Source organism: Aquarana catesbeiana, linkage group LG07 (genome assembly GCF_042186555.1).
Source record: "Aquarana catesbeiana isolate 2022-GZ linkage group LG07, ASM4218655v1, whole genome shotgun sequence".
NCBI lineage: Eukaryota > Metazoa > Chordata > Amphibia > Anura > Ranidae > Aquarana > Aquarana catesbeiana.
Genome location: NC_133330.1, coordinates 324006479 through 324123978, shown reverse-complemented (window position 1 = coordinate 324123978; position 117500 = coordinate 324006479). Strand labels below are relative to the sequence as shown.

Sequence of the window (117500 nt, the reverse complement as noted above, 5' to 3'; positions counted from 1 at the left end):
TGAATGGGCTAACGTGCCTGCGTTTCTGGAAAAAAAAAAAAATGCATGCACCTTTCAAAAAAAAAAAAAAAAAAAAAAAAAAAAAAAAAAAAGCAGCTGCAGGGAAATCACGTTGTCTTTTTGACGCTGCTGTTTCTGCACCCGCACTGCCATTTTACATGCGTGAGGGTGCCATTCAGAATGAAGGGCAGCCCGGCACATTTCTGCAGAGCAGTGCATTTTCACTGCGGGTGGTTGAGGACATTGCTGCGATTCCTGCACCCGCAGAGATGTGAACGTAGGGTTAAGCTTTGACAAAAAAAAAGCTCAATTCACATCTATGCAGCTTGCTTTTGAGTGTTTTACCACAATTTGCGTTTTTTATGCTTTTTTTTGGCAAGTTTGTTGTAGGGCAGAAAAAAAAAAAAAAAAAAAGCGCAAAATGCGGCAAAGACACAGGGGTTGATTTGCTAAAGGCAAATCCACAGTGCGGTACAAGTGTACTTGGAAGTGCAGTTGCTGTAGATCTGAGGGGAAGCTCTGCTGATTTCTATCATCCAATCATGTGAAAGCAAAAATGCTGTTGTCCTTGCATGTCCCCCTCAGATCTACAGCAACTGCACTTCCAAGTACACTTGTACCGCACAGTGGATTTGCCTTTAGTCTATCTATCTATCTACACATACACACACACACATATACATACATACAGATTTAGATAGAGATTATAGATAGAGATTAGAGATATAGATTATAGAGAGAGATATAGAGATTAGAGAGATAGCATTTTAAAAAAAAAGTATATGACCCACTCCAAAAACAGAGGCACAAAAATGCTTTGATGTGAACTTGTCCCATAGGAACCCTTGTTAAATATAACGTAAATAAATATACAGCAGACTCCACATTCTGTCCATGACTGGTGTATTTAAGGCCTTACTGAGCAGGAAATCCTCCAGCAAAAGCACTGTGATCATCATCATAGGAGACATCTGATAAGGGACAGTAACAGCCACAACCAAATCTCTAAAACACAGCTACAAAAACCATCTGAAGGTCTCCAGACTTTTATGCAACAGTAAAAAGACAACACTAAGGAATCGATTTAAAAAAAAAAAATAATAATAATAATAATAATAATAATCCCTGTGAGAATGAGCATTTGCACAGTTGTCATGAATAATTCCTGTAGTGTGTATATTTCCTATGATTGTCAGCGCCATCTATCGTCCATAATGCGGTACTTTCCCGATTGAGATGTTTCAAAACAATACTGCATTGCGGCCACTAGATGGAGTCAACAATCACAGTAATGCTCAGACATTCATATTTTCTTTTTTCTCCATAAATAGACCCTGATGTATTATTGTTACTTTAAATATTACAGTAACAAAATGACACAAAATGTGCAGAGCTGCAGAAAGATACAAATGTTTCTAAGTTTGTAAAATGCAACTTTGAAGGTAAAGTTCTGAGCAGGAGGAAACAGACAGAGGATCCTTCCAGAGTCCCTCTACATCACAGAAGCAGGAAAGCAAATCATAGACTTCCCTGCGGAGTACAATCCTAGAGATCAGATTCTGCCGGAACAAATGTATTCATGGCAGGAGGACCAGAGGAAACCTACAGCTTCCATCCTCTGTGTACAGGAACTCCATAGAGTGCATGTCAGGGGATGATGGTGGATGACCTCCCATAGACTACAACTCCCAGCATTCCAGTCTACCATTGTATATCAGTAGCCCTCATAGTATATGAGCACCCCCCCCCCCCAAAGACTGCAATACTGGGAGGTTTAGTCCTCTGTAATACTCATATGATCTTCTCCCATAGATAGCAATGCTGGGAGTTGTAGTGTCCTGTAGCACTCATAATATATGATCTCTGATAGATGGCAATGCTGAGAGTTGTAGTCCCATGTAGCACCCATAGTATAAGATCTCCCCCCCCCCATAGAATGCAACGCTCAGAGCTGAAATCCTCTGCAGCACTCATAGTACATGATCTCTCATACAATGCAATACTGGGGGTTGCAATCCCCCATAGCCCCCTTAGTATAGGAGCTCTCATTAATTACAATGCTGGGAGTTAAAGTTCCCCTGTAGCACTCATAGTACATGATCTCCCCTCCAGATAGAAATGCTGGGGGTTGTAGTCTCCCCCCACAGCACTTACATTATAGGACCTTCTCCCATAGAATGCAATGCAGGGAGTTATAGTCCCTTGCAGCATGTCAAATAAATTATCTTCAATATAGATTGTAATAATAGGAGTTGTAGTCCTATAAATGAACTCCCATGGGATGCAATGTTGGGAGTTGTAGTCCTATAAATGAACTCCCATGGGATGCAATGCTGGGAGTTGTAGTCCTATAAATGAACTCCCATGGGATGCAATGATGGGAGTTGTAGTCCTATAAATGAACTCCCATGGGATGCAATGATGGGAGTTGTAGTCCTATAAATGAACTCCTATGGGAGTTGTAGTCCTATAAATGAACTCCTATGGAATGCAATGCTGGGAGTTGTAGCCCTAATAAATGAACTCCTATGGGATGCAATGCTGGGAGTTGTAGTCCTATAAATGAACTCCTATGGGATGCAATGCTGGGAGTTGTAGTCCTATAAATGAACTCCTATGGGAGTTGTAGTCCTATAAATGAACTCCTATGGGATGCAATGTTGGGAGTTGTAGTCCTATAAATGAACTCCCATGGGATGCAATGATGGGAGTTGTAGTCCTATAAATGAACTCCTATGGGAGTTGTAGTCCTATAAATGAACTCCTATGGAATGCAATGCTGGGAGTTGTAGCCCTAATAAATGAACTCCTATGGGATGCAATGCTGGGAGTTGTAGTCCTATAAATGAACTCCTATGGGATGCAATGCTGGGAGTTGTAGTCCTATAAATGAACTCCTATGGGAGTTGTAGTCCTATAAATGAACTCCTGAGGGATGCAATGTTGGGAGTTGTAGTCCTATAAATGAACTCCTATGGGAGTTGTAGTCCTATAAATGAACTCCTATGGGATGCAATGCTGGGAGTTGTAGTCCTATAAATGAACTTCCATGGGATGCAATGTTGGGAGTTGTCCTATAAATGAACTCCCATGGGATGCAATGTTGGGAGTTGTAGTCCTATAAATGAACTCCCATGGGATGCAATGTTGGGAGTTGTAGTCCTATAAATGAACTCCCATGGGATGCAATGTTGGGAGTTGTAGTCCTATAAATGAACTCCCATGGGATGCAATGTTGGGAGTTGTCCTATAAATGAACTCCCATGGGATGCAATGCTGGGAGTTGTAGCCCTAATAAATGAACTCCTATGGGAGTTGTAGTCCTATAAATGAACTCCTGAGGGATGCAATGCTGGGAGTTGTAGTCCTATAAATGAACTCCTATGGGAGTTGTAGTCCTATAAATGAACTCCTGAGGGATGCAATGTTGGGAGTTGTAGTCCTATACATGAACTCCTAGGGATGCAATGCTGGGACTGGCATCCCTCCATCCTGTATCAGTGAATGAACTCTCTCCAGTGCTGGCTCCGGTCCCTGCTCCCCTCCCCCCTCGGACTCTGCCCCCATCCTCCATACCTGTGGCTGCTCAGCACACTCTTGTTCACCACCACGATCAGGAAGGAGCTGACGCCGTAGAATCCGGCCGCCAGCAGCTTGATAAAGACGCTCATCGTTTCGGCCTCCATCCGCACAGCCTCATCCCTGTGTGCTGGGGACCCCGGGGGGGCTGCTCCTTTAACCCGAGCATGCTGACGTCTACTCACTTCCGCCATGGCTCAGTACGGGCTGGGGGGCGGGGACAAGGAGGGGGCGAGCCAATGGCTGGGGAGGAGGTTTAAGGTAGACAGGGGGGGCCTGCTAAAGTCTAGGGGCGGGGTTATACCCCCCCCCCCCCTGTTGCCAACAGACGTAGGCGTGACACAGTTAAGGGGGTGGGATTTGTCATGAATGGGCGTCTTAGTGGGGGGAAGCCACGCCCCTCCTGGGCTCAGACTGTGCATGGTGGGATTACTTGGCTGTGGGTGGTGTGAGGAGGGGAGGGGGGGGACTACAAATCTCAGCATGTCCTCTGCTGGGGAGTTTAATAATATATATCTGGGTGGGAGAATGCTATTTATAGAAGGGTTCAAGTTGTGGCCATTCTATACAAGTACATTGGTCCAGCGTGGAATGTAATTCTGTATACAGCGCCTTGAAAAAAAGTGTTGGCCTATCACATAAAATCCCAATAAAATACATTTACGTTTTTGGTTGACAGAGAAGACTGAGTACTGTCCGTGATACTTTTTTTATTTGCACTAACATACAATTTTTCAGGACAAGCTTTTGGGGTGCGCCCCCCTTCTTCAAGGTCCGAGCAGTACTGAGTCACACATTTTTAAGCAGAATGTTAAAGAAGAAAAAAAAAGAGAGAGAAAAACAAACAAATACAAGACATTTTTGGTTGTAACATAACAAAATGTGGAACATTTCAAGGGGTATGAATACTTTTTCAAGGCACTTTATATATATCTATATAGATATTTTATTTTATTTTTATTTTATTTTTTTTATATTTGCATTTTTTTTTCCCCCAAGAAAGTGGAGTTACCTTTTAAGTATTATCTCTCTTCTTTTTCAAGGTGCTTTTTTAAGTACTTATATGTTTGTTACAAAGTACTGAAGCTGTTGGATCAGGATGACAGAGGAGAAGGACATCGGTATCGGCTACTTTCTCAGCACACATTTTTATGTTGCCTGTAGACATGGGATGCCTATCATTTAGACACCATAGCACACTGAATTAGATACCCCGGGGCGATGTATGTCACCGATCTGCTGGCAAAACGCCACAAATCAAACCTGTACACTCTATGACAATGAGCAGGCTGTGCCTGGAAGTTATCTCATTTCTGTCTGATGATTGGCTCCTGAAGATGGTGGATTCCGTCTCTAAATTCTTCAGAGAATCTGACATTTTCCAATCACTGCCCCAGTGTTCTCCTATGTCTACAGCTGCCCTGTACCTTTGACATTGACCTCACATGTTACAATCTGATTGTACAATCTCCGTAAAGTAGAACTAAAGGCAAAACTGTATTTTCCATTTCGGATAGAGAAAAGCCGGGTACACACTATGGGGGTTATTTACTAAAGGTAACTCCACTTTGCACTACAAGTGCGCTGCAAGTACACTCAGGGGTTGTTTTACTAAAGGCAAATAGACTGAGCACTTTGGAAAGTGCAGCTGCTCCAGAGCTTAGTAAATGAGGGGAAGCTCTGCTGACTTCGATCATCCAATCATGTGCAAGAAAGGAAAAAAAAAATGCTGTTTTGTTTATTTCCCTTGCATGTGATTGGGTATTCTTCGCAAAGTGAAGCTTCACCTCATTTACTAAAACTTTGGGGCAATTGCACTTGCAGAGTGCACAGTCTTTTTCCCTTTAGTAAATTAACCCCTTACAAGTGCACTTGGAAGTGCAGTCGCTGTAGATCTGAGGGGGACATGCAAGGAAAATAAAAAACAGCATTTTTGCTTTCACATGATTGGATGATAAAATCAGCAGAGCTTCACCTCATTTCAGAGCTTCCCCTCAGATCTACAGCGACTGCACTTCCAACGGCACTTTCAGTGCACTTGTAGTGCAAAGTGGATTTGCCTTTAGTAAATCAACCCCTATGAGTTTTTTTTCCGTGCAATCCAGCGGGTTGCATGAAAAAAAAAAAAAAAACTGACACTGTGCTAACCATGTGAGGTTAATTCAGCGATCTCCCACACTGAGCTGTTGTGTTTTGCCCACCCACCCACCAGAACACTCCGATCAGCACTCTCTGCCATTGGCTGAGAGTGCTGATTGGGAGTCGGTCGGATGCTGGTGTTCCAGCATGCACGTCTGCATAGGTGTGCGCAGGGGGTGTGCCGGGTGTGCCTTGGCTCACCCTAATCACTACATGCAGATTCCCCTACTGCCCAGGCTTCCCCCGTGTTGCACCTTTTCTCAGTGATGCTGCATTCCCCCCTCTCCTCTCCCCGGCTGCTGTGGGGGGTTTCAGAATAGAAAGTGGGCGAAGGGGCTAGTAAATATGTCATTTACTGGCCCCCTCCATTTCTAGATGAACAGTAAACACACAGGGGTTGATTTACTAAAGGGAAAAAGTTGCCCCCTGCAAGAGCAGTTGCTACAGAGCTTAGTAGATGAGCAGAAGCTCTGCTGACGTCCATCATCCAATCATGTGCAAGCAAAAATGCTGTTTTTTTTATTTTCCTTGCACAGGATTGGGTACTCTTTGCAAAGTCAAGCCTTACCTCATTTATTAAGCTCTGGAGCAATTGCACCTGCAGAGGGCAACTGCACTCTGCAAAGTGCACAGTCTATTTGCCTTTAGTAAATCAACCCCACTGCGTTCATTCATAACTGAAGCATAGTAAACTGTGTTTGCAAAGCTTCAGTATGTGAATGAACAGGAAGCTGCTCAGCACGGAGCACTTCCCATTCATTCACTGTCCAGTGCAGTGGAGGCTGCAGAGAAAGGCATGTGTGTGTGAGCTTTGGGGTGCACACCCTAATGCAATAGGCTGTGCCCACCTATGGATGTCTGACAGAAGCCAACTGGCCGGACAGACCGGTGCGACATACACACTAGCCGAATATCGGACCTTTTTTTTTATGCTCTGCGACCGGAGTCCACCCTATTTTGAAGCCTATTAGAACCCATGGCTCTAATCAGATGCTTAAAAAAAACCACCCCCCGCCACTGTAATTCATGCGCCCGGCGTCCTGAAAGGGGCCGGACCCATGAATAGGGAGTGGCCGCGGATAGATTCATGCTATGCATGAATTTATCTATTAATCATATTAGGGGGCGGTGTGGATAGAGGGGGGGCGGTGCCCGTGCGCCCCTTAATGGAGGGGCCGCCCCTGGAAATGACTAAATTTCAATCCATGCATGGCCGGCTTAAGGGAGGGTTATAGCCCCTGTTGGTCCCCCCCCCTCCATCTGTGTCCCATCGGGGAGATTTCATTTCCTGTCCCATAGCTAAAAGTAACAGAAACCCTAATTGCAATAAAATTGCATCATCTATGGCTTGCCTTAGTGTTGTCACCCAAGGACAGGTGACCACCAGGTGAAAATAAAAGGGGAGAAGGCCGAAAAAAAAAGAAAACGAATGCAGCCACCACACCTGTATGCTGGAATATAATACATTTGTGTTTTTGGGTTTAGATACACTTTAAGAATGTATATCTGGATATCAGACCAGCAGAGGGGTCATGGTGACCTGAATACAGATATTGGTAGCTTTATTTATGGTGAATGCAGACTGAGCTGTAATCAGGTATATTCACTGATGGAGAATCTGGGTCACTCCGCACTCTGTCCCTCCCTGACACGTCTGATGACTTAATCCTCCCCGACAGCAGATGTCCACGCCGTGTCCTGATCCCCGCACAGGGGTACAATATTCCTGGATCGTGGATCGTTCTATTCATTGCCTGCAGGGTGACAGAAAAAAGTATTCATACCCCTTGAAATTTTCCACATTATGTCATGTTACAACCAAAAACGTAAATGTGTTTTATTGGGATTTTATGTGATAGACCAACACAAAGTGGCACATAATTGTGAAGTGGAAGGAAAATGATAAATGGCTTTGGCAATTTTTTACAAATAAATATCTGAAAAGTGTGACGTGCATTTGTATTCAGCCCCCTTTACTCTGATACCCCTAACTAAAATCTAGTGGACCCATTAGCCTTTAGAGGTCTAATAAATAAAAATAGTAAATAAAGTCCACCTGTGTGCAATTTAATCTCTGTATAAACACAGCTGTTCTGTGAAGCCCTCAGAGGTCTGTTAGACTTAGTGAACAAACAGCATCATGAAGGCCAAGGAACACACCAGACAGGTCAGGGATAAAGTTGTGGAGAAGCAGGCTTAGGTTATAAAAAAAATATCCCGGTCTTACAAACAAATGGCAACCACCCCAACCTACAGGGCTGGTGCTACCACTAGGCAAACTAGGCAGCCGCCTAGGGTGCACTGCTGCCTAGGTGGGCGCCCGGCCACTGGTGTTTCTACTCTCTTCTCTCTGCAGCAAGCAACTAAGTCTCAGCATCAGAAGGCAGCCGCCACTCCGTTCACACATAGTGTCAGGGGTGCAGTGGCGGCAGAGGACTGTGTCTGTGTCCCGACTCCCAAATAAATAGAAGCAAGCAAACATTCATTGATGGGCGCTGGTGAGGCTGCATTTGATGGGCTCTGGTGAGGCTGCATTGATGGGCGTTGGTGAGGCTGCATTTGATGGGCTCTGGTGAGGCTGCATTTGATGACCGCTGGTGAGGCTGCATTGATGGGTGCTGGTGAGGCTGCATTTGATGGGCTCTGGTGAGGCTGCATTTGATAGGCACTGGTGAGGCTGCATTGATGGGTGCTGGTGAGGCTGCATTTGATGGGCTCTGGTGAGGCTGCATTTGATGGGCACTGGTGAGGCTGCATTGATGGGTGCTGGTGAAGTTGCATTTGATGGGCGCTTCATTAAAAAGGTGGGGTATACATGGGCAGGGCAAAGGGGGTGGAGTCAGGGGTGGAGCCAAGGGGGCGGCAAAAAGAGGTTTCACCTAGGGTGTCAAAAATCCTTGCACCAGCCCTGCCAACCTATAACTAGCCTTTGCAGCAAGGAGCACATGGAAGGGGGACACACTGGATAACTTCTACTTTCCATGTAAAAATACTACCTTAAACCTAATGCCAGCCACAGACAGTTGGAATATCACTAACCCTGACCTCCAACCCCCTCCCTGATCTACTGTAAGTACCAAAGCCTCCTGTGAAACCTAAGGATGGCAGATCTCACATTGCAACCATGTGCAGGGGCCCTAAGTATCTTTTTATATTGTGTTTTTTTTGTTTTTTTTTTTTACATGAGTGTATGAGGGTTTAAAAACAGGGACTACATGTTTTAGTGCATTATTCAATCTAAAGCTGGCCATGCATAGTTTGAAATTCAGCCAGTTCAGCAGGGACTAGATGAATTTTGATCCATGTATGGGCTAGCTAATCGATAATCGTTTTGTGTACAACCAGCATGTTGGATTTTGCCCGAACAATCAGTGCCATCAGTTATAGCCGGCAACACCAATCATTCTATTCTGATGGCGGGGAAGGGGGGAATGTTTGACCATTCTTCCAGAAGCGCATTTGTGAGGTCAGCCACTGATGTTGGATGAGAAGGCCTGGCTCACAGCCTCCGCTCTAAATTCATCCCAAAGGTGTTCTATCGGGTTGAGGTCAGGACTCTGTGCAGGCCAGTCAAGTTCCTCCACCCCAAACTCGCTCATCCATGTCTTTATGGACCTTGCTTTGTGCACTGCTCCAAATCATTTGGTGGAGGGGGGGGGATTATGGTATGGCGTTGTTTTTCAGGGGTTGGGTTTGGCCCCTTAGAGCCAGTGAAGGGAACTCTTAAGGCGTCAGTATACCAAGACATTTTGGACAATTTCTTGCTCCCAACTTTGTGGGAACAGTTTGGGGATGGCCCCTTCCTGTTCCCACATGACTGCGCACCAGTGCACAAAGCAAGGTCCATAAAGACATGGATGGGCGAGTTTGGGGTGGAGGAACTTGACTGTCCTGACTTCAACCAGATAGAACATCTTTGGGATGAGCGGAGACTGCGAGCCAGGCCTTCTCCTCCACATCAGTGCCTGACCTCACAATTGCGCTTCTAGAAGAATGGTCAGACATTCCCATAGACACACTCCTAAACCTTGTGGACAGCCTTCCCAGAAGAGTTGAAGCTGTTGTAGCTGCAGAGGGCGGGCCAACTCAAAATTGAACCCTACGGACTAAGACTGGGATGCCATTAAACTTCATGTAAAGGCAGGCGTCCCAATACTTTTGGCAATATAGTGTATATATAAACCTGACCACTAAAATCTCACGTAAGCTTTAAAGCTGAACTTTGGTGAGGAAAAAATGACATCACTTCCTAAGTTGTATTCTGTCGTATGTGAATTTTCATAACTTCAGAAACCTCTACATTTACAATATGAGACTAGCATGCAAAAAATAAATAAGAAATCATCAATAAATCATTCCTACCGATATTCTTATCATGTGTACGAGGCTTAAGCTGGCCATAGACATTTTGAAACCTGAACCGGCCGAGATTTGACCCATGTATGGGAAGGCTGAATGTTCCCAAGCTGATTGATCGTTCGACTTGGGTACGACCAGCCTGCTGGATATTACATGCGATTATAGGTAGTGGCTAGCAATAATCACCGTCCAGGAAGCAGAAAATTGCTCGGCAGGAGGGATACCCCTGTCAACACTGTCTGTATTGAAGGGGGGGGATCAAGCAAACTGTGGCTGTCTCCTTCTATGGCAACACAATTATCTACCCAGCGATATGAAGAAGCCCTACTGTACTCTGAAAGCTAACAATAAAAACTTTATCCGGCATGAAATTTCCAACTCAATGGATAACCGTCCTCATTTGTTCAGAAATTGTGTTAATGTGCACTAAGTAACATGACCCTGAGCTTAGCCTCGCCATAACCTTGTTAATGAGTCACTCTGCATAACGAACGAAAATGGAAAATTCCCATTAAATACCGGAGCCATGAGGACAAAGACAATAGACCTGAAATGTCTCCGCAGAGAAAAATAGGCCTTTCAGGTCATCTGTCTGTAACCTGAAATCCTATTAGAGGCAGACCCCATTGTCCTTCCTCTAAATCTCTCTATAGACATGGAATTGATCACGTGCCAGTTTGAAAGAGTAATCAAACTTTTGATGACATGTTTAGCCAAAACCAATTAAGACATAAAATCGGTAAAATCCAATCACTTTCAACAAAGTTGCTGTTTTGATTTAATTTCCATTCCTAGATTGTAAAATCTCACGAGCGGGGGCCCTCCGATTCCTCCTGTATTGAATTGTATTGTAACTGTACTGTCTGCCCTCATATTGAGAAGCAGGAAGACAATAGGGAATATTCATTTTCTATTGTCACACAACTGGGTGGGCTCAGAGCGCAGTGCTCTGCCCCAGCCCCCCAGCCCACGCTTTCCTGAAGCCAATTAGAGCCTCGGGCTCTAATTAGGGTTGCACGGATACTAGTATCGATATCGGTGCATACCGAGTATTTGCACAAGTATCGGTAATATTCCTGCAAATGCACCGATACCTGAAACAATAATTTCAGTCTCGGCTCTTTGAGCTGTCGGTGGGTCTCCCCAGTGTTGAAGAAGTCCGGTAATTGGAACTGTCAAAAAAAAAAAAAAAAAAGCAGCCGGAAATGTTTGTTACCAACATTGCTCAGCCCTGAAATACTAAAATAAAAAGAAACATTGTTTCTTTTTGTATATTTCTGTTTCTTCATCTGCAGATTAAAGGGATGAACAAATGTTCCTCTGGTTAACCCCTTATTAACCCCTAATTTACTCTAATCGGCCTTAATTAACTTCCTATTCTCCTGTGTCGCGATCTATGAGTCGTCATCAATGAGGCTTGATCATCGTCATCGCGACACACTTCCACCCACCATTTTGCTTCTGGTAACCGAGCATCAACCGCGACAGCGGTCTACCATTTTTTACAGGCTGATTTCCCGAAAAATCACCTGCTATTCACACCGGGTGCCAGGCCACAGACACCCTTACATGTGAGTTCAACTATTTGGATTTTAAGTTTTGAATAAATCTTTTTTAAACGCTATTGCACAATGAAGTTCCTTCTTTCATATCTACTTGCATGAGGTATATCCACTCCAGGAACCGTCAGCTTAAGAAAATCTCCAGGGGTCTCCCCACCAGTGTTAATTTTGTCAACTAAAACATTTTAGTCGACTAAATGAATACTATTTTAGTCGACTAAAATACGACTAAAACTAAAACAATTGAGATGACTAAAATACGACTAAAACTAAAATGCCATTTTAGTCAAAAGACTAAAATGGGGACTAAAACTAAAAAGCCATTTTAGTCAAAAGACTAAAACTAAATTGAAATTTGACTTCAATATTAACACTGGTCTGTAGTGCATGTTCATACCTCAATACCATAAATAATAACATATTAGATTTTTCACTCCAGCAGTATATAATGAGTTTGGAAATTGTAGAGAAATGTTAACTAATGTATTACAATTTAATTACACCCATTAGATTTTAGTCGACTAAAATGTACTGGAGATTTAGTCGACTAAATACGACTAAAACTAAAACAATTGCAGAAGACTAAAATGGGACTAAAACTAAAATGCCATTTTAGTCCTAAGACTAAGACTAAAACTGAATCGAAATTTGCTGCCAAAATTAACACTGCTCCCCACATGCTTATCTGACCATACTAGAGTTAGTTGGTCCATATTGAGGGGTGAGTTTACATCCATGTGGGGGCACCTTGTCTGAGCACCAAGAAACACGGACTTCGTTATTTCTGAGCACAAGCTCTATTATCACTTGATTGGGACTATTATTGATAGCGACTATAGTGTTGCCATATTATGATATGTTATCTGTTTATTTACTAATATGTAGCACCTAGCGCTGTGTATTTATTTCTTTTTATTTGGTATTTGCACAGCAAATTTTTCACTGCAGTCAATGGCATGCAGTGAGGTCTCAAACCCATAGTGATTCTCCGACAACTCGAGGCATCATTCCTAAAGGGCATGATAACCATGGACTTCCTGCCTTCCAAGCCCCAGACCAAAGCAGGCAGATCCATCTTACCAGGAGGCACTAGGTCCCTTGGAGTCCAACATCACCTGACTGATGCAAGGCAAATTCCCCATACCACTGCCCCCCCTCCCCCCCCCCCCCCTTCCAAAGTCTGAAGGACAATAAACTGGCCCTTTGTTTAGAAAGTTTGGAGAGCCCTTTTCCGGGAGTAGGATCCCTATAAATCCCCATCATACTAGGTGGGATACTGTCCCTAATCAACCCATGCACTAGTGCCATCCAATGTATCATCCAGTGCACAGAAGTGTGCGGGACAAATAGGACCCAAGAGAAGGGGGACCCACTGTGCCCTGTCACGCACTACACACCCAGAGTAATCCATATCTGCCGGTAATCCATATCACTCCTACCCCCCTTACCCCCTCTCTCTCTCTCATGCCCCCTCACCCCCTCTGTCCCTTTCTCTCTCTTACCCCCCTCCCCCACCCCTCTCTTTTATCCCCTTTTACCTTCTCCTCTCTCTTTTTACCCCCTTCACCCTCCCCTCTCTTACCCCCCCTCTCTCTCACCCCTCTCTCTCTCTCTCTCTCTCTCTCTCACTCCCCTCACCCCCTTCTCTTACCCTCTCACCCGATTCTCTCTCTCACCCCTTCTCTCTCTCTCACCCCTCTCTCTCACCTCATCCCCTCTCTCCCTCTCTCTCTCCTATGCCCCCTCACCCCCTCTCTCCCTTTCTCTCTCTTACCCCCCTCCCCCACCCCTCTCTTTTATCCCCTTTTACTTTCTCCTCTCTCGCTTTACCCCTTTCACCCTCCTCCTCTCTTACCCCCTCTCTCTCACTCCCCTCTCTCTCTCTCTCTCTCACCTCCCCTCTCTCTCTCTCTCTCTCACCCCCTCATCCGATTCTCTCTCTCACCCCCTTCTCTCTCACCTCCTACCTCTCTCTCAACCTCTCTCTCTTTCACCTGCCCCCACTCCCCCTTCTCTCTCTCTTTTACCCCCTTCTCTCCCTCACCTCCCCCCTCTCTCTCTCACTCCCCTCACCCCCTTCTCTCTCCCCCTCACTCGATTCTCTCTCTCACCCCTTCTCTCTCTCTCTCTCTCTCACTCCCTTCTCTCTCTCTCTCACCCCCTTCTCTCTCTCGCTCTCTCACCCCTCTCTCACCCCCTTCTCTCTCTCTCTCTCTCACCCCCTCTCTCTCACACACCTCCCCCCTCTCTCTCTCTCACCCTCCTCTCTCTCTCTCTCTCTCTCTCTCACCTCCTTCTCTCCCTCTCACCCCTCTCTCACCCCCCTCTCTCTCTCCTTCTCTCTCTCTCACCCCCTTCTCTCTCTCTCTCTCACATCCTTCTCTCTCTCTCTCTCTCTCTCTCTCTCTCTCTCTCTCTCTCTCTCTCTCTCACACCTCCCCCCCCCTCTCTCTCCCTGACCAATTCTGCCATAAGATGCAAAAAAATGTATTAAACATTAAAAAAAACTCTTTAAAAGAGTGTGTGTGTCTGAATTTATATATATATATATTCAAACTTTGGGTGGGTTACTGCCCTTTCCTTGTCCTTGCTGTTAGACTGGAATGGTGTCAAGGTGGACTCCCTGTTCTCCACCGATATCCATCAACATAAACAAAGGGACACGTTCTCCAATGCAAATATATTTACTGAATCTTCAAATCATCAAAGTCGTCATGTACATCAATTGCAGCTACTGTATACAGTTGCGAGCATCCCTGCTCTTCCTCAGGCTGTATGGCTTGTGTCTGTGTATATATGTATATATATATATATATATATATATATATATTAATATACACACACACACATACCCACATGTATGTGTTTGAGTTGTAGGGTGCACACCCTAATGCCAATGCATTGATAAGAACAGGTAATAAAGCAGATTTTATCCAAAAGGCCAAGAGGTGATTGCTACATGATTGCTCTGTGAAGTGTTCATAGCAAAAACTATCACAATCTTCAGAGTGTGCATGTCAATCCATGGAGAAGATTCCCCCCTCCCTCCCCACCTTTCCCTGTTCTCAAAGTTAAAACCAGGTTGTATTTTGCTGACTGATCACCCTCGTTTCCCTGAAATAAGTTTAGGTGATAAAAGCATGACTCTGGCCACCAAATTTAAATATATAAAAAACATTGCTAGAGGATATATTGTTTGTCCAGATGTTGACTAAGCAAAACCAACACCTACGCATAAGAAAATAAAACACTAAGAGTGGAGGAGCCCATAGACAATGCAGAGCTCCAGGGTAGGATGCTAATCAAAGATGGCGTGGTGTTTGGTGGTAACTAATCATGTAGACCTTTTGTGTAAAGAAAGACTCAAAACATTTGCAGATTTAATCCCATTGAGAACCCTGCAGGGCCTATGGCCTGGCTAATACCAAAGAACAATAGTGTGCAGTGGCCTACATAACGAGGTTATAGTCAAGGTCAAATGTAACCCAGACTGATATAAGGGTGGGGGGGGTACAGTGTGTTTCCTCTCTGTTTGGGTGGCAATGATTTGTGCTTTGCTTTGTTTTGTCTGTGCCTATCCCACAGTTAAGTTGGTGCTTTTGGAAATCTTCACATATTTGAGTGCATTTTTTTTTTTCTTTTTTACACAATTTGAAATTTAGGATTTGTCTTTAATTTTTTCTCCCTAATGCCCCGTACACATGAGCGGATTTTCCGTCAGAAAAATCTTGGATGGTTTTTCCGATGGAATTCCACTCAAGCTTGCCTTGCATACACACGGTCACACAAAAGTTCTGTGAACTTTCGACCGACAAGAACGCTGTGACCTACAACACTACGACGAGCCGAGAAAATGAAGTTCAATGCTTCCGAGCATGCGTTGAATTGTTTCCGAGCATGCGTAGGAATTTTGCGCGTCGGAATTGCTACAGACAATCACATTTTTGGATAATAACTTTTTCCGACTGAAAAATTGAGAACCTGCTCTCAATCTTTTGCTGGCTGGAATTCGGCCAGCAAAAGTCCGATGGAGCATACACACGGTCGCATTTTCCGACCAAAAGCTCTCATCCTTCTTTTGCTGGCAGAATTTCCGATCGTGTGCACGCGGCATTACAGAGGACACAGATAACATTAAAAAAACTCACAGTGTTTCTAAACCCTCACCACTCTATACTGTACAAACCTTAAAATAAGGTGTTTTTCCTATAGCTATACTTCAAAGTGGATGTAAATCCAAACTGGATAACATTAAAGCGGAGTTCCACCCTAAAAAAAAAAAAAATCACCAAAAATCCTAAAAATAATAAAAAAAAAAAAAATTTGAAAAATAAAAAAAACTTTAAACTTACCTAAACCCTTGTTGCTAGGCAGTCTTCCTAATCTGCCTCTTCCTCTTCCGCGGTGTGTTCTGCTCCTCGGTGAGCAGCCCCGTTGTCTTCTGGGAACACCACGGGGCCATTCACAGAACGGAGCGCCATGCCGCTCGCGCGTGCGCAGTAGGAAACTGGCAGTGAAGCCGCAAGGCTCCACTGCCTGTTTCCCTTAGGATGGCGGTGCCGGGACCCGAGAGCCGAGGGACGGGTCGGCCTCGGGCGTCCGACATCGCGGGCACCCAGGACAGGTAAGTACTTATTTAAAGTCAGCAGCTACATTGTTAGTAGCTGCTTACTTTTACATTTTTTTTTTCTTTAGGACGGAATCCCGCTTTAAGTTTTTTTCAACTGTTTTTTTTTTATCCTTCATTATAAACCACTTCAGCTCCAGGCCTTTTCTGGCACTTTTTGTTTACAATCAGTATTTTTTGCTAGAAAATCACTTAGAACCCCCAAACAATCTATTTTTAACTTTTTTAAGCAAAGGCCCAAGCCAATAAATTGTTGGGTTTTGCAATTTTTTTATGCCACATGGTATTCGCGCAGCAGTTTTTTAAATGCAATTTTTTGGGGAAAAAAATTAACTTTTTTTGAATTTGAATGCAAAAAAAACATAATACACACTCCATAAAGACATGGATGAGGGAGTTTAAGGTGGAGGAACTTGACCGGTTTGCACAGAGTCCTGACTTCAACCAAATAGAACACCTTTGGGATGAATTAGAGCAGAGAATGTGAGCCAGGCCTTCTCGTCAGTGCCTGACCTCACAAATGCTCTTCTGGAAGAATGGTCAAACATTCCCATAGACACACTCCTAAACCTTGTGGACAGCCTTCCCAGAAGAGTTGAAGCTGTTATAGCTGCAAAGGGTGGGCCAACTCAATATTGAATCCTATGGACTAAGGCTCGATTCACACCTATGCATGTTGCTTTTGAGCGTTTTTGGAGGTTTTTTTTTCATGCTTGGCACGTTTTTGAGCAGCGTTTTTGTAGCGTTTTTGCGGCGTTTTTGCCGCGTTTTTGCCGCGATTTGCGTTTTGCGTTTTTTTTTTTTTTTTTTCATTTTTTTTTACAGTCTTAAAAAAAAATTACAAAAAAAAAAAAAAAAACGGCAAAAACGCACCAAAAACGCTGCAAAAACGCTGCAAAAACGGTGCACTTGCGTTTTTGATGCTTGTCCATTGAAATCCATTACATGCAAAACGCTGCTTTTTGCATGAAAAAAAGTCCCCGACCCTTTCCAAAAACGCAGAGATACAAAAAAGGAACCCATGTTAAAAAATTCCCATGCATTTCTGCAAAATGCAAAATGCATCAAAAAACGCGCTAGTGTGAATAGAGCCTAAGACTGGGATGCCATTAAAGTTCATGTGTGTGTAAAGGCAGGTGTCCCAATACTTTTGGCAATATAGTGAATTTTACTGCATGCCTCAAGCCTATATATATATATATATATATATATATATATATATATATATATATATATTTTTTTTTTTTTTGGAACTAAACTGTATCTGAGCACCACAAATCAAAAATACTATTTAATTCATTTTTAATATTCAAAGCAAACTCCCCCATCCATGTCTCCATGCTTTATTTTGTCGAGAAATCGCTTTGGAAAACAACCCCCTCCACTAGCATTTCTAGCTGTGGCCATCTTGAGTAAGGATGAGCTCCGGCGTGTTCGCAAACAGCGCGTGCCGAGCCCGCCAGGAAGTCGGCACTGCACAGCGCTAATCACAGGCAGTGAGACATTTCCCGATCTCTGCAGCCGCGCATCTGGACAATGTCTGCCTGTGATTAGCGCTGTGCTGTGCCGACTTCCTGGCGGGCTCGGCACGCGCTGTTTGCGAACACGCCGGAGTTCATCCTTACTCTTGAGCAAGGGCAGATGATTCGTGTAGCATTTACTTCCTGGAATCCATCTGCTCTTTGCTCAGGCATGCAGGCCGGAGGGTGTGCTTAGCTGTGAAAGCCCCGCCTCCCGACGAAGACTCCCGGGATGTATGACATCATTTTGGCCTAGGCCAGAAACCAGGGAGTAACTGAAGAAATACATTTTTTTTTTTTAAAGTCTAAGTAAATATGATTTACCCTCCTATCTATTTACTAATGCAAGCTTAAAGTGTTAAAGTGGAGCTAAACTCTCTCAATCAACATGAACTATTTTTATCTTTATGATAAAAATAGTTCATGTTGATTGAGAGAGTTTAGCTCCACTTCAACACTTTAAACCTGTGGAGGAGGACCATTGATCGTCATTTCCGCACATGGAGACATTACAATATTATCAGAAATGTTCCTTACATTTACAAAGAAAGTTTATTGGGTTGTTTGGTAAGGTTGCTCTGGCCCCATACTAAATATTTCTCTGTAGGTTATGTAATGTTCATGGTATGTCACTTATGCTACATTGTTGCCTTCCCCCATAATAGCACAATAGCATAAAAAGAAGATGATGGAAATCGTTCTGCAATGGGCATTGACCTTGGCTGTCAACTCCTACAGAACAATCACAGGCATTTTAGAGTTCTGGAATTTGAACAGCCAGAAAATGTCCTTGAGACAGGTACTTCCCCGCTTGTAGCTTTTTGAATAGAATATTTTTGGAAAGTCATCATGACTTCAGATTTCTAACTGAGAATTTTTTTTTAATTACTGCAATGCTTCCCTCCAGAAAATGTTTAAAATGTTTTATAAGTTCAAATATTACCATTATGTTAGTGAAGGAAATGCATTTTTATTTGTACTGCTAAATTCTCTACTTAGTTATATACACTATATTGTCAAAAGTATTGGGACGCCTGCCTTTACACGCCCATGAACTTTAATGGCATCCCAGTCTAAAGCCTGGTACACACGATCGGATTGTTGGCCAACAGAGCGTCAGACTTTTGTCAAAAGGGAATGTGCCTGGATCTTGTCTTGCATACTAACGGCACACACACAATTGTCGGCCAACAAACACGAATGTAGTAACGTACTACATCGAATTTCATCTCTTGTTTGGTGAGCATTGATTCTGAGCATGCATGTTTGTACTTTGGACTTTTGTGTGACAGACTTGTGTACTGATGATACGAAAATCTGACAACAGACCGTTGTCCGTCCAAAATTTACTAGCCTGCCATCCAACATTTGTTGGTTGAAAGTTGGACAATAATGGTCTGAAGGAACGTACTAACGGTCGCATTTTAGGCCAACAGTCTGTCATCACACAATCCCCTGCCAACCATCGGACCGTGTGTACGAGGCTTTAGTCCGTAGGGTTCAATATTGAGTTGGCCCACACTTTGCACCTATAACAGCTTCAACTCTTCTGGGAAGGCCGTCCACAAGGTTTAGGAGTGTGTCTATGGGGATGTTTGACCATTCTTCCAGAAGTGCATTTGTGAGGTCAGGCACTGATGTTGGACAAGAAGGGTCTGGCTCACAGTCTCCGCTCTAATTCATCCCAAAGGTTAAATGGGTGTGTGGACAAGGGATTATAGCGGTGCTAGGGTCAGGAAGATTAGAGACCCATCTTCCTGACCCTAGCACCGCTATAATCCCTTGTCCACACACCCATTTAACGTTTGATTATTTAGGGGATGAGGTGCTGTATCCTCTGGTACCATCTAGCCATTTTTACTTTTTACTTTTTTTCATCCCAAAGGTGTTCTATAGGGTTGAGGTCAGGTGCATTTATGACGTTCAGTTTGCAAAGCATGCTGAGTTTTCTTATTAAAAAAAAACACTGCCTGCAATGCCCGTGGCAGCCTGCTTATAACAAAACCAGTGGGTTCCTCTCCCGCTAGAAGGTGTGTCTCACCTCTTTGCAGCAGTCTTTGGAATCTGATCTCCATTTCTATTTCACAGGAGATCTGCTCTCTGAACCTCATATAAGCTACTACTCTAATAACTCTTGTCTTTGGCTCAAATATACATTTGCAGTATTTCACATTTAATATAGTAATATTTCATATAGTAATTAAAAAAATATATTAATATGCGTGTTTGCATTTACCAGAATAAAATACAGTATATATTGTCAAAAGTATTGGGACGCCTGCCTTTACACACATATATGAACTTTAATGGCATCCCAGTCTTACTCCATAGGGTTCAATATTGAGTTGGCCCACCCTTTGCAGCTATAACAGCTTCAACTCTTCTGGGAAGGCTGTCTGCAAGGTTTAGGAGTGTGTCTATGGGAATGTTTGACCATTCTTCCAGAAGGGAATTTGTGAGGTCAGGCACTGACGAGAAGGCCTGGCTCACATTCTCTGCTCTAATTCATCCCAATGGTGTTCTATTTGGTTGAAGTCAGGACTCTGTGCAGGCCAGTAAAGTTCTTCCACCCCAAACTCTGATTTTGCACTGGTCCAAATCATTTGGTGGAGGGGGGATTATGGTGTGGGGTTGTTTTTCAGGGGTTGGGTTTGGTCCCTTAGTTCCAGTGAAGGGAACTCTTAAGGCGTTAGCATACCAAGACATTTTGGACAATTCCATGCTCCCAACTTTGTGGGAACAGTTTGGGGATGGCCTCTTCCTGTTCCAACATGACTGCCCACCAGTGCACAAAGCAAGGTCCATAAAGACATGGATGAGAGAGTTTGGGGTGGAGGAACTTGACTGGCCTGCACAGAGTCCTGACCTCAACCCAATAGAACACCTTTGGGATGAATTAAAGCGGAGACTGCGAGCCAGGCCTTCTCGTCCAACATCAGGGCCTGACCTCACAAATGCGCTTCTGGAAGAATGGTCAAACGTTCCCATAGACACACTCCTAAACCTTGTGGACGGCCTTCCCAGAAGAGTTGAAGCTGTTATAGCTGCTAAGGGCGGGCCAACGCAGTATTGAACCTTATGGACTAAAACTGGGATGTCATTAAAGCTCATGTGTGTGTAAAGGCAGGTGTCCCATATTTTTGACAATATATACTGTATTTTATTCTGGTAAATACAAACACATATATTAATATATTTTTTAAATTACTATATAAAATATTACTATATTAAATGTGAAATACTGCAAATGTATATTTGAGCCAAAAGACAAGAGTTATTAGAGTAGTAGCTTATATGAGGTTCAGAGAGTAGATCTCCTGTGAAATAGAAATGGAGATCAGATTCCAAAGACTGCTGCGTCAAAGAGGTGAGACACACCTTCTAGCGGGAGAGGAACCCACTGGTTTTGTTATAAGCAGGCTGCCACGGGCATTGCAGGCAGTGTTTTTTTTATAAGAAAACTCAGCATGCTTTGCAAACTGAACGTCATAAATGCACCCTGATGTGTACTCTGGATGCATCCAGGGTACACATTCATTGTTAATGCAATGGTTCAGTGGATACACAGTTGGCTTATGGATATACTGTATATCAAAGTGTGCTTGTAAATGGGGTTCATTCAGAACAGAGATCAGTCACTAGAGTTATACCTCAAGGATCTGTACTAGGTCATGTTCTACCTAATGTGTTTGTAACAGACATAGCTGAAGGTTTGGTGGTCAGAGAGGTATGGCCTTTTGCTGATGACACAAAGGTGTGCAATAGGGTTGATACTCCTGGATGTGTTTGTTACATGGAACATAGTTTGGCATAGCTCCCAACTGTCCCTGATTTTGAGGGACTGTCCCCGATTTGGAACCCTGTCCCGCTTTCATCCTCATTTGTCCCTCATTTTGGTACTTGTGGGTTTAACAAATTTGCCAGAAGGGGGTGTCCTATGCCTATATAGTTTTGCTAATAGGTGTCCCGAGATACCAGTCGGGAGGTATGGGTTTGGCATTTTTGGAATATTGGACAAAGCATGAGAAAATAAACTCAATATTTCTAAATGTAAAATAATACAAATAAGGAAATAAAATCATCAAATCAAGTACAGGGTTGACCAGAGCTATAAAGAAAAAATTTGGGGGGGTGTTTCAGATGGTCATAAAATGAACAAACAGTGTGACCTGGCAATGGGGAAGGGGAATATAATTCTAGGGTGCATCAGTAGGGAGATCAGAGCAGGAGAAAGTCAGTCTTGTTTCAGCTATAGATCTTTCCTTATCACTAGAGGGATCCCCAGGAGAAGGAAGGAGATTCTAAATCCTCTATATAGATCTTTATAGCACTAGAGGGATCAACCAGGAGAAGGAAGGAGGTCCTAAATCCTCTCTATAGATCTTTATATAACTAGAGGGATCACCAGGAGAAGGAAGGAGGTCCTAATTACTCCATATACAGTGTTTTGAAAAAGTATTCATAATTCCCACACATTTTCCACATTTTGTCATGTTACAACCAAAAATGTAAATGTATTTTATTGGGATTTTATGTGATAGACCAACACAAAGTGGCACATAATTGTGAAGTGGAAGGACATAGATAAATGGTTTTCAATTTTTTTTTTACAAATAAATATGTGAAAAGTGTGGCGTGCATTTGTATTCAGCCCCCTTTACTCTGATACCCCTAACTAAAATCTGGTGGAACCAATTGCCTTCAGAAGTCACCTAATTAGTAAATAGAGTCCACCTGTGTGTAATTTAATCTCAGTATAAATACAGCTGTTCTGTGAAGCCCTCAGAGGTTTGTTAGAGAACCTTAGTGAACACACATCCTCATGAAGGCCAAGGAACACACCAGACAGATCAGGGATAAAGTTGTGGAGAAGTTTTAAAGCAGGGTTGGTTTATAAAAAGTATCCCAAGCTTTGAACATCTCATGGAGCTCTGTTCAATCCATCATCCGAAAATGGAAAGAGTATGGCACAACTACAAACCTACAAAGACATGGCCGTCCACCTAAACTGACAGGCTGGACAAGGAGAACATTAATCAGAGAAGCAGACAAGAGGCCCATGGTAACTCTGGAGGAGCTGCAGAGATCCACAGCTCAGATGGGAGAATCTGTCCACAGGACAACTATTAGTCGTGTTCTCCACAAATCTGACCTTTATGGAAGAGTGACAAGAAGAAAGTCATTGTTGAAAGAAAACCATAAGAAGTCCATTTTCAGTTTGCGAGAAGCCATGTGTGGGGGCACATCAGACATGTGGAAGAACGTCTGGTCAGATGAGACCAAAAATGAACTTTTTGGCCTAAAAGCAAAAAAGCAAAACGCTATGTGTGGTGGAAAACTAACACTGCACACTACCCTGAACACACCATCCCCACCGTGAAACATGGTGGTGGCAGTATCATGTTGTGGGGATGCTTTTCTTGATAGGAAGATGGATGGAGCCAAATACAGGGCAATCTTAGAAAAAAACCTGTTTGAGTCTGCAAAAGACTTGAGACTGGGGCGGAGGTTCACCTTCCAGCAGGACAACGACCCTAAACATACAGCCAGAGCTACAATGGAATGGTTTAGATCAAAGCATATTCATGTTAGAATGGTTCAGTCAAAGTCCAGACCTAAATCCAATTCAGAATCTGTGGCAAGACTTGACAATTGCTGTTCACAGACGCTCTCCATCCAATCTGACAGAACTTGAGCTATTTTGCAAAGAAGAATGGGCAAAAAAATCACTCTCTAGATGTGTAAAGCTGGTAGAGACATCCCCAAAAAGACTTGCAGCTGTAATTGCAGCAAAAGGTGGATCTACAAAGTATTGACTCAGGGGGGCTGAATACAAATGCACCCCACACTTTTCACATATTTATTTGTAAAAAAAAATTGAAAACAATTTATCATTTTCCTTCCACTTCACAATTATGTGCCACTTTGTGTTGGTCTATCACATAAAATTCCAATACAATACATTTACATTTTTGGTTGTAACATGATAAAATGCGGAAAATGTCAAAGGGTATGAATACTTTTTCAGGGAACTGTAGATCTTTATATCACTAGAGGGGTCACCAGCTGGATGAAGGATGACCTGATTTCTCTATATAGAGTTTTATATCACTAGAGGTATCACCAGCAGGAGGAAGGAGGTCCTGATTCCTCTATATCAGGGATATGCAATTGGCGGACCTCCAGCTGTTGCAGAACTACAAGTCCCATGAGGCATAGCAAGACTCTGACAGCCACAAGCATGACACCCAGAGGCAGAGCATGATGGGACTTGTAGTTTTGCAACAGCTGGAGGTCCGCTAATTGCATATCCCTGCTCTATATAGATCTTTATATCACTAGAGGGAACACCAGCAGCAGGAAAGGGGTCCCGATTCCTCCATTGGGACCTTTACATATCACTAGAGCAGTGGTATACAAACTGCAGGCCTTCTGCTTGCCTTTATCTGGCCCTTGGGGCACTAATCCTCCCACTGACATTAATGGGGCATAATTCCTGCCACTGATATCAACAGTGGGGCATCATTCATTCCACTGACACCAGCTATGAAGCATTATTCCTCCCACTGACACCAATGATGGGGCACTATTCCTCCCACTGACACCAATGATGGGACACTATTCCTTCCACTGACACCAATGATAGGACACTATTCCTCCCACTGACACCAATGATGGGACACTATTTCTTCCACTGACACCAATGATGGGGCACTATTATTCTCCCTTACACCAATGATGGGGCACTATTACTTTCACTGACACCAATAATGTGGCATTGTTACCAATGCCGGGACATTTTCAAGGGTATTCCCTTTATCGCAGGTATAGAGAGGGTAAAAAAGGGGGAGGGGTATGCCTGTATATCAAGAATAATGTACAAGTGAATGTGAGAGATGACATCAATAAGGGAGCTAGGGAGGAGGTGGAATCCTTATGGGTAGGGGTCCAAAGGGATGAAACTAAGGGAAAAATAATACTGGGAGTATGCTATAGGCCCCCTAACCTGAGGGAGGAGGGGGAGACGGACCACCTATCAATTTGGATTAGCAGCAAGGATGGGAAGTGTCATCATAATGGGGGGATTGTAATTATCCAGACATAGGCTGGGCGGAAGGAACCATGCATTCGTCCAAGGCTCTCCGGTTCCTAAATGTCTTGCAGGACAATTTCATGGGTCAGATGGTAGACGCACCAACTAGAAACAAAGCGTTACTAGACCTACTAATTACCAACAATACAGACCTGGTCACGGATGTGGAAATAAGGGGCAATTTAGGAAACAGCGATCACAGGTCAATTGGCTTCAGTATAAATCACACAAATAGGAAACATAAGGGGAATACAAAGACACTGAATTTCAAAAGAGCCAACTTCCATAAACTGCGAACCTTGCTAGAAGATATAAATTGGGATAAAATCTTAGAAACAAAGAACACGGAGGAGAGATGGGTTTGCTTTAAGAGCATATTAAATAAGGGCATTAGCCAGTGCATTCCATTGGGAAATACATTTAAAGAGTGAACAAAAGTCCTGGATGGCTTAACTCCAATGTAAAAATCATCAGCATTCAGACTTCACAAAGAATGCAACAAGAAATGTAAGGGTGCAATTAGGGCGGCTAAGATAGAACACGAAAGACACATAGCGGAGGAGAGCAAAAAAAATCCCAAGAAATTTTTTAAGTATTTAAACTGTAAAAAAGGGAGGACAGACCATATTGGCCCCATAAAGAATGATGAAGGGAATCTGGTTACTAAGGATGGAGAGATGGCAAAGGTATTGAATTTATTCTTCTCCTCAATCTTCACGAGGGAAGCGGGGGGGGGTTCAGTAACCACAACTGCAATGTTTATCCTCATGACACATCACAGGGAGCACCCTCATGGCTAACAGAGGACAGAATTAGAAATAGACTTGGAAAACTTAACATTATTACGTCACTGGGACCTGATGGCTTGCACCCAAGGGGTCCTTATGGAACTCAGTCAATTAATTGCCAGACCATTGTTCCTAATTTTTACTGACAGACTACTAACTGGAATGGTACCAGCTTATTGAAGAAAAGCCAATGAAGCACCAATATTTAAAAAAGGGCCAAAATACATCCCTGGGAATTACAGACCAGTTATATACAAGATTTTAGTAATGAAAACGGTATCATTGGCAGTAATCAGCATGGATTCATGAAGAATCGTTCTTGCCAAACCAATCTATTAACCTTCTATGAGGAGGTGAGCTGCCATCTAGATAAAGGAAGGCCCGTAGACGTGGTGTATCTGGATTTTGCAAAGGCATTTGATACAGTTCCCCATAAACGTTTACTATACAAGCTAAGGTCTCTCGGCATGGACCATAGGGTGAGGTCATGGATTGAAAACTGGCTACAAGGGCGAGTTCAGAGGGTGGTGATAAATGGGGAGTACTCGGAATGGTCAGCGGTGGAAAGTGGGGTCCCACCAGGGTTTGGTGCTGGGACCAATCCTATTTAATTTGTTCATAAACGACATGGAGAGTGGGGTAAATAGTTCATTCTCTGTATTTGTGGACGATACTAAGCTAAGCAGGGCAATAACTTCTCTGCAGGATGTGGAAACCTTGCAAGAAGATCTGAACAAATTATTGGGGTGGACAACTACATGGCAAATGAGGTTTAATGTAGAAAAATGTAAAATAATGCATTTGGGTGGCAAAAACATGAATGCAATCTATACACTGGGAGGAGAACCTCTGGGGGAATCTAGGATGGAAAAGGACCTGGGGGTCCTAGTAGATTATAGGCTCAGCAATGCCAAGCTGCTGCTAACAGAGCAAACAGAATATTGGCATGCATTAAAAAGGGGATCAACTCCAGAGATAAAACGATAATTCTCCCACTCTACAAGACTCTTTTCCAGCCTCACCTGGAGTATGCTGTCCAGTTCTGGGCACCAGTCCTCAGGAGGGACGTACTGGAAATGGAGCGAGTACAAAGAAGGGCAACAAAGCTAATAAAGGGTCTGGAGGATCTTAGTTATGAGGAAAGGTTGCGAGCACTGAACTTATTCTCTCTTGAGAGAGGATATAATTTCAATTTACAAATACCTTACTGGTGACCCCACAATAGGGATAAAGCTTTTCCGCAGAAGGGAGTTCAAAAGAGGTTTAACCTTAAACTGCATAGAGGGTTCTTTACTGTAAGAGTGGCAAGGATGTGTAATTCAAAGTCATTTTGACAGTTTGTTCACCTGATCCCTTCCAGTAGGGGCCAGTCTGCTTTGGTTTCAAAGAGTATGGACCAATGTAAGAGAGAAGTGGGTCTTGCGCACCATATCCGAGGGTCACACTTGTCTGTTTCGCTAGATGATGCGCTCCAAGTTCATTCCAATGAAGATGCCGATTTTGTTCCGTGAAGAGGGGGACTCTTCCCTCCTATATAAACACATTGCTGTTCCAGGAAGCAGTCATCCCAGTGCCTCGTCAGAAACGCTTCTCGGGCGTGTTATTTTTGGTCCTTGGAAAAAATCAGGAGGATGGAGGCCTGTGTTTAGGCCTAACGTGGTGGAACAGATCTATAAGGAGAGAACACTTCAAGATGGAATCATGTCAAACCATACTGAAAGTTGTTTAACCAGGAGATTGTTGGCTATCCGTGGATATAAGAGATTCTTATTTTCATATTCCGATACATTCAAACTGCCAAAATATCCCTGCTTTGCATTGGGACCTCTACACCTTGAGTTTGTTCGTTTGCCCTTCAGGCTTACAACCTCTCCAAGGGTGCGCTCCAAGTTTCTTCTCTCCCTGGTGGTCCTTTTATGGCAGAGAGGAGCTTGATTTTACCATTACCTAGGCGATCTGCTTTCGCTGGCCCAGAATCGGGACTCTTCCTTCACACCAGACGCTAGTGCTGTCAGTTCTTAAGGTCTTCGGTTGGCTGTTCAACCAAAAAAATAAATAAATAAATAAAAGCAATCTCACACCTAGCCAATGCCTTATATACCTGGGAGTGTGTATAGGTACTCATCAAAGTCACAGTGCCCCTTCCAGAGTAGAAGTTTTCAACAATTCATCAGATATTTTGTTCAGCACTGATAGCCAACTTTCTCACAGCCAAAACAGTGCCAATAGGTAGTAGGGACGATGGTAGCTGCAATAGTCATGGTCAGATGGGCTCAGTGGAAGGCCTGAGCTTGCCGATTCAGTTTCCTGTCCAGGTGGAATTCAGAGAACATGAGCCAGTTGATTTAAACTTCACCGCAGGTGAAGCAGATTCTGAGCTGGGGGCTAGACAACTAGAATCTTTTTGTCCCCCTTTTGCCGATTACCTGGATAGTAATCACAACCAATGCCAGTACTTGAGGCTGGGGAGCTACTTGCCACAAAAAACTTGTGGTTTTTAATTATTTTTTGGGGGGGGGTTAATTCTCCCTAAAGAGGGCTTGGCATGGGGTCCTATGCCTACTTACTTTTGCTAGTAGGTGTCCCTTGTTCCCATCTCAAAAAGTTGGGAGGTACGTCAGAGATGGCAGCCCTGGCCTGCAAGGAGCCATTCACAACCTTTTTATGCGGATAGAGTGGTCCTAGTTCCACTGCTAGGATGCATGTATTCCATCTAACCAAGAAATAGTTCTGCCGACATTCTTTTTGGTCCGAGATAGCCAACTCGGTCCTCTTCACATCCAGAGAACCTGAAACTCTTATAGAGGTCACATCCTCCCTAGGGTCTTCAGTTCACCTCTTTCTGTTTCCAACAGGATCAAGCGAGGGTGTTTCGTCACATATGGTGACCCATCACATTTGGCTACCCACTGGAGTATGCATGCGCGACGCCGCTATATTCCAACACAGTTGTTTCGTCAGATTAGGCGACTTGTCAGAATGTGTAACGGAAGTGACGTTCCGTCGCCACCATCTTGCTACATCCTGCACTCCTCAATAGTAAGGATACACTGAGAAGGGGAAAGCGGACATCTTGTTACACCCACCGGAGTTTTGCATTTTACACTTATTTGTAACAGTAAACTGAGTTTATATAGTGAAATACAGTACTTAGAAGTACGTCTGACTGGTTAGATGTTGAATTTTGAAAGCAGTGAACTTCTGTCAGATTACGAAACCTATGACATAAGCAGGCTTGCCGCTGCTTTTAAAATTAAACATCTAACGAGTCAGACGGAATTCTAAGTACCGTATTTCACTAGATAAACTTACTTTACTGCTAAAAATAAGTGTAAAATGCAAGACTCCGGTGGGTGTAACAAGATGTCTGCTTTCCCCCTTCTCATTGTATCCTTAGTATGGAGAAGTGCGGGGTGTAGCAAGATGGCGGCGACGGAACATCACTTCCGTGACGGTTTTAGTGTGCTGTTTTGTCCTAAAAGTGTTGGAACGCATATGGCGGCATCGCGCATGTGCACTCCAGCAGGTAGCCAAATGTGATGGGTCGCCATATGTGACGAAACAAGGGCTCAAAGCATTCAGCAGGCTAACCACTTCCTGGATAGTTAAAGTTACTTACAGTTACTTATAGTTACTTACCGCAATTTTCCTTTCCTGACTGGCTCCATGTCAGCACACCTGCCCGCCAATTCAGAGTGCTAGTTACAGAATGCGGTGCTGGGTCAGGCGCTAAAGTGTATGAGTTAAACGTCCTATTATTTTGGGGGTAGGCGGGGCCGTACCCATGTGTGTGCTGACATGGGGCCAGTCAGGAAAGGAAAATTGCGGTAAGTATTTGATATTCAATTTTCCGTTTTCCACATAGTTACCATTTACTCCCTTACCACGTGTTTATCTAAAAATTCAAAACCATTTTACATTTTTTTATTGTTTATTTGGCAAAGAAAAAAAATACAAATTATGCACAAAAAAATTCAACTCTACTATCTATGCTAAGAAAACACAGCACACCACTTTCTTTTTATCAACATAGACCGGCTGTAGAATTTTTTTTTTTAATGAGTATCCATCTTGAGTTTTGCTTGTGACCTCTCTGTTATATGGTTGCTTTACCCTGAAGACGAAGATCCTCATTTTTTTTGCCAGTGGTCAGTGGTAAAACTCCCAACCTCAGCCTGATCTGACATTTCAACGGGTGTGCAGGGGTAGATAGGAATTTAAAGCCAGTGTTCCATCAGAATCAGCGACCCGTCAAAATTGGTAACGAAAGTGATGTTCCTTCAGCTACGCGTGCGTACACTCAGTACCAGCTTGCCTAATCTGACAGAACACTGTCGTCAAAAGAAGACAGAAGAAGACATCTTACTACACCCAGCTATGTCTTTAACCTCCCTGACGGTTTTCCCGAGTGTGGCTCGGGGTTAAATTTCAGCACCATTAGCGGTAACCCCCGCGCCACACTTGGGATTACATTGCAGGATCCTGCTGCACTGTACTTACCTTGTCCCCACGATCCTGCGATGTCCCCCGCTGTGTCTGCGGGCTCTGTCTCCTCCGAAGCCTCTCTGTGCCAGGCTCCGTTCCCTGCAAGCGTAGCGACGCATGGGGGCGGAGCCTGGCGGCAAATTAACAGAAAAGTAAAAATCATAACACATACAGTACTGTAATCTTACAGATTACAGTACTGTATGAAATCATTTCACATCCCTTTTGTCCCCAGTGCTTTGTCCAATGCCCTGCATGCAGTTTTATATTATATATACTGTTCTTTCTGCCTGGAAACTGGAGATTGTCCATAGCAACCAAAAAGTGTCCCTTTACGTCAAAAGTGGCTTTAGACCAGCTAGAAAACAGCGATAGTAAATTAGAACACTTGCAGAATTGAGCGATAGTGAATCGTGGGGAAATTTATTTTATTATTATTATATTATTATTTTTTTTATTATTTATATTTATTTATTATATTATAATTTATTTTTTGTGTTTCAAACTTCATCATACCCGGGATATCTACTAGACTCTTGTTTGGACAGATTTAAGTGTGTTATTGCTAAGTATTACAGGCCTACAATATGAAACGCCAAATTTCCATGCAAAATAATGGTACCGCTTTCAGCACCTAAAATCCGAAATAATCATACCGCCAGGGAGGTTAATTTAACAGTCATTTTATCAATAAAGTGAGCGTATAAAAATAAATATAGTATATTGACATCTGTGATGCTGTTTGCATGTTTGATTTTTAAAGCCTAAAGGATTAGTGCTGAGTAGTGCAGGGTGTACCAACATGGCCTCCGCTACTAACCTACTGCTTGCGTCCAGCTTCTTTAAAAAATGTTAACATCAAATCACCATCACAGATATCATTATACTATATTTATTTATATAAACTCAGTTTTTTTGCTAAAATTACTCTAGCTGGGTGTACTAAGATTTCCGCTGCCGCCTTTTTTTTGACTACAGTGTTCTGTCAGATTAGGCAACCTGGTATTGGCTGTACGCATGCGCAGGTGACGGAACATCACTTCCGTTACCTAATCTGGTGTGTCGCTGGCCATAGATCTTCTTTCCTAGAACTATGAGTCAGTGTTGATGGGGGAATCCCTCCCGCAAAGCTATTGTGTTCTCCTGGCAGGGGGGAGCCGTCCCGGCCTGGAGAACTCACAGTGATAATTGCTAGCGGCTATAACTGCTTGCAATGATCACATGAAAAATCTGATAGGCTGGTTGTACCCAAGTTGATCGATCAATCAATTTAGGTACAATCAGTCTGCCCATACCTGGTTCAGTAGGGACCGGCCGAGATTCGAACCGTCTATGGCCGGCTTAAAAAGTGAGTTCCAGGCAACCAACTGAACACTCTGTTGAAATAAAGTTTTAACTGCCACAGGCTTTGCAATTGTGTTCAGCTCGTCTTGTAAACCAGAAATCCCAGTGGCCTTACTTTTCTCTATTGCAGGTAATACAGCTTGGTCACCAGCCATCAAGCTGTGATTGACAACTCTACCAAAATATAAATTAAAGCTTTTATATTTCCCTGGATTTTTAATTGCTTAATTACTGATACAAACCTGGATAAATATGTAAAAAAAAATATTTTAAGGCAAACAAAAATCTGTAAAATATCTGATAGGAACATTTATTCTGAGGTATCTATTTGTGCTGTTGGGATGCTGATAACTGGGATTGTAGTATGATGGGCTGTAGAGATACCAGATTTTTTTGTTTGCTTGCTGCTGAATTCATGGACAGGACTTTTCATTTCAGGTTTCCCAAGCAATGGAGATGACCATGGTGAATCTATGAAGTTGTCACCCTGTTGTGTTCTGTTGTCTTGTCTGGGAGAAGATGACAATGTCTTCTCTGCTTGTTGAGTCTGGATTTCTACTCCCTGTGGATGTATTTCCACTGGCAGGGAACTTTGTCTTACTTTTCTGGCCTCCAATACCAGGGGTCTCGTGGAAAGCGTGTTGGGAGAATTTTCACGTCTTCTCCCAGATCTTGGAGAATCTTTTACAAGGTGAGAAGCTACAACTGGAAATAAACTGCCAACCTCCGAAGAGCCTTGTTGGTGTCCTGGTGGAGACAGAGGTTTTGAGATAGTTATATAGCTCCATCTTTGCATTTCCACCACACTGTTTGGCCTTGGCACGGATGGTCTTGCACTGCTTGAACCAGAAGACTTTGAGGCTTGCTGTGGCCTGGAATGGGAACCTGGATCATAGTCTACTGTCTTCTTGGGGTTTACTCCATTTATGACTGTTCCCAGCTGACTAAGCTGAGCCCTTTCCTCCCAGGCCAGGTCAGGTCTTGGGCATGGTTTGCTTTCCTGACAAATCTTTTTGACTTCTCTATACCTGAACTGTCTGTCTGTAGGTTCTTTCTCTTCCCTTAGTAATTCAGCCTTCTGTTTTGTCCCATCTGCAGATAAAAATTGTATATTTAACTTCGCGTTAGCCGACAATGACCTTTTAATTGTTTTGTTCTTTAAAGTGGAAGAGGGTGACTTAGTTTGTCTGTAATTCATTAGATCCTTGGCGTAGTTCGTATTGTTCTGAGTAACTAAACTCGTTCCCGTTGTAGGCCTTACACTATCTGCTGGCCATTGGCTGCTGGAGAAATGGATTTGCTTTGCAGGAACGTGCTTTTTTAAGTCAGACAATGTGCTGAAGAAGACACACATGTTTTCCTTCTGGTATGTGTCTGGCTTTGTGTCAACTGCAGTCTGGAAAATAAGGATACACGTAAATTAAATTATGATTTCTGTGAGCATTTAACCACCTCAATACCAGGTCAATTCTGACATGTCTCTAATACATGTAAATGTTTGCATTTTTTTTTTTAAACAAAATTACTTAGAACTCCAAAACAATATATATTTTTAAGCAGAAGCCCTAGAGAATAAAATGGTGGGTGTTGCAATTTTTTTATGTCACACGGTATTTGTGCAGCGATTTTTCAAATGCAATTGTTTTGGAAAAAATACACGTTAATGAATGTTAATGTGTAGAAACACAATATAATATCCATTTTTTTTGTAAACTATAAAAGATGATTTTACACCGAGTAAATAGATACCTAACATGTCATGCTTTAAAATTGAATACGCCCGTGGAATGGCGACAAACTACAGTACTTAAAAATCTCCATCGTTGACACTTTTAGACCCCAGATCTCTCCTCTGCCCTTAAAAGCATCTGGTGAAATGAAGATGGGTTTGATCAGATGCTGTTACAAGCTGGTAATGGCTTGAAAACATCAAACCAAAACCAAAACAAAAACCTTGTCATTTCCAGTTTCATAGACCATAAAGATGATCAAAGAATTTTTGGTCCTACTTCATCTCTATGGTCAGCCGGTGGCTTCAGTCCCAGGTCCCCCGGGAGTAACGAGAGAGCCCAGAAAGGCAGCGGAAGGTGGCAGGGGGGGACCCCTTTCACCACATGTAAAAGCAATTGGATTGCTTTTACATGATTCAGCAAAGATAGTAGGACAACCCCCAAAAAATTCTCAAAATGTATTAATTAGTAAAAAGGTCAGGTCTGAGCATGTAGGCCCTTTACAAAGTAATCTAGAGTGGTTGACTGGGGACAAAGAGAAGGCAAATTTATTAAATATTTTCTTCAGCTCTGTGTATACAAAGGAGCATGGGGGAGCTCATGTCCATAATGGGGGTGGTATTGCCCCAAATAATCCACAATGGCTCAAAAGTGATATGGTCCAGAAATATTTAGACAGAATAAAGGTAGATAAAGCACCTGGACCAGATGGTATCCACCCACGGATCCTAAAAGAATTGAGCTCTGTCATTTCAAGGCCATTGTTTCAAATTTTTAGGAACTCTTTAACCACTTCCCGCCCGCCCTATAGCGGATTGACGTCCGGGAAGTGGTTGTGTTATCCTGACTGGACGTCATATGACGTCCAGCAGGATAACATGCCGCAGCGCGCCCCCGGGGGCGCGCATCACGGCGATCGGTGGAGCGGTGTGTCAGTCTGACACACCGCTACACTGATCTTGGTAAAAAGCCTCCGGCGGAGGCTCTTTACCACGTGATCAGCCGTGTCCAATCACGGCTGATCACGCTGTCAATAGGAAGAGCCGTTGATCGGCTCTTCCTCACTCGCGTCTGACAGACGCAAGTAGAGGAGAGCTGATCGGCGGCTCTCCTGGCAGGGGGGGTCTGCGCTGATTGTTTATCAGCGCAGCCCCCCCGCAGATCACCACACTGGACTACCAGGGATGCCACTAGGACCACCAGGGAAGGGGCAACGTGGATGGCCAGGTATGTACCCCATGGCCATCCACATGTGCCCAATCTGTGCCAATCAGTGCCCACAAATGGGGACTGATTGGCACTATTATGCCAAAGATCTGCCCAGCAATGACCAGATCTGCCCAGCAATGCTATATCAGTGCCACCTGTCATTGCCCATCTGTGCCACCTGTCATTGCCCATCGGTGCCACCTGTCAGTGCCCATCGGTGCCACCTGTCAGTGCCCATCTGTGCCCATCAGTGCCCACCTATCAGTGCCCATCAGTGCCACACATCAGTGCCACACATAAGTACCCATCAGTGCCACCCATATATGCCAATCAATGCCACCTACGAGTGCCCATCAGTGCCGCCTATGTGTGCCCATCGGTGCCACCTATGAGTGCCCATCAGTGCCGCATACCAGTGCCACCTATCAGTGCCCATCAGTGCCACCTATCAGTGCCCATCAGTGCCGCCTATCAGTGCCCATCATCAGTGCCCGTTAGTGCCACCTCATCAGTGCCACCTCATTGGTGCCACCTCATCGGTGCCCATCAGTGCCGCCGTATCAGTGCCCATCAGTGCAGCTATATCAGTGCCCATTATTGAAGGAGAAAGCGTACTTATTTACAAAAAAATTTAACAGAAACAAAGAAAAACTTGTTTTTTTTCGAAATTTTCGGTCTTTTTTTATTTGTTGCGCAAAAAATAAAAACCGCAGAGGTGATCAAATACCACCAAAAGAAAGCTCTATTTGTGGGAACAAAATGATAAAAAAATAGTTTGGGTACAGTGTAGCATGACCGCGCAATTGTCATTCAAATTGCAACAGCGCTGAAAGGTGAAAATTGGGCTGGGCGGGAAGGTGTCTAAGTGCCTGGTATTGAAGTGGTTAATGACTGGAATAGTACCACTGGTATGGCGTAGGGCCAATGTGGTGCCTATATTTAAAAAGGGATCAAAGTCTTTACCAAGTAACTATAGACCTGCTAGTTTAACTTCTATCATCAGGAAGATACTAGAGAGTTTAATAAAAGACCACATAGATGAGTTCTTGCTGTAAAAAAAATATTTTAACAGACAGCATGGATTCATGAAGGACAGAAGTTGTCAAACAATCCTGATTTCTTTTTATGAGGAGGTAAGTAAAACCTTGGACAGAGGGGTGGCTGTGGACGTGGTATACTTGGATTTTGCAAAAGCATTTGACACAGTTCCCCACACATGACTTATGTGTAACGCAGTGGCTGGTGTTTTCTTTGGGGGGGGGGCTATAAACAACCCCCCCTGGTTGGTTATCCAGCCTGGCGCTTACCCCATCTAGGTTGTGGGCGGGCAGCAGGCAGCGGCTCCTGTGTCGGCAAGCGGTGGGCAGCGGCTCCTGTGTCCTCTCCTCCTCTTCTGCATCACGGCGGCTTCCACCATGCGTTTCCCCCCTCCTCCTCCTAGGCGTCAAATAGGATTGCCTGTCCTTTCAGCCAATTGGGTGATGGGTCTCAAGACCCACTTCCTGATTGCCTGGGAAGAGGATCACTGTCACACAACTGGGTGGGCATGGAGCGCAGTGCTCTGCGCCCCGAGCCCACCCTTTTTGAAGCCTCTGGCTCTAATGACGTGCTTCAAGTCCCCCCCCCTTGCCCTTGGAATCCATGGTCCCGCACCCTGAAAGTAGATTAGGGGGCCGGACGCATGGATGGGGGGGGGGCAACCCCTGCACCCCCAATGGACGGGCCGCCACTGTAAGGTAAAGTCAGCAGGCCTGGAAAATTTGTACTGTAAATGGATAGAAAACCGGCTAAGAGACCAAATTCAGAGAGTAGTGGTTAACCACTTAAGGACCGAGCCTCTTTCTGAGATTTGTCGTTTACAAGTTAAAAACATTTTTTTTTGCTAGAAAATTACTTAGAACCCCCAAACATACATTTTTTTTCTAACACCCTAGAGAATAAAATGGCGGTCGTTGCAATACTTTCTGTCACACCGTATTTGCGCAGCGGTCTTACAAGCGCACCTTTTTTGGAAAAAATACACTTTTTTGAATTAAAAAATAAGACAACAGTAAAGTTAGCCCAATTTCTTTTTATATTGTGAAAAATAATGTTACGCCGAGTAAATTGATACCCAACATGTCCTGCTTCAAAATTGCGCCCGCTCGTGGAATGACGACAAACTTTTACCCATAAAAATCTCCATAGGGGACGTTTAAAAAATTACAGGTTGCATGTTTTGAGTTACAGAGGAGGTCTAGGGCTAGAATTGTTGCTCTTGCTCTACAGATCGCGGCGATACCTCACATGTGTGGTTTGAACACCATTTTCATATGCGAGCTTGTCGGGACGGGGCGTGTTTAAAAAATGTTTTTTTTTAATTCATTTTACCTTTTATTTTTACATTGTTTTTTAAAAAAAAAAAATTGTCCCTTTTATTCCTATTGCAATGAATGTAAACATCCCTTGTAATAGAAAAAAGCATGACAGGACCTCTTAAATATGAGATCTGGGGGGTCAAAAAGACCTCACATCTCATATTTACACTAAAATGCAATAAAAGAAAAATAAAAAAAAATTTGTCATTTAAAAAAATTATTAAAAAAAAAATGTCCCTTTAAGAGCTGTGGGTGGAAGTGATGTTTTGACGTCGCTTCTGCCCAGCAAGTGTATGGAGATGGGTGGCCATCTCCCCCTCACTCGTCTCCATACCCAGCTACTGACAGGACCGGATCGCCTCCGCCGCTGCCAATGGCTCCGGTAATGGGCAAAAGGCACTGGATCGCGGCGCAAGGGGGGGGGCCTCTCCCGCCACAGATAAAAGTGATCCACCGCAGAGACTACTTTTATCTTGTAGCGGACCGCCCGCTGCTGCCATAAGAACGATATCCTCCTTCAAACAGCCGCCTTCTAACGACGGCGGGCGGTCCGTAAGTGGTTAATGATTCTTACTTTGAATGGTCTAATGCCGCGTACACACGGTCGGACTTTTCGTCTACAAAAGTCCGACAGCCTGTCCGACAGACTTCCGGCGGACTTTCGGCGGACTTGCAGCAGACTTTCTAACGAACGGACTTGCCTACACACGACCACACAAAAGTCCGACGGATTCGTACGTGATGACGTACACCGGACTAAAATAAGGAAGTTCATAGCCAGTAGCCAATAGCTGCCCTAGCATGGGTTTTTGTCCGTCGGACTAGCACACAGACGAGCGGATTTCGGGTCCGTCGTAGTTACGACGTAAAGATTTGAAGCATGTTTCAAATCTAAAGTCCGTCGGATTTGAGGCTGAAAAAGTCTGCTGAAAGTCCGGAGAAGCCCACACACGAACGGATTACCAGCCAGCTTTAGTCCGTCGGCGTCCGTTGGACTTTTGTAGACGAAAAGTCCGACCGTGTGTACGCGGCATAAGGTTATCAGTGGTGTACCCCAAGGTTCAGTGCTGGGACCCTTACTTTTTAACATCTTTATAAATGATATCGGGCCTGGGATTAAAAGTACCATTTCAATGTTTGCAGATGACACCAAGCTACGCGGCGGAATAACGTCCTTACAGGATGTCTCCAATTTACAAGCCGACCTCAATGCTCTGTCTAATTGGGCAACTAAGTGGCAAATGAGGTTTAATGTTGATCAATGTAAAGTTATGCACTTGGGGGCTAAGAATATGCATCATACATACTAGGGGGGTACAACTGGGGGAATCAATGGTGGAGAAGGATCTGGGTGTTCTGGTAGATCATAAGCTTAATATTAGCATGCAATGTCAACCTGCGATTTCCAAAGCGAGCAAAGTCCTTTCTTGTATTAAGAGAGGTATGGACTCCAGAGAGAGAGATATCATCTGTACAAATCATTAGTAAGACCTCATCTGCAATATGCAGTTCAGTTTTTGGCTCCAGTTCTCAAAAAGGATATCAGGGAACTGGAGAAAGTGCAGAGAAGAGCAACCAAACTGATAAGAGGCATGGAGGAGCTCAGCTATTAGGAAAAATTAGAGGAACTGAATCTATTCTCTCTTCAGAAGAGGAGATTAAGGGGGGGGGGGGGGATATGATCACCATGTATAACTACATTAGGGGTCCATATCGTGAACTTGGTGTTTCTTCAGTGTTTTCACTTTTAGGTCATCACAGAGGACAAGGGGGCACTCTTTATGTTTATAAGAAAACAGATTTCATTTCCAAATACGGAAAGGCTTCTTCACAGTAAGAGTTATGAAAATGTGGAATAGACTCCCTCCAGAGCTGGTTGTGTCCAGCTCAGTGGATTCTTTCCTAAATGTACGTAATATAACTGGGTACTAACATTTATAGGTAAAGTTGATCCAGGGAAAATCCGATTGCCTCTCGGGGGATCAGGAAGGAATTTTTCCCCTGCTGGAGAAATTTGAATCCTGCTGTCCTGGTTTTTTTTTTTTTGCTTTTCTCTGGATCAACTGTGGGTATAGGATTGTATGATTTTTTTTTTTCCCCTTTTATTGGTTGAACTAGATGGTTCTTTTTTTAACCTGACTATGTATATGGTCACTGATCTACTCGACTAATCTCAGCACCCAAAGGGGAACATTATCACATACTATAGGATACAATATAAATGACGTCCCTCTGTTTACCTCAATGTGAGCCCCGCGTGTCTTCTCTCTGGGTGTAATCACTTTCACATCAGATTTGATCAATTCATCATCAATGCTCAGAGAGACTCTGTCCACATTTGTATTATATTGCCTGTTGTTGTAATACAAAATAAATGCATTATTATTATTATTATTATTATTACATTTATACATCGGTCATCAGTGGCACTGTATGGATAGCTTTAGGCTTCATATAATTGTTACAATCTAAATGTAAAATCTCCTTAGACCCATGAACAATTATATTGTACATGAGTCCACTGATTAGATACAAATTGTTTGGATCAGGGGCCATTAGGGGCGCCGCCCCCTCTCTCCAGGCCACCCCCTATATGCAATGGATAGATTCATGCATTGCATGAATCTATCCATGACCACCGCGACCATCCCCTATTCATGCGTCCGGCCCCTTTCGGGGGACTGGGCGCATATATTACAGCGGCCAGGGTTTTTTTTTTTAAGCATCCGATTAGAGCCAGAGGCTCTAATAGGCTTCAAAATAGGGTAAGGTCGGGTCAAAGAGAATGCGTCCGGAGCCCACCCAGGTGCAACACTGATCCTCCTCCCGCCAATCGGGAAGTGGGTCTGATACACGTCACCCGATTGGCTGAAAGGACAGGCGATCCTATCAGACGTCTAGGAGAAGGGGAGTGGAAGTGAGGAGGAGAAGAGCCTCTGGCCGATGCCTGGGTGCCCGGTCCCCGCCACCGCTCCTTGGATGCCCGATCCCCCCGCTGCTCCTCGGTAGGCTTAAAAATAGGGTGGGGTCGGGTCACAGAGGATGCGTCCGGAGCCCACCCAGGTGCAACACCGATCCTCCTCCCGCTAACTGGGAAGTGGGTCTGATACACGTCACCCGATTGGCTGAAAGGACAGGCGATCCTATTGGACGTCTAGGAGGAGGGGAGTGGAAGTGAGGAGGAGAAGAGCCACTGGCCAATGCCTGGATGCCCGGTCCCCGCCAGCACTCCTTGGATGCCCAATCCCCGCTGCTGCTCCTCGGTTTCCCGATCCTCGCCGCTGCTCCACAGATGCCCGCCGCCTAGATGGGGTAAGTGCCGGTGGACCAACCAGCAGAAGCAGGAGGGGGGTTGGGGGGGTTTGAGTTGCTGCGGTTGGGGGCTAGAGGGTCGGTTGTTTGCCATATTCTGGCAGGGGGGGTGGTCCCCCTGTCAGAATACAATAGTACAGCAGGAGAGATCGCCGCACCAACATTGCTTGTTTTGGTACGGCGATCTGTCGTTTTTTTCCCCATAAAACATGCAGTGTGTAGCAATTTTTGTAACGGTCTATGTGTTCACTTTAAATAATCACATACAAGGGAAATTACAAAACAGGGTTTGCCAGAACACTTTTTTACCCAGATGCTTTATAGTTAACACATTTTCACATTATTTACTAACATTCAGTTTACTAGCGGCACCTTTAGTAAATCCACCCCTATGTCCCGCACAAGCTCGCCCCCTGCTGGAATTGTCTTGCACTGATTGACACCATCCAGCAAATTTGTATGTCGCTGGTGTGCAGTATATTTGCTGTAGTCTGTAACTCTTAATTGAAGAAAACAGTTTCAAATGACTAAATGGCTTACATTACTTACAGGCATAGGAAAACATTCATCCATTCTCCAATTTACATTTCTTTGTATCTTTCTCTGCACATGACGGCCAATGACAACTCCAAAGTAGGGTTGCCACCTGACCGGGATTCACCCAGACTAGGGTTGCACCGATACTAGTATTAGTGCCGATACCGAGTATTTGTACAAGTATCGATACTCGTGCAAATGCACCGATACCTGAAACCGTTACTTTCAGTCTCGGCTCTTTGAGCTGTCGGTGGGTCTCCCCTGTGTTAAAGAAGTCCGGTAATTGGAGCTGTCAAAAAAAAAAAAAAGCAGCCGGCAATATTTATTAACAACATTGCTCAGCCCTGAAACACTAAAATAAAAAGAAACATTGTTTCTTTTTGTATATTTCTGTTTCTTCATCTGCAGATCAAAGGGATGAACAAATGTTCCTCTGCTTAACCCCTTATTAACCCTTAATTTACTCTAATCAGCCTTAATTAACTCCGTATTCTCCTCCATTTAATTATTATTTTCCTGCTTTTTTTCTTTTGTAACGTCTATTTTATAAACGATAAACACTTAAAATGTTTTTTTTTTGTTTGCTTTGTTAGTGAATATTTCTACACATATATATATTAAAGGATCACTAAAGTTATTTATTTATTTTAAATAACAAACATTTTAATGCATGGTCCATAGTGGTCCATAGAATGCATTAAGGTGAAAAAACTTTTACCTTTACAACCCTTTTAACATATATTTACACATTTCACATTGAAAAAGCGCTAAATTAAAAAAAAATCAATTTATTTCATTTGTAAATAACTTTTCAATGCTTTGTACCATTGCTGACAGCTGAAGTTAAAACAAAACAGTTGCGGTAGGTATCAGTAATTGATATCGGCGAGAACTAAAAAAAAAAAAGTATCGGTACTCGTACTCATTGTAAAAAAAAAATGGTATCGGTGCATCCCTAACCCGGACAGTTCGGGTTTTGAATCATGTGCCCGGGTTTCAGACCACCTGAAACCTGGACACATTATTCAGACCGGACTGTGACTTGCCAAGTAACTAAGTACCTCAAGCACTGAGTGCATAGGGTGTGCGCCACAGGCAGGGTGTGCCTGGGCACACCCTAATCACCAGGGTTGCCAATCGTCTAGAGGGCTGGCTGCAAGTTGTCTAAGCTGAGTGTCTATGACACTCTCTCTCACACTGATCAGAGCCAGCACAGTTCTCCCCAAAGGACGGGAGAGGAGAAAGGACTGTCTGCTCTTCCTCTTCCTGCCTCTGTGTCTGCCCCCTGCATCCTGTGCCTCAGAGATAGTATGTGTGGTGGGAAATTCTAAGCCCAGCAGCCGGCAGATACATCATGGAGGAAAGGTGCCAATGCCTGAGCTTGCTTTCTTGGTTAAGTGAGCTCACCATCCATTGTCTGTAATTGAAGCCTCCCTCCCTTCTCTTGCCTGCTTTTGAGGGAGTGAGCACACTAAGGTAAGGGGGACTCAGATGTAAGGGGTGTTCTGTGGACTCTGATGTAAGGGGGGCTTTGGGAACCCTAATTTAGGGGAACTCTGATGTAAGTGGGGGCTGTGGTGAGCGGACACCCCTTACCTCAGACCAGAATCAACAGTGTTCTCCCTTAAAAAAAATTGCCATACACCGCTGAAGTGTTCGGGTTTGGCTTGAAGAAAAGGTGGCAACCCTACTCCAAAGTGATTCTGTATGTGCAGATTTTCTGAGTGGGCTTGCAACCCCATATGTCTCATATGCCTAACCAGCACCTAGCAGAGTCTAAAGCCTCGTACACACTATCGGATTGTTGGCCAACAAAACTTTAGACTTTTGTCCAAAGGGCGTTGGCCCAAACTTGTCTTGCATACAAACAGCCACACAATTGTCGGCCAACAAACACGAACGTACTAGACGTACTACGTGGTTTTTCAGCTCTTTAGTGCCACCATTTGGGCTCCTTCTGCTAATTTCGTGTTAGTAGAAGTTTGGTGAGTGTTGATTCGCGCTTTTCATTTCGCACTTTTCAGTTCGTTTCTGAACGGCCGTTCGTCAACCAGCCATGTTGCGGATTCGGAGGAGATAACGTGTTATTTATTATTGGCCTTGGAGTTATTTCTTTGACATTATTTTTTTGGTTGAATAATAATGATTTGATTTGTTATATTTTCTATAATTTTGGATGCATAGAATGCAGTTTTTGGTTAAGTTCTATTGGCAGATATCATGTCTAATTTTCTTTCTTTTTTTTTTTTTTTTTTTTCTAGTTTTCTTTTTTTAATGCACAAAAAAATGTGTAGAATAATTCTTAGCTATGTGTTTTACTTCAAATGACAGTTTGGGAGTCGGCAGTTACATTTAAAAAAATACAATGTAAAATTAACAAGGGACACCAACATAGTTGTATCTTTGATCTTAAAAACTACGGGATAATGGTGTTGTAGTAACTTGCCCAAAAAATAAAAAAAAAAAGCATAATAATATTATTCTTGATATCACTAGAAAAAAAAAGCATTTGAAAAATAATTTGCAATAACTCCATCAGTATCACCAGCAAAGCAGCTTCATTATTATCCCATTAAAGAAGAAGAGAATTGTGCGCTGCATTTCGAGAGTTCATAATTTGCCGCGTCATGAATGTTAATTCTCCATTACGAATGCTAGTTTACAAGACCGACCGCTTCTGCTTCCGAGCATGCGTGTTTGTACTTTGGACTTTTGTCCGACGGACTTGTGTACACACGCTCGGATAATCCGACAACAGACATTTGTCTGCGGAAAATTTTAAAACCTGCCATCCAACATCTGTCTGCGGAAAATCCGACAATTGTCCGATGGAGCGTACAAACGGTCGGATTTTCCGCCAACAGCCTGTCATCACACAATTCCCATCGGAAAATCCGATCGTGTGTACGAGACTTTAGGCCCCTTTCGCACTGATCTGCTGCAGTTTACTCGCAGTGGGGTTGCACAGAGTTTTTCGTGCAGGTTAGCTGTGCTTTCCCATAGACTTGTATTATGTCCTGTGATTTTAGTGCACTTTCTGAAAGCGCACCAAAAGTCCTGCGTGCATATTAGATGTCAATGGGAAAGCCCATGAAAACAGTGAGTACACTGCGCTGCAGCGGATCAGTGTGAAGCCGCCCTTACTCAAACTTTTCAACACCTGGGGAAAAACTTTTAGATCTCAGGGACCCCTGCTAATAATTATTATCTACAGCAGATATGAGAATAAAAAAAAAAATGAAGAACATGGTGTACTTCATGTGTTTGACACCACGGGCTTTTATATACTGTACAACAATATTTTTAGAATTATTAGTAGTAATAATTAAATAAATAAAAAAAAAAAATGGCCAGAAAAGAAACAGACAGTGAAAACTGTAGTGTTCCCTTACATTCAGTGAGTTCAGTGCAAAAGTGAGCCCTTACATTAAGGTTAATGTTTAAAATTAAGTTTAACATTAACATTAAGTTTTACATTGGTTAAGTCCCCAATTACATTAGTGGTCAGTGAAGAGCCTTAAAGCGGAGTTCCACACAAAAATGGAACTTCCGCTTTTCGGAACCCTCCCCCCCTCCAGTGTCACATTTGGCACCTTTCAGGGGGGAGGGGGGTGCAGATACCTGTCTAAGACAGGTATTTGCACCCACTTCCGGCATAGACTCCCATGGGAGTCTACACCTCTTCCCGTCCTGACCGCGCTGTCTGCTGGGAACACACAGCTCCCAGGAGAGAGCGGGGACCACTAGGGACGCGCAGCGCGACTCGCGCATGCGCAGTAGGGAACCGGGAAGTGAAGCCGCAACGCTTCATTTCCTGATTCCCTCACCTAGATGGCGGCGGCAGCTGCCGAGAACCGAGCGGGTTCTCGGCGTCCCCTGCCGACATCGCTGGATCCTGGGACAGGTAAGTGGCAATGTATTAAAAGTCAACAGCTGCAGTATTTGTAGCTGCTGGCTTTTAATTTTTTTTTTTTTTGGCGGTGTGGGTGGACCCCCGCTTTAATACACTGATGGTGAGTGGTGATCAGTGGGAAGAATGCCCCTTTCATTGGTGGTCAGTGGGAAGAATGTTCCTTACATTGGTGATCAGTGAGAAGAATGCTCCTTACATTGGTGGTCAGTGGGAAGAATGTTCCTTACATTGGTGGTCAGTGGGAAGAATGCTCCTTACATTGGTGATCAGTGGGAAGAATGCTCCTTACATTGGTGATCAGTGGGAAGAATGCTCCTTACATTGGTGATCAGTGGGAAGAATGTTCCTTACATTGGTGGTCAGTGGGAAGAATGCTCCTTACATTGGTGATCAGTGGGAAGAATGCTCCTTACATTGGTGATCAGTGGGAAGAATGTTCCTTACATTGGTGGTCAGTGGGAAGAATGTTCCTTACATTGGAGGTCAGTGGGAAGAATGTTCCTTACATTGGTGATCAGTGGGACGAATGCCCCTTATATTGGTGGTCAGTGGGAAGAATGCTCCTTACATTGGTGGTTAATGGGAAGAATGCCCCTTACATTGGTGGTCAGTGGGACGAATGCCCCTTACATTGGTGGTCAGTGGGAAGAATGCCCCTTACATTGGTGATCAGTGGGAAGAATGCCCCTTTCATTGGTGATCAGTGGGAAGAATGTCCCTTACATTGGTGATCAGTGGGAAGAATGCCCCTTTCATTGGTGATCAGTGGGAAGAATGTCTCTTACATTGGTGGCCAGTGGGAAGAATGCTCCTTACATTGGTGGTTAATGGGAAGAATGCTCCTTACATTGGTGGTCAGTGGGAAGAATGCCCCTTACATTGGTGATCAGTGGGAAGAATGTCCCTTACATTGGTGGCCAGTGGGAAGAATGCCCCTTTCATTGGTGGCCAGTGGGAAGAATGCACCTTACATTGGTGGTCAGTGGGAGGAATGCCCCTTACAGATAACTAAAAATATAATTGTTGCACAAATACTTCCTCGAAGTCTGAAGTCTGCTAGAGGTGTCATCAGGACACTGGCACTTTAATATATATCTGGTGGCAGTGCCCAGTGTTACAAACATTTTGAAGTGAGGTTCATCGCATTATATTACCGATCTCGAGTCTGCCTACTGCTCAATATTTACTCCATCATTCTAAATACCGTCTCCAGCTTTCATATTTAGGGGGGGCACATGGGGGGACAAGGACAAAAGTAGGGGGGCCAACTATAAAATGCAATTATATATATATATACACAGTGGGGACGGAAAGTATTCAGACCCCCTTAAATTTTCCACTCTTTGTTATATTGCAGCCATTTGCTAAAATCATTTAAGTTCATTTTTTTTCCCTCATTAATGTACACACAGCACTCCATATTGACAGAAAAACAGAGAATTGTTGACATTTTTGCAGATATATTAAAAAAGAAAAACTGAAATATCACATGGTCCTAAGTATTCAGACCCTTTGCTCAGTATTTAGTAGAAGCACCTTTTTGATCTAATACAGCCATGAGTCTATTTGGGAAAGATGCAACAAGTTTTTCACACCTGAATTTGGGGATCCTCTGCCATTCCTCCTTGCAGATCCTCTCCAGTTCTGTCAGGTTGGATGGTAAACGTTGGTGGACGGCCATTTTTAGGTCTCTCCAGAGATGCTCAATTGGGTTTAAGTCAGGGCTCTGGCTGGGCCATTCAAGAACAGTCACGGAGTTGTTGTGAAGCCACTCCTTCGTTATTTTAGCTGTGTGCTTAGGGTCATTGTCTTGTTGGAAGGTAAACTTTCGGCCCAGTCTGAGGTCCTGAGCACTCTGGAGAAGGTTTTCATCCAGGATATCCCTGTACTTGGCCGCATTCATCTTTCCCTCGATTGCAACCAGTCGTCCTGTCCCTGCAGCTGAAAAACACCCCCACAGCATGATGCTGCCACCACCATGCTTTACTGTTGGGACTGTATTGGACAAGTGATGAGCAGTGCCTGGTTTTCTCCACACATACCGCTTAGAATTAAGGCCAAAAAGTTCTATCTTGGTCTCATCAGACCAGAGAATCTTATTTCTCACCATCTTGGAGTCCTTCAGGTGTTTTTTTAGCAAACTCCATGCGGGCTTTCATGTGTCTTGCACTGAGGAGAGGATTCCGTCGGGCCACTCTGCCATAAAGCCCCGACTGGTGGAGGGCTGCAGTGATGGTTGACTTTCTACAACTTTCTCCCATCTCCCGACTGCATCTCTGGAGCTCAGCCACAGTGATCTTTGGGTTCTTCTTTACCTCTCTCACCAAGGCTCTTCTCCCCAGATAGCTCAGTTTGGCCGGACTGCCAGCTCTAGGAAGGGTTCTGGTCGTCCCAAACGTCTTCCATTTAAGAATTATGGAGGCCACTGTGCTCTTAGGAACATTAAGTGCAGCAGAATTTTTTTGTAACCTTGGCCAGATCTGTGCCTTGCCACAATTCTGTCTCTGAGCTCTTCAGGCAGTTCCTTTGACCTCATGATTCTCATTTGCTTTGACATGCACTGTGAGCTGTAAGGTCTTATATAGACAGGTGTGTGGCTTTCCTAATCAAGTCCAATCAGTATAATCAAACACAGCTGGACTCAAATGAAGGTGTAGAACCATCTCAAGGATGATCAGAAGAAATGGACAGCACCTGAGTTAAATATATGAGTGTCACAGCAAAGGGTCTGAATACTTAGGACGATGTGATATTTCAGTTTTTCTTTTTTAATAAATCTGCAAATATGTCAACAATTCTGTGTTTTCTGTCAATATGGGGTGCTGTGTGTACATTAATGAGGAAAAAAAAAGGAACTTAAATGATTTTAGCAAGTGGCTGCAATATAACAAAGAGTGAAAAATTTAAAGGGGTCTGAATACTTTCCATCCCCACTGTGTATATATATATATATATATATTTCAAGAACAGAATGCACTCCAGAGGTGTTACAAATTCACCTTTGTTTTATTTGTGCAATTTACAATACACTTGAGTGTCAACGTTTCAGTCTGACTAGAGATTTTTATCAAGATGCTAAAAAGTCCCTAGGCGTACATCTGAGAAGGAAGCTGGAGAGTCCCTTTAACATGACCAAGAGACAAAAATTTTCATTATAAAGGGCCAACTCTAATGAGCTAGCTTGTCCTATAAGAAGAGCTGATTTAGCCCTACTTCCATGAGAAACTACCAAGAAGAGTTGAGCCTTCATAATGCTAATTTAAATCTATAGATAAAATGTACGTAATAATTTAAAATCCCCTACAAAAAAAAACACTATAAAACCACATAATGGTAAACATTGCAAAATGAATTGCAATACCTTAATAATAATATAAATAAATACCATATCTTTTTGCAACTATTAATGTGCCACAACAAAAGAAAACAAGATAATAGCCCCAGCTTGTGTTTGTTACTGCAGCATACTTGGTATATCATGCCAATTAACAGTGCCAGTGAATACATAAAGCTTGTATATCATGCCAGTAAATGCATAATCAAAGTTGTAAATCACGCAAATTAGCAATAAATGCATGCACTTTATATATCCTGACAATGGGTATCAAATGCATACAAAAAAACAATATTAAGCCCTGTGCTCAAACGCCCACTACTCTTGTGCGGCAACAATGCCCCAATACATACAGTAAAAAACAAAAGAAAAAGTTACCTGTGCACTATCCCAAATCACTCTGCCTATTTAAATAACTGGATGTTTTTTAGTATCCCTCCAGTGGCTATTAACCACTTGCTGACGGCTCACGCCGATACACGTCGGCAAAGTGGCACGTTCCCACAAAACGACTTATGGGTACATCTTCCCCTTTAAATGCCATAGCAGGAGTGCACATACCCGCTGCACGGCGAGGGACTCGATGCGCGTGGCCGGTGAGCGCAATCGCCGCTGGCCACCCGCAAACGCGGGCACGAGAGCCAGAACAGGGATTTGTGTGTGTAAACGCACAAATCCCTGGTCTGACAGGGGAGAGGAGACAAATCGTTTGTTCCTACTAAGTAGGAACAGCGATATGTTTCCTCCCCCAGTCAGTCTCACCCCCCCCACAGTAAGAAACACTAACGAGGGAACACATTTAACACCTTGATCTAGTGTTAACCCCTTCCCTGCCAGTGACATTTACACAGTAATCAGGGCTCTGATCGCTGTATAAATGTCAATGGTCCCAAAAATGTGTCAAGTGTCCGATCTCTACGCAATGTCACAGTACTGCTAAAAATCGTAGATCACTGCCATTACTAGTGAAAAAAAAATAAAAAAAATAAAAATGCCATAAATCTTTCTCATAGTTTGTAGACGCTATAACTTTTGCGCAAACCAATCAATATACACTTATTGCAATTTTTTTTTACCAAAAATATGTAGAAGAATATATATTGGCCTAAACTGATGAAGAAATTTGTTTTCTCAAAACATTTTTGGGGATATTTATTATAGCAAAAAGTAAAAAATATAGTTTTTTTTTTTCAAAATTGTCGCTCTTTTTTTTTTTATAGCACAAAAAATAAAAACTACAGAGGTGATCAAATACCACCAAAAGAAAACTCTATTTGTGGGGAAAAAAAAGGACGTCAATTTTATTTGGGTACAACGTCGCACGACCGCGCAATTGTCAGTTAAATCGAAGCGGTGCCGTGTCGCAAAAAATAGCCAGGTCATTAAGGGGGCAAATCTTCCGGTCTGTAAGTGGTTAAAGTGTAAGCTCACCTGCCTCTTGAGTTAGTGTAGTGACACTAGAAAACCTCCAGTTATTTAAATGTGCATAGGGATTTGTGATAGTGTGCAAGTAACTTTTTCCTTTTGTTTTTTATCAATATATGTGTGTGTGTGTGTGTGTGTGTGTGTGTGTGTGTGTGTGTGTGTGTGTGTGTGTGTGTGTGTGTGTGTGTGTGTGTGTGTGTGTGTGTATATATATATATATATATAATATATATACATACAGTACATATACCCCTGACAACGGGCATCAAGTGCATAAACATGAAATATTCCTGACAATGGGCATCAAATACAAACACTTTATATATTTGATGCCCATCGTCAGGATATATAAATGATGTATAAACGTTATACATCCTGACAATGGGCATCGAACGTACAAACAGTAAACGTCCAGACAAGACAATAAGTTTTTTTTCATCCAAGGATGGGAGGTCTCATTAGAATGCACCACCTCCCCATAATAGAAACATTAACAACAAGGTGCGAAAATGGGAGTTGTAAGGTGCCAAATTACTCAATTTGAAACAAAATCAAAATTTGCAAAACTTTATTAAATAAACATTAAATATATTAAAATCAACATATGAAAAGTTATACGATCATGGTACACGGTATTTTCAGCTCGAAATACCGCGTACCACAATCTTTTGAATTTTCATAAGTTGATTTTAACGTTTTTAATGTTTATTTAATAAAATTTTGTAAATTTTGATTTGGTTTCAAATTGAGAAATTTGGCACCTTAAAACTCCCATTTCCGCACCTAGTTGTTAATGATTCCAGACAAGACAATGGGCATCAAATGCAAACACTTTATACAGCCTGACAATGGGCATCAAATGCAAAAACAAATTGTATGTCCTGTAAAAAGTAAAAATTCTGTCAATGGAGTCAGTACATACTGTACATGTTAGTAAGTTTGCTATGTCCAGCTGTAAAATTCTGTCAGTGCTGTGGAGTCAGTACATACATTATGTGTGCAGGGAAGGGGTTAAACATCAGGGGCGATCAAAGGGTTAGGTGTGCTCCTAGGGGGGTGCTTTCTAACTGTGTGTGTGTGTGTGGGGGGGGCTTAACTGGAGGAAAGCAGAGATCCGCGTGCGTGCGCCCCAGACCCTGTGCACGAAATCATGCACAGGTACGTGATTTCGTGCAGGAGAGCCACCCTGCCGCAGTATATCTGCGTAGGGTGGTCCTTAACCAACTCCAGACCGCTGCACGCCGATATACGTCCTAAGTTTGAAGAGGAATATCGTTTGCTATGGCAGCAGCTATCTGCCATAACCCCGGTATCCTCTTTTTCGGCCAGCGGTCCGGTTTCCGATAAGAGTGGTCTCTGCGGAGGATTCGCCCCAAGATCACTTTTATTGGTGGCAGGAAAGGGGCCCCCCCCCCTCCCGCCGCGTTCCGGTGCCCTCCGCTGCTTACCGGGGCCGTCGGCAGCGGCGGAGGCGATCGGATGTTCATCCATGCTGGGTATGGGGTCGAGTGAGGGGAAGATAGCTCCCACCCGTCTCCATACCATTGCTGGGCAGAAGCGACATCAAAACATCACTTCCACCCATTTTTTTTTTTTTATTTAAATGGCAAAATTTTTTATTTTATTTTTTTATTGTATTTTAGTGTAAATATGAGATCTGAGGTCTTTTTTGACCCCAGATCTCATATATAAGAGGTCCTGTCATGCTTTTTTTTTCTATTACAAGGGGTATTTACATTCCTTGTAATAAGAATAAAAGTGACACATTTTAATTTTTAAAAGAACAGTGTAAAAATAAAAAATAAAAGGTAAAATAAATAAGAAAAATTTTTTAGTTTTTTTTTAAACGTGCCCCGTCCCGCCGAGGTCGTTTGCAGAAGCGAACGCATACGTGAGCAGCACCCGCATATGAAAACGGTGTTCAAACCACACATGTGAAGTATCACCGCAATCAGTAGAGCGAGAGCAATAATTCTAGCCCTAGACCTCCTCTGTAACTCAAAACATGCAACCTGTAGAATTTTTTTAAACGTCGCCTATGGAGATTTTTAAGGGTAAAAGTTTGTCGCCATTCCACGAGCGGGCGCAATTTTGAAGCGTGACATGTTGGGTATCAATTTACTCGGCGTAACATTATCTTTCACAATATAAAAAAAAAAAATGGGCTAACTTTACTGTCATTTTATTCTCTAGGGTGTTAGAAAAAAAAATTATAATGTTTGGGGGTTCTAAGTAATTTTCTAGCAAAAAAACTGCTTTTAACTTGTAAACAACAAATCTCAAAAAGAGGCTCGGTCCTTAAGTGGTTAAACAATATGTATAAATGATTTATTTTGTTTTTTTTAAAATGTTGATCTTGTTTTGTACCTGTAAAGTCTGTGTCAGAAAATTATTACCAGATATCTGACTAATGGATTGAAGTTCTGATGCATCTATATGGTTGTTCCTGTGACAGAAGTTGATCTAACGATTGACTTTTTGTTTGAACGTGAAGTTGGAGTTTATTCTGACAGTAGAGGAGTCCCCGCTATCAGAATACAATAACACGGTGGGGAAGATCCCTCCATCCATCTTGCTTTTGTGGATGGGGGGGGGGGGTCCGTTCGTTTTTCTTTCGATGAGCTCACTGCCCGATTGAAAAACAAAAACAAAAAAAACAATCCATCTATGGCCAGCTGTAATCAAGAAAGTCAAGAATTTAGTAAAACTGGTTTAGAATTTTAAAATGACGTTAGACTTGCTTTATTATAAGGTGGATAAATTACCTGGAGTCACATGTACGTTCCATGGTGTTGCCAGTACTGCCAACATTAAAGTGCATGTCAGGGCGAACTAAAAGGAAAAAAAAAAACATATTCAGGACATCTCTGAAATTCAAGTATATTTCCCTTTTTTTAAAGAGTAACTAAAGGCAAAACTTTTTTTTTTTTTTCATTTTGGATAAAGTAAGGGAGGGTTATACCCCTGTCAGTTATTTGTTTGCCATCTGTGTCCCATTGGGGAGAATTTCCTTCACTTCCTGTCCCATAGCCAAACAGGAAGTGAGAGGAAATGGCTCTAAAGTGAAGGAATCCATGAAGGCACCAGGACTAGTGTCCCCATTGGAAAATGTCCCCTCTATCACTGTTCTGATGTCAACCCAAAATCTGGGATTTTCTTTTACTTTTACTTTCATAATGGTAAACAGGACAAATAGGGAATGTAAACCTCCCTAACGGGGGGGGGGGGGGGGGGGCACAGACAGCAATTAAAACTGACAGGAGCTCTAAAAAAAAATAAAAAGTTTTGCTTTTTGTTACACTTTAAAATGTTGCAAGTAAAGAAAAATACAGTAATACCTTGGATTACGAGCGTAATCTGTTCCAGAAGAATGCTTGTAATCCAAAGCACTCGTATATCAAGGCGAATTTCCCCATAGGAAATAATGGAAACTCTGATAATCCGTTCCACAGCCACTGCTTGTCTATGCAGCACCACATGTGAGGTGTGGGGGCACCGGAGACACTCGGAGACAACTCAGAGACTTTCGGAGACACTCGGAAACACTGTGAGATGCTCTGAGACGCTCTGTGATGCTCTGAGACCACTCTGAGACACTAGGAAACGCTCAGAGACGCTCGGAAACACTCAGAGACGCTTGGAGATGCTCGGAGACACTTGGAGACATTCAGAAATACTCAGACACTCAGAAACATTCGGAGAGTGTCTCTGAGTGTCTCCGTGTGTCTCCGAGCGGTACTGCACACCCCAGCGGCTTGAATCCTGCTCATCTTGCAAGACAGCGCTCACAAAGCGAGTCAGAATATTTAAAAAAAAAAAATAGTTTGTATTGCGAAGGCTCATAAATCGCATTACTCACAATCTGAGGTTCCACTGTACCTGATGATCTGTGAGAAATCCAGTGTGCTCTTAACATCCTGTTAGGAATAATGACACGGTGCCTTTGCTGGACTGAGGTCCCAAGCTGTGTTGTCAGCTCTGCGGGACTACAGACCTCTGCCTATCCCCCACCCTCCCTGTATCTACAGACATATATTGATTTCTTTCCCAGGAAAAGCATGCAGCTGCTCTTTAAGAAAAGACTTCTTGGGAGATCTGGGAGACTTGCCTTTGTCATCAGGAGTCAGTTCTCCCTGCAAGAATTTTTAAAGTCTGGTAGTAAAGGGGTTGAAAGCAATAAAAGCTGTTTACCTCTACAGAAGCAAGGCAAAAGGAAAATGTATATGGGGACATGCTCTAGGGGAGGGGGAGGCTTGGGAATGACTTTGGGTAATGCCTGGGCTGGACATTACCTTTACATTTATGCTGTAGTGGTGACATTACACCTTATTTATATCTGCTAAGCCAGTGGTCTCCAAACTGCGGCCCTGAGGCTTGCCTCTATCCAGCCTTTGGAGCACTATTCCATCCATAACTGACACCAGTAATGGGGCACTATTCCTCCCACTGATACCAAAGATGGAACATTGTTCCTCTCACTGATACCAATGATGGGGCACTATTCCTCCCGCTGATAACAATGATGGGGTACTATTCCTCCCACTGATACCAATGATGGAACACTGTTCCTCCCACTGATATCAATGATGGACACTATTCCTCCCAAAGACACCAATGATGGGTCACTATTCCTCCCACTGATATTAATGATGGGGCACTATTCCATCCGCTGACACCAGTGGTGGGGCACTATTCAGGGGTCTAAACAGACCTTTGATGTTTCATCTTTGAGACAGAGAAAGGAGATTGAGGACACAGCCCTCAATCTTCTCTGCAGCCTCAGCTGCACTGAATGGACAGGAATAGCTCTGTACAGAGCTTCCAGTTCATCCACAAACTGAAGCATAATAAACACAGTTTATTACACTTCAGTTATGGAGAGAGTCAGTGAGTGGTACTGTCTCTGTCATTTCAGGCAAGGAAGGGGTCGGTAAAAGATATATTTACTGGCACCCTCCCCACTCTCCATCCTGACACATCCCCTGCAGCAGCCAGTGGGGGGGGGGGGACCCGGCAAAGCTGCGGGGGAGGAGAGTGGGAAAAAGACAGTACAGGGGGGACCAGAGAAGAGCACGGGGACTAGAGAAGAGCACAGGGGGGACTGGATAAGGACACAGGGGGGACCTGTAGATGAGCACGGTGACCGGAGAAGAGCCAGGGGGAGGAAAAGGGGGGGGGTCTGAGAGCACAGAACTTGCCAGGAAAGATCACGGGGGGGGGGGGGACAGGAGAGAGCAGAGGGGCAGCAGAAGGAAGCCGGACAGGAGGGGCAGCATATAGAGGAACTGATTGTCAGGGCTGGGCTCAGCCCTTCCTTCTCTGAGCTGGCCACTCAGCTGTTGGCTAATTGCCAGCTCCCATCTCTCTCCACAGTTACTCAGCTGTTGATGATCCTGCTCGTCAGTCCTGCCTACTTAAGCCGTCCAGTCCAGAGGATTTGGCCAACATCACGGAAACTTTCTCCTGTGATCTTATTCAAAACTTGCTTTGCTGACATCCCTTCTGGCTCCAGATCCTGTTTGCTATTCCACTACATTGATCCCCGACTTCCGGCTTGGCTGACTATCCGTTCCGGTTACTGAACTTTGGCTATTTTTTGACTACGTTTGTTCTTTTTACTTTTGTTATTAAACAAGTGTGATTTAACTGTACTTCTGTCTCAGCCTGATTTCATGGTTTCTGACACTGATGCACTCCATGTTCCTCCTGCAGCCACTGAATGCTTGTGGGAGGGAAAGGAGGAGAAGCACCCATTCTGCAGGCTGCAGGAGGTACATGGAGGGCAATCAGTTCCTTTATATGCCGCCCCTCCTGTGCAGGTGTAGAGGGGAGCCGCACAGGCCCCCTGGAGCATGGGGCCGGGTTGCAATGGCGACCCCTGCAACCCCTGTAGTTACGCCCTTGGGCTGCGGATATTACATCTATGCTGATGGTGCCCAAATGCAGTCTTAGACTTTTGATTGTCTACACACAGGTGAGGCTTTAACAGGTAAATACCATGACTAACATGAGAAGACTTGTTTTTAAATAAATGGTCTGGTGACTAGGCGTCTTTAAATTTATTGAACTTTGAAGTTATTTTTTTAATATACTGTACATACACTGCATATGCACACACTTTCTGTTTATAACTGGCACTCCAACCTTTTGAAGTGGGGAAGATTTAGCACCTCCATCAGATTTTACTGCTATTTTATCCCCTATTGGTGAAAATTCCCCCCTCACTTCCTAATCACCTGAATACAGTGAAAGGTGATCTCCTGGTATTTAGGTTTTTTGAAGAATTCGAGGCATACTTGTCCAGATGACCCCAGACCAAATTTAGCAGCATCATTAATCAATAGTTACTGTACCTGACTATTACGCTACAGATAATCTGTCAGTTTGACAGCAGGGCCTGGGGACTAGGGAGGTGCACAGATGCACATTCCTAGTTCTCTGCTGCAATATTTATTCACATTCTCACCACATGGGGCACTGTGCATGTGGAATTAGAAAAGATCTATTGCAGTCACAAGGTGGTTAAGCATAGATTATCTAACCCACTGGTGGTGGTGATCTGGGAGATACAAATGAAACATCCTGAAGTGCCAGTATGGGCAGGTTATCCTCCAGACACAGAGTGCCCAACTTCGGGACAGAGTCCACCTAAAAAAAACAAAGGCAATATTGGTCACAAACTCCAATAAAGCTACCAATCAATTCCCTTCAATGGCTGTAGTTACCAAAGGGAAACAAAGAGTCTTATTTATGAGGAATTTAGGCTTATTGTTTTCTAACAGTATTAAAACACCATACCACCTTGTAGACATGTTGAATTAGTTTCTGGAGGAATATGAATTTGGTCAAAATTTTTGGTTATATGTATCCAAATCTCCAAATGAAATAGTAACAAGTTTTGCTGAAATTCACTTAGTTTTGTTTTGTATATTCATTATCTAACGAATTCCAAATTTTCGAAGCGATTCGAATTCGGATCGGTCAAAAACGATCAACCGATTCGAATTCTGTGTGAAGAATAGCTGTTTATTAAGGAGCGGGCCGGGAAGCCGGCCGCTGTGACTTTAACCACCAATGACTTATCAGCTGTCAGCGGGCTTCCCCACTGACAGCTGAAATGTAAACAAAAGAATGCCGGCAATGAAAAATGCAGAAAAAAAATGCCATGTAGTCCCCCAATCCATACCAGGCCCTTCGGGTCACCTAGGAGGGAGAGGAGGGAGGGGCCACCTAGGAGGAGAGGAGGAGTTGCCTAGGTGGCCAAGCAACAGAAGGAGGAAGTGGGATAGGAAGTACCTGTCGAAACCAGGTACCCACTCCCCCCCCCCCCAAAAAAAAATACATGCCAAATGCGACACGTAAGGGGGTGCTTAAAGCGGAAGTTCCACTTTTGGGTGAAACTCCACTTTAAGGAATCAAAAAGACACCACTTAGAAAAGGAACTGTACATCTACAGTGTTTCTCAACTCCAGTCCTCAAGACGCCCCATCAGGTCATGATTTCAGGATTTCCCTCAGATGAAACGGCTGTGGTAATTACTAAGGCAGTGAAACTGATCAAAATCACCTGTGCAAAGTAATGGAAAGCCTGAAAACAAGACCTGTTGGGGCGCCTTGAGGACTGGAGTTGAGAAACACCGATCTATACAACCAAAATCTCAACCTGCCCAAAGCATTCTCTGATTGGACGAGGTAGAGAGCCTGACTTCACCATCCCGCCTCTCCACCACATCCAATCAGAGAACACTTTGCCTTCATTTGGAAAATGCATAGCATTCCCTGAATGGTGCCAGTGCCGAGCCGCTGACCTCTTGTGTTCAGAATGCAGCTGCTCAGCACAGGAGTCGGAAGCCAGAGGAGATCACTGGAATAGTGGTGTCAATGCAATGATTTCCAGCTTCTAGAGCTCGGATATGCAATTAGCGGACCCCCAGCTGTTGCAGAACTATAAGTCCCATGAGGCATAGCAAGACTGAGAGCCACAAGCATGACACCGAGAGGCAGAGGCATGATGGGACTTGTAGTTTTGCAACAGCTGGAGGTCCGCTAATTGCATATCCTTGCTCTAGAGGGATCCCACTGGTGTGGTATAAGCATAGTTACATAGGTCCAAGCTGGACCTGTGGAACTATGTAAAAATGCCATACTTGGAATTCATCTTTAACCCCTTCACGCCAACCGTACGCAAATATGCGGCCCCTCTGGACTGGGATTTTTTCCGTGGGGCCAAATGATTGCAAATCTCCCTGCGGCACACTGCCAGTACAGGGACCGTGGTCTCACTAAGAGCCTCGGGGCCCGGTTCTAACGTTTGGGACCCGGAACATCCGATTGCGGGTCACCTGATCGCTACGATCAGCCTCTGGTTGGCTATCACAGTCATCAGTCACTGTAAAGCCCGCCCCCATGTTTTCTGTCTCTGTGAATGGACGAGACAGATACATTGTTTCTTTCTCTGTCCTTGTATGTGTAGAAAAAATACCTAGAACAGGGTTTGATCTAGGTCAGCCCCAGGGTTAGTGTTTGGGTCAAAGGTCAGGGTCAAAGGTCAGGGTCAGTATATTTTGGACAGGATTTTTTTTTTTTTTAATTAGTTGGGTAGTATCAGCGTGTTATAGGTAGGATAAAAAAGGCAAAATGTGTACTATTGTTTCTGGGCTGTACTACGGGTTCAAACAACAACTAACACATATATGTGGTATTGCTGCAATCATCAGGAGCAGAAGAATTATTTGGGGTTGCTTTTTGTTGGTAGGTCATGGTAGTAGCAAGAAATATACAGTTAAATTAAAAAGATTTCTTTTTTTTACTGTTTTGGGACAGTTTTCCTTAGATAATAATAATAAAATCAGGAGATATCTTTTACCATTTACCACCAAATAAAAGCCCAATTTGGCCTGAAAAAAACACGGTATACTCCACCTGGATGCACAAAGTATTTGTGATGATATGTACAGTCTTACTAACACATGTCAAAGTTGCAAAATTGGGCTTAGGCATTAAAGTGGACCTTCAGTCATTTTTGTTCAGCTTTCCGTCTATTAAATCTTCTGCCCTTGTTGTTGTTTTAACTTTGGATAGTAAAACATTTTTTTTTGGACAGTAAATACCTTATACAGCCCACTTCCTATTTCTTGTTTGGTAAAAAGCCTCGGCTTATGACATCATCCACAGCTCTCTCTCTCTGTGAGAGTTTGCCAAGAAGGGAGGGGGGATGAGTCATAAGAGGGCCAATGAGAGCTGCAGGGCTGCAGAGCTGGAGGTGTGCCTCTGTGTGTCTGTGTAAATCCAGGAAGTGAACAGGCAGCAGCTTCAGCTGCCCACAGTTAAAATGGCTGCAGCCAGACTCAGTGGGAGGGAGATTTCTGCAGCATATTTGGCAAGTACAGAATCACAGTATATATAAAATAATATGCAAAGTGGTTGGAGGGAAGCTTCAGAATGGCAAAGATGTTTTTATTACAAATTATGTGAGCAGACTGCAGTTCCTCTTTAAGATTTGCTTTACCCTTAGGGGAAGGGGTTAAACATTTATTCTGAGATTTACAGAATCTATTTCATAAATAGGTTTTGAGCTTCTTGGCAGGACTGTACTCCCTTGACAGATGATTCTGTGTTGTGCAGTCTCACTTGGAGACCAACAGAGGGCGTTGCTCTGAACCAGGGAACACCAAACTTGCATTTTCCGCAGGCATGGATTCAGGGCTATTTGGAAAATATGGATATTGGTGACTACAGACATTTTTGTTATGGGGGGAGCCAGCTGCCTCTTTGCCCCAGACTCATTTTAGTTGCCAAATTCTCAAATTTCACTGTAGAGAGTTTTCACATTGTATAAGAGATGGTACATTCAGGGCCGGGACAAGGGGTGGGCAGAAGGGGAAGCTGCCCTGGGCACTGTGGTATCATGTAAAGGTGGAGGAGGGGGGGGGGGTGCCACAAGGGGATTGGGGGGAGGGGATTTGTGTTGGAAGAGGAAATGTGGGGGGAGGCAAGGGGTAAGTATTGTTCTAGGAGGGGAAATTTGGGGGGTCCTAAGTGTTGCTTTAGGGGGATTTGTGTTGGAAGAGGGAATTTAGGGGGAGGCAAGGGGTAAGTATTGCTCTAGGAGGGGAAGTTTGGGGGTCCTAAGTGTTGCTTTAGGGGGATTTGTGTTGGAAGGGGGAGATTTTGAGTGGGGGGAGAAGGTTTGTACTAGAAGAGGAAATTTTAGATTTTAGGGGTAGGGAATTTGTGCTAGGAGGGGTGATTTTTTTTTGGGGGGTGGATGAAGATTTGTGCTGGGAGGGGGACTTCAGCGGGGGGGGGGGGGCAGGGCCGTCTTTAAGGCAGGGCAAAAAGGGCAGCTGCCCTGGGCCCTGTCATTGTTGTGGGGCCCAAAGCAGCTGCCTCATACTTGCCAACTATCCCAGTTTAAATTTCCTTGTCCTTTGAAGTTTTAGTCTTGTGCTGTGTCCCAATATCTCAGTGTGAAGTGCTGGTACTAATGCTGCCCAGCGCTGCCATATTGCTGGGTACAGATGACTCACCTGCAGACCCTGTGTTTACATGTAAATAACCAGCATTCATATGTAAATAGCGGCGGCATTCATAAGTAAATAGCTGCGGCCGGCGGCATTCATATGTATATCATGCCCCCCTGCAGTGAGGAGATGATGTGCTGTAACCTCTAGCAACCAATCAGTAATACTGTACAGTAATCTCTAGCAACCAATTAACAAGCAGAAATCATTTGCTGTAACCTCTAGCAACTAATCAGTGAGCTGTAATGTGTGCTGTAACCTCTAGCAACCAGTCATTAAGGGGTAATGATATACTGTAACCACTGGCAACCAATTGTAATTGCTGCCTGATCTGATACAGTAAACTGATTTTAAGTCTAGCTGATTTATTGTATGTCTCAGAGCATGTGGAGGGTGAAATTGCATGGGGGGGCCCAAGAAAATTTTTGCCCAGGGTCCAATCAATATTAAAGATGGCCCTGGGGGGGGGGGGGGTTCTACTGGGGAGGGGGGGGTGCAGTCTGGCATGTTTGCCCTGGGCTCTAGTTGACCTTGCACTGGGTACATTGTTCCCATTAATTAGCTCTGGTCATAGAAGAAGGGTAGGACAATCTCACCTCACTCTGCCAATTCCTCCTCCTGGTTGCAGAAACACATCTTGTCTTCTCAATCTTCTTCGATTTTCTCTCTGTGGTCGGGACACAACCTGCTTTTAACACACAAAATATTGCACAGATACATCACACTTCCCATCTGGTCTCATTTTGCCTCAAAACAAAAGAATCATTTCAATGCGCACCTTACAGAGGAACTTCACTCCCTCTTACCCATTATCCACGGTTGTCCGTAACTCACATACTCACCTGCCCAGTGGATCCAGTGTTGTCCTGCTGTGATCTGCCACACACCTTGTCCAGAGCTACCATCTTTCTTCCTGATATCGTTGGTTGACGGGCGCCTCTTCCTGGTTCAGGCAGCCTTGACCAATCAATAGGCTTGATAAAAGGGCAGAACCCGAAACGCGTTTCCTGGTAACCTCACACCAGATAATACACTCCAAATCTTGCCAAGCAGAGACAAGGACACTGCTGCTTTCTACACTCTGGCAGGTTTACTGCCCTTTAGAGCTGCACGATTCTGGCCAAAATGACAATCACAATGTTTTTGCTTAGAATAAAAAGATCACGATTCTCGCAGCGTTAAATCCACATTATACAAAAAAAAAAAAATTGGGCTAACTTTACTGGTTAGTTGTGTTTTTTAATTAATTAAAGTGTAATTTTTCCAAAAAAAATTGCATTTGAAGGACTGCTGTGCAAATACAGTGTGACATAAAATATTGCAACAACCACCATTTTATTCTCTAGGGTCTCTTCTAAAAAAAAATATATATATAATGTTTGGGGGTTCTAAGTCATTTTCTAGCCAAAAAAAAAAAAAAAAATGATTTTAACTTGAAACCAACAAATGTCAGAAAAAGGTTTAGTGTTTAAGTGGTTAAACTTCCCTCATTTTCACACCAAAGTGTATTCCTTTGATCTAAAGGACAAATTGTTACAATGTTTATACTTAAGTTCCATTGCTAAAGAATGTTGTGATTCTTGGCAGACTGCCCGTTTTTCCCCCTTTCTTTTGAGGGCTGTCGGCTTTAGCAGAGCAGAGCAGAGAGAATTCTCTGCATAGAAAGAATCAAAGAATCGGGAAATACTTTGCCAAGATCGCAAGGGGGAAAAAAACGCGATAACAATTCTTAGCGATTAATCGTGCAGCTCTATTGCCCTTGGAGAATTGTGCCGGAGAGCGCTTTTGCAATCAGCAGAGATCGCTGGCCACGACGGAGTCAGATCAACATCTTCTCTCTGTAGCTATGACAAGCGCTTATGCAAAGGAGTTTTGTGAGCGCAATACCTTTGTTTTAAATATTAAAAATTGATTACGCTTAAAGCGTTTGTTACCCCAACACTTCATATTCCTGATATATACTGCTGTACAATGTACTTGTATGAGAAAGTATCCTGTCCTCTTTGTATTGCTTTCTTTATGTGAAATCCCTGGTGTCCCTGCCGGTCCCTCTATTAAAAGCTGACCACACTAAGCAGGAGAACACACCGTGGTCAGTTCTCTAGCTTTGCTGGTAACACAGCCTGCTCTCCTCCAATGATCAGGCTTGTCCTGACACGCCCAGCCCCCCCCCCCAATTCAATGGGAAGCTCAGTGTTCTGCTGCTTCTCCTCCCCCCAGATCTTATGCAGCTGAGAACAGAGGGAATGTGATCACTTATAAAAAAAGGGAAAAGGGTATTTATAATTTTTTTTTTTTTTATGTCTATACAAAATTGTTTTGTCTTTCTTTTCTATTTTAAACTGAATGGGTTGTTTTAGAAGGTGATCGTTTACAATTACTTTAATGCACTAGGGGGTGCGACCTATGAGTTTGCTTAAATTCTATTTTTGCCTCAACATTCTTTGTTTTGTTTTTTATCGACTAAGATGCAAAAACAAGATATTGGTACAGCATTAAACATACTCAACATAAACGTAAAGAAGTACAGTGTTTGTGGGGGCGTGGCTTGCCTGGAGAGAAGATGGCCACCTGATCCACCAGCTCTCTCCCACCTCAGCCTAAAAAGAGCCTCAACCGGGACCTACTTCCCCTAAAACATCTCTCAACGATGGGAACATCTTCTCGTGGACCTTCCCAGAGCAGATCCCGGTCCCCAAGAGGAACTGCCAGCAGTGCAAGCCATACGATCCCGGAGATCTTCCGGACGCAACGGACAACAATGGCGTCCTCCCCTCCCGCCTCAAGCTCCTCTCTATCCCACTCGGAGATAACACTCACCCCCACAGATGCAAGCAACGTTCCGCTCCCCCAACCACTACCGTCGCACCGCCAGCCCAGCTTACAAGACCTACAAACAGTGGCGGCTGACATCAAAGATACCTTATTCTCGGCCATCACGGACCTGCGCCATGAGTTACAGGCCATCACAGGCCGCATACAAAAGGTGGAAGACGACGCTATGCGGCAAACCTCTCAAGTAAAAACAATACACCGCAGAGTTGACTGCCACACATTACAACTGAGAGACCTCCAAAGACACGTCGAAGACCTCGACAACCGAGGCCGCAGACACAACCTCCGGATAAGAGGAATACCCGAAGCTGTGGAACAGGACAGAACCACGGCAGTTGTGACAGGCCTCTTCAATCACCTCCTAGACCGCCCTGAACACACACAGATCGGTATGGAACGCATCCATAGAGCCCTCCGCCCTAAAGGAAGAGAATCAGACCCCCCGAGGGACATAATTTGCCACATAAATGACTTTTCCATCAAAGAAGAAATCCTGCAAAAAGCCCGCGAAAAAGCTGTATTGGAATATAACGGACAACCCGTCCACATATACCAAGACCTGTCAGCCATAACACTACGCCATCGTAAAGATTTACGCCCCCTGCTGGACGTCTTGAAAGCGAAAGGAATAAGATACCGCTGGAAGTTTCCTTTCGGTCTCTCAGCTACACATCAAAGCAGCTCTGCCCTCCTCAGAGTACCGGAGGACCTGGATAGCTTCTGCCGCACTCTGGACATCCCGTACACTCCGGTCCCTAACTGGTACTCTGAATTCAACACTCTACCACCAGACCGACCATCATATGGAGAAGAACCCATGGATGCCCACAACACCTCCTTTCGCAGAAGGCGCTCCCCTTCCAATCACAGAACCGGCTCCTCACCTGGCTCCAGCTATCCACCGACCAGCCCCATGACGGCACCCCTCCCTCGCAGGGCCCGAAGAGATCGTTGAAGTCCCAAGCAGATCCTTCTCCCATACGAAACCTCCACCGTGCCTCACTTCTACACTGATTGCCGAAGACCCCTGGAAAGACGTGACACGCCGAGCAATCGAACACTCACCTCCGCCAATGGAACATTCGACAGCCGATTCTTGCCGCTCCAGCAAACCCCATCCACACACGGACTTACGTGACTCTTCCTCAACCTCTCCCCCTGCCATGACCACGCAACCTCTGCCTCTCTCCTCGCTCACAGATCCTCCCTGGAAGACGTACCAGTGGCTTCAAGAATCCACAACATGATACCAGCACTTACCGATCGGCCTCATCGCACCCAAATACCTGACGAATTACCCCATGAACTGCCTATAGACCGGTCTCCTTTCGTCCTACAATCAACTACAGTATGATATAGGTATTGTTTGTTATGCCTGCACCATAGGTAACACTCTATGAGTTAGAATACCTCCTGATAAAGGAAGATTGACAGGCCTCAAGCCTCTTTTGCACCACAATGATTAATATCTCTGCAACGTTTCACTTAGAGTTCTACAATGGTTAGAGTTTTACACTAGTTAAATTCTAAGGCTTAACGCCTATTCTCAGACTAACACCTGAGCAGGGTGCCAGAGGACGGAGCCATTAGAGCCCTATAGACACACCTCCGCCTCTTACCCAACATAACCCTCGGTGATTAGCCTCAGCATATTTTATGATGTTATAACATAATAACGTTGCTCCTGCAGTACCTCTTCCACACCACCAAGCTTACACGAACGGGGAGGTTAACACTAATACCCTATTCCACCCCCAGGATGCTTAATGCACACCCCCAGTTAACATTGCACCCATTGACACAGCAATCCCAACCAAACTCCCCTCCAGCCACACGTGTTGAACCCCCATAACTAGGTTTGCACACCAGCATACATACCATCCCATCCCCTGATTAACCACATTGCTCCATCCTCAGACTACGCTAACCATGCTGGACATGTGAAAGTTATATCTTGCTCTTAATCAAAAAATAACGCCCCATCCTAAAAGGGCCACACATGCGGAAACTCACCTACCTCCCCACCCCTTGCTCCACTCACGCCTCGAAGACACTCGCTTACAACATAAACCAGACCCGTAGCCTACAAGGGGTCATCTCACACTACACACCCCCCGTTCCGTCACCGGTACTGCAGCCAGCAAACTCATTACTGACCTAATGGTTGATCATTACTAAGTTATGAAATGTTTATATGGTTATATTTGACATATTTCTTTGTTTCTGTTAATGATATACTGCAAGCAAAATTACCTTTCAGACAACATGCTTCTAATACATGATTATTAGGTAAACTAAACGAAATACTCCCCATCACTGGTACAATGTCTACAAATGGCGACAAGAATCACCTAATACTAGGTTGCGATACATTACTCCCAACAAACATCTCGTTGCCATTCCTAACCCCGACCTCCATACACTGAATCTCAATGCTCTTCTTTGGGGGACTATTCATGCTCGCATATACTCGCCCCAACACAATTATCTCTTTAACCCCCCCCACACACCTCACCACTATTTCATAACCGCTCTACACATTTTATCCCTCAATTCACACTGTTGATCCCCCACACACACCTCGCATATTAAGGCTGTAGGTGGGATAGACCTTTCGGATCCCTTCCTAGCTCTTATTTCTCTGTTTCCAAATCTTTCGCCAGACAAATCAACCCCCACACAGTGGTATTTACATTCCATTCACATCTCGCACCCAAGAACTATTTTAATCCACTGAATTTTACTGGCAAATATAATTCTAGTGGCTTAGATCACCTGCTTCGGTGATCTAATAGCCACATATTGCCAGTTTAGTCTACCCCCTCCCCGTGACACCCCCCCACCACCCTCTCCTCAACCCTCCCCTCCAGGGTCCTTTTCCCCCCCAATACACCCCCTACCCAGATTTACACTACTTAACGAGACACCCCTCAACCACCTCGAATCAGTGTCGAACATAGCCGAAGCTAACATGCCCAGTCTTAAAATAGTTTCCCTCAATGCGAAGGGGCTCAATACCCCAGAAAAACGCTCCAAACTTCTCCTTACCATGCACAAACTCCGAGCCAGCATAGTACTTCTACAGGAAACGCACTTCCGCTCTGACAGTACCCCTAAACTATCCAATGCCCACTACCCGACTGCTATACATGCAACCAACCCCCACAACAAAACTAAAGGAGTATCGATCCTTCTCGCAAAAAACTGCCCACTGCAAATCATTGACTCTCACGCAGACCCGGAAGGTAGATACCTGTTCATAAAAGGTTCAATCCTCAACAAAACTATAACGGTGGCAAACGTTTATGCCCCGAACAAACACCAAGTTCCATTTTTTAGATCCACCACCACAGCTCTCACAAACTTCCAGGAAGGTACTCTTGTACTGGGAGGTGATTTTAATGTCCCCCTGAATCCCATCCAAGATACGTCCACACACTCGTCGACTCTGCCTTACAAAGCTCTCAAAGAAATCAAATCCCTACTCCAACAACTACTACTCCACGATACCTGGCGCACACTGCACCCAGACGCCAAGGACTACACCTTTTATTCCGCACCACACAATCGCTATTCTAGGATAGACTACCTTTTCTTAACACAAAACGATTTACCCCTACTCCACCGCGCTTCCATCGAACCCATGACTATTTCTGACCACAATCCAATCTCCATGACTTTACAACTCCCTGACTCCACTCCCCGCTCCAGAAATTGGAGACTAGACGCTTCACTACTAGCTGACCCCACTATCACAACTGAAATACAATCCACAATACACAACTTCTTCCGAGAAAATAACCCAGAAGACACCTCTTCTCTTACCAACTGGGAAGCACACAAAAGTGTAATCAGGGGCACCTTCCTTGCAGCAGCAGCAAAACGCAACAGGGAAAGACGGAAACAACACTCTGACCTATTAGACAGAATCCGCAAGCTAGAAGGACAACACAAACATTCACAAGCACTCACAACCCTCAATGACCTAATACAGGCTAGAAAAGATCTACTAGACATACTGGATACACAGATACAACGTAAATATATACTCTCAAAAAAAAAGTTCTATGAATTTGGCAATAAAGCTAGTAAAATGTTAGCAAGAGCCCTACAAGTATCCCGATCCAACAAGACCATACATTATATCACTGATCCCTCAGGACACAAAATTACCAAATCCCCAGAAATAGCTCGCCAATTCGTACAATACTACAGCAAACTATACAACCTGGCCTCCCCCTCACCTGCCAGTGATAATACTACACGCCTCCAAATGATATCTAACTTTCTAAAACAATACAGCCCGAACCCCATATCGGACTCCCTAGCCCAAGACTTAGACACCCCTCTCACACTAACTGAAGTCACTAACGCCCTAAAACAAATGAAAGCAGGTAAAAGCCCGGGACCTGACGGCCTTACTGCCAGCTACTACAAAACCTACGCAGAATTGCTTACGCCTCATTTCCTGAAGGCCTTCAATTCCTTTGCCCAACCAGTCCGCCCCCCACGGGACCTCCTCACAGCTCATATAGCAATCATCCCCAAACCAGACAAAGATCATTCCATAGTCACCAACTACAGACCTATATCACTGCTTAACGTAGACCTTAAATGGTATGCAAAAACCCTAGCCAACAGACTCCTGCCACTGATCCCCCAGCTTATTGATCTTGACCAAGTGGGCTTTGTCCCAGGCAGGGAAGCGAGAGACAACACTCTCAAAGCAATTAACATACACCATTGGCTCACATCTACCAAAAATAGAGGCTTCATGCTCTCGCTCGACGCAGAGAAGGCATTCGACAGAGTGGCCTGGGACTACATGAGGGAGACCCTCAAAGCCACAGGCCTTCCCCAAACGATGCTAAACTTCATTTCAGCACTTTACTCTAACCCCACAGCAAAAGTCCAAGTTAACGGCCACCTGTCGAGTGCCTTCTCTGTGTCGAATGGAACAAGACAGGGATGCCCACTATCCCCTTTAATCTTCATCCTTACCCAAGAACCTTTCCTCAGACGTCTCAATGCTAACCCCGACATTAAGGGGATCCAAATCAATCATCACACATATAAATTAGCCGCGTTTGCCGACGACATCCTCCTGTTTCTTACGGATCCACTTACGACAATCCCAAATCTGCTTCAAGATTTCAAAACCTTCCACACCCTTTCCAATCTCCAAATCAATTTCACAAAATCAACCGCTCTCAATATCTCCCTGCCCCCTGACTTATGTCAACAATGTAAACGTAATTTCCCATTCACTTGGAATAAACACTCAATCCCATACTTAGGCATTCAAATACCATCTTCCCTATCGAACCTCTACGCTTACAATCACTCCCCTCTTCTACAAAAAATACAACTAGACCTAACTAAATGGTCATCGAGACACTTCTCATGGTTCGGTAGGGCCGCAATTATCAAAATGAATATCCTACCCAGAATTTTATATATCCTGCAAACGATCCCAATTAAACTACCGCCCTCATTCTTCTCCATATACCAAAAAACATGCACGACCTTTATTTGGGGGAAAACACGCCCACGACTTAGCTTCAAAAGATTGACGATCCCCAAACTCCTAGGAGGAATAGGGCTTCCTGACATACACAAATATCAACTAGCTTGTCACTTGGCAAGAATCATTGATTGGAATGCACACACCAAACAGAAAGCCTGGATTCAAATAGAACAATCATTCTCCCATATACCCATCCATCACACACCGTGGATCACTCCCCCATTACTACCCCACGCATACTCTCAACATCCGCTGATCAACCCTACATTACTAGCGTTCCGCACTACATGTACTAAACACAATATCTCCTCAATCAAAGGCCCGATGACACCGATACGTCTCAACCCTGAATTCCCACCGGGCATGCATACTTCCTTTTTAGCAAATATTTTGCCCCATCAAACTATCAGAGCGAATCAATTCTTTGAGAATGGCAGCCTCCCATCCCAAACTAACTTAGCTTCAAAACTACACATAGACAAGTTTCCGTTCTGGACGTATGTGCAACTACGGAACTTCCTCCAGAAACCCTCTCCTGCACCGGAATGGTCCCGACCCACAACCCCATTCGAAAACCTCTGTCTAACCGAGGGCACACTCACCCACCTGATCTCCCAAACCTATAACCTCCTACATGTCGAACGTACCCCTACAAAACACTGGACCAACCGCCAATGGGAGCAAGATCTCTCCATTCAATTAAACGACCAAGAGTGGGCCAACATATACACCTTGATTCACAAGGGTTCAATGAACGTGCAAGTCCAAGAAAATGCATACAAAATACTCTCACGATGGTATCGTACACCACACCTTCTACACCAAATCGACCGAACGATACCCTCAACCTGCTGGAGGTGTAAATCGGACATAGGCTCTCTGTTACACATTTGGTGGTCCTGCACCAAAATCCAACCTTTCTGGGTGAAAGTCCACGAACTGACCACACGAATAACCACCTACTCCCTAGACTTTGAACCCCAAATGTTCCTTCTACATCATTCTAAAACACGAATACCGGCATACAATCAATCTCTAGCTATGCATTTGGTGAATGCGGCAAAAATGTGTATCCCCCGCAAATGGCGATCCACAGAACCACCTACCATAAAAGACTGGTTTCACCGCATTCAACAAACAAAGGTCATGGAAGACCTCATCCACCAATCCAAAGACACACAGTCTAAGTTCACTAAAACATGGTCATGCTGGATACATTTCACCACAACGAATGAATACAAAATGACAATGACATGACTGAACGTCCCCGATAGTAGCACACCCTATAGCCACATCCATTTCTCGACACCCCGACGCTGATGAACACGGTCTAACCCAGTGTCAACCCACAGGCTCACCACCCTCTCCTTCCCACATACTCATTTCTCCCCCACTATCCCTCAGTTGTTTCCCTCAGGTTCTTATTTTTATCATTACTTTTCCCTCCCCTTACTGATATTTACTCTACATACCCACAAACACAACAACGAATGAGATACATTATACTCTGTAACCACGGAGCTAATACTGAGCCACACACACACAAACGCATATAACGACTTTCACGTATCTCTGCCCTTCATTATAGTTAAAGCGTTTTAACCTTGCAAGATGAATTGAATGTTCCACACAATGTATGATATCTACCATTTCTATCCTTTGCACCTAGCCTTAAGAATGCAAATATGACTGTAATATTGTACCACGCGATCACCGCGGCTGCGCCCGCACTCTCACATCTTCTTGCGTACCCATTTACCTCTTTATGTACCTGTCAATTTACTTCTGAAAATCAATAAAGACTTGTTAAAAAAAAAAAAAAAAGAAGTACAGTGTTTGGTACATAAATACACAAGAAGTAAATGTTCACAGTTGTACTTTACAATTTGCCTATAGTTCTACGTTAAAGAAATAGAGCCAAATAATAATAATAATAATAATAATAATAATAATAATAAAGCCAAATTGGAAAAGGAATAAAACACATTACAATATAATGATAATATTTTCTTCAGATCTACCAACAACTACAGCGTGTAGTGCAAGGGTCTGATTGGATACAAATTGTATAGATTACAGTAACAGTAAGGGTTAATCCGCATTTGATCCTCCCCCTCTTCCACTGTCCCCAATCTCTCTCCCTATAGAGCAGTGATGGAGAACCTTGGCACCCCAGATGTTTTGGAACTACATTTCCCATGATGCTCATGTACTCTGCAGTGTAGGTGAGGATCATGGGAAATGTAGTTCCAAAACATCTGGGGTGCCAAGGTTCGCCATCACTGGTATAGAGCCTTTGGAGTCACTCTGCATATGCTCAGTTTGGTGTGTATTGCTAGAGAGTTTTTTTTTTTTTACTTGGGGGGGGGTTCATGTGATCAGCACAGAGTCAATCCGCATTGCGTAAAAAGGCTGTTTGATCCTGTCTTCTCTGATCCTCCCCTTCTTCCACTGTCCCCAATCCATCTCCTGCTAGAACAGATCATTGGGGGAACTCTTCGCATGCTCCGTTTGGTGTGTATTGCTAGAGAGCTTCTTTTTTTTTTCTTGGGAGACTGCATGTAATCAGCACCGTCCAGACAGAGGGTCAGGGGTCCTGCAGCCTCATAGGACAGTCAGAGGAGAATGAAAACTCCTCCTACAAGCTTTAACTAGACACGGATAGAAGTCACAAGATTGCTCTATACTGCTGATGAGAAAAGGTGTTTAGCAGTTTATAAAATAATTGCATTTTAATGTTCTGTGTATTGTGGGAGACCAGATATAGTGAATGTAGGCTCCTGGGGTTTAGTAACACTTTAACATGCATAGAAAATATGATGCATTTTCATGTTTGGATTAGTAATGTTCCTCACCTTTACCCCACTGCACCTTTGATGACCTATTCTTTCTATTTTTTAAAAACGCCATTAATAGGAGGAGATGATGAAATAATCATTACGCAGCTCCCTATCTGTATATCTTGTTGCATGCAGCTTTCTGAGATCAGTGGTAAAAGTGCAAGCAATGGAAAATAGACGTATAGATGATATATTATCTACTGACCGCCCAGAATATGATCCGGGCCCAGGATTGGGGTGGAGAAGTAGCACTGTTATCTCTTGACAGGAAGTCCTCTGTGTAACGTACTGAGCTCTGCCCCGCTAATAACATCAATCTGGAGAGATATTAGCGAAATAAGCTATATGTAACCCCCCTGCCATGAATTTCTCTCATTTGGTCTGTTATAAATATAACACTATACTCACTGTGGAACCTAAGGGGTTAATCCTCTGCATTGCGTAAAAGGGCTGTTTGATCCTGTCTTCTCTGATCCTCCCCTTCTTCCACTGTCCCCAATCCATCTCCTGATAGAACAGAGCATTGGGGGAACTCTGCACATGCCCAGTTTGGTGTGTATTGCTAGAGAGCTTCTTTTTTTTTTTCTTGGGAGAGTGCATGTGATCAGCACTGTCCAGAAAGAAAGTCAGGGGCCCTGCAGCCTCATAGGACAGTCAGAGAAGAATGAAAACTCCTCCTACAAGCTTTAGCCAGACACTGATAGAAGTCACAAGACTGCTCTATACTGCTGATGAGAAAAAGGTATTTAGCGGTTTATATTTACTAAAATAATTGCATTTCCATGTTCTGTGTACCGTGGGAGACCGGATATAGTGAATGCAGGGTCCTGGGTTTAGTAACACTTTAAAGGGGTTGTAAACCCTTGTATTTTTTCACCTTAATGCATCCTATGCATCAAGGTGAATAAACTTCTGACAGTGACCGGCCCCCAGCCCCCCTGTTTTACTCACCTCAGCGCGTTCATTCCCTCGGCGGAGACACTTTTTACCTCTCTGCCTGGTGTTCTCAGCTCTTGATTGGATAGATTGATAGCAGCACAGCCATTGGCTCCCACGCTGCTGTCAATCAAATCCAATGACGAGGGGGGGCGGGGCTGAGTCCGTAATTCTGTGTCTATGCACGCAAATGCTGGACTCGGGAGCGCGTACGCAAGGTAACCCCCCGGGAGAGAGCGCTTCTCCTTGGGGGTTTACCGATGCCAGGAGAAGCCACAAGACCCCAGAAGAGGAGGATCAGGGCCACACTGTGCAAAACGAACTGCACAGTGGGGGTAAGTATGACATGTTTGCTATTTAACCGCTTGCCGACCGGGGCACGCCGATGTACGTCGGCAGAGCGGCACGGCTGGGCAAATGGGCGTACCTGTACGTCCATTTGAATTTCCCGCCGTGCCCGTGCGTGCGCGCCGCCGGCGGCGCGCGCACACGCCGGCCGGGAGCTCCGTGAGTCGGGTCGCGGGTCCCGCGGACTCGATCGCCGCGGGGATACCCGCAATCGCCTCACGGAGCGGATGAACGGGGAGATGCCGTTGTAAACAGCATCTCCCCGTTCTGCCTAGTGACAAGTGTCACTCGATCTCTGCTCCCTGTCATCGGAGCAGAGATCAGTGACGTCACCCACACAGCCCATCCCCCTACAGTTAGTAATCACTCCCTAGGACACACTTAACCCCTCCCCGCCCCCTAGTGGTTAACCCCTTCACTGCCAGTGTCATTTACACAATAATCAGTGCATTTTTAATCGCACTGATCGCTGTATAAATGACAATGGTCCCAAAAATGTGTCAAAAATGTCCGACATGTCCGCCATAACGTCGCAGTCACAATAAAAATCGCTGATCGCCGCCATTACTAGTAAAAAAAAAATTATTAATAAAAATGCCATAAAACTATCCCCTATTTAGTAAACACTATAACGTTTGCGCAAACCAATTAATAAACGCTTATTGCGATTTTTTTTTACCAAAAATATGTAGAAGAATACGATCGGCCTAAACTGAAGAAAAAAAATGTTTTTTTTATATATTTTTGGGGGATATTTATTATAGCAAAATGTAAAAAATAATGCGTTTTTTTCAAAATTGTCGCTCTTATTTTGTTTATAGCGCAAAAAATAAAAATCGCAGAGGCGATCAAATACCACCAAAAGAAAGCTCTATTTGTGGGAAAAAAAAGGACGTCAATTTTGTTTGGGAGCCACGTCGCACGACCGCGCAATTGTCAGTTAAAGCGACGCAGTGCCGAATCGCAAAAAACGCTCTGGTCAGGAAGGGGGTAAATCCTTCCGGGGCTGAAGTGGTTAAAGAAAAACAAAAAAACGGTTTACAATCACTTCCTGCTCTGCACTGTTATCGGTTTCCAGATATCTCTGTAGACCAACCTATGCTATGTTATGATATGATATGATATATTAATACAGTAGAAGACACTTTGGGGTTGATCTACTAAGACTAGAGTACAGAATCTGGTGCAGCTGTGCATGGTAGCCAATCAGCTTCTAACTTCAGTTTGTTGAATTAAGCTGTGATAAAAAAAAAAAACCTGGAAGGTTGATTGGTTTCTGTGCAGAGCTGCACCAGATTTTGCACTCTCCAATTTTAATAAATCAACCCCTTTGCATGGCTGCTAGCTCTAAAACTGGACTAACACTAATGCCCCGTACACGCGATCGGAAATTCCTCCAGCAAAAGTTCGATGCGAGCATTTGGTCGGAAAACGTGACCGTGTGTATGCTCCATCGGACTTTTGCTGACGGAATTCCAGCCAACAAAAGATTGAAAGCAGGTTCCCAATTTTTCAGTCGGAAAAAGTTTCGATCGGAAATTCCGATCGTCTGTACCAATTCCGACGCGCAAAATTCCCAAGCATGCTCGGAAACAATTCGACGCATGCTCGGAAGCATTGAACTTCATTTTCTCGGCTCGTCGTAGTGTTGTACGTCACCGCGTTCTTGACGGTCGAAAGTTCAGCGAACTTTTGTGTGACCGTGTGTATGCAAGGCAAGCTGGAGCGGAATTCCGTCGGAAAAACCATCCAAAATTTTTCCGACGGAAAATCTGCTCGTGTGTACGCGGCATTACAGTTCAGGTCCCCACTAACAATTAGTAACTGATCAGAGTGCTTCCCAATTATGTGATCATCATGCTGGCGGAATGCTTCATAGATAACATAAGCCTCCAGCCTGAAGATGGCACTGTTCATCTGTTTAATACTGTCATTGTCAGTCACAATTACAGTATTAAATAAATGATAATGATAAAGAAATAAATTCAATAAATGATAATGATCTGGGAAATAAATGATGACGAAAATAACATTAAATATTAAGGTGATATTAAAACACTGTACCAAATAAAAACCTTATATGCCCTTAAAATAATAGCGGGTAGAATCCACCTTTCTAAAATGAGGAAAGTAATTGAGAACTTACCTCTCTGCAGAGATCGGTCAGCAGAGGCAGCGAAAGGTTGTATTACTGGCTGTGCATAGTCAGGGACGATTTTATCCCTTGTAAAAAGAATGATCAAATTAGTAACTGCATTATATACGGTACATATATTACACATACAACCTACAATACTAGTCAAAGCTAGAAGTTCATAAATTAAGGTCATTAAAAAAAAAATTACAAACTTCAGCTTCTACCATACAGAAGAATGATTTGAGCTATTCTCGGATACAACACAAAATAGGATGCATAAGGATATTTTTTTTTTTTTTTTTAAAGTGACAGTTTTCAGTCACATGGCTAAAAAGAATAACCCTATGCTCCTGTTAAATCTTTGTGAATGGAGCCTTATGCATTGTAGAGTGCATCCGGAAAGTACTCACAGCACGTCACTTTTTCCACATTTTGTTATGTTACAGCCTTATTCCAAAATGCATTAAATTTACTATTTTCCTCAAAATTTTTACAAACGATACCCCATAATGACAATGTCAAAGACGTTTGTTTAAAATCTTTGCAAATTTATTAAAAATAAAAAAAAAAATAAAAAATCCCATGTACATAAGTATTCACAGCCTTTGCTCAATACTTTGTTGAAGCACCTTTGGCACCAGTTACAGCGTCAGGTATTTTTGAGTATGATCCTACAAGCTTGGCTCACCTATTTTTGGGCAGTTTTTCCCATTCTTCTTGGCAGGACCTCTCAAGCTCCATCAGGTTGGATGGGGAGCGTCAGTGCACAGCCATTTTCAGATCTCTCCAGAGATGTTCAATCGGGTTCAAGTCTGGGCTCTGGCTGGGTCACTCAAGGACATTCAAAGAGTTGTCCCGTAGCCACTCCTTTGTTATCTTGGCTGTGTGCTTAGGGTTGTTGTCCCTTTGGAAGATGAACCTTCGCCCCAGTCTGAGGTCCAGGGCGCTCTGGAGCAGGTTTTCATCAAGGATGTCTCTGTACATTGCTGCATTCATCTTTCCCTCTATCCTGACTAGTCTCCCAGTTCCTGCCACTGAAAAACATCTCCACAGCATGATGCTGCCACCACCATGCTTCACTGTAGGGATGGTATTGGCCAGGTGATGAGCGGTGCCTGGTTTCCTCCAGACAAGACGCTTGCCATTCAGGCCAAAGAGTTCAATCTTTGTTTCATCAGACCAGAGAATTTTGTTTCTCATGGCCTGAGAGTCCTTCAGGTGTCTTTTGGCAAATTCCAGGAGGGCTCTCGTGTGCCTTTTTTACTGAGGAATGGCTTCTGTCTGGCCACTCTACCATACAGGCTTGATTGGTGGAGTGCTGCAGAGATGGTTGTTCTCTGTGGCGGCTCATCCATTAGGGGCGCCTCGACTATCCATGCATCTGGCCCCCTGATCTACATACAGGGTGCCGAACACATGGATACCAATGGGGGGGGGTTGAAGCACATGATACTTTGTATGAACAGACGATCAGTCTCCTCTCCCCTCAGAGAACTGGGATCTCTGTGTTTATACACAGAGATCCCGGTTCTCGGCGTGTCTTGAGCGATCACGGGAGCCCGGCGGTCATCGTGACCGTTGGGCACTCGCATCGGCTCCGGGGGCGAGCAGCGGGTGCACGCGCGCGCCCCTAGTGGCCACAACAAGAAGCGACGTAACATGGCGGCGATTCGCGCAGCCGTGCCATTCTGCCACAGTAAAACTGCGGCGGCTGGACGGCAAGCGGTTAAGGATGATCAGTGGACACAGGATGGACCTGAGCTCAATTTTGAGTGTCATGGCAAAGGCTGTGAATACTTCTGTACGTGGGATTTATTTTATTTTTAATAATTTAACAAAGATTTCAAAGAAACGTCTTTCACGTTGTCATTATGGGGTATTGTTTGTATAATTTTGAGGAAAACAATGAATTTAATCCATTTTGGAATTAGGCTGTAACATAAAAAATGTGGAAAAAGTGAAGCACTGGGAATACGTTCCGGATGCACCGTATGTGAAAAGCTGGCTGATTCGTGACGTATCCCAAGGCAATGGGATGTAACACTTCTACTGATGTACAAGATCTGTTTTTGGGATATAGATAGCCAAAAGGTGTAAATTTAGGAAGAATATGTAAACACCTGCTGTTGCAAAACATCTAGTGATACCTCGTGCCCGTAGTTGCCAACATTTCAAAATAATCAGAAGGGGCACCTTAAAGGGAAAGTAAAAAAGGTGTGAGTTGTGATGAGGTGTGAGTATCATGCTGCAGTCTACAGCTAGTGGGCATTGCCAATAAATGTATGGCTTGTAGTGTGGCACCTTTACCCCTTTGCTATATTTTAGACAAATTAGGATCCGGGTGTAATCTGAAGAGAACGTGGGAGTAAAATAAGCCCCACCACTGGTGTCAGTGATAGTAGCTCCCAACAATGGTGTCAGTAGGGGCAAAAGTAAACTCCTGCATTGGTGCTCAGTGGCAGTAATATTAATGCCACCCCATCTATAGGTGGTGAGTGACAATAATAATTACCCCCCCCCCCACACTCCAAACCCCCATTTTATTGGTGGCCAGTTTCAGCAATAAGTAACCACCAGACTCTCATTCTTTAGTAGTCAGTGGCAATTATAATGAACCACCCGACTCCAATTCATCAGTAGCCGGTGGCAGCAAAGATTAACCCTCCCCTCACTCCTCCTTTCATTGGTGGTCAGTGGATGAACAGGCATCAAAATACTTTCAATGGTATATTTAACAGATCAAAAAGGAGCAAATAAGATAATTTTTTTTGTTTGGGTTTACATACACTTTAACCGCTAGCCGACCAGCCGCCGTCGTTACACTGCGGCAGGTTGGCTCTCCTGCGCAAATCGCAGTAGCTGTTCAGCGGCCCTTTAAATAGTCTTAGCTTTCATGCGCCGTTGGAGCCGATGCGCGTGGCCGGCGGCCGCGATGTCCGCCGGACACCCACGATCGCTCCTGAGAGAGACAGAACGGGGACCTGTCAATGCAAACAGACAGATCTCCGTTCTGTCAGGGAGAGGAGACAGATCTGCTGTTCCTAGTGATTAGGAACAGCGATGTCTCTCTACTCCCTGCCAGTCCCCCCACCCCCCATAGTTAGACCCCTTTCACACTGGGGCGCTTTGCAGGCGCTATAATGCTAAAAATAGCGCCTGCAAAGCACCCTGAAAGAGCCGCTGCTGTGTCTCCAATCGAAAGCCCCGAAGGCTTTCACACTGGAGAGGTGCGCTGGCAGGACGGTAAAAAAAAGTCCTGCTAGCAGCATCTTTGGAGCGGTGAAGGAATTCAAATGAAATCAATGGGGCAGTGCGGTTATACCGCCGGCATAGCGCTGCTGCAGCAGCGCTTTGCGGTGGTTTTAACCCTTTCTCGGCCGCAACTGGGGGGTAAAAGCCCCCGAGGCGGAAGAATAGCGCCGCCAAATTGACGGTAAAGAGACGTTAAAAACAGTGGTGCTTTACTGCCAACGCACCCACCGCCCCAGTGTGAAAGGGGCCTTAGAAATCCCTCCCTAGAGAGCACTTAACCCCTTGATCGCCCCCCTAGTGTTAACCCCTTCCCTGCCAGTGACATTTATACAGTATTCAGTGGCTATTTTTAGCTCTAATCGCTTTATAAATGTCACTGGTCCCAAAAAAGTGTCAAAAGTGTCCGATCTGTCCGCTGCAATGTCGCAGTCCCGCAAAAAATCGCAGATCGCCGCCATTAGTAGTAAAAAAAAAAAAATAATAGTAAAAATGCCATAAATCTATCCCCTATTTTGTAAACGCTATAACTTTTGCGCAAATCAATCAATATACACTTATTGCGACTTATTTTACCACAAATATGTAGAAGAATACACTTTGGCCTAAACTGCTGAAAAAATTTGTATTTTTTTTAACAAAAATTAAAATTGGGGATATGTATTATAGCAAAAAGTAAAAAATAGTGAGGGTTATTTACGAAAGGCAAATCCACTTTGCACTACAAGTGCACTTTCAAGTGCAGTGGCTGTAGATCTAAAGGGGGACATGCAAGTGGAATAAAAAAGGGAATTTTTGCTTGCGCATGATTGGATGATAAAATCAGCAGAGCTTCCCCTCATTTCAGATCTACCCCTCGGATCTACAGCGACTGCACTTACAAGTGCACTTGCAGTGCAAAGTGGATTTGCCTTTAGTAAATAACCCCATTGTTTTGTTTTTTTTCAAAATTGTCGCTCTTTTTTTGTTTATAGTGCAAACAATAAAAACCACAGAGGTGATCAAATACCACCAAAAGAAAGCTCTATTTGTGGGGGGAAAAAAAGGACATCAATTTTGTTTGAGTAGAGTGTTGCAAGACCGCGCAATTGTCAGTTAAAGCTACGCAGTGCCGTATCGCAAAAAGTGGCCTGGTCATGGGGGGGGTAAATCTTCCGGGGCTGAAGTGGGAAGCCTCTACTGGGAGAAACATGGAGGCTGCCATTGCTGACACTTTCTTAAAATGCTTATTGCCTGGCTGTCACGGTGATTCAGTGCTCTCACGAGGCACGGGCTCAGAACAAGCGTGCACATCAGAAGTTCTCATTTCTCTTGGATTGCTTTTGCTGCATGCCTGTTCTAGGCTTAACAATGGTATTAGGTCAGCCAGGCAAGTTGTATTTTCAGAAGTAGGTCCCCGGTGGTGTCCATATTTCTTTTAGCACAAGTTTACTTTATGATACAAGTTGTTCTAAAAAATCCAGCCTACCTTGGAGACAATGCTGCAGGCATCTTTATTTCTAGCGGCGGTTTGCTGCGGGCTGACTCTCTGTCTGCGTCTTGATCACCTTCCAGTCCAAAGTCGAAAGTCAAGGGAATCTGTAGGGAGCGAAGACCTTGCAGGCAGCTCAGGGTCTGCTTCTAGAAAAATAAAAAGATAACAAAAGAATTTCAAACAGAACAGGGAAGGAGCCTGATACCGCCCGCCGTCGTTGTACGTCGCTACTTTGACGTTGAATACCGTTGTTATGGCAGCAGATAGCTGCCATAACACCGCTATTTTTTTTAAAAACAGCGGGCGGTCCTCTTTCAGATAAAAGTGGTCTCAGTGGCGGATTCGCTGCGAGATCACTTTTATCGGCAGCGGGAGATGTGACCACCCCCCCCCCCTCCCACCGCGTCTTGGTCATCTCCGCCGCTTGCTGGAGCCGCCGGTAGGGGCGGAGACAGTACGATCCTTTCCCCTTTAGAGGCTGGAAGTCGAGCGAGGGAAAGATTGCCCCCCACTCGGCTCCATACCATTGGATGACGGAAGCTACGTCAAACCTCACTTGGTCTTAAAGGGCACTTTTTTTTTTTTTTATAAAAAAAAAAAAAAAGACTTATTTATTTTTTTTTTTTCATTTAGAGGGGAGTTCCACCCAAAAATGGGACTTCCGCTTTTCGGATCCATCCCCCCCTCCGGTGTCACATCTGGCACCTTTCAGGGAGGAGGGGAGTGCAGATACTTGTCTAATCCAGGTATTTGCTCCCACTTCTGGGCATTGATCGCCGCAGGCCGCCATGTCCGGCCCCCTCCTCCGCCCCCCCCGCTGTCTTCTGGGAGACACACAGGTCCCAAAAGACAGCAGGGACCAGTGAGGACGCACAGTGCAACTTGCGCCTGCGCAGTAGAGAACCAGGCTGTGAAGCCGCAAGGCTTCACTTCCTGATTCCCTTACTGAAGATGGCGGCGCCTCCACCCGCGAGCAGAGGGACCGGTCGGCTCCGGGTGAGGACATCGCGGGCTCCCTGGACAGGTGAGTGTCCATATTTTAAAAGTCAGCAGCTGCAGTATTTGTAGCTGCTGACTTTAAAAAAAAAAAATTTGGGCGGAACTCCGCTTTAGGTGTAAATATGAGATCTCACATTAAAGAGGTCCTGTCATGCTTTTTTTCTATTACAAGGGATGTTTATATTACAAGGGATGTTTATATTACAAGGGATGTTTATATTCCTTGTAATAGGAATAAAAGTGATCCATTTTTTTTAAAAGAGACAGTGTAAAAATAAAAAAATAAAAAGTAAAATAAATAAGAAAAAAATAATGTTTTAAAGCGCCCCGTCCCGCCATGCTCGCACGCAGAAGCGAGCATCTACGTAAGTCGTGCCCGCATATGTAGGCGGTGTTCAAACCACACATGTGAGGTGTCGCCGCGATCGTTAGAGCAAGAGCAATCATTCTAGCAAAAGACCTCCTCTGTAACTCAAAACTGGTAACCTGTAGAAATTTTTAAACTTTGCCTATGGAGATCTTTAAGGGTCAAAGTTTGTCGCCATTCCACGAGCGGGTGCAATTTTGAAGCGTGACATGTTGGGTATCCATTTACTCAGCATAACATTATCTTTCACAATATAAAAAAATGGGCTAACTTTACTGTTTCTTATTTTTTAATTGAAGAAAGTGTATTTTTTCCAAAAAAAATGCGTTTGTAAGACTGCTGCGCAAATATGGTGGGACATAAAGTATTGCAACGACCGCCATTTTATTCTCTAGGGCAGTGATGTTTTTTTTTTTTGCTAGAAAATTACTTATAACCACCAAACATTATATATTTTTTTCAGACACCCTAGAGCAGTGATGGTGAACCTTGGCACCCCAGATGTTTTGGAACTACATTTCCCATGATGCTCATTCACTCTGCAGTGTAGATGAGCATCATGGGAAATGTAGTTCCAAAACATCTGGGGTGCCAAGGTTCACCATCACTGCTTTGGGGTGTCTGAAAAAAATACATAACGTTTGGGGGTTATAAGTAATTTTCTAGCAAAAAACACCAACACCAAGTGTAAAAAATAGGCCCGGTCCTTAAGTGTTTAAAGCACGGATATGCAATTAGCAGACCTCCAGCTGTTGCAGAACTACAAGTCCCATGAGGCATAGCAAGACTCTGACAGCCACAAGCATGAAACCCAGAGCCAGAGGCATGATGGGACTTGTAGTTTTGCAAGAGCTGGAGGTCTGCTAATTGCATATCCCTGGTTTAAAGCATGGCTGAATGACTAGTTGCTTCCCACTGTCTGTGTTAATGAAAAGCTGTAAAGTTGGTCGCCATTGGCCACATCGTTTTCCCAGACAGTTCTCACTTCAGCACTTGCAGTACTTCTACTTCTCCACAAGATGTCCTCAGTCTTTTAGGTTGAATGCCACCTGGCTTCTTAACCCAGAAGACTGTGTATAAAGGGTAAAAAAGCAATAAAAAGCTGACAACAGTCAAGGCTAAAGTATCCTTCCCCTATTTAAAAAAAATAAATGGTGTTTGTGTCCCTGCTGCAGATTTTCCTTCACTTCCTCCCTGGTGAAATTTGTTGTCACCAGGACAGGACGTGACGGAAATCCCGCTAACAGATCCTACTAGATAAGAGTAAAAATCCTCCAGAGGTTCTATTCCTTCCCCACTCTTTCTAAAACACTTTAGTTCACTTAAAAGGGAAAGTTCTGCTCATTCTCCTCCCCCGCCCACGCTAAAACCGACCATAGACGGGTCAAATTTCGGCTGGTTCAGCGGGGGCACGGCCAGGATTTGAACCATGAATGGGCGAGCTGAATGCACCCTTGGGTACAACCAGCCTGTCGAATTTTACATGCGACTGAAAGCAAAGAGCAGTCTTGTGCATGCGCAGCGAGGAGTCGGCTGTAAGCAGTGTTAATTTCGTCGACTAAAAGCGTAAAACATTTTAGTCGACTAACTTAATACCATTTTAGTTGACTAAAATACGACTAAAACGATTGAGATGACTAAAATACGACTAAAACTAAAATGCCATTTTAGTCAAAAGACTAAAACTAAATTGAAATTTGATTGTAAAAATTAACACTGGTCTGCATTGCATGTTCATATCTTAATACCATAAATGATAACATATTCGATTTTTCACTCCAGCGGTATATAATAAGTTTGGAAATTGTAGAGAAATGCTTAAATAATGCATTACAATTTAAAGAGGAGTTCCACCCAGGGGGTCCAGTCAAAAAAAAATAAAAAAATAAAAGTCAGCAGCTACAAATACTGCAGCTGCTGACTTTTAATTGGACACTTACCTGTCCCTGGGTCCAGCGATGCGGGGGATCGAAGCCCCGCTCGTCTCCCCCTCCGTTCAGCGGCGCCGGCATTGCAACTGTGCGCGCCCGGCTGTGGCTTCACAGCCCGGCACCCACTGCGCATGCGCGAGGGGCGCCACGCGCCGTGATTGGCCGCTCAGTCACCTGGGACCTGTAATGGGTCCCAGATGATTGACAGGAGGGAGGGTGCAGAGCGGAGCCCTTCCTGTGCCGAGGGGGAAGTGATGTCACCAGCCCAGGCACTGGAAGAGGCAGACTATGAGGGACCCCCTAGCAACAGGCATTTAGAGGGGAGTAAAAAAAAAAAATATCCAAATGTTTTTTTAAATTTTTTTTTAAGATTTTTCATGTATTTTTTTTTTTTTTGGGTGGAACCCCACTTTAACTACACCCATTAGATTTTAGATGACTAAAATGAGTTTAAAATCTATTTTAGTCTACTAAAATGTCCTGGAGGTTTAGTCGACTAAAATAAAATAAAATAAATAAATAAAAAAACATAAAATAAAAATAAAATAAAAATGCAATTTTAGTCCTAAGACTAAAACTAAATTGAAATTTGCTGCCAAAATTAACATTGGCTATAAGACAGCAGGAAGTCACATCCAGGTCCCACATCCAATATGGCGGCACCGGGAATCTGAAGCCCAGTGAAGGATCGGCTCCACTAAAGACAGTGCTGGGCTGCTGCGTGTCTGTTTTTTAAAAGTCAGTATTTGCAGCTGCTGACCTTTAAGTCTTTAAAACAAGACTGAAGTTCCTGTTTATCGAAGTGGCCCGAAATAGAGGCCGACGCCCGGTTTAAGTCGCGCCATCTTTGAGACTTGTGGTCGCACGCTGCTACTACAGAAACTGGGTCACACCCGGACACCTACACATCCGTACTCGCCTCGCTCTGCAATCACAGTATAATAGAAAACCTGTGCTATGTGTACATCACACCGTGCCTGTGTCCTGTATAGACAACCGCATCAAGGGAGACACAGTTTGGTTTCAAAGAATAAAAAGACATACGCCATCTTACCAAAAGTATTGGGACGCCTGCCTTTACAAGCACATGAACTTTAACCACTTGCCGACCAGCCGCCGCAGTTGTACTGCGGCTGAATGGCACGGCTGGGCGAAACGACGTTACGTAACGTCGCTTTGCCCTGTGGCGCCCCCCCTGCTCGCCCACGGAGCCGATGCGAGTGCTCGGTGGTCGCGATCACCGCCGGGCTCCCGCGATCGCACACGGAGAACCGGGATCTGTGTGTGTTCTCTGAGGGGAGAAGTGACAGATCGTCTGTTCATACGATAGTATGAACAGACGATCTATCTCTTCCCCTACACAGTCCCATCCCCCCTTCAGTTAGAACATACACTAGGGAACACAATTAACCCCTCGATCGCCCTCCCTAATGTTAACCCCTTCCCTGCCAGTGACATTTTTATAGTAATCAATGCATTTTTATAGCACTGATCGCTGTATAAATGACAATGATCCCAAAAATGTGTCAACATTGTCCGCCGTGTCCGCCATAATGTTGCAGTCCCAATAAAAATCGCAGATCCCAATAGGCATGAATGGATTCTGGACAGCCGCACTCAAATAATAGCCCTATTTATTGAAAAATGCACATCATGAGCTATGAGTAAGCACTGACGCCAGTGCGAAACGTCAGCTCGTTGTTGTCTGCTGTGATCCTTTGAATTTTGATGTGCATTTTTCAATAAATAAGGCTATTATTTGATTGCGGCTGTCCAGAATCCATTCATGCCTATTGCGATCAGCATCAAGCCAGCACCTGTGGCCTCTAAACCGAGATTGATTTACTGTTGGCCTATCAAGAGTTCCTGGAGCGGTGTTCACTCCTTCCAAAAATCACAGATCGCATTACTAGTAAAAAAAAAAAAAAAAAAAATAATAAAAATGCCATAAAACTATCCCCTATTTTGTAGAGGCTATAACTTTTGCGCAAACGTCAATGTACGCTTATTGCGACTTTTTTCATCAAAAATATGTAGAAGAATACGTATCGGCCTAAACTGAGGAAAAAAATAGTTTTTTTTTATATATTTTTGGGGGCTATTTATTATAGCAAAAAATATTGCCTTTTTATTCAAAATTGTCGCTCTTTTTTTTTTAGTTTTAGTTTATAGCGCAAAAAATAAAAACCGCAGAGGTGATCAAATACCACCAAAAGAAAGCTCTATTTGTGGGAAAAAAAGGACGTCAATTTTGTTTGGGTGCAACGTCGCACGACTGCGCAATTGTCAGTTAAAGCGACGCAGTGCCGAATCGGGAAAAGTGCTCTGGTCAGGAAGGGGGTAAAATCTTCCGGGGCTGAAGAGGTTAATGGCATCCCAGTCTTAGTCCGTAGGGTTCTATATTGAGTTGGCCCACCCTTTGCTGCTATAACAGCTTCAAGTCTTCTGGGAAGGCTGTCCACAAGGTTTAGGAGTGTGTCTATGGGGATGTTTGACCATTCTTCCAGAAGCGCATTTGTGAGGTCAGGTACTGATGTTGGACGAGAAGGCCTGGCTCGCTGTCTCCGCTCTAATTCATCCCAAAGGTGTTCTTTTTAGGTCTTTATGGACCTTGCTTTGTGCACTGGTCCAAATCGTTATGGTGGAGGGGGGATTATGATGTGGGGTTGTTTTTCAGGGGTTGGGCTTGGCTCCTTAGTTCCAGTGAAGGGAACTCTTAAGGCGTCAGCATACCAAGACATTTTGGACAATTTCATGCTCCCAACTTTGTGGGAACAGTTTGGGGATGGCCCCTTCCTGTTCCAACATGACTGCGCACCAGTGCACAAAGCAAGGTCCATAAAGACATGGATGAGCGAGTTTGGGGTGGAGGAACTTGACTGGCCTGTACAGAGTCCTGACCTCAACCCGATAGAACACCTTTGGGGTGAATTAGAGCGGAAACTGTGAGCCAGGCCTTCTCATCCACATCAGTGCTTGACCTCACAAATGCGCTTCTGGAAGAATGGTCAACCATTCCCATAGACACACTCCTAAACCTTGTGGACAGTCTTCCCAGAAGAGTTGAAGCTGTTATAGCAGTAAAGGGTGGGCCAACTCAATATTGAACCCTACGGACTAAGGCTGGCCATACACTATACGAAAAATCAGCCGAAATTTGGTCATTTAGATAGTTCGTTCATTAATGGGCACAAAATCGATAATCATTGAGACATTTTTGAGCCGAAAAAAACGAAGGACAAGTTTGGAAATTTTCTGCCGAACGAACGATGAATTGAAAGGTTAATGTGGTCCGAACTGTCTGCACCGGGTATATGTAAAAAAAACAAACAAAAAATGCATTCATTTATGTCCACTGAACGATTTATCGGTCATTACATGATGGCACTATCGTTTGCGCTTAGGACCGAATGTTCGTTTTTCGAAAATGGGTTCGGCAGATTTTTCGTATATAGTGTGTGGCCAGCATTAGACTGGGATGCAATTAAAGTTCATGTAAAGGCAGGTGTCCCAATACTTTTGGTAATATAGTGTATTTACAGATATACTTTGTTAAAACCTGACCTCTAGTCTTCCCTTCAGTCTTGCACATTACAGGCTCCTCTCCTGCACTGGAATTGCTTATTCTGATTTCACTGCACACTGCCAGCCTCTCACAATGTGCGTTGTGCAGCAAGTCATATAGAGGAGCCTGTACAACTAGGGTTGCCACCTTTTCTTCGAGCCAAACCCGAACAAGGAGTTCGGTGTGCGCAGTAATGCTGTGCGCATAGCGTGCCGCAGCGCAGTGGGCGTGGCCAAATTGCTCTTGCTGACAAAATTGCCCTACCCCCCCCTAGTAATGCCAAACCTGCCCCCCGGACAGCTGCCCGCAGCTCCTGGATGGCAACAGATTTGTGTGAGTATCTGGGTTACTTGGGGAGCCGCAGTCCAATCTGAATAATGTGTTTCCGGGTTTCGGTCAACCTGAAACCCGGGCACATGATTCAAAAACCCGGACTGTCCGGGTGAATCCTGGACAGGTGGCAACCCTATGTACAACTGTGCAAGACTAAAGGGAAGGCCAGAGGTCAGATTTAAATCTGCTGCCAATTGTGTGAATTTAGTTTTCATGTTACCATGCTGGGCACAGTGGGCACTACAGACAACCCACCTTGGCATGCTTGGCCAGGATGTCTCGTGAATACTTATCCAAGGCATCAAACCCCAGCAAGATCCTCTGAGTCATTTCTCCTAGAAGAAGGAAATGGAACAGAATGCATTACAGGAGATCTATAACCAGGTAAGTACATATCAGTCTACACCCATCATCCATAACACTATGACCACTGACAGGTAAAGTGGGTGACTTTGATTGTCTTGTGACAACGGCATCTGAAAGTAGGTGGGACATATTAGGAAGCAGGTGAACATGTTGTCCCTGAAGCTGATGTGTTGAAAGCAGAAGCAAAAGGATTTTGACGAGCTCTAAATTGTAATGGCTGGACGACTGGGTCAGAGCAACTCCAAACTTGCAGCTTTTGAGGTATATTCAGGGCCGTCTTTAATTTGGGACAAAAAGGGGCAGCTGCCCCCCCAGGCCTGGTCGTTGTTGTGTTGAACCCATGCTGCCCGCATATTAGTTTTCCCAGCTTTTGCTTTCCACCCTGGGAGTCTACAGCATCCTGCCCAATCAGCAGCGGCCGATGGTAGACGGACAGCAGTGGCCTGGCTCAGATAGCAGGGTGGCCACAGCCAATGTCTGCAGGGCAGAGGGTGAGGCTCTGGAGTGCTGCTCTGCCTGGCCAGGCTGTGCTGACTTGTGTGGGTTGAGCTGGTGGTGGGGAAGGAAGGTGACGGCGGAGGAGGGAGAGGTCTGTCTCTGGACACCCGACAATGAGCTGCTCCGGGAGGATAAACCTTGTGAAAGTCTCACTTGTCCTGTATGACTTCTCTATTCCCGGCAGCCCTTCTATTGCAGGCGGCATGACTAGCTATTTATTACTGGCAGCCCATGTTCGGGGGTGCTGTTCACATTGGGCTCTGTTCCTACATACACTCAGTTACTCTTCATAGGTGTGTGTGCTCTGTTCATTGCTAATAACAAGTCCTTAGGAGCTTTCCGCCTATTGATGGGTCCCCTCACCTCCCCAGTCCATGGTGTGCAGGCACTGAGAAGATGATGTGCTGTAACCTTCAGCAACCAATCAGTGAGCTGTAATGATGTTCTGTAACCCCTAGCAACCAATCAGTGAGCATTAATGATGTGTATTAACCGATAGCAACCAATCAGTGAGCGTTAATGATGTGCAGTAACCTCTAGCAACCAATCAGTCAGCAGTAAGGGTGTGCAGTAACCTCTAGCAACCAGTGCGTGGTAAGAATGTGCAGTAACCTATAGCAACCAATCAGTAAGTGATAAGGATGTGCAGTAACCTCTAGTAACCAATCGATAAGTGGTAAGGATGTGCAGTAACCTCTAGCAACCAACCAGTGAGCTTAATGATGTGCAGTAACCTCTAGGAACCAATCAGTAAGCAGTAAGGGTGTGCAGTAACCTCTAGCAACCAAACAGCACATGGTAAAGATGTGCAGTAACCTATAGCAACCAATCAGTACGTGGTAAGGATGTGCAGTAACATATAGCAACTAATCAGTAAGTGGTAAGGATGTGCACTAACCTATAGCAACCAATCAGTGAGCAGTAAGGGTGTGCAGTAACCTCTAGCAACCAATCAGTACATGGTAAAGATGTGCAGTAACCTATAGCAACCAATCAGTACATGGTAAAGATGTGCAGTAACCTTTAGCAACCAATCAGTAAGCGGTAAGGATGTGCAGTAACCTCTAGCAACCAATCAGTAAGCGGTAAGGATGTGCAGTAACTTACAGCAACCAGTGACCAGTTCTTTATGTCTTCATGATATCAATGTTTTTGTAGATAAATCTATGTGTGTGTTTGGGATGTTGGGGGGGGAGGGGGTGAAGTTGGAGGGACTGTCCTATAAATCAGGGACAGTGGAAGATAAAGGAGCCGTCTGGCTGATATTATGAGATCTTCATCCTCCATAGTCCTCTATAGTCCGGACTGATCTGTGTGTAAACACCGAGCACACTCCCCCCTCCCCCTCCCCGGGTATATCAGTGATCTGCCATGGCACTATGTACACCTCCCCCCTCTGCCCAGCTCTGCCATGCGGTGTCACCTCCTCGGATCGTCACACATCGCCCGGCTCAATGATCTCCGCCGCCGGCGTCCTCCAGTCTCCATAGACACCGAGACGCCGTACTATCAATGGCCGCTAGAGGCCGCTATTGTGAGATCACAACTTCATATCAGTGACGGGAGGGAGTCCCAGCAACCCCGGATAATACCCGGATAATAACATTCATCTCTGGACTGTACAGCGAGAGAGTCACCTCACTACTCTCTACAGTCTGATAGAGCATTGTGGGTGGGCGTCACCACTTACTGGGCGTGGTATCAAAGCCTGCTGCCTGTGGTGGGCGTGGTCTCAGAGCATCCTGCCTGTAGTGGGCATGGTCACAGGGTTTTCTTTCTTAGTGGGCGTGGTCTCGGGGGGGTCTTCTTTTTTAGTGGGCGTGGTCTCAGGGTCTTCTTTCTTAGTGGGCGTGGCCTCATGGTCCCCCTTTCTTATTAGGCGTGGTCTCAGGGTCTTCTTTCTTAGTGGGCGTGGTGTCAGGGTCTCCTCTCTTAGTGGGTCTAGAGACCCCTCTGTAGTTTTCTTGGTGGGCGTTGTCTCAAAAATCTATTCTCTGTAGTGGGCGTGGTCTCAGAGTCCCCTGTCTTATTGGGCGTGGTTTCAAAGTTTCCTTTCTTATTGGGCGTGGTCCCGGAGTCTCTTGTCTGTAGTGGGCGTGGTCTCAGAGTTTCCTGTCTTATTGGGTGTGGTCTCAGTCTCTCCTGTCTTATTGGGCGTGGTCTCAGAGTCCCTTGTCTGCAGTGGGCGTGGTCTCAGAGTCTCCTGTCGTATTGGGCGTGGTCTCAGAGTCCCTTGTCTGTACTGGGTCTGGTCTCAGAGTCCCTTGTTTAGGGTGGGCGTGGTCTTAGAGTCCCTTTTCTGTAGTGGGTGTGGTCTTAGTCTCTCTTGACTTATTGGGCGTGGTCTCAGAGTCTCCTGTCTTCTTGGGCGTGGTCTCAGAGTCTCCTGTCGTATTGGGCGTGGTATCAGAGTCCCTTGTCTGTACTGGGTGTGGTCTCAGAGTCCCTTGTTTATAGTGGGTGTGGTCTCAGGGTCCCTTGTCTGTAGTGGGCGTGGTCTCAGTTTCCTGTCTTATTGGGCTTGGTTTAGAGTCCCTTGTCTGTAATGAGTGTGGTCTCAGAGTCGCTTGTATATATTGGGTCTGGTCTCAGAGTCCCTTGTTTATAGTGGGTGTGGTCTTAGTCTCTCCTGACTTATTGGGCGTGGTCTCAGAGTCTCCTGACTTCTTGGGCGTGGTCTCAGAGTCTCCTGTCTTCTTGGGCGTGGTCTCAGAGTCTCCTGTCTTCCTGGGCGTGGTCTCAGAGTCTCCTGTCTTAGTGGGGATATATACGCCATAGCACCAAAAACTTCCCGGGTAACAAAGCCATTGTGCATGACAATAAATGAGAGAATTTAAAAAACATGTTACAGTGCAACAATATTCACACTAAATAGTAACACTGAGTATGCTGAGAGATCCAACTGTAGCACCCTGGTGTTTAGGCAGGGTTGCTTCTAAATTTACCTGCCAGGTATGCAGTAGCTGCCTTGGCTAATTGTTGAGGGTCAATTGATTTCTTTCTAATGCCCCGTACACACGATCGGACATTGATCGGACATTCCGACAACAAAATCCATGGATTTTTTCCGACGGATGTTGGCTCAAACTTGTCTTGCATACACACGGTCACACAAAGTTGTCGGAAAATCCGATCGTTCTGAACGCGGTGACGTAAAACACGTACGTCGGGACTATAAACGGGGCAGTAGCCAATAGCTTTCATCTCTTAATTTATTCTGAGCATGGCACTTTGTGCGTCGGATTTGTGTACACACGATCGGAATTTCCGATAACGGATTTTGTTGTCGGAAAATTTTATAGCCTGCTCTCAAACTTTGTGTGTCGGAAATTCCGATGGAAAATGTGTGATGGAGCCTACACACGGTCGGAATTTCCGACAACGAGGTCCTATCACACATTTTCCATCGGAAAATCCGACCGTGTGTACAGGGCATTAGTCCGTAATTTCTGCACTTCTCTTTTTCTCCTTACTAGGATGTCCCCACTAGTTGGCTGGGTACCTGGTGGCATTAGATATGAGAAGAGCAATGCAAGAACAAATTATGGGTATATGGGGGATCCCAGCCAATGGTCAGGGGTTTTCTTAAATCCCTTGGCCTGCTGGGAGAACCTATATATTTGGGTGGAGTCAGGTAATCGGGGGTTCTGTTCCACCTGGATGGCTGTCTGGGTGCTAGGCCGGAGTTTGGGCCTATCCCGGGCACATCTGGCTGCTAGGCTGTCTGAGGGCCTATCCAGGAGCAAGAGAGCAGCGCAGGGTTGGGATTGCGGATTGCAGTCCAACCAGAAGTGATGGTTCTGCCGGCCATAGAACATGTGGTGGTCGGAGGTAGAGGGGAAGCTGTCGCCACTAAGGGACCAATCACCTTATTACCAGGGACCACAGTGAGTAGCGGAAGCAAGTACCGGAGCAGAATTCTCACCAACCGGGGACAGTGAAGAATTGGGAAACTTCAGTGGGTATCAAGCCAGGGACCCAACCAGCGGGTTGGCCAATGGATTGTTAATGGCACCCCAAACACATCACATTTGCAACCACCAAATCTTATAGTAGCAAGCAGCTTGGTGCAGTGCGATCTGAAAAATGGTGCTTGCACTACATGCTCCTCATTCCATTCAAATGAATGGCTGTCAGAACCGGACAGGAACACGTACATTCCAGTGTGAACCAGCTCTAGGGTCTCATTTAGATGGGGGTGTGTGTGTGTGTGTGTGTGTGGGGGGGGGGGGGGGGCAGTATATATGCACAGTTGAGCCACGTTTTAATAACAAAAAACAAAACCCCCCCAACCTCCCACCCCAAAGCTGCAATAGGCTGTGGTTGCGATGCTTAGTACCTGTGGCAAAAACTACCTGACATGTAGGGATCAGCAAGCCCACCAAACAAAACTCACTCGGGTGAATGGGGAAACACACAAATGCCCTGCAACTGAGTGCACAGGCAGCATCACATCGCCCCCTCAACACCTGTCAATTGCCTCCGAAATGCAATCCATGTGTAGATCACGCTTCAGAGGTGAGGTAGATTTAGGCACAACATTATCTGCACTAACTACTATTTGTGGTGGGACGGCGCACCAGCGCTCCACCACCAACTACCATACCTACATTCTCTACAACTAGACTCAGCAAGATTGGGGATATAAATCGCTGGGAACTATTATGGTCTTATATGTAGATGAACCATATGAGTCAGTTTATGACCAACAATTGTTTCTCCCCTGTTCTACCTATTTGCTGGGAACTACCTCTATCTAACAGAGAAACAGCTGAGGGTTGGTTACTTCTGCCCCCTCCCGCTTCTAAATATAGCCTCACATTAATTTGGCTATCGTAGTATATGCTCCTGAAGAAGCGCTTGAGCGCGCAACATGTCGAGCCCATAATCTTTTACAGAATCTTGACTACCATCACCACATGGCGCTGATTCAACGATATGTACTGTAACTATATAGATCAATAGGTTGTCTGTATCCCTTATTGATCCCATAGCTCCGTTGTCTCTTGATCTACTTTGTATGGAGTGCATATTCTGTAAATGATGTTTACTATATAAGGTTTTATCCTGTCTTTGTCTTTCCCTGCTTTTAATACACCATTTTTTGAAATGAAATAAAACTAGAATTTTAATGATACAAGTATCTTTATTGTGCCTATAAAGTCTTGGTGCCTGCCCACACTCCTACGTCCTTTAAACAATTTATATTAGACGTGGCACACATACTTACCTTGTATCCGCATGACCACTGTGCGATGATACGTCCCCTAATTATGTAGATTTAGGCACAAGTCTAACTCTACCATAAATGGCTTGGCAAAGATACCCTCCACCTACTGCTCACTGCAGAGAGGGTGCATAGAGTGCCATGCTGTCTCCTGCTCTTGGGAAATCCTGAGGCCATTTAGGCCAAGTTGAACACAGACGTAATCATTTACTGGATATGTATACTCAGGATCTTGTGGACAGAAAGATCCCGAGTACAATGTTCCATAAAGGTCTTGCGTAAATGTATGTAGGCGTATACATGGGTACATTTTTTCTGCTGAAGTGTTCAACATCCTAAGGTGAGTCAATACCATGACCATTGCTTTTTTATGGACCCAAATGACACCGCAAGACTGATTCCGGGGAAAATGTATTTTCCTCCCATATCATTTTACCCACTCTGTTTGGTATGAACTATTCTGGAGGACCTTCCGCCAAAGGAGCCTGTGCAAAATTAATTCCCTTTGGCTACCATGGTTTCCCCTTTCTTACAAGAAACAAAAATATTGTGACACCCCCAAAGTTTTATCTTTACTACTTAAAGTGGTTGTAAACCTCAGACATGAAATATGAACAAAACATTATCCCTCAATAGCAGGGGTATTGAATTAAAATTCACGGAGGTCCGACCAGTAAAAAACTTTCTTCCCACAGAGGTCCGAACCGCATTTGTATCAGTCCCCTCCTCCTATATCACATTCCCTTACATCAGTATCTCCCCCCCCACTTCACATCAGTTTCCCCTTTAAAGAAGTGTTCTCAGGCCCCCCCGCACATCACGCACCCTCTTTATTAAAAAGCAGTCCTCAATCCCCTTCAATTCATCGCCCCCCCCCGTCGCACACTACTGTCCTTGGCCCCTTCACATCCCTCCCCACAGTATTGTCCTCTGCCCCTTCACATCACCGCCCCCCTCCAACAGAACTGTGCCACCTTTACACCCTCCCCCCAACAGTAGTAATGTGCCCTGCCCTCTTCATATCAAAACACCCACCTCACAGCACTGCCCCCTTTACATCCCTCCCCTTACATCACAACCCCCCTCAATAGCATGCTCTGCCCTCTTCATATTAAACCCCCACAGCACTGCCCCCCTTTATATCCCCCACAAAGCACTGACCACCCACATCACAATCCCCCCCCCCCACAGTAGTATGCTCTGCCCTCTTCATATCAAACACCCACCCCACAGCACTGCCCCCTTTACATCCCTCCCCCCACAGCACTGCCCCCCTTTATATCCCCCACAAAGCACTGACCCCCCACATCACAATCCCCCCCCCCCTCACAGTAGTATGCTCTGCCCTCTTCATATTAAACCCCCACAGCACTGCCCCCCTTTATATCCCCCACAAAGCACTGACCCCCCACATCACAATCCCCCCTCACAGTAGTATGCTCTGCCCTCTTCATATCAAACACCCACCCCACAGCATTGCCCCCCCTTTACATCACCCCCCCCCCACAGCACTGCCCCCCCTTTACATACCCCCCCCCCCCACAGCACTGCCCCCCTTTATATCCCCCACAAAGCACTGACCCCCCACATCACAATCCCCCCTCACAGTAGTATGCTCTGCCCTCTTCATATCAAACACCCACCCCACAGCACTGCCCCCTTTACATCCCTCCCCCCAAAGCACTGCCCCCCTCTTACATCACAAACCTCCCACAGTAGTATGCTCTGCCCTCTTCATATCAAACACCCACCCCACAGTACTGCTCCCTTTACATACCTCCCCCCAAAGCGCTGCACCCCCCTTACATCACAACCCCCCCCCCCCACAATAGTATGCTCTTCCCTCTTCATATCAAACACCCACCCCACAGCATTGCCCCCCCCTTTACATCACCCCCCCCCCACAGCACTGCCCCCCCTTTACATACCCCCCCCCCCACAGCACTGCCCCCTCCCTTTACATCACCCCCTACACAGCACTGCACTTCTTCACATTTAAACCCCCCCCCCCCCCATTTACATCACACGCACAGCCAGAGTAGTGTCCCCTCCCCTGCCCCCTTTCCCTCTCCTACCTTAGACAGTGCGCAGGCGCTGTCATAACATTTCTGGGTCAGGTGTGGGAGGCACAGCATTGAACAGAGCGCGGGAGCTGCCGCGGGGTTAATTCTTTGTATTAACCAGCAGGTGACTGGCTGCTAAGACAGCCCTGCATCCAATCACCCTCTGGTTAACTTGAAAAGTTCACCCCAGCAGCTCCTGCGCTCTGCTCAATGCTGTGCCGCATCAACCGCATTCAATTCTACATCACAGACATGTCTGGTTGTGGATGAAAATGAAGAGATACTGGACCAAATTTTAAATATTAAAGAAAAGAAATATAAGACATGCTTGGTCAAAAATTGAATATTTTTTATTAACCCTTAAAAAAAAATCTTCAAATATTTAAAAAGTCCTGTCTTCCTTTCAACCTTAAATATTTTTTTTTTCTGCTACAACTTTCTTGTGGCACTTTTCACCGATGTCTGTCGGAAACATCACTTTGTACTGTATCTCCTCTGCCATGTCGAGTCCTTCAGTAAGGCCGGAATTTTCTCTGTGCTCGCATTATTGCAATCTTCTGCTTGTCTTCCTCAAACTTTCTATGTAGTTCAGCCAAGACTGGGGAAAAAAAAAAAAAAAGTACTAAATAAATAAAAAAAAAAACTTAATTCTAAATCGGACACAATTGGGACAAGCAGGAAGGTTTCTTGTGCCCAGCATGACTGTTGGAAAGGGGGCGGGCCTTTACAGCACATTCGATTACAGCATACCATGTGTACTTATGTATTGAAGCAAAATAAAGACAGGTATTAATGCATTATCTAAAAGGGCGGAGTCCTGTGGTCCTATCTTGCTTCTGTTGCTCTGATACAGGAGATGAGTGAGTGTTATCATTTCTGGACTGGAAGTGTGTTATTGGCAGATCACCAAGTGAAAATAAAAAAGTCAGCTTGAAAAAAAAAAAAAAAAAAAAAAAAAAAAAAAAAAAAAAAAAGAAGAACTAATTTGTGCTTAGATATGCTTTAACCTCTTGCCATCTGGGCAATTTAACCCCCCCTTCCTGCCCAGGCCAACTTTCACTTTGAATGACAATTGCGCCGTCATGCAAAACTGTACCCAAATTAAATTTTTAGTATTTTTCCTTTATACAAATAGAGCTTTCTTTTGGTGGTATTTAATCACCACTGTTTTTAATTTTGTTTTTGTTTTTTTGCTAGACAAACGAAAAAATTAAAAAAAAAAAAAGTTTTTCTTAGTTTCTGTTATAAAATTTAGCAAATAAGTAATTTTTCTCCTTCACTGATGTGCGCTGATGAGGCTGCACTGATTATCAGTGTAGATCAGGGGTGCCCAACCAGGGGCCACATGTAGCCTGCGGAGCCCTCTGACGTGTCCCACGACCTCCTGCTTTGAGTTGGCAAGCCCAGATCACAGATTGCTAACCCACCATCCCAGAGCATCAGTGTTGTGAATGAAGCCAGCGGTAGAGGAAGCAAGCAGCTGCAGGTTTTTCTTGTCTACCTGCTGCTGACCTAGCTTGTATTCCCTACTGCAGTTTGCTCTTGTCTACCTGCTGCTGACCTAGCTTGTATCCTTACTGCAGGTTGCTCTTGTCTACCTGCTGCTGACCTAGCTTGTATTCCCTACTGCAGGTTGCTCCTGTCTACCTGTTGCTGACCTAGCTTGTATTCCCTACTGCAGGTTGCTCCTGTCTACCTGCTGCTGACCTAGCTTGTATTCCCTACTGCAGGTTGCTCTTGTCTACCTGTTGCTGACCTAGCTTGTATTCCCTACTGCAGGTTGCTCCTGTCTACCTGCTGCTGACCTAGCTTGTATTCCCTACTGCAGGTTGCTCTTGTCTACCTGCTGCTGACCTAGCTTGTATTCCCTACTGCAGGTTGCTCTTGTCTACCTGTTGCTGACCTAGCTTGTATTCCCTACTGCAGGTTGCTCCTGTCTACCTGCTGCTGACCTAGCTTGTATTCCCTACTGCAGGTTGCTCTTGTCTACCTGTTGCTGACCTAGCTTGGAAACCTTACCGCAGGGTCTTTAACTCAAATAGGTTGCCATACACTTCCTACTACCTACCTGACAGCCTGTATCACTCTTCTTTTTCTGCAGTCTGGATGTTTCATTCAGTCAATTAATAAAGGTATATATCAATCTGTATAGCGATATGAGTTGGCTTTGAAAAAGAATTTGCTGGCGAAATCCTATTTCATTTGTTTTCAATAAATACCTGTGCCTCTGTTTACTGCACTTTGCGGTTGAGCAGTATCTTGTTATTAACAAAAAAATAAATTCCCATATGCACATTATTCTGCTGTAGTAGAAAAGAAAACCTACACTCCTTTTTGCTGTTACGATTCTGAAAGGCATAGAAAGCCAAGAGTTCCTTCTGGGCTCTCTTCTTCTTTTCTTTTTCTGCCACACGAATACTGACAGCTTCGGTTCTTGCTAAACCTGGACGCCGTCCTTTCCTTGTAACCGTCACCCAGCCGTCCTCATCGGGCTCCACCTCTTCCTTGGCTTCTTCTTCTTTCTGTGCAGATGAAAATAAGGACACTTAGTATTTTGCCAGTCATTTTCATTTTAAAGGGGAGTTCCACGCAAAAGTGGAACTTCTGCTCAGCTGTCTCCTCTCCCCCTCTGGTGCCACAATTGACACCTTGACTGGTATCCTGTTCCCACTTCCGGGAGTTCGCGCTGCGGCCCATGATGTCACCGCAGGGCTCCTCCCCCTGTCGCTAGGCCAGTAGGAGAGAGGAGCGGGGCCTCGTGCATGTGCAGTTGGGTTGCTGGACTCCAGGACAGGTAAGTGTCCTATTATTAAAAGCCAGCAACTGCAGTATTCGTAGCTGCTGGCTTTTAATTTTATTTTTTGGGCGGACCTCCGCTTTAAGCCCTTCTTTATGTTATCCATGACACAGCTAAGGGTGGTAGAAAAAAATCAAAGCTTCCTACATCAAAGTTTGGCATTGACGTTCAGTGGTTTTATTCATAGGTTAACACATTGATTTACTAAAATTGCAAAGGACAAAATCTGGTGCAGCTGTGCATGGTAGCCAATCAGCTTCTAACTTGAACAGATTGTTCAATTAAGCTTTGACAAAAAACCTGGAAGCGGATTGGTTTCTATCCAGATTTTGCACTTTGCAGTTTTAGTGAATCAATGTCTAAAGAAAATATCTATGAACAAAATAGCAAACTCTACTCCTCTTACACTGGAGACTCCTGCAGCAGCAATGCTGCCACTGATGGGAAGCAAAATGCAGCTTCTGGTAAGATTGACAAGTCAGGACCATAAGCTACGTGATCTCACAAATCACCAACCCAACTTGTGGAAGGAACTTGGTAACATGACAGGTGACCAGTGGAGGGAAACTGTTGGAGAATGGGGCTAAAAAAGTTCATGGTGTGCAAGGTAAAGTTATTGCCTTATGCTGGAGTATCAGGGATTTATTTATTACAGGTACAGTGGAACCTTGGTTTACGAGTAACGCGGTTAACGAGTGTTTTGAAAGAATAGCAACTTTTTTTTTTTTTTTTTTTTAATTCTGACTCGGTTTGCGAGTGTTGTCTTGCAAAACGAGCAGAATTCAAGCTAATGGGGTGTGCAGTACCCAATTTGGCCAGAGGTGCGGGGGCGCCGGGGACACTTGGAACGGTTAGGCGCCGTTCGGAAATACTCAGAATCACTCAAAAATACTCTGTTCTCGAGTGTTTCCGAGGCTTTCCGAGTTCAGCCAAGCTGTCCCCCCAAGCATGTCCGAGGCTCTCTGGTGCCCCCACACCTCTGGCCACATGCGGTATTGCATGTAACAGAAGTCAATGCGGAACAAATTGTCTTCGTTTCCATTGACTTCTATGGGGAAACTCGCTTTGATATGCGAGTGCTTTGGATTACAAGCATTCTCCTGGAACAGATTATGCTCGTAATGCAAGGTTCCACTGTACTTATATAGCACTGTCAATTTATGCAGTACTTTACATGTAGATTGTACATTCACATCAGTCCTTGCCCTCAAGGAGCTTATAATCAAAGGTCCCTAACTCACATTCATACATACTAGGGCCAATTTAGACAGGAGCCAATTAAAGAGTTATGCCCCCCCCTCCCAAAAAAAAAAAACAATTCAAATTCAGCAGCTACAAATTCTGTAGGCATCCAGCGATGTCCTTACCTGAGCCAATTCTTAAATCGGCTTTCGGGTGCTGGCGCTGCCCTCTTGGCTAAAGGGAAACTGGCAGTGAAGCCCTGTGGCTTTACAGAAGGCTCAATGTTTTTTTTATAGTCATGCATTCTATGCATAAGGGTAAAAACCTCCTTTGTGCAGCAGCCCCCCTCCCTAATATTTTCCTGAGCCCCATCTTGATCCAGCAATGTGCATGAGAGCCTATTGAAAGAGGAGAGGAGAGGAGAAAGGAGCGAAGGTCCAGAAAGGATTCTTCAAAAAGGAACAAAAAACTTGTAATAGAAAAAATTAAAATAGTTATCTTTATTGAAAACGATTCCACCAAAATATTATTCAAAAAAAAGAAAAGAAGATGTGCACGAGAGCCGCCTCAGTGGCTGAGACAGCAGCGAGAGTTGCCAGTAAGCCAATGAGAGGGAGGGGACAGGGACAATCCATGGCTGTGTGTGTGTGAATGGACACGCTGACCTGCAGCTCAGGAACGAGCTTGCTTGGGTGCCCCCGAATTGCAAGCTCTGTGGACACTCGGCAGGAGCCAAGAGCGCCAGTGAGGGACCAGAGAAGTGGAGGATCAGGGATGCTCTGTGCAAAACCACTACACAGAGCAGAAATTTGCGTTTAAAAGAAAGCCTCTAAAGTGGTTGTAAACCCTTTTTGTAGACTTTTACCTATAGGTAAGCCTAGAATAAGGGTTACCTATAGGTAGTGGAAATATCTCCTAAACGTGCGCCGTTTAGGAGATACTTCACTTGTAATACGCTGATGTCGTAATCGGCGCATGCGCTGTGAAGGAACGGACCACCGTGCCGTTTCTTCCCCCAGCGTTTGCCGTGACTGACGACTCACGCACACGTGCGGGAGTGACGTCATGCGACTCCGGACAGGCACAAAGCCGGAGTCCGTGGCCCCGGAAGGAAGAGGGGCGAAGATGGACGCGGCCTGCTCAGGGGACAGCGCGGGCTTCACTTGCAGGTAAGTGTTGTATAATGGGCTAGTATGCGATGCATACTAGCTCATTATGCTTTTCATTTGCAGGCCCTGCGGGGAGCAAAAGAGAGAGTAAAACCCATCGGGGTTTACTTCCTCTTTAATATCACTTTTAGTACTGCATCCACCTTCATATAACCATTTTAACTTAGTAATTCTTGTCCTATTTTAGAACTTTTTTTTATCTTACCTCTGCAACTTTCTTGTCATATTCCTGCATGTATTGCTCAACTTCGGCTTGGAGTTTAGTAACATCAACGAGGGACATCTCATAATCTTCTATCCAACCTGGAGAAAAAAAAAAAAAAATTACAGCTGAGGTCTAATTTTTCAGGTTTCCTCTAGTCATCAATGGAGCTGGCTCCTGAATTCCATATTAATTTGTCCACTCCTCTGGCAAAGTAGATGTCATCCAGTTAGAGATTATATATACTTTAATAAACAAAAACGTATGTGCATACTTGTTTGAGGGCGTCTCAAAGCACTGAAACCAGATAGTCATCATGACTACCAAGCAGCTAGTATATGTAGAAGGTGTGGTCAGCAATGTTAAAGTTGCTTTGAAGAAAAGTTTACTCTAAACACAAGGGTTAGACATCTGAATTCACCTTTACCTGAAAACAAAAAAATTCTACACACCTTGGATTCCAGTTTTTATAACATGATCCTCTCCTGATAAAACCAAGGGTGTTGTAAACTTAAGGGAATTGAACTCACGAAGCCCTGAGGGGTTTTTAAACACCACATAAGCCACTTTATACCCCTGTAAAAGTAAAAAAAAAAAAAAAAAAATTATAATAAAGAACAATACAAAAACTATAACTTTTTAAACAGCTTTTTATTTTTTTGTGCTGCAAGGCAGAACTTCCTCCTTCCTTGCCTGGGTGAGAATGATATTGCACATGCATGTGCTGATGTGCTGAAGGGATCTGCCTGGCCTTCGGGACCCAGCGCATGCAAATGAAACAGTTAAAGAGGGAGTCCCGCAAAAAAAAAAAAAAAATTAAAAAAGTCAGCAGCTACAAATACTGCAGCTGCTGACTCTTAAAATAAGGACACTCGCCTGTCCCGGGGTCCAGCGATGTCGGCACCCGAGACCGAATCGTCCCTCAGTCCTCGGGTGCTGCCGCCGCCATTCTCTGTAAGGGAATCAGGAAGTGAAGCGCTGCGGCTTCACTTCCCGGTTCCCTACTGCGCATGCGCGAGTCACGCTGTGCTTCCTAACCGGTCCCCGCTGTCTTTGGGACCTGTGTGTGTCCCAACAGACAGCGCGGTGGGGACGGGAAGAGGCACAGACTCCCGTGGAAGTCTATGCCGGAAGTGGGTGCAAATACCTGTCTTAGACAGGTATCTGCACCCCCCCCCCCTCCGATAGGTGCCAAATGTGACACCGGAGGGGGGGGAGGGTTCCGAAAAGTGGAAGTTCCATTTTTGTGTGAACCTCCGCTTTAGGGAGGTCCAGGACCTCTGTTTTGTCTGCATGCTTAAAACTTGGCATGTGCACAGGATGTGCCACAGGGCTCTGCCAGGTCCTGAAGTCCAGGCAGAGCCCACTGGCACAGCTGTGCATGCACGAAAAAAAAAAAAATCAAAAAATGGGAGGCACTGGTGAAGGCGGAATGGGATCATTAACCACTTACCGACTGTGCTATAGCCAAATGAGGGCTACAGCGCAGACGGCTAGTTCTGGGAGGCCGCCATATGACGGTCTACCGTGATCGCACCCACCTGCTGCTGGGCGCGGGTGGCACGCTCTGTGATCACAGTGTCCGGAGGACAATGCAGATCACAGATTGGAGAAAGAGCCAATCAGCGGCTCTTTACTACCTGATCAGCTGTGTCCAATCACAGCGGATCACGGATGTAAATAGAAGCTTGTTACCGGTACTCCTTTCCTCGCGCTGACAGCATGAGGAGTGGAGAAGAGAGCGGATAACCAGTTTCTCTAAAAGGGACATGTACACTGGTAATCGGGGCACTGATTATCAGTGTCCTGGTTATCTGTGCAGTCCCAGTAGTGCCCCACCAGTGCTGTCAATCAGTGTCACCTATCAGTGTCGCCTACCAGTGCCCACCGGTGCCTCCTCATTAGTGCCCCCCACTGCCACCTCAGCAGCGCACATCAGTGAAGGAGAAAAATTACCTATTTCCAAATTGTTATAACAAACTTTGAAAGGGTTTTTGTTTTTTCTTAACATTTACAGTCTTTTTTAGTTTTTTTAGCAATAAAAATAAAACCCCCAGTGGTGATTAAATACCACCAAAAGAAAGCTCTATTTGTGTGAAAAAAAATTTCATATAGGTACAATGTTGCATGACCGCGCAATTGTCATTCAAAGTGCGACAGCTCTGAAAGCTGAAAATTGGCCTGGGCAGGAAGGGGGTAAAAGTGCCCAGTAGACAAGTGGTTGTTAACCCGCTTCTACTAAATGCTCCCATCCTCTCTGTACCATTATAATTGTCCCTGCGCCTGTGTTCTGTAAAAAATCTGCTCGATTTTCCCTATATGAGCGCGGCTCCCAGCACTCAGCTGACTGTTAGCTCTCTCTTCGGCTCACAGCTGCAGTGGGCGGGGCCGAGCCCTCCTGCTGAAGTCAGGCGGGGAGGAGAGAGAGACAGACGACAATCAGCTGAGCGCCTGGAGCCACGCTCATATTAGGTACAATCGGGCAGATTTTTTACATTACAAAGGCACAATTATTATAATGATACAGAGAGGATGGGAGTATTTAATAGCAGATATGAGAGCAGCAGGAGCAGTTGGGGGGCAGGCACTGGTACAAGCAGACAGGCAGAGAGGGGAGAAGGACACAGGAGACAGATAGCAGGCTGCGGATGACGGAATCACGCAAACTGGCCACGGTGTCAGGGCTCAGCAGCCATGATTATCGTGGTCAGTTTGCAGAGGGGAGGGCATAGCTAGGCTGGATCAGCCAGGTATTTCAGGCTATACGGGGGTCCAAATGACACAGCACAAGCACTGTGCTGTATAATGTGCTTTAAAGGGAACAGGATCTTTATTTTATTTTTTTATAGTTAACAAACGCTTTAAGGAGATTGAAATTCCTCTGAAAATGTGGTTAATGGGGACACAGACAGCAATAAAAATTGACAGTCGTTCTATTCCTTCTGCAATCCATCCAAAACTATAAAAAAAAAAAAAAAAGTTTTGCCTTTAGTTATACTTTAAGCTGGGTACACACAGGACAAAAATCGGGTGAAAACTGTTGGTTCTGTAGGCACCAGGAGCTCTTTGGCCCGTGTGTACAGCCGTCGGGTTCTACAGAAGCTGGTCTTACGATTATAGATATATATACTATAAAAATGACCCTGGACTGATTTCGTCACACTCACCTTTAGCGCATTCAAGTTAAAGAATTTGGAAACAGCATGATCCTTTACTGATGGAGCGGGCCTCTCAAGCACTTCCACAGACTCCACATGACCACAACAACTGAAAAGTCTAGATAAACATTTCTAAACAAAAATAAAATAGAAAAATTACATAAGATAAAAAAAAATGTTGCGGTCAATCCCAACCATCACCAGTACAAATTATACACTGTACTCATGTCTCAGTACCCAACTTCCGCTTGGATTGCCTAGGCCAGTGATGGTGAACCTTGGCACCCCAGATGTTTTGGAACTACATTTCCCATGATGCTCAACTACACTGCAGATTGCATGAGCATCATGGGTAATGTAGTTCTAAAACATCTGGGGTGCCAAGGTTCACCATCACTGGCCTAGGCAATCCAAGCGGGAGTGGGTACCTGTCAAACCAGGTACCCGCTAACCCTCAAAAGTAAATGTACTATAGTAGTATGGGGGGGGGGGGGTGGGGGTGGAGAAGAGGCGGAAAAGCAGAACTTCTCCTTTTGGGTGAAGTTCCGCTTTAATGTTATCTTCCATCAAACTGCAACCCATCTTCATTTAGCGGTCAGACTCAGACATGTAGGTTGATCTGATAGGGAGTTGGGTTACTGTTGAGACGGGAAATGGTAGAAAAAGGAAAGCCGGTGTGCTATGTTTAGTGTTCCGTCCACAGCTGGGAGAGCAACACGTCTAGTAGAGGTGTTTAGGAGAATATCTAGAACAGGCTTTTTTTTTTTTTTTTAACTACCGTATTTATCGGCGTATAACACGCACTTTTTTCCCTTTAAAATCAGGGGAAAGTCGTGGGTGCGTGTTATACGCCGATCCCCGCTATCGCTATGTGAATGTCGGCGATCGCCGCCGACATTTACATAGCAAGTAGTTTCAAATATGGCGCCGCGGACTTCGGAAGGACTCGGCGGTGCTGAACGAGCGCCGCCGAAATCACAGAGCCGAGATACACATAGTCGGGTGTATTAGGCTCTTTCCGGCGCCGCTCACTGTCACGCCCAGTCCCGCCATTGGACCTGTGTTATGTCCATCATAGGGCGGGACTGGGCGGGACTGTGAGCGGCGCCGGAAAGAGCCGAGAACGCTCGGCTATGTGTATCTCGGCGGCGTTCGTTCACTTCCGCCGGCGCCGAGTCTCTCCGAACTCCGCGGCGCCATATTTAAAACTACTTCTATGTGTATGGCGGCGGCAGCGGCAGGAGGCATGGACACTAGGCTGCACTGGGGACAAGGCTGCAGGGACAAGGCTGCACTGGGGACAAGGCTGCATTGATAAGGCTGCACTGGGGACAAGGCTGCACTGACAAGGCTGCACTGGGACAAAGCTGCACTGACAAGGCTGCAATGACACTGAAAAGGCTGCAGATGAACACTGATGAGGCTGCATTGATGGGCATTTTAATGTAAGTTTCTTTTCCTTAAACTTCCCTCCTAAAAGTTTTTTTCCTTAAAATTCTCTCCTAAACTTGGGGTGCGTGTTATACGCCGATAAATACGGTACTTGCCTACTGGGCACTTTCACCCCCTTCCTGCCCAGGCCAATTTTCAGCTATGAGCGCTGTCACACTTTACGCGGTCATGCAACCCTGTACCCAAAAGTTAATTTTTATAATTTTTTCCCCACAAATAGAGCTTTCTTTTAGTGGTATTTTTATCACCTCTGGGTTTTTTATTTTTTGCTGAACGTAAATTTTGAGAAAAAAAAAACTAAATTTTTTCATAGCTTGTTATAAAATTTAGCATACAGGTGATTTTTCTCCTTCACTGATGGGCACTGATGAGGCTGCACTGATAGCTGGCAATGATAGACGGCACTGAAGGGCAGCAGTTATAGGGGGCACTGATGAGCACTATTTGGCAGCACATGTGGGACAACAGTGATCATCAGAACACTGATCATCAGTGCCCTGATTATCAGTGCCGATGTCCCTTCAACACAAGCCAGTTATCGGCTCTCTTCATGCTGTCAGCGCGAAGAAAGAAAAGCTGATAACCGCCTTGTGTTTACATCCTGTGATCAGCTGTCATTGGCTGACAGCTGATCACGGGGTAAAGTGCCTATGATTGGCCCTTTATCCCGATCTGTTGTCCGCTCTGTCCTTCAGACTGGGTGATCAAAGAGCGTGCAGCCCGTGATCAAGGGAGGACGCCAGTAGACGCCCCCCCCCCCCCCCCCCCCCCCCCCAGCAAAGTAAGCCTGTGCTGTAGCCGTCATTTGGCTATAGCGTGGGCAGTAAGTAGTTAAACTTCTTCCCCAAAAAGGGAGAATCCCCAAAATAATTTTCAGGTTCTGAGGAACTTTTACTAAAATGTAATTTATTCATGGTCCAAGACAAAAGTGCCCCCATACATTGGTGGTCAGGAGGGTGAATGCACCCCTTGAAGCTGTGGTCAGAATGGCATCCTTACATACAGCTAACAAAACACACAAACAAAAAAAATGAAAAAAAAACAAACAACATTGGGGTCATGTTGCTGGTTTTTCCAAATGGTGTAGAAGAACCCAGAACTATGCAGCCACCATCAAATGGGAGGTTGAATACCCACAGCTCAAGGAACCCCTAGCAACCTCTTAAGGAACCTTAGTTGAGAACGGCTGGTCTAGATAGTTGATGGTAATAGGGGATTCAAATGTACTATACTTCACCAGTACGAAGGAAAATGTGCCTGTCCTTGCAAGCCCTGCATATATCCAAAGCCCTTCATCAGAGTGGAGGACAACTGATGTAAGGGAGGGGGGAAGGCTCTGATGGGGACACTGGATGTAAGGGGGGCTTTGATTGGGACATCTGATGTAGTAATGGGGCTCTCATGGAGACACCTGATGTAAGGGGGTGGGGAGAGGAGTCTGATGGGGACACCTGATGTAAAGGGGTGGAGGTAGGACTCTGATGGGGACACCTGATGTAAAGGGGGGAGGAAGGACTCTACATCAGGTGTCCCCATCAGAGTCCTCCCTCCCCCTTTACATCAGGTGTCCCCATCAGAGTCCTCCCTCCCACCTTTACATCAGGTGTCCCCATCCGAGTCCTCCCTCCCCCCTTTACATCAGGTGTCCCCATCAGAGTCCTCCCTCCACCCCTTTACATCAGGTGTCCCCATTAGAGTCCTCCCTCCCCCCTTTACATCAGGTGTCCCCATCAGAGTCCTCCCTCCCCCCTTTGATGGGGACACCTGATGTAAAGGGGGGAGGAAGGACTCTACATCAGGTGTCCCCATCAGAGTCCTCCCTCCCCCCTTTACATCAGGTGTCCCCATCAGAGTCCTCCCTCCCCCTTTACATCAGGTGTCCCCATCAGAGTCCTCCCTCCCACCTTTACATCAGGTGTCCCCATCCGAGTCCTCCCTCCCCCCTTTACATCAGGTGTCCCCATCAGAGTCCTCCCTCCACCCCTTTACATCAGGTGTCCCCATTAGAGTCCTCCCTCCCCCCTTTACATCAGGTGTCCCCATCAGAGTCCTCCCTCCCCCCTTTGATGGGGACACCTGATGTAAAGGGGGGAGGAAGGACTCTACATCAGGTGTCCCCATCAGAGTCCTCCCTCCCCCCTTTACATCAGGTGTCCCCATCAAAGGGGGGAGGGAGGACTCTGATGGGGACACCTGATGTAAAGGGGGAGGGAGGACTCTGATGGGGACACCTGATGTAAAGGGGGGGAGGGAGGACTCTGATGGGGACACCTGATGTAAAGGGGGGGAGGGAGGACTCTGATGGGGACACCTGATGTAAAGGGGGGGAGGGAGGACTCTGATGGGGACACCTGATGTAAAGGGGTGGAGGGAGGACTCTGATGGGGACACCTGATGTAAAGGGGGGGAGGGAGGACTCTGATGGGGACACCTGATGTAAATGAGGGAGGGAGGACTCTGATGGGGACACCTTTTGTAAAGGGGGGAGGGAGGACTCTGATGGGGACACCTGATGTAAATGAGGGCGGGAGGACTCTGATGGGGACACCTGATGTAAAGGGGGGGAGGGAGGACTCTGATGGGGACACCTGATGTAAAAGGGGGGGAGGGAGGACTCTGATGGGGACACCTGATGTAAAGGGGGGGAGGGAGGACTCTGATGGGGACACCTGATGTAAAAGGGGGGGAGGGAGGACTCTGATGGGGACACCTGATGTAAAGGGGGGGAGGGATGACTCTGATGGGGACACCTGATGTAAAAGGGGGGGGAGGGAGGACTCTGATGGGGACACCTGATGTAAAGGGGGGGAGGGAAGACTCTGATGGGCACATCTGATGTAAAGGGGGGAGGGAGGACTCTGATGGGGACACCTGATGTAGATTCCTTCCTCCCCCCTTTACATCAGGTGTCCCCATCAAAGGGGGGAGGGAGGACTCTGATGGGGACACCTGATGTAAAGGGGGGGAGGGAGGACTCTGATGGGGACACCTGATGTAAAGGGGGGGAGGGAGGACTCTGATGGGGACACCTGATGTAAAGGGGGGGAGGGAGGACTCTGATGGGGACACCTGATGTAAAGGGGGGGAGGGAGGACTCTGATGGGGACACCTGATGTAAAGGGGGGGGGGGACTCTGATGGGGACACCTGATGTAAAGGGGGAGGTCTCTAAAGGGGAAACCTGATGTAAGGGGGCTCTGATGATCAGAATGCCCCCTAACATCAGCGATATTGCCATGAGAGACCCCCCCGGTAGACTAGTTTCCATAGCTACGAGTCACTTAATTGATTCTTACCTCTGTGCAGTACGCTGGGATGTTGATTACAAATAAAGTGTTATTCTGCAATTGTGGTTTATCCGCCTGGCCCCTTACTTTGTGCTCTTTTGCATACAAGTAGTGCTGTGAAGTGTGCTTGGCTGAGAACTTCACTGGGATACCTGTAAAAAATAAAAAATAAAAAATGTTTTAATTACATTATTCACACACATTATATTGTTTAAAATATGGTATATGTGTTTCAATAGCCACAAAGGATATCTACTTTCTGAGCACCAAATGCCTTTGCAAGTCCACATATTATCTTGTAAAAGTATCAGTGACATCACCACTGGACTGGACATGGCCTGTGCAGAGAGCAGAGCTGTGGGAGGGACTCAACAGGCTCCACCCACTACAGGCTGCCTGCAGAAAACTACAGGAGGGGGTGGAGACAAGACCAGTCACCCTGCACAAGGAGAGAGAGCAGCAGTGAGAGGTCTTTATTACAGGAAGCTCCTACACAGAGGGGAAGTCTCACACTGGATTACTGCACAGATCTGGAAGAAATACACAAAGTACACCGAGATTCAAGAAGAATATACATGACTAATGAGGGGGCTCCGATGAAAGGGGGGGCTCTGATGGGAGCACCCGATGTAAGGGAGGAGGGGGGCTCTGATGGGAGCACCTGATGTAAGGGGGGGGGGCTCTGATGGGAGCACCTGATGTAAGGGAGGGGGGGGGCTCTGATGGGAGCACCCGATGTAAGGGAGGGGGGCTCTGATGGGAGCACCTGATGTAAGGGGGGGGGCTCTGATGGGAGCACCTGATGTAAGGGAGGGAGGGCTCTGATGGGAGCACCTGATGTAAGGGAGGGGGGGGGCTCTGATGGGAGCACCCGATGTAAGGGAGGGGGGCTCTGATGGGAGCACCTGATGTAAGGGGGGGGGCTCTGATGGGAGCACCTGATGTAAGGGAGGGGGGGGCTCTGATGGGAGCACCCGATGTAAGGGAGGGGGGCTCTGATGGGAGCACCTGATGTAAGGGGGGGGCTCTGATGGGAGCACCTGATGTAAGGGGGGGGGGGGGCTCTGATGGGAGCACCTGATGTAAGGGGGGGGGGCTCTGATGGGAGCACCTGATGTAAGGGAGGGGGGGCTCTGATGGGAGCACCCGATGTAAGGGAGGGGGGGCTCTGATGGGAGCACCTGATGTAAGGGGGGGGCTCTGATGGGAGCACCTGATGTAAGGGAGGGGGGGGCTCTGATGGGAGCACCTGATGTAAGGGAGGGGGGGAGGGCTCTGATGGGAGCACCTGATGTAAGGGAGGGGGCTCTGATGGGAGCACCTGATGTAAGGGAGGGGGGGCTCTGATGGGAGCACCTGATGTAAGGGAGGGGGGGGCTCTGATGGGAGCACCTGATGTAAGGGAGGGGGGGGGGGCTCTGATGGGAGCACCTGATGTAAGGGAGGGGGGGAGGGCTCTGATGGGAGCACCTGATGTAAGGGAGGGGGCTCTGATGGGAGCACCTGATGTAAGGGAGGGGGGGCTCTGATGGGAGCACCTGATGTAAGGGGGGGGGGCTCTGATGGGAGCACCTGATGTAAGGGGGGGGGTTCTGATGGGAGCACCTGATGTAAGGGAGGGGGGGAGGGCTCTGATGGGAGCACCCGATGTAAGGGAGGGGGGGCTCTGATGGGAGCACCCGATGTAAGGGAGGGGGAGCTCTGATGGGAGCACCTGATGTAAGGGGGGGGCTCTGATGGGAGCACCTGATGTAAGGGAGGGGGGGGCTCTGATGGGAGCACCTGATGTAAGGGAGGGGGGGAGGGCTCTGATGGGAGCACCTGATGTAAGGGAGGGGGCTCTGATGGGAGCACCTGATGTAAGGGAGGGGGGGCTCTGATGGGAGCACCTGATGTAAGGGAGGGGGGGGGGGGCTCTGATGGGAGCACCTGATGTAAGGGAGGGGGGGGGGCTCTGATGGGAGCACCTGATGTAAGGGAGGGGGGGAGGGCTCTGATGGGAGCACCTGATGTAAGGGAGGGGGCTCTGATGGGAGCACCTGATGTAAGGGAGGGGGGCTCTGATGGGAGCACCTGATGTAAGGGGGGGGCTCTGATGGGAGCACCTGATGTAAGGGGGGGGGGAGGGCTCTGATGGGAGCACCTGATGTAAGGGGGGGGTTCTGATGGGAGCACCTGATGTAAGGGAGGGGGGGAGGGCTCTGATGGGAGCACCTGATGTAAGGGAGGGGGGGGGGGCTCTGATGGGAGCACCTAAAGTGTAAGGAAGGGGGGCCTCTGATGGGAGCACCTGATGTAAAGAGGGAGGGCTCTGATGGGAGCACCTGATGTAAGGGGGGAGCTCTGATGGGAGCACCTGATGTAAGCGAGGGGGGAACTCCGATGATCAGAATTACATCAGTTATACCCATCAGAGACACGCCCCTCCCCCTATAGACCAGTTTCTCTCCTCACAGTGCCTAGGACCGTGTTACACAGGTGATGTCATTAGTTGCTAGGACGCCGGCGGTCCTAGCAACCAATGACTGCTGCTCAGAGGTCATACAATATGGCTGACGGTCCGGATCAGTACCGCCATTCATTACAGGCTGCCATACAGTCCTATGAATATTATACAAGGGTGAATACATGGATGGGGAGGGGGTTTGTGCTGCACTGCCGCCCCATCATTACCGGACATGTACCTTTATATCCAGCAGGAGCCGCACACTCCTGTCCCGGCATTGTCCCTCTGATATCACCCCCGGTACCAGCTCGGGGACTTCTATTCTCACACACGTGATAGCCCCTCACCCATGGCGCTTCCTTACCACGTGCTGGTAGTGGTCACGTGACCCAGAGCAGCCCCCTCCCGGGCCACGCCCCTAGAACGCGATAACTTGTACGCAGTGTCTCCTTGGAAACCGAGTAGCGTGCGGTCGGAGCCAAGAAATCAGGCGGCCATCTTTGCTACTGGAAAGTGACTCCTTCCAGCAATGTGCGCTGTGGGCAGCTGGGTGATTCAGTACAAGGAGAGCGCTCCGGTGGCCATCTTTATTATGGTAAAGCGCCTACCACCTACCATGTGTTGTGTGGGCAAATAGCAGGATTAGCTACATTACATCCTAGAGGGCCCCCTAATGGCTTTTGGGCTTATAGTATATGGATGATTACCAGTTTCAGAGCGTCATTAGCAGCTAACCAAGCATGATCTGTGCTTGGTTAGTTGCTTTGGAGGGAGGGGAGACATTGTGCTCAACTGAAGTCTCCATAAAGAGGACCTGTCACTACCCAAAGATATTACAAGGGGGCTTTTTCGACCAACTGTGATAGCAATAAAGTAAAATGAAAAAAAAAAAAAAGTGTAAAAATAAATGTAAAAGCACCCCCTGTCCCCCCACATGTACATAAATGTGTGTGTAGATCCGGTAATCAGCGACTGATCTGCACATGTGAGGGATCGCCCAGAACGTCGGACTGAGAGCAATAATTCTAGGGCCATAATTCACCATTAACTCCAAACTGACATCCTGTAAAGGCTTTTAAAGAGTAATCTATGGACAATTTCAGGTGCCATCATTTGTCTTTTAAATTTTATCTAAAATATTGGGTATTATATTGCGTTCGTGTGCACTAAAATTTATTAAAGTGTATTATTTCCTAATCATTGAAAACACTTAATGATAGCTAAGTTTTAGGCCAAGAGGGGACTGACGCACAGGGCTAAGCGTACCCATCTTCTTTGTCTTTGCGTTTAATAGACTGCTGTGCAAATATCGTGTACATTTTTTTTTTTACAAAAGCCACTATTTTATTTTCCCGAGCCTTTGCTTTCAGAAAATATATAATGTTTGGGGGTTCTAAGTAATTTAAAATGCTAATTTAACCACTTGCCGACTGCGCTATAGCCGAATGATGGCTACAGCTTGGCTAGTTCTGGGACACTGTCATGTGATGGCGTCCGCTGCGGGGCATGGGCGACGCGCTTTGTGGTTACAGTGTCCTCCAGAGCGGCTATTTACCATGTGATCATCTATGTCCAATCACAGCTGATCACGGATGTCAACAGAAGACGTTCATCAGCACTCCTTTCCTGATGCTGACAGTATGAGGATCGGAGAAGAGCGCTGATAACCGGGTTCTCCAAAAAATGGATATTCACAGTGATAATCAGGGCACTGATTATCAGTGCAGTCCCAACAGTGCTGCCAATCTGTGCCCACAAGTGCTGCCAATCTGTGCCAACAAGTGCTGCCAATCAGTGCCCATCAGTGCCTCCTCATCAGTGCCCACCAGTGAGGCCAATCAGTTCCCATCAGTGCTGCCAATCAGTACCTCCTCATCAGTGTCATCTATCAGTGGGGGGGGGCCGCCTATCAGTGCCCATCAGTGCAAGCCTATCACTGCACATCACTGCCCATCAGTGCCCATCAGTGCAGCCTCATCAGCGCACATCAATGAAGGAGAAAAATTACCTGCAAAATTTTATAACAAACTATGAAAACGTTTTCTGTTTTTCAAAATTTTCAGTCTTTATTCGTTTATTTAGCAAAAAATAAAAAAACCCCAGTGGTTATTAAATACCACTGAAGAAAGCTCTATTTGTGTTAAAAAAAAATGATAAAAATTTTGTTTGGGTACAGTGTTGCATGACCGCGCAATTGTCATTGAAAGAAAATGGCCTGGGCAGGAAGGGGGTGAAAGTGCCCGGTAGGCAAGGGGTTAAAAATACATGTGAAAATGTCAAAATTGTCCTGGGCAGCAAGCGATTAGTAATCGTGAATCTGTTTTTTTTTTTTTTAACTTTTTTTGATTTGTATGATGGTGAATGAAATGTTAATTTGTGACATTTCAGTAAATTTAGAAAAAAAAAAAAAAAAAAGACCAAGAGAAGTGTTTACTGCAAGCAGCTAATCAGCATTCAGTTTGATGATGTCATAGCTTCTGCTATGTTCACTTTCTGAGGAGCAGCCAAGAAGAGGCGCCATAGCGCTTGCTCAATGTAAAGAAAACACATATGGGACTAAAGTGTTATTAATAATATCTCACTCCTAGAGGCAGGGGGCGTTGCTAGGTCTACAAAAGATCTGGGCTAGAGCCCATAGCAGCGAAGTTAAGAAAGTCATACGCTTGGGCGGGCATGCACATGTATATAATATACATGTGTGTGTGTAATCTATTATATATAGGATGAAGGGACACTTGATGCTTATACTAGGATGAAGGGACACTTGATGTAAGGAAGGGCTCTCTGGGGACCCTGATGTAAGTAGGAGGCACTCTGGGAAGGGCTCTTAGGGACAGATCCACACTCAGATATGTAGCAATATTTTATATATAAAATATTGTTACGTATCCACTGTACATATATATATATATATATATATATATAATATATATATATATATATATATATATATATATATATATATATATATATATATATATATATACACACACACAGTATATATATATATATATATATATATATATATATATAATATATATATATATATATATATATATATATATATATATATATATATACTGTGTGTGTGTATATATATATAATATATATATATATATATATATATTATATATATACTATATATGTACAGTGGATACGTAACAATATTTTATATATAAAATATTGTTACATATCTGAGTGTGGATCTGTCCCAAAGAGCCCTTCCCAGAGTGCCTCCCTACTTACATCAGGGTCCCCAGAGAGCCCTTCCTTACATCAAGTGTCCCTTCATCCTAGTCCTCAGGTGTCCTTGCTGGGTGCTGTGTTCTGCCCACATCCTAACTCTCTGGTCTGCCTGTTGGGTGCTGTGTTCTGCCCACATCCTAACTCTCTGGTCTGCCTGCTGGGTGCTGTGTTCTGCCCACATCCTAACTCTCTGGTCTGCCTGCTGGGTGCTGTGTTCTGCCCACATCCTAACCCTCTGGTGTCCCTGCTGGGTGCTGTGCTCTGCCCACATCCTAAACCTCTGGTCTCCCTTCAGAGTGTTGTGCTCTGCCCACCTCCTAGTCCTCTGGTCTCCTTGCAGGCTGGAGGGAGAACACACACTTTTCTCTTCAGCGATCTTACCACACTCAAGTAGACAGGTGGAAACCCTATACTCGTGGCTATGGGCCCCAGAGTCGGGGCTATAGCCCCAATAGCCACCCCCTAGCGACGCCACTGAATAGAGGGCATCATCTCTACACTAATGTACCAAGACCAATTATTCAGAAAAAGGGGACTTTAATATGCCTCAGATGGTCAGCAACAATATTGCACAATGTAAACATTTATATTACAATATATTTATTACATCAAAGTTAAAAATAGCCAATTCTAAAAAAAAAAAAACATCTTATAATAGCTTGCAAATCCAGAGGTTGTGACATCAACCTTTCTAAACAAGAGGCCAGTTTACTGTCCTCCAGACTTTACGGGGGGGCCGGACTGTGGGTAGAAATTATCCTGGTGTCAGTTGGATTAAATAATGCATCTTTGGCATTAGGGGGAGGAATAGGGCCCTATTGCTGGTGTCAGTAGAAGAAATAGTGCCCCATCATTGGTATCAGTGGGAGAATAGTGCCCCATCATTGGTGTCAGTGGGAGGAATAGTGCCCCATCGTTTGTGTCAGTGGGAGGAAGAGTGCCCTTCATTGGTGTCAGTGGGAGGAAGAGTGCCCCATCATTGGTGTCAGTGGGAGGAATAATGCCCCATTGTTGGTGTCAGTGGGAGAAATAGTGCCCCATTGTTGGTGTCAGTGGAAGGAATAGTGCCCCATCATTGGTGTCAGTGGGAGGAATACTGCCCCATTGTTGGTGTCAGTGATAGGAATAGTGCCCCATTGTTGGTGTCAGTGGAAGGAATAGTGCCCCATCATTGGTGTCAGTGGGAGAAATAGTGCCCCATTATCGGCGTCACTGGGAGAAATAGTGCCCCATCATTGGCGTCAGTGGGAGGAATAGTGCCCCATCATTGGTGTCAGTGGGAGGAATAGTGCCCCATCATTGGTGTCAGTTTGAAAAATAGTGCCCCATCATTGGTGTCAGTTTGAAGAATAGTGCCCCATCATTGGTGTCAGTGGGAGGAATAGTGCCCCATCATTGGTGTCAGTTTGAAGAATAGTGCCCCATCATTGGTGTCAGTTTGAAGAATAGTGCCCCATCATTGGTGTCAGTTTGAAGAATAGTGTCCCACCATTGCCGTTAGTGTGAGAAATAGTGCCCCATCATTGGCGTCAGTGTGAGAAATAGTGCCCCATCATTGGCATCAGTGGGAGAAGGAGTGTCCCATCATTAGTATCAGTAGAAGGAAAAGTGCCCCAAGGGCCGGAAAAAGACAAGCAAAGGGCCGCAGTTTGGAGACCCCTGCTCTAGGAGGTTGGCAATGAGCTCAATATTCATAGGTCGATACGTGACACGGGATCACCAGCTTCTTCAGGACCTTAGACCTCAAATGTTTCCATATACAAATAAAATAATGCTGGAAAACATATTTATACAAAAAATTACACATCAAATAATAATCAAATAAACATAACATGATTACCTAAGTATATTTTATTCTATGTGCCAGGGGAAGGGGAGGAAGGGAAGAAAATAAACACCTAATGTATTGTGATAATTCATAATTGGTAATAAACTATAAAAATTGTTATTAAACTATATATTTTGATAAGGATTCACCTCTTTATCTGCAACCCCTACGGGGTGGGGGTGGTAGTGCTACACTTGCACCAAATAACGAGTATACCTTTTTATAATTGCACTGTTGGTATCCTCTTTATTTACTACAAATATGCTAAAAGACAAATAAAAGGCATTGGGGTTGATTTACTAAAACTGGAGTGTGCAAAATCTGGTGCAGCTCTGCATAGAAACCAATCAGCTTCTAAATTCAGCTTTTTTAATTAAAGGGGTTGTAAATCTTCGTGTTTTTTCACCTTAATGCATCCCATGCATTAAGCCCCCCGTTTTACTTACCTGAACCCCCAAACTTGACCCGGCGGGGACGTACTGTCTCTCTGCCCAGGGTTCTCGGCTCTTGATTGGATAGATTGATAGCAGCGCTCCCGCTGCTATCAATCACATCCAATGACGCGAACGCCGGGGGTCGGGGCCGAGTCCTGCATTCGGCCTATATGGATTCCGAATGCTGGACTCGGGAGCGCACCCGCAAGGTAACCCCCTCAGTGAAGTGCTTCTGCGAGGGGGTTATCTGATGTGGGGAAGAGCCACCAGGAGACCCCAGAAGACCAGGTTCGGGGTCACTCTGTGCAAAACGAACTGCACAGTGGAGGTATGTATGACATGTTTGTTATTTAACCACTTACCAACCGGCCCATAGCCGAATGACGGCTGCAGGGCGGTTGGATAACTCTGGGAGGGCGTACTATGACGTCCTCCCAGAATTCCCCTCTCACGCGCCCCCTGGGGCGCGCACCCGAACACATCCGTGATCGCCGGCATAGTTGCCAACTGTCCCGGATTTCCCGGGACATTCCCGGGACTTGGATTCCATTCCTGAATTTGTGGTGTCCCGGGAAATGTCCCGAAAAATCCGGTTCCCGTTTTCGAAACCGCCGCCGCCGCCGCCATTTTATTGAAGTTAAGGAAGACGGCTTGGGGGGGGCTAGAAGCTTCTGCGTCGCCGCCCACCCCCCGCCCCGCTCCGCCTAGGCCCGCCCCGCCTCGCCCTGCTCCGCCTCGGCCCGCCCCGCCTCGCCCCGCTCCGCCTCGGCCCGCCTACCCCCGCCCCGCTGCCAGTCTGATATGGAAAGGGGCGGGGGGTTCTAGCCATGCTGCGGACACACCTCTAGGACACCTCTCAGGTAGGAGGGGGGGGCGCGCGCACCGCTGTGGGACACCTGATGTGAGTGGGGGGGGCACTGGGGACACCTGATAAGGGGGGGACACCTGATGAGGGGGGGCACTGGGGACACCTGATGAGGGGGGGGCACTGGGACACCTGATGTGGGGGGGAGCTCTGCCGGGGACACCTGATGTGAGGGGGGTCTCCGCCGGGGACACCTAATGTGAGAGAGAGCTCCGCCGGGGACACCTGATGTGAGGGGGGGCTCCGCCGGGGACTCCTGATGTGAGGGGGGGCTCCGCTGGGGACCCATGATGTGAGGGGGGGCTCCGCCGGGGACCCCTGATGTGAGGGGGGGCTCCGCCGGGGACCCCTGATTGTGAGGTGGGGCTCCGCCGGGGACTCCTGATGTGAGGGGGGGCTCCGCCGGGGACTCCTGGTGTGAGGGGGAGCTCCGCCGGGAACTCCTGGTGTGAGAGGGGGCTCCGCCGGGGACCCCTGGTGTGAGGGGGGTCTCCGCCGGGGACTCCTGGTGTGAGGGGGGGCTCTGCCGGGGACTCCTGGTGTGAGGGGGGGCTCCGCCGGGGACTCCTGGTGTGAGGGGGGGCTCCGCCAGGGACTCCTGGTGTGAGGGGGGCTCCGCCGGGGACTCCTGGTGTGAGGGGGGCTCCGCTGGGGCCATCTGCAAGGACGGACTCTGCTGGGACACCTGAAGCAAGGACGGATGGCTGGTGGCAGGCGACGTGGCTAGTGACACGCTCAGGGATCCCACTGATTCTGCATTATGGTGAGTTGAATGATTTCATTTTATATTACAATGTAATAATAGAAATAATGCACTTCAATCATCCTAACACCATAACAACCATGGTGCCGGGATGATTGAAGTGCTAACACCAGGTGCTTGGAGTATCTTTATCTGCTGATTG

The 117500-nt window shown here is 45.3% G+C and overlaps 3 protein-coding genes across 4 annotated transcripts in view; all 3 read right to left on the bottom strand.

The window, feature by feature from the left end:
* Positions 1-3832, bottom strand: part of SLC35D1 (solute carrier family 35 member D1) — a 34451-nt gene extending 30619 nt beyond the window's left edge. Inside the window, exon 1 of the mRNA XM_073593781.1 lies at positions 3577-3832. Coding sequence (XP_073449882.1) covers positions 3577-3773 — 197 coding nt within the window. The 5' untranslated portion in view covers positions 3774-3832. The remainder of the gene's footprint in view (positions 1-3576) is intronic.
* A 27339-nt stretch (positions 3833-31171) lies between these two features.
* Positions 31172-88851, bottom strand: LOC141102582 (uncharacterized). Of its 2 annotated transcripts, none has more exons than XM_073591486.1 (9): positions 88664-88851; positions 86632-86711; positions 79176-79327; positions 74468-74544; positions 60432-60523; positions 55856-55961; positions 52079-52145; positions 39033-39144; positions 31172-32892 (listed from the first exon to the last, which is right to left on the bottom strand). In XM_073591486.1, exons 2-9 carry the CDS (start codon positions 86704-86706, stop codon positions 31807-31809), a joined length of 1767 nt encoding a protein of 588 aa, XP_073447587.1. In that variant the 5' UTR covers positions 86707-86711; positions 88664-88851; the 3' UTR covers positions 31172-31806. The 2 variants fall into 2 exon arrangements, with proteins under 2 accessions (XP_073447587.1, XP_073447588.1); XM_073591487.1 differs by having other exon boundaries at positions 60432-60520; positions 88664-88850.
* Positions 88852-94858: 6007 nt separating this feature from the next.
* Positions 94859-110637, bottom strand: RRP7A (ribosomal RNA processing 7 homolog A). The gene is made up of 7 exons (XM_073593780.1): positions 110461-110637; positions 107786-107928; positions 103048-103170; positions 100333-100456; positions 99884-99981; positions 96857-97052; positions 94859-95128 (listed from the first exon to the last, which is right to left on the bottom strand). The coding sequence occupies exons 1-7, from the start codon at positions 110498-110500 to the stop codon at positions 95043-95045; spliced, it is 810 nt and encodes a 269-aa protein (XP_073449881.1). The 5' UTR covers positions 110501-110637; the 3' UTR covers positions 94859-95042.
* Between the last annotated feature and the right edge of the window lie 6863 nt (positions 110638-117500).

Bases quoted from the DNA above. Each gene is read 5' to 3' on its own strand.
- LOC141102582 (XM_073591486.1), bottom strand. From the start codon at position 86,706: ATGACTCAGAGGATCTTGCTGGGGTTTGATGCCTTGGATAAGTATTCA. The intron at 55,962-60,431 runs GTGAGATTGTCC...TGTTTTTTTTAG, and splicing joins GGAGGAATTGGCAGAGTGAG to GTGGACTCTGTCCCGAAGTT. The intron at 52,146-55,855 runs GTTAGATAATCT...TTTTCCTTTTAG, and splicing joins CAGATCACCACCACCAGTGG to TTCGCCCTGACATGCACTTT.
- RRP7A (XM_073593780.1), bottom strand. From the start codon at position 110,500: ATGCCGGGACAGGAGTGTGCGGCTCCTGCTGGATATAAAG. The intron at 100,457-103,047 runs GTGAGTGTGACG...TTACTTTTACAG, and splicing joins TTAACTTGAATGCGCTAAAG to GGGTATAAAGTGGCTTATGT. The intron at 97,053-99,883 runs GTAAGATAAAAA...TCATCTGCACAG, and splicing joins ATGACAAGAAAGTTGCAGAG to AAAGAAGAAGAAGCCAAGGA.